The following is a 123,784-nucleotide window of genomic DNA, read 5'->3' on the forward strand; positions in this document are numbered from 1 at the left end:
AGAACATATGCTCAACACTACAACATACAGGCACAGGCAGTAACTTTCTCAACAAAACCTTCAAATCTCAGGAAATTAAAGCAAGAATCAACAAGTGGGATAGCATCAAACTAAAAAGCTTCTTTTCATCAAAGGAAACCATCAAGAACCTAAAGAGGAAGCCTACAGAATGGGAGAAGATCTTCACCAGTCACCACTCCTACAGGGAGCTAATATCCAGAATATACAAAGAGCTCAAAAGACACCGCACTAGCAAAACAAACAACCCAATCAAGAAATGAGCAATCAAATTGAATAGACACTTTACAAAAGAAGAGATAAAAATGGCAATAGATTCATGAAAAGATGTTCTTCATCATTAGCCATCAGGGAGATGCAAATCAAAACTATGCTGAGATTCCATCTAACCCCAATCAGGTTGGCAAGCATAAAGAAATCAAACAACAACAAATGCTGGCGAGGATGTGGGGAAAGAGGAACTACTTTATATTGTTGGTGGGAGTGCAAACTAGTTCAGCCACTATGGAGATCAGTGTGGAGATTCCTAAGAAAGCTAGGAATAGATCCACCATACGATCCAGCTCTACCACTCCTGGGTATTTTTCCAAAAGGATTGAAAACAGAGAACTACAGCAACATATGCATACCTATGTTCATAGCAGCACGATTTGTAATAGCCAAAATATGGAAACAACCTAGGTCTCCATCAAAAAATGAATGGATTGCAAAGTTATGGGAAATACACACAATGGAATTTTATTCAGCTATAAAGAAGAACAAAATCATGTCAATTCGTAAGAAGATGGAAAGTGCTGGAAAACAATTTGTTAAGTGAGATAAGCCAAACATAGAAAGAGAAGAGACTTATGTTTCCTCTAATATGCCCAAACAAGTGAGCATTGGGGATACCAGAGGGAATCCAGATAATGGAAGGGAAATCTCAGCAAAGTTTGAATGGAAAGCTAAGAGAAGAAGGAGGCTGAACTTAATTGATGAGTGGCTACTTCCAAATAGGTGTAAAAGTATGAATAGAGCAAGGTTAGCCTGGGTATTAATTGTTGGGAAGGGGGAAGGGAAGATGAGGGGGGAGGGCACCAAATACAGATTAAATGTATAACATTTACTTTCAATAAATAAAATATATAAAAAAATTTAAAAATAAATAAAAGATTGGAGAACATATAAGGAATTCTATCTCCCCCCCAGTTTTCTTCTCCTCGCCTACTCTCTGGGCACTCTGGCCTTCTTCTCTTCCATGAGCATCCTTCAGCCCCACCTGTAAGACCTTTATTCTTTGGACCTATTTCCCCTGCCCACCATGTTTTCACCTAGACTTTGAGTGGCTTTTTCCCTCTGATCCTCAAATTTTACAACCAAAATTGTTCCTTCAAAAGAGACTTCTCTTACTTTCCCATCTGAATTATATCCCTCAACTTGGTAGCTTTCTCCCCTGTTGCCTTGATTTGTTTTCTTTATAGTACTTCTTAATATATAAAATTATCTTATAAGTTAGTTTGTTGTCTCTTACCTTTCTATGACTTAAGACCTGAGGTCAGAACTCTTGTCTATCTTGCATGAAGTTGCTGCTCAAAAACATTTTTTTTGAATAAATGAGCATTATTCTGTTCTACTTTAAACTCTCTCCAATGGACCATAATGGCTTGCTTATTTATTTATTTATTATTTATTTATGTACTGGGAATTGAACCCAGGATGTTCTACTTCTAAGCTACATTTCCAGCTTTGTTTGTTTGTTTGTTTGACAGAGTTTCTCTAAGTTGTTGAGGATCTCACCAAGTGGCTGGGATTATGGGTATGCATCACCACACTTGGCTCAAAGAAGGATAATGTTTTAACTGTCCAGTAGAATTAACTTGTAAGAAATATTTTTCCTGATATTAACTCAAAAATTTTTATTCTTTAGCTTATTTTTTCTTGTTCTGTTCTCAGAATAGATCACATATATTTTGTTATTTTATTTTTTCCCATAACAAGTCATTTCAGTTTCTTTAGTCCTCTTTCTTGAGTTTTATACAGTACTTTTAAAATAGTGTGGGCATCTGATTCTTCACTGATATTTAAATATTCTACCTCATTTGAAATTTTAGGAACTTGAGAAAGTAACCAGATTATGAATAATATTCTGATCAGTGTTGAATTATAGTTATCATCTTAATTCCCAAAAGATTTCATGGTTGGTTAATAGTGATTTGTTTCCTTTGTGTTTTCCTAATGAACATTTAAATTTTATTACCACAGTGCACATGCATGTGGAAATATTAAAGTTACATTTCTTACAGTTGTAATTTCCTCTTTTCATTATTTTTAAACAAATAAGAATGGTTTAATGGTTCCAGAATTTTTTAATGTGGATAAATGACCATTAATACATGTGAGTAGCTATAAGCAAATGTTTTCCTCAATTCCTAATTGACAATTAATCCTCTTTTCTTCTTCTTTGTCATGAGTTTCAGTGACTTTATGGTAGTGTGTGGGGTGGCCTCTTACAATGACACTGTTCAATCCTAGTCAATGCATTTTGATATTATAGAGCTGTGAATGATGTGTAAGAATCCAGATCCACTTCAGAGCAATCTCTTAGAGAATCTAAAAGAGATTAGGTTCTGTTTCATTAATATGGTTAAGAAGTTATTTGCTCTGCAGCTAGAAAAAATACTATTATGCATAACTAAAGTATATGAATGTTTCTTCTGATATTAAATAGATTAAATAGAAAGAGTGAAGAATTTTCTGAGAATGGCAGCTCATTCATTCTTTTATTTTACCCAAACTTTAAATTTGTGCTGCTTTTTATCCTTTTACTAAGGTTTTATTGTGTAATACTTTTTCACTCATCAAAATCTGGAAATTTATGGTTATAAATGTATAGTCTTTTGCAAAGAGGAAAAATATATTTCCAGTATGCAAAAAATGTCATCCACCAAATTATCTTAATATCGGAATATTATTTAATGATATCACGGTGTTTTCCTGGGCTTGTGCCTTCTGTTTGCAATGGAGGCTCTGCATACACAGGATTTTTGAGTAGATTTATATAAAAAAGAGGGAACGGTATTAAAACCCTATATTGCCTTGCTCCATTACTTTGTACTACCAGGACATCATTTATCTTCTCACAAGCCATTACTGCTAGTCTGGATCTCATACGCACTGCAGTACCTAAGCCTACCTGGTTTCCACAACCTCTCATAGCTATCTGACTTAATCTTCCCATAAACTCCCAACAGCTATGCTCCAGCAGTGTGTCACACCCCAAGGTTGTCACCCTACTCCTTCCTGCTTCTCTGCTCTCATTCAAATCTCTCCCCTCCTGCCTAGAGAACCTTCTCTTCCTCATCCTTCTTAGCACTCATCATTCAAAGTAACACCAAATTACACCTCTTCCCATAAAATTGCTGCCCATTGCCTTATGCCCAGTGACACAACACCAAAGAGATTTTCCTCTTCTTGGAATCTCAGAATTCCAAACAGTTTTCAAACCTACTATCACCATACATAGAGTCAATAGTAAATAAACGCATCTATTGATTGTTTGATTTGTTACAGGTAAATTTTTATATTATAAATGATGAAAGTGAGTGAGAAATAATGGTACGGACAAAGAGGAGGCGTACTGTGCACAAGGATAGTAGTATGGACAAGGGGGAACTTGAAGAAGTATAAGGTATCATGTAAAATCAGTCTATAACTTGGATGGGTGGTGCGATTGCTATAGTGCAGACATCTCAACTTGTAAGCCTAGAAAGCAGATGCAAAATTAAGAAACATGAAAAAACAAAGGACCAGTTAAACAAGAGTGAATACTAATAAAAGGCAATAGCATTTGATAAATAATGGCTTGTACCATAATTGTGACTTTTGCTATCATCGTCAATATCATCATCGCCATCCATAGTATCTATATAAGAGTTATGGAAAAACCCAAACAAGGCTCCAAGAAATTAGAGATGGTGTAGAAGCTGAATCAAGTGTAGGTTCCACCCCTTACGTACAAATGAGAAAACCAAAAATCAGGATTCATGGGATCAAAGTAGAGCAGGAGCTATGGCAAAAACTCACAGAACCCAGAAGTAATGGACAACAAACATTAATATTCCTGTTGCCTATGTGAGGATCACTCCAATGAGACACGGCAACATTACGATGTGAGGAGGAAATATGGACGTGAAGTTGAAAGATTGACAGGTTCAATGACTAAGAACTTTAGAATTGTGAAACATGAAAAGATGTTTAGTGCCTTTGCAGTAAACAAAGCTTATTCAGCTGAGTTTAAACTTAAAATTTATACACAACTAGATTAAGAAGATATAGACTACACATTCCATGACAGAAGATATTGTATTCATTTGTCCACTTGTAGCCAATGCTCGGCACAGTGCAAGATACAAAATAAATGGATATTTGTAAAAGAAATGAATAAAACCAATTGCTAATAATCACTAGTTAATACAAATATAGTTGTATTTTCATTATATTGTATTTCATTGGTACATTTCAATTGTACATTACAGTGAGCTGCAACTAGTTTTCTTTGTGAGTGCCTCAAAATTTATAATTTTTTTCTGAAGTCTATGTTAACATAGTAAGCTTTACAAATAGCACGATCTAATTTTTAGTCACCCAAGAAGCATAAGCTCTTGGCATCTTTTTATCTTGAAAGACAAAGCTTTTTTATCTATTCTTATGGATTTTAACCCTCATTTCATAACAACAATAAGAAAAAATAATCTGATCTACTCTACAGAAAGCAGTCAGTCAGTGCAATCTACCAAAAAAAAATTATCTGACCATGTTCTCTTTCTGTTTAAACCCTGTTGGTAAAAGTTGCCATCTTGGTCCATTTTTTGCTGCTATAAATGAACTACTTGAGCCTGGGTAAGTTATAAGAAAAAAAGATTTATTCAGGTCACATTCTGGGGATCTACGGTCAAAGGGCTGCATCTGGTGAGGGTCTTCTGCTATTGAGGATTCTTGAGGAATCTGAGGGAGCTAAGCATCGCCTGGCAAAACAGCAAGTGTGCTAGCTCAGGGCCCTCTCCCTTTTCTCATAGAGCCACTAGTGTAATTAGAAAGGTCTTATCCTAGTGACCTCATCCAATCTTAATTACTTTCCCAAAGCCCCATCTCCAGAAACATTAACATATGATTTGGAATTAAGATTCTTCAACTCATAAATTCCTCAGTAGACCCTCAAACTGTAGCAGCTGCCATGGGTACTTGAGTGGCATCAAATCTGGCTCCCCAGAGCTGCCAGTACCTAGAGAATGGATTCCCAGCCTTATCTCCCACTGCTCTTTGAAGCCCATCATGCCCTCAATTACCCCTGGGTCTTTGATCATACTCTATGGGAGGTTTTCTCCTTCTTTCTTTCTTTCTTTCTTTCTTTCTTCTCTCTCTCTCTCTCTCTCTCTCTCTCTCTCTCTCTCTCTCTCTCTCTCTCTCTTTCTCTCCCTCTCCCTCTCCCTCCCCTTATCTCTCTTCCTCACTTCACTCCATACCTTCTCCTTTTCTGTGTGTGGTACTAGGGATGGAATCCAGGAACATTCTACCTCTGAGCCACACTCTCAGTTCTACTTTTTATTTTGAAACCCCATCTCACTAACTTTCTGCGAGCCTTGCTAAGTTGCCAAGGCTGGTTTTGAACCTGCAATTCTCCTGTCTCAGCCTTCCAAGTACCAGGATTATCAGCATGCACCACCACACCTGTCTCCTCCATCACCTTTCTTAATGGTTTTGAGATACAATTAATGTACAAAGGGCTGTATGTATTTAATATGTATAACATGATGATTTTGGATGTACAGAAACAGTGATGCAATCACCAGTCACCAAAACCAAGGTAATAGTGTTTCCATATGTCCCTTTCCCTTTTTCTGTGATAAGAACACTTAAGACAAGGTCTACCCTTAGCATATTTTGAGGTACAAATACTCCATTGCTATCCATAGGCACATTATTCAACAACAGATCTCTAGACCTTATTCACTTAGCATAAATACAATGTCACACCTAATGCTAAGTGAATGCGCAACTTCCGATACCCCACCCTGCAGTAACTGTCAATCTCTTCTGTATTCTCTGCATCTGAAGTTTGACTATTAGAGCTATCTCATTTAAGTGGACTCATACAGTACATTGGTCCATTTTTTGCTGCTATAAACGAAATACTTGAGCCTGGGTAAGTTATAAGAAAAAATATATATATATATTTTTTATTTTATTTTTATTTATTTATTTTTTTTGGTGGTTCTGGGGTTCCTGGAAACCCTTCTACCTCTGGGCCACACTACCAGACCTATTTTATATTTTTAGTTGGAAACAGGGTTTCTTAAGCGCGATATTTGAACCAGCGCTATCCTCCTGTCTCCGCCTCCCAAGCACAGGGATACAAGCATGCACCACCATGCCCAGCCTTACATACAACAATATTGATGACACAATATACCTACTTATTATTGGCTGTGGTGAGGATGTGAGGATCTATAAAATCCATGGCACTTTATAATTTCTTCTAAATTCTGTTTTCTCCTCTGGATTCTGCTGCAGGTGCTGTGAGAGAAAAGTCCGTGTCTGCCTTCTTTACTGATGCCTCTTCTGTATTGAACAGGACCTGGCATCTTGCACATAATAAACTCTTGAATGAATGAATTACTGACATATGATATCAGGATGAATTTTTCCTCATCTATTATGTCCACTTATTCCCTAGTCCTATGAATTTTGAAGCCAAATATTTGGAGAAAGTTAATTTGTATCAAGTTGACAATTATCTTGGTAACCACTTCACCTGTGCTATGCTTATAAATAAAAGAATGCCTTTCATGAGCTGAATCTTTTAAATGCATTTAATTATAAAAGAAAAATTTAATATAAAAATATGTAGTAATGCCAAATAAGTAGAAAATTAATACTTTAAAATAAATACATGCTAAAATTTCAGAAGAAAGAAAAATAATATTTTGGCAAATAATCAGTGTTTCTTTGATATTTGGTCAATGTAATCTATCATTATTATTCAATTCCTTTTTCTTTCTTTCTTTCTTTCTTTATTTTTTTTGGTACTGGGGATTGAACCCAAGGTCATTTTATCTCTGAGCTATACCCTCAGCCCTTTTTATAAGGTTTTGATTTTGATATAAGTTCTTGCTATGATGCTGAGGCTGGCCTTGAATCTACAATTCTCCTGTTTCAGCCTCCCAAATACTGGGATTGTAGGCGTGTGCAAATACTTAAAAAATTATGAGGAGAATCCTCAGAAGAATGGAAATAAACCTATCATATGATCCAGCTATATCACTCCTAGGTAACTAGCTAAAAGAATGGAAGCCGAACTACGAGAGTAATACATGCAATCTATGTTCATAGCTGAATAATTCATAATTGACAAATTATGGAACCAGCCAAGATATCCATCAACAGATTAATGGATTACAAAACTATGGGATAGCTGGGTGTGGTGGTGCACGCTTGTAATCCCCGCGCTTGGGAGGCGGAGACAGGAGGATCACGCAGCTTCAAAGCCAGCCTCGCTGGCTTAAGAGACCCTGTTTCCAAATGAAAATATAAAATAGGTCTGGGAGAGTATCCCAGAGGTTGAAGGGCTTCCAGGAACCACAGTACCACCAAAAAAACCCCAAAACTATGGGCTATGTGCACAATTGAATTTTACTCAGCCACAAAGAAGAACAAAATTATGTAATTTACAGGAAAATGAAACTGGAAAACTTTAAGCTAAGTGAGATTAGTCAGTCACATAAAGTGAAAAGTCAGATGTTCTTCCTAATAGGTGGAAGCTAGGGAGAAAATGGAACAGAGGAGAGACTCCAGACAAAGGAGGAGAAGCCTTAGATGAGCAAAGAAGGCAACTTAACTGGAGGCGATGGGAAGGGGAAAGAAGAAAACACCTCAATGGACATGACTTGCATACTTGCTGAGCACAGACAGGAGGGGAAGGGGAGGGAATAGGGTGGGGTGAGGGGAGGACTCAGTGTGCTGTGTCCATGTATGGCTCTATCACTCTGAACTTCATCGAGGTGTATGATCACAAAGCACCAAGAAAAAAAAAAAGAACACTCAACACTTTTAACAATAACACATTGATATTTTCAAATAAAAATTAAAAAATCAAAAGAGTGATAGGATATAGCTCAAAGGTAGAAGGCCCCTGGGCTCAATCCTCAGTACAAAAAAGAAAAAAGGGGGAGGGGAGGATGATGAAACAAAGTCTTCTAAAGGCTTTTGGAATAATATTATTTCTTTCAGCTCTAAAGATAACTAGGAAGCAAATTATCCAAAACCATATTATTTCATAATAGTATACACACTTCTAATTCATGCTTGCACTATTCAGTCTGCCTGAATAAATCTGCCACTTCTAATAATAAGTTGAATATTTCAACATCCTCAATTATTTCCAGCTAGTAGTGCTTTGCTGTGTAAAAGCCATCAAGTCAATAGTACCACAGGGCAAAATATTATACTAAATACATTTCAAATGAATTTAAAGAACAACTGAAAAAGCATTCAGTATAAAATAAAATTGGAACAAAATGGAAACTACCAGGAAAAAATGAGAAAAAGAAATTATTTTCCCTAAATTTATACTTTGCTAATGCATACAATGCTTCTTTACCAGTATGGAATCTATTTACATGATGTTAAATCACATTCAATGCCATTTTATCTTATATCTGTTTATGTTCTAACCTTTGTAAAGTTTTTAAAAATAAAAAAATTTCTGAAGTATGTCAAATAATGTGATTTTGAAAAAGCAATAAAAATAATAATCCTGTCACCCCACATGATGAAAATATACTACCCTAAATGTAATTGTCATCTGAGAATACATATAGTATCACTTACTATCCATGACTCACTTCCCCATCCTTTGTAGTGTGGGGCCTTTTTTCTTTCTTCATTTGAAATGGCCATCAATAGTTCCAAAAATAGAGAACCAGGAAGCCAATAGTCTTTTTTTTTTTTTTTTGGTGGTGGTGGTGGTGGTGGTGGTGGTACTGGGGTTCCTGGAAGCCCTTCTACCTCTGGGCTACACTCCCAGATCTATTTTATACTTTTTTATTTTTGGAAACAGGGTCTCTTAAGCCATCAAGGCTGGCTTTGAATCTGTGTGATCCTCCTGTCTCCGGCTCCCAAGCGTGGGGATCACAAGCGTGCCCACACCCGGCTGCCAATAGTTTTATAAAGGTCAGACTTCTTCACAGATAAAGAAGATGGACATCTATGACTACGATTTTAGAGGCATCCAAAAAGCTTTCTGTTCCCCCAAATATCTTCTCATTAATTCTGAAATTTATTCCACAACATGAATTATTTTATTTCAATTGGGGATAGAACAAAAAATATGAATTCTCTAAAAACATGATGCATAGACTTAAATGTACAGCAATGCTTACTACCCATGCTTACTATAGTAACTATAGGCTAACAATTATTTTATTAAGTATTTAAAGATATCATTCCATCTTTTGGTTTTCAGTATTTTTCTTGAGAAGTCAGCTCTCAGTTATATTGTATCTTTTCCATAATGTGTCTTCCCTCCCTTTTAGATAATTACACGATTTACTCCTTCCCTTCCCTTTTTATCTTTGTTATTTTATAAGTTTATTCATCTTACTTTATTTAAGAGTGCTCCTCTACCTTTAGCTGAATATATTTTAGAAGCTTTCGTGTGTTTTGTCTTCAGATATTGTTTCTGTTTTCATTTCCCTCTATCTGGCCAGAACTTCTTAAGTTTCAGTTACACGCAATTTGGCATTTCATGAGATTCTAATTTCCCCCTGAGATATCTTCCAGTTTACTAATTCTGTCTTCAGTTTATTTTGGCTCTCTTCAATAATTATTTCAGCTATAATATTTTAACATTAGAATTTTTACTTCATTTTCTAGATTACATATGTTAATCATAGCTATTTTAAAATTTATTTTGGATAATCCAATATCGAGATCATCCATGCGTCTTTGTACTGTCTAAGTTATCTCTTGCTCCTCTATCATTTGTTTTCTGACATACTAGTAATTATTTCTGAAGCACAGTATTTGTAAACGATGACATTTTGCCTCCAGGGAAGATTGGTGCTCTTCCCTGGCATTGCCTACAGGTGTCTCACCTTGATAAAATTTCAGATGGAGTTAATTGGGGGTTGCATTTTAAGCTTTTAGAATACTGATCCATTTCTATTTTGCTATTTCTCCTTAGCTATAGTTAAAAGAGGTCTCCGCAAAGCCTTGAAGCAATGATCAGGTACCCACCTCCTTAGTGAACACTTGGGTCTAACTTTTGTCCCCCCCAGATTAATGGACCGCAGACCCCTCTTGTTAACTCCTTGGCTCAGCAGTACTTTTCTTCTTGTTTTCTGAACCCTTGACATTAATATGTGTGGCTTAGAAATACATAACTGTATTGAGAGGGGATTACATGAAGAATGCTTGGCACACTCCTTTTTACTGTCCCTTCTTCTGAGATTCCCATCCTGGCTGCCTTGATGGCTTTCTCAATTTTCTATCTCTATTTAAGTGAGGCCCACATCAAACTCTAGACTGGCATTCTGTATATAATTTCTATGGTGATTACATAAATTGACCCAAGTCTCAGAGGGCAAAGGTGGGGCTTACCAGTGTCTTCCTTCATTTTCTGATATCTGACTCTCAACATATGGCTGTCTTGATTGCTTTCTCATGCCTGCAAGCTGACATTTTTTATATTTTATCTTTCATCTTTTTGGCTTTTTTTTTCCAGACGGAGCATTAGTCTGATATAAAAACACCATTCTTCTGAAAGCAGATGTCTGTATATTGAATTTAGTCAAATAGTTTTTTTCAATATATATGAATGATCATATTATTTTCCCTTATTATGTTAATGGCCTGAATTATAGTCATTGATTTTTGAATGCTGAACCTGTTTTGCATTTGTGGGATAATTCCAACTTGTTCATGATGTATTATTTCTGTTATACATTATTATACTCATTTACTAATAATATGCTTAGGACTTTTGTATTCATATTCATGAGAACGATTTGTGTATAGTTTCCAGAATGCTTATATGTGGCAACAAAACTTAGCTTAGGACAAAATCTAAGGCAAGACATAGGAACTAAGGTGAGCGTCTTAAGTCAGGATCTCCTAGTAGCTATCTGTTCATTCAAACAGGCAAGAAATCTTTTTAGCCAAACAGAGATGTAGCAAGGAAACATTTCCATATTTGTGTATTTAGAAGAAAACTTTCCACACTAATCAAAACTCTAGGTCTAAGTATAGATGGAAGCATATTGGAAATTCAAAGTATTTTTGATGGGGAACTAGAATTTCAAGGCAAAATAAAATTTCATCTAAACCTGGTACAAAATAAGACAAACCTTTGGGTATCCAGCAAAAACAAATGCCAAAAAGTTCTGAGAGATACTTTCACAATATAAATTTATAAGATTCGCACCCATAAAAATACAATCTCATCCAAATATTCACAATAAAAATTACATAGTGCCTGGTTTTTTGTTTTTGTTTTGGTGGTACTGGGGTTCCTGGAAACCCTTCTACCTCTGGGTTACATGTCCAGCGCTTTTTTTTTTTTTTTTTTTTTTTTTTTTAAACAGGGTCTCTTAAACCAGCGAGGCCGGCTTCGAATCTGCGTGATCTTCCTGTCTCTGCCTCCCAAGCCTGGGGATTACAAGCGTGTGCCACCATGCCCGGCAGTGCCTGGTATTTTGGTGTATGCCTGTAATCTCAGTACATGGGAGGCTAAGAGAGGAGGATCACAGGTTCAAGGCCAGCCTTAGTAACTTAGAGACACCTTGATTAAAAATTAAAAATTAAATAGGGCTGAGGGCAAACTTCATAGGTAGAACCCCTCTCAGTGCACAAAAAATTAAAAATTACATAGTATAACACAGACATCATCAGATCCACAATGAAACAAAAAAGTGCATGACATAAAAGGAAACAGAAATTAAACCTATTCAGGCATACCTGAAACAAAATTTGGCAGAAAGGTTATTAAAGTGCACTTCGGGAAGACGGTGACCGAGAAAAGCAGCACATACCATAGTCTGCTGACACCCTATTTCCATTGTCTTGAAAACAGGATGCTACAAAGCCAGAAAATGCCAACAATGGAGGAATAACATGATAGGTACAAGGCTTGAGGAAAAGAAAGGTTAGAAGACTGATTGGAGAGCAGAAAAGAAACCCGCCCACCTTGCAGCAGCGGGCACCGCAGCGGAACCATCTTACCTCACTGCACCCGACTCCAGAGACAAACAGAAAAACAGCCAAGGGCCTGAAATGAGCAGCTACAGATCATAGGAATTGTGGGCTATCAGTTCTTTCTGCTCAAACACCTGCTGCAGCTTCCAGGAGTGGCAGTCCAGCTCGCTGCACCCTCCAGGGATCCAGAGCACCAAAGGAAAAACCCGCCCGCCCTGCAGCTGTGGGTACCACACTGGCGCCATCTTGCCTCACTGCACCTGAATGCAGGGATGAATTCCCTGCATTCAGGGACCTGAAGTGGGCAGCTGCAGATCCTCTGAATTGTGGGTCAGCCTTTCCTCCTGTGCAATATTGGCTACAACTTGCAGCAGTGGCGGCTGAGCTCACCACGACCTTCAGAGATCTAGACCAGCACCCAAAAACACTGTAAGTGAAGCCACAGTCCCCATAAAAGAAGAACGCCCAGCATGGCGCCCTCAGGGACTCACAAAGCTGCGATAAATATCCTAGGTCTAAGACTTTGGAGTTCCTCCCTGCAAAGGTGGGGATATTCTACCATTTACAGCAGTAGTGGCCAAGCTTACCACACCTGCCAGAGATCCAGACCAGTGCATAGCAACACCTTAAAGGAAGCCGGTGTCTCTGTGGGAGAACACTCAATGCAGCACCCCCGGGGACTCACACAGCCAAGGTAAACTTCCTGGGTCAGAGACTTTGCAGTTCAACCTGAAGGTAGGGAGAAGTCTGCTGTTGGACATAGCAGAGGCTCAGACAGACTCAAGCTCTGCATTAGTGGAAAGTGTGGGGGAAGACCTATGCTTAATACTAGACCCAAATAGTAGGATCTCCAGTATCACCACAGACCACCCAATTATGGTGAATGGGAAGAAGTCAGACCAGATCAACCCTACCTGTGGAGAACAGAGACTCGTACATTGAGTTTGGTCTCAGAGGCATCCGCCACCTACAGAAGCAGGAAGAGACCCAGCCCAATTGATACCGGCCATCTGCATAGCTGGAGAAAGACTCAGAGAACCAGGCTTTGCAGCAGGAAAGGTGTCAGTGTCAGTCTGCACAGAGAGAGACTACAGAGGCCCAGTCTGCTTAGTATTTATACATTTGTAGAGCTGCATTAATTTGCTGTTGGTGTTGTTTTGGTTTTGGGTTTTTTTTGGTGGGTGTGAGTGTGTATAACTTTTTTTTTTTTGGTGGTACTGGGGTTCCTGGAAGCCCTTCTCCCTCCGGGCTACACTCCCAGACCTTTTTTTATTTATTTGGAAACAGGGTCTCTTAAGCCAGCGAGGCTAACTACGAACCTGTGCGATAATCCTGTCTCCGCCTCCCAAGCGTGGGGATTACAAGTGTGCACCACCACACCCGGCCTATATAACTTTTTTTTACCCTCTCCCCAAACTCTCTCCTAAGGTTCTTCCCTTGTTCCTACCTACTCTCTTCTCTCCATCATTTTCTTTTTTTTTCTGTTTTCTTTTCTTCTCTTCTGTGTCTTGTATTAAATTCACTTCATATTACTATACTAAAAACTCTACATGTGTTACTATAATACTGCTACATATTCACTATCTCTAATTTCTACTCTATACCACTTTACCAAACCCATTCTCTCATTCTATTTGATCCTATCTGTGTCTTTACCCTATTCTTGCATTTACAACTTAATTTCCCTCCTCACTCAACCTTCATTACTGAATACAACACAACTTGCTCTTGGATACACCAGCTGACACCTAGAGACTGAGAGAAATCTATCAAAGCAAAGGTTATTAAGTATCAGGGTAGAATTAGATAGATAAAGCAAGTATTAACCCAAAGAAAGATGGTATACCAGTCACTAGGGCTGCCAAAACAATATACCACAGATGAAGTGCCTTAAAACACAGAGAGTTATTTTTCCAAAATTTTGGGGGCTGGAAGCCCCAGACAAAGGTGTTAGCAGGTTTGGTTTCCCTGAAATGCCCCGTGGGTACAGAAGATCCCTTCTCATTGCCTCCTCACTTGGTCACTGCTCTCTGAGCTGACATCCCTGCCCTCTCTCTTTTTCTCTTCTTATAAGGATACTGGCCATATTAGATTAGGGTCCACTTTAAGTGAGGGACCTGCATCAGATTAGGGGCCCTAATGACCTAACATTAGCTCAATCACATCTTTAAAGACCAAATTTTCAAATGTAGTTACATTCTGAAGTACCAGATATTAGGATTTTAACACAGAAACGTTGGGGCTGAGACATAATTCAGTGCCTATATCTGGTATAGCTAAACTACTATCAAATAAGATAGCACTTAGTATAAATATACACTATTTGTTATGGATTCACTACAGTGTGATGAAAAGGGGAAGTTATCAGGTAAGCTCTAAAGATCCAGAGACTAATCTGTACAGAAAGACTTGGGATAAAATATAAAAATTAAATATGAACAATATTCCAAGAAGGAAGAAATCACAGCATAAGAGTTTAATATACTTCTATGACAATTGAAAGGACAAAAATGAGTAAGGATTTAGAAGTTTGGATAATAAGATTCACAAGCATGGATAGAAGTCTATAGTTGACAAATAGAGACACATATATGTTGAAAATAAATATAAAACATTTATAAAATTGGAGTTCATTCTAGTTTTCAAATCTCAGAAAATCATTATCATATAGACCATCTTCTCACTATATTTTCCATAGTAAAATAAAGTTAAAAAACAAAAATAAAAGGATAGGCCTGAAAATTCTATTCATTTATAACTTCTAAAGTATTCATTTATAATTTATAGACATAAAAATAAATAGTAATGGCAATAATAAAGCATTAAGATAAAATCCCAATGAAAATAACATTTTTGAAAACTTTTGGCCTGTTGGCATAATTGTGAAGAAAATGGATGGCCCTGATTGGATGTGGTAAAAAAAAAAAAGATTGGAAATTGTAAAAAAATTACTTAGTTAATTTAAGAAAATATCACCAGAGTAGTGGCAGAAATGCAAAGATATAAAAGAAAGAAATCTGTAAGGAGAAGAGCAGATTTTTTTTTTTTTTGTGGTACTGGGGTTCCTGAAAACCCTTCTACCTCTGGGCTACACTCCCAGACCTATTTTATATTTTTATTTGGAAAGAGGGTCTCTTAAGTCAGAGCGGCTGGCTTCAAACCTGCATGATCCTCCTGTCTCTACCTCCCAAGCATGGAGATTACAAGAATGTGCCACCACACCCGGCAGAAATTTATAATACACAGAAAATGAGAAATACAAAGATTCTAAAAACCAATTTATTAGAAATACCAATAATTTTCCCCCAATTTGGAGACTGAACACTTATGAAGAATGGCTCATAGAAGAAATAAGGGGTAGAATCAAGAAATTTCTAGCAACAAATGAAAATAGAGATAAAACATATCAAAACCTCTGGGACCCTTTGAAGGCGGTATTAAGGGAAAAATTAACAGCACTGAATGCCCATACAAGAACAGAAAATTACCAAATAAATAATGTAATGACATACTTCAAAACTCTTGAAAAACAGGAACAGTCTAACCCCAAATCCAGTAGAAGACAGGAAATTATTAAAATCAGAGCAGAAATCAACGAATTAGAAAATAAAAAATTACAGAAAATCAACAAAACCAAAAGCTGGTTTCTTGAAAAAATTAACAAGATAGATAAGCCATTAGCCATCTTAACAAAAAAAGAGAATCAACCCAAATTATAAAGATAAGAGATGAAAAAGAAGATATTACCACTGACAGTATAGTAATCGAAAGTATTATCAGAAACTACTTTGAAAAAACTATACTCTAACAAAATGGAAAATCTGGAAGAAATTGACAACTTTCTAGATAAATACAACCTTCCTAAACTAAGTAAAAAAGATATAGAAAATTTTAACCAACCAATAGCAACCAAAGAGATTGAATCAGCAATAAAGAGCCTACTATCGAGAAAAGCCTAGGGCCAGATGGTTTCCCAAGTGAATTTTATAAAACCTTTATATTAGAGCTAATCCCGATACTCTTCAATCTATTTTGTGAATTAGAAAGAAACAGGACTCTCCCAAATACATTATATAAAGCCAACATCGCATAAGTACAACAACCAAATAAAGACAGTTTAAGAAAGGAAAACTACAGGCCTATAAAAACAAAGTCAGCTCAAGAAAGGAAAACCACAGGCCTATATTATTGATGAACTTGGATGAAAAACTGCTAAACAAAAATGCATTCAAAACGACATATCCAGAAAATCATACATCATGACAAAGTAGGGTTTATCCCAGGGATGCAAGACTGTTTTGACATATAAAAATCAATCTATGTAATTTATCACATAAACAGAACCAAAGACAAAAGCACATGATCATTTCAATAGAAAAAGCATTTGACAAAATCCAACATCCATTTATTCTAAAAGCACTGCAGAGAATCTGGATAGAAATAAAATGCCTCAACATCATAAAGGCAATCTATAATAGGCCCACAGCTAGCATCATATTAAATGGGGAAAATCTGTGAGAATACTCCCTAAAAACAGGAACAAGACAAGGATATCTATTATCACCACATCTTCTTGATATAGTACTTGAGACTCTCTCCAGAGCAATCAGGCAAGAAAATGAAATCAAAGGAGTACAAATAGGAAAAGAAGAACTCAAACTTTCACTATTTGCAGATGACATATTGTACTTAAAGACCCGACAAACTCAATGAAATGCATATAGAACTGAGCAACAAATTCAGCAAAGTGTCTGGATGCAATTCAATCTTAAAAAATTGGAAGCTTTTCTGCATACCAACTATAAATCCACTAAAAAAGAAATCCAGAAAACACTTCCACTCAGGATATCCCACAAAAAAATAAGATACTTAGGAATAAAGTTAAACAAGGAGGTAAAAGACCTCTACAAAGAAAATTATAAAACACTGAAAAAAGAAATCGAAGAATACCTTAGAAGATGGGCAGGTCCATGTTCATGGATAGGCAGAATAAATATCAAAATGGTTATCCTTCCAAAAGTGATCTACAGATTCAATGCAATATCCATTAAATTAACAAGGTCATTCCTTACAGACATAGAAAAATCAGTCCTTAAATTTGTTTGGAACAATAAAAAACAAAATAGCCAAAGTAGTTCTCAGCAACAAAAAACATGCAGAAGGAATCACAACACCTGACTTTAGAGTATACTACAATGTCATAGTAATAAAAACAGGATGGTACTGGCACAAAAACAGATGCATAGACCAATAGAGCAGCAGAGAAGACTCAAAAACAAATCCATACACTTACAGCCAATTGATTTTTTGACAAAGGGGCCAAAAACATACACAGGAAAAAAGATAACCTGTTCAACAAATGGTGTTGGCAAAACTGGTTAAACTTATGGAAAAAAATGGAAATAAACCCCACTTTCTCACCCTGCACAGGAGTCAATTCAAGACGGATCAAAGACTTAGAAATTAGACCAGAGTCCTTGAGGCTCCTTAAAGAGGACATAGGTCCAACACTGCAATACATAGGCACAGGTAAAAACTTTCTCAGCAAGACCCCAAAGGCACAAGAAACTAAAAGGTGGATCAATAAATTGAATTGCATTAAACTAAATAGCTTCTGTACAGAAATAAAAAAAACCAACAAGCTATCAAGAACCTCTACCAAGATCCAACATAATGGGAGAAGAGTTTTGCCACCTACTCCTCCGATAGAGTACTAATATCTAGAATATACAGAAAACTCAAGAAACTCACCAATAAAAAAACAACGCAATCAAAAAATGGGCAAGAGAACTAAATATATACTTCATTAAAGAAGAAATTCAAATGGCCAATAAATGCATGAAAAAATGTTCAAAATCATCAGCAATCAGAGAGATGCAAATCTACCCTGAGATTTCACCTAACTCCAACTAGAATAGTAATTTTTCAAAAAACAGCAACAACAAATGCTGGTGAGGATGTGGAGAAGTTGGAATTCGAATACATTGTTGGCAGGATTATAAATTAGTGCAACCACTTTGGAAAACAGTATGCAGGATCCTCAGAAGAATGGAACGAACTTGCCATATAATCCAGCATGGGTTTCTACTACTTTTCCCCCTACCTCTGGGTTTCTACTCAAAAGAATAAAAACCAAACTACCAAACTAATGCATGTGTACCTATGTTCATAGCTTCACAATCCACCATTGCCAAACTATGGAAGTAGCCAAGATGTCCATCAATAGATGAATGGATTACAAAACTGTGGCTTATGTACACAGTGGAATTTTACTCAGCCATAAAAAACCACAGTTACATCATTTACAGGGAAATGGATGGAACTAGAGGACATTATGCTAAGTGAGATTAGTCAGTCATAAAAAACAATAAATCAGATGCTCTCCCTAATATGCAGAAGCTAGGGAGAAAGTGAGTCATAGGAAGAACTCTAGACGAAGAAGGAGATACTATAGATGAGCAAGTAATGTGAGCTAACTGAGGGGGATAAGAGGATGGAAGTGGGAAATTCTCTAATGTACATTAACAAACATATCAATGTTAATCACTAAGCCAAACATGAGCAGGAGGGAGGTGGAAGGAAGGGGAGAATTGGGTAAGGGCTAATGATGTGTGCATGTATGCCTCGACCATTTCATACTCCATTAGTATGTATGAATACAACGCACCAGTAAAAATATTTAAAAAGCCTACCTTATATTCCAGTACTAGTACTCTGTGTTATATCATTTTAAATAATATTTACAAAGACATATATCTATTTTTACTGTGACAAGTTATATTATGGCTACTACTAACATTTCAAAAGACATGAGGAGATACTATGAATAGTATGAAAACTATATATGTACATATAAAAATATAATTACATAATATCTATAGATGTATACCTGTATAGTATACATATAATAATGTATGCACTTATAAAATATAAATGAAAATTATAACAAAATATACATATATAATATATATGTATATATATAGGAATAAATGTTTTTATGTTTTCAGTAAACCTTATATATGTAAAAACATATTTCTCTGCCCTTTTATAAGCAGAAAAGTTTTATAATCAAGCACAAGACATCCATCATGGAGAACAATGGTTTTATACATTTTAACTTGGCTCTTTACCTCTACCTTGGATTTAAGAAACACATTTTGATGATTCACACATGTAGCCAAAAGGTGACCTTGACAGTAAGATGACTTAGAGATACATAATGCATAAATAAAGGGAGATCACTCCTCTCATACATGTAATCCTCCACAAGAAATCATTGTGGAAAATTGGAGAAACTGGCTCTATATTGGCATGATGGGTGTGCATTCCTAAAATGAAGAAATAATTATTTTGAGTCTCATTAACTTGCTCAGTACTTTGGAGGCTTACACAGGAGGAGAGAAGTACTAGTATTATAGGTTGATGCCTTTGGGGGATATTCAAAGCCCCCAATGGATTAATAAAAGCAACCTTTCATTTATTGAAAGCATATTTATTGAATACCTACAATAAGCCAAGTACTGTTCCAACACTTGGGGAAGCGATGAAGAAATGGACATAGACATCCCTCTCGTGTGTCTGTCGGGTAAAAGTAGCCCACCTGCATAGGCCCTGGTGAACCCTGACACACACGTGGTAGCAGTTGGCTTCATTTAGTAGTTTTCTACTCTGAAATTTTCAATGTAGCTCCTAGGATACACAGGGTTGTGTTTTCATTAGCTCTCACTTAGGTAAGGTTTACTGTATGTCAGATGGGGTTACAAGAGATTTCTGTGTCTAAACTCAGTCAGTTAACATGCACAACTGCCGGAAAGGCAGCTTGTGACTCTCAATATACAACAATGAAAACAATGTTGCACAGAAAAAATGAAGGCGTTTCCTCAGCCACAGAGCTGATAAACAGCAGGCCTGGGATGGGAAGTCAGGGGGTTTGGCTTCAGGTCCTCTGCTCTCAACCACAACACCTTGGAGTAATGAAATTTGAACCATTTAAATCAAGTCCTAAAAGTTTCTCCTATTGAAAGAGTCGCTGCAAACTTGTGAATTAGCTGGGTTTATTGCGCCCTCTGGTGGATAACCAAAGAAAGCAAAGAAAGGGAACTTTGTGCACTATAGGAAGGCATTATTTGCTAAAATCTTCAAAAGTTCAAACTGGGCATAGTGCTGCACACTTATAATCCCAGCATTTGGGAGGCTGAGATTGGAGGATCGCGGTTCGCGGACAGCCTCAGCCTCAGCTACTTAGTGAGGCCCTCTGCAACTCTGTGAGACCCGGTTTCAAAATAAAGAATAAAAAACAGGGCAGGGGGTGTAGCTCAGAGGTCGAATGCCCCTGGGTTCCACCCCCACACCCGATAAATAAATAAATAGAAATAAAAAATTTAAAAAAATTATAAGCTTATTTCAACAAAAGCAGCATGAACTGTGTAATGCATCTGTCTGACACTCTACATCCCACTCTACATCCCCATCTAGTTCTTCATTCTTTCATCAAATTCAGAAGTAGTTCCCAAGCCCTTTCTAGGGAACTTTTGTGACAAGAGGTCTAGACCTGCATTGGTAGACGTTTCCTGTCCTGCTGGGAGTGAGGATGAGGCAGAAACCAACACGGGTGAGTTAGAGCCATGAATGGCAGGGCTCTGAAGGGCAGTGTTCCAGTCATCTTGGCTGACATCCATTTCTTCTTTCCTAGAAAATGTGCTCCACCATGGTTTAGATCTGGTATGTCCCCCCAAGGGCTGCTGTGTTGAAACCATAATCCTCAACACAACAAGGTTCAGAGGGAGGCTTTTAGACAATGATTGGATGGTGAGGACAGGAACCCCATCAGTGGATTCACCCACTGGATGGATCAAGAATTTCAAAGGATTTAACTGGATGGTAACTCTAGGCAGGTAGGACATGGCTGGAGGAGACAGACCAAGGGGCCGTGTCCTTCTCCTCTCTCTCCGTCTCCCCTTCCTAGCTGCCATAGCTGAACATATTTCCTCTACCACATCTTCCTGTGACGTTCTGCCTCTCTTCAGGCCCAATTGTGAGCCCAAGTCAATTTCTCCCCCTCTAAATTGTTCCTCTTACTGGTCAGGAAAAAGTTGACTAATACATATTCTCATCTCCCTATGGAGGACATATTTGTAACAAGTCTGAGAGTTGTGTTAGATGGTTACATCATTGCCTATAGGTTATGGTGTCCAAAGACTCTGCTGGTACTTATTTGCTATATGATCTTAGACCAACGTTGTCCAATATAAATGCAAAGTGTATGTAATTTAATGTTTATAATTCAGCGAATGTAATTAAATTTTTTTTAGTTGCCATTCAGAAAGGATAAAGCAGGTAAAATAAACCTTCATAATATTTTATTTAACCCAGCCTATCTAAGATGCCAGTTTAATGGATAGGCAAATGTGAAAATTGATATTTTGCTTTTTTTCATAAGAAATCTTCAATATCTAGTGTTCTTTTCAATGGGGAGCCACATTTCACATGTTCAGTGGTCACAGTTGCTTCTGCATTGGTTAACAAGAATCTAAACTTCTAAAGTAAGCAGTGTTTTAAAATGTTTAAGCAAGACTTGTACCCTTCATAGGTGAGGTCAATAAATTGTCTATTCTAACTTAACACTAAGTATAGACTTAATTTTCTGACAACATAACTGAAACAGAAAAGCAATAATATTGTTTCATCCATTTTTGTATTAAACTTCATGTGAATAAGCATACTCAAAAGGATGGTGTTATAAGAGTGCCACCTGGTGGTATTGTGATTACATTGTTGAAGAAGTGAGGAAGAAAGGAATATTACCAAACCATCAGGGTAGGAATGTAAGAAATTACTTTAGTATAATTTAAATTGTTTCTCATATGCAGACTTAAGCAGGTCCTTAGGTCGTGTAACTGGGCATGACAAGCTTTCCAGACAGTGAACACGGAAATGCTAAATTCCTCAGTACCAAATAACACTCCAATGTGGACGGTGGTTCACAGCAGATGGGCCTCAGTGCTCACATGTCGATATGGTATTTGCTTCAGCGAAACATGTGATACCAATAACTGCTTCTGAGATGAATATATTCACAGTAAAAGACGGACATTGTTAAGCTTACAAAAATTTTATTCACAACTAACTTATTGGTATATACATGATGTTTATTTTCTCGCTTTGACATATAAAAAAAGATATATTTACACATATACAGAAATATCAAAAGTGACTTCAGAAATTTAAAAAAACCACAAGATTTAAGATAGGGGAAAGATATACACAGAAAAAATAGTTTAATAAAGGTGGAAAAACATTTAAATCGACAGACTTCAGAAGTTGATATTAACTTTGTGAACAAAATAAAATGTCTAAAATGCTGGGTAAAAGTGCATGGTTCCTTTACCATAAAATTGAGTTTTATTTTACCTTTTAAATTGTAAATACAACTATGTGGAATTTTCCCCTTTTCTTAAAATACTTGAATTTTAAACTTTTCCACATTAAGTTGTAAAATATTTTAAGAGGTTGTGTATATATTTACTGGGGCAAAAAACCCAGGTACTACAATGATTTCAACATAAAAGTGAAAATCACAACACAACTATTTATATATAATTTTTTTTTAGATTAAAACCTAACATTTTCTAACTAACCAACATTTGATAAAGAAATCACAATCTTTGTAAATTCTTTTTGCTTTTTTTAGTGCCAGGGAGAGGGTTCGTTTTACAACTGGCTTTTAGGAGCTTGCCACTCGAACAGTCTTTGTTAGTATGATAAGCACACAGACACCTTGTACAATAATCAAATCCACAGCCTTCTCGCTTGCAGGTTGCACGCTGTAAATAGCAATCATATTTTGCAGGTGAGTTACAGCGAATGCAGGCTTTGAGGCTTTCATTCTTTTTCAAAGTCTTGGCAACCTAAAGGGAAAAAAAAATACAAAAACAGAAACATGAGTATATTTTAATAAGGAATGTCTAGTAAAAGTAAGAAGGGTATCTCAGTGCCTTCCCCAAATACACACATAAAACCCAATTGTCACACACTAAGACAATTCCCACCCGGAGTGAGCTGACTGTTCAGTGGGTGAGGCCAGCGTCATTTGTCAAATGGTCCAATGGCTGCTACTACTTTTAGATCCACTGTCTCTTACCACAGGGATGCAACTTGCACATCAATGTCTAAAGGCCACCATCTCTGTAGTCTTCCTCCTGTCACTGAGGAGTTGGTTGCTCTTTGACCTTCAGTTTGTTTTTAAAACCACTTATCATATTAACAAGGCTTTTTTACTTTTTAGTTGCTATCTTCCATTTTATTTCAAAGCACGCATTCTAAAGTTATGTTTTTAAAATTAAGCTTCCAAATGGTGCTTATGTGACATGCACATCACCCAGCAATTTGAAGGCATTAATAGGATGGAGCCTTTGATTTCTGAAAGCTGGACTTTTTCTGCCTCAGCCTTCTTCAATTACAAAAGGTAGCAATCATAAAATGTACTAAATAGTTTTATAAAAAAATTTCAGTATCTTTTTTGAAAGTGAGATGAAGGGAACAGAAAGTTAAGACCTCTATTAATTCCTTAGTCATGGTACTCAACAGCATCAGGTGTCATAATTTGGTAGGAATTATATTAGTTATTACCTACATCCAAATTCTATTTTGACTAAGTTCTTTTCTATTTCTCACTTTAAACCTCTTAATAATGAATGTCCCATGTTTCTAATTTAATGATTAAATATACAATTACCTCAGAAAATTGATTGTGCCGACTATAAGTAGAATCTTTCTGATCACTTTGACTGGATACCTTGGTTTGAGCACTTTTAGAGGCAGGAGCTTGGGATGCAGATTTTTGGATAGATGCTAGTGCGGTTCTGAACATAACATATTCTCTGGTTGAAGTATGTGCTGAAAATTTAATGCTGTTTTCCTAATTAAAAAAAGTTTTAATAGAAGTTAAAATCTTTTTCTCTATATCAATTCAATAATCATTTAAGTTTATACATGTAAGAAAGATCAAACAGGAGTATAATGGACTCATTTCCACATCAAAAATGCTTGGCATATGCTTAAACACAATTGCAATAACTAGTCATATAGATATTTAAAGCCTAATTCATCAGAAGAAAATGTGAACCACAAACTGAGAAATCACTTTACACGCATAGTCTACCTGGTATTCAAAACATAATTTATAATTAACCCATGCCAAAGTACAGGCAGAACAAATGGTCATTCTTCCCATCATCAGTAAATCACAGTAAGCACATTTAAGTATAATCTCAGTGTTATGAGTAGATTTAAGGACTGAATTGTTTTTTTCAGTACTAGAAATGAACCCAGAGGCATTCTAACTCTGAGCAACACCCCCAGCCCTATTTTTTATTCTTTATTTTTGAAACAAGGTATCACTAAATTGTAGAGGGCCTTACTAAGTAGCTGAAGCTGGCAGTAAATCTGCAATCCTCCAGTCTCAGCCTCCAAAGTACTGGGATTACAAGCATGTGCTACCGTGCCCAGTTAAGTTTGAACTTTTAATCATGTATTGATCTTGATTCTCAAAAATATCTAGTTATCAAGTATTAAAGTACATGCATTTCCCTTCTATAGTAAGAATTTTCAGTATGTTAATTTACTGTTTTTCTGGCAAAAATAAAAAAAATTACTTTTTATATAGCCCCTATTTCTTAATAACTAAGAAGTGTAAACACAATAGATTTCCAAATTCTCCAAAGGTTATAAAACATACATACAAATGGCAGCAAAGATGACAACTCTCATTATCTCAGAACTGAGTTATTTCCTCCTTATCACTTTAGACATTCTATTTTTAGAAAGAACCCAATAAATAAATGAGGTGGGGTTCCTGTCTCCATTTTATGAATATGATTTCTTAATGTCTTCTAATGAAAGGCTGAAATGTTCTTTGAGAGGATTTCGAGATTACTGGTTTTTCTTTCCTTATTTCAAAGGGTAAAACACTATCTGTTGTTTTTAAAATAAAACATCAATTACAAAGACTTACAGTAACTCTTTGCATTGCTTTACTGTACAACTGGAATGACCCCTTATCATCTTCTAGAATCTTTTTCCAAGTTGTGCTCACTTTAGACATACTGGAAAATAAATGATCATAAAGAAAACAAATCACCACAAAGATGCTGAAATGAACAGTACAGATAAAACTAACAGTGTAAAATTGAAAATTATATATTAGCACTGCTTCTCAAATATGACATTAGAATTGATTAGGACACTTAATAAGATTTAAAGGCACCCACGTCTACTTGTTTGAGTTCAACTGGTATATAGTAGAGCCTCGAGTACTTAAATTTTAAAAGCTCCCCATCAAGTAATTCTAGTGCATCTAGATTAAGAAACACCACTTTGTAATTTTATTTTTCTAAATGGGTGAACACCAAATAGATATATGTATATACATATGCACTGTATATATGACACCACTGTTAACTGCTCGGTAAAATGTACATTTTGAAGTACTCTAGGACATACCATTAGTAGAAATCAATATGAAAGCCCATTATGTTAATACCTAAAAGTATAATTTGTGATGGTTATATAAAAAGCTCACCACAATAAAAACCAACACTTACTTCTGTTTCACTTTAGCTATATTTCATAAAACTAGTATAAAGCCACATCTGCACAAAGTATTTCTAAATAATCTTGCAGAAAGCCAGAATTTAAACTCAATGGAGAATTAAATTTAACCTATCCATCCAAGTCTATCTAATCACCTTAATTCTCAAAGTTACCAAATTCTTATTTTACTTGGTGAAAAAGGGAAGAAAAAGTAGTTAATATAAGGATCCTATTTCATAACTAAATCCCTATTTATGGGTCTCTATATTTTAACCGCTGTGAAACTTAGAAGAGGCCTGCATCAAAAATGACCCCCAAACAACAGAAATTATCTCATACTTCACGTGTGACAAAAAGCCATAATACCTCTTAGACTGGGAACTAAGCTGCTATTTTACAGTTAACCTCCAATGACTTAACTCATAAATTAGAAATTCTACAAGTATAAAAAATGAAAGATGCCCAATCTAGTAGAAACATTTTCTAACAGCATGAACATGAAATTCTATATTAAAGTAGATTTCACGAACTACATTAAATGCATCCTTTTTCAAGATTTTCTTTCATCGTAGTGGCACACTTGTAGTGAATGAATACTAAGCAATCAAGCAAAAGTCATTATCTCAATGAAACAACATATTAGACTACAACTGAGCCATCTCACAAGAATATGCAGTAGATTGTACTAGTATACGCAAAGCAGTACTACTCACCTGATTAAGTCCATATCACTGAGCTTTGCCAAAATGTTGGCTAGGAGATGTCTGAGACTCCTTCGGAAGAGTTCACCGAGGATATCTACATATTCTAGGCCCATTTTCCTGCCAATTATAGCCTGTAGTTTAAAGTTTGCACTGGATATAATGTCCTTCAGCATTTCACGATCGATTTTAGGATTCCGTTTGGCATTCTTTTTTAATGTTGAACAAACCACTCTTTCAAAATGAAGAACTGGCAGCAAGTTTTTGTTTGGATACTGGTCTGGGCTTTCTATCTGTAGCAGGCAGGACTGCGGACTGTTTCTGAAACTTTCTTCCAGGATAAGGCTTCCTTCTTCATGTTCATTGAGGCCAGTTTGTTGAGTAAATGAGGAATAGCCACTGTCTTCATAAAACCTACTAGTCTCTAGTTCTTCTACTTCATTTGAACTATTAAGTGTCTGTTGCACATGTCGATTTTCCTTGTTATGCAAGGGTTTGCTTTTAGTTTCAAGTTCTAGAGTCCTAGGCCTCACAATTGGTGACTCACTGTATGATAACCTTTCATAGTCTTTAAGGCAATCTTTACAAGAACCTTCCAAATGTCCAGGAGTGTAGGAACCTTGTCTTCCATTATCGTCTGGTTTTACCAGTTTAAGTTCAGAATGAACATGCTGACAATTAAAATCACACTTCATTTTGACAGAAAGAGCGCAACTTTCTTCTTTACAACCTACAAAAAGAACACAACATTTACTTCTTAATTGCAAAATTTCACATCCCTACTCCTTAAATTTGGATGCATAAGGATTTAGTTACTTAGCATTCTTTTAGCCCTATATATTGCATGCATACATTTGTGTATAAGGAAAGCTGGAAATGATCTGAGCTTAATTACTGATATGACAATACTGTGAGGAAATATCAGCTCTTTCAAATGTATACATGTACTTATTTTTTGAAAAGTTACTTTAGAGCAGATTGCTTCTATATAGCCATGACATTTGACTATTTAGAATCTATATTTGATATTTGATGAGGGAAAAAAACTGATGAAGGTGGAGACACACACACACACACACACACACACACACACACACACACCTGTGTGAAGAGGCATGTGCAGTATCTAAAGTCAAAACTATCCTCATCACAAATACTTCTAGAATCAGTGCTTGTATCCTGGATTGAAATGATTACATCAGCATTCTTAACTTATTCTTCCTGAACTCCTATAATTCTCATTTACTCTTTTATTCTGATCTAGACTCTAGGTAACTGACATACTTAAAGTAGCTGTGAACCCTAATAGATAATACAGTGAAGCACTGGAACATCTCTTTTACCTAACATGTGCTAGAAATGCTGCTTTATTTAATTATTGGACGAAGATACTTTATGACTAATGAAAACCAGAAAGATACTTCAACTACAAACCAGAAGACTTAGTAAATCAGAAAAATAAGTTTTAATACTATCAGCGAATTATGCAATTATTTCTGAACATTATTCATAATTACTGATTCAATGTGTGTGTGTGTGTGTGTGTGTGTGTGTGTGTGTGTGTGTGTTACTGGGGATGGAACCTAGGGGCATTCTACCTCCAAGCTACATCCCCAGCCCTATTTTTTATTCTTTTATTTTTGAAACAGGGTCTCACTGAGTCGCAAAGGGCCTCACTAGGTAGTAAGTAGCTGAGGCTAATGGCAAACCGCAATCTTCCTGTCTCAGCCTCCCAAAGACTGGGATTACAAGCATGCGCCACCAGGCCCAACTACAGATTCAATCTTTAAGTTTAAAAAAAATAAAATAAAAAAGCCAAGGATTTTGCCCAGGAATGTTTCTCCCAAGCTTAGTAACTAAGAGATCAGTAAAGCCACAAAGAAAGCAGCATTTTAAGATACTTTCAAGCTTTTAAATTTCTACTGACATTTCAGACCATTTAATTCTTGTTCTTGTATACTGTTCCACACACTATAGGATGCTTAGCAGCTTTCATTCATTAGATTATCAGTAGCAGCCCCTATCCACAAGGTACAACAATAAACTAATTTCTCCGGTATTTTAGTCATTGCCAAATACAGGGGAAGGAAGGTGGTGATGTCAAAATTTCCCTCTTTCCTCAGTTAAGAACTGTAGCTATACAGAGTAATTAGGACTGTCAGAAAGTAGGGGTTGGGAGGGTTATTCATCGAAGGAGGACTTGAACCCACAGCACTGAGAAGGAATATGGAAGATGGGTTCAGGATAAGTGTTTAGCACTATTTAAGAAGCCACGATCATGCTAGAGCTTGGATTAAACCTAAAAACTAGGTTTAAGCTAAAAGTTCAGGGGCATTAACAAGTATATAAATATATAAATTCTTACTTTCCAATTAACCACAAATTAGGTGGATCCTTTCTCAGAAAAGTAAAAAAGTGTCATGAAATTTTTTTTTCCTATTCCTGACTTAACTGAAAAAATTTCCTTTCAATAATAACACAATTTATCTGAGAGGATTAAAAAGGCACACCTTTTACTTTGTTTAGCTGTCCAAAACTGAACTTCAGGAACTTTTTTTCAAAAGCACATTCCCTTTGTCTTTAGAATCCAGTTTCTGGGAGACTGTCCTATAGAACCTTTTGATTCAGTACCATTGTTTGAAAGCTACATTTCTTTAAAATAGGGCTTACCAACAACCCAAATACTTTATACTCATTTAAAAATTTGCAATTTCCAAACAGTTGTTCCTAACAACCTTCTGAGGAGGGCTAGAGAGCAATTCTTATTACCTTATTTTTATAATGTAGCACAATGAACCTCAGTTAAGTAGACTGTATAAGATGGGCAAGTAGCTGAAAAAGCCAGTTATCACTCACTGTTACTGACTGTGAATCCAGTGCTCTTTCTAGGCCCTAACCTGGGAAAGAGGTGTTTTAAAAACATAAACCTGCTGGGTAAGTGGTGCAAGTCTGTAATCCCAGTACTTGGGAAGCAGAGACAAGAGGATCGCAGGTTAAAAAAAAAAGGGGTGGGGGTGGGAGTTGTAGCTTAAATGTAGAATACCCCTGGGTACAATCCCCAGTAAAAAAAAAGGTAAAACAAGACATAAACCTGCTTATGAATGATAGAAAAGCTAGAATTTGTGATGCAAGAAGTTTTGTTTTCATTTAAGGTACAAAGGAAACACCTTTACACTTTTCATGTCATTTAATAAGTCTTTAGTCATTGTTCAAGTATAGCTTCAGACTCTGCCTGATAGTGCTACTAATTTCAAATTTCTAAGGTCCCTGTAAATTCCTTAAAGAAAAGGCATGACTGCCATTGCTTGCATCACAATCTCAAGCAAACGGTACAGTGCTTGATGCATAATATAAAAACATTTCCTCATACTTTAATTAAAACCAACATCAGAATCTGTACTTATCAAATCAGTACTGAAGGAACATAAAACAAACAAAATGACTACTATTGCAACATTTTTTGGGTTTTTCTGGATGCTGGGGAATGAACCCAAGGTCTTATATCCCCAATCCTTGTATTTTCACATGTATCGTATTGCACAGAATTCTTTTACATCCAGCAATATGTACCTAACTCTTCCATTACTATGATATGTCAACTAATAAATCAATATTGATGTGCTATTATTAACTATTATTATTAATTAGTTGGTCCCTTAGTTTCAATCTATTGTCTTTTTCTTCCTTTCTCATTCCAGGTCCCTATACAGGCCACCTTATGACATTTAGTGGCCATGTTTCTATAGGTTTCACTTGGCTATATTAATTTCTGACTTCACATCCTATCAAGGGCAAATGTAATCAATGTGATTTACCATTTACAATGTTTACTGTAATCACGTGAAGACGTGTTGGTCACTTTTCTCCACTGTAAAAGTCTCATTTTCATTCCTTTTGCATACCATGCTCTTTTTGTGTGAGTTTGTAATAGTGGGGATTGAACCCAGGGGCATTCTATCTCTGAGCTCCACCCCCAGCTGATTCTATTCTTTATTTTGAAACAGCATCTTAGTAAGTTGTGGGGGGCCTCTCAAGTTGTAAAGGCTGGCTGTGAACCTGTGATCTCAGTCTCCCAAGTACTGGGATCACAAGCATGCACCACCATGCCCAGTGAGCAACCATACTCTGGAAGGAAGTTGCAATGCACAGCTTACACTTTAAAGAATTGTTAAATTTTAGCCAGACTTGGTGGAGCATACTTGTAATCCCAGTATTTGAGAGGTTGAGATAGGAGGATCTCAGGCTCACAGCCAACCTCAGCTACTTAGTGAAGCTCTCAGCAACTTACTGAGACCCTGTTTCAAAATAAAGAATTAAAAAAAAAGAAAACTGGGTTGGGGGCATAGCATAGTTCAGAGGTAGACTGCCCCTGAGTTAAGTCCCGAGTACCAAAAAAAAGGGGGGGGGGTAAGTTTTGTTACATCTCTGAGGGGGAGTAAATACATCTAATCATTTGAAATTTCTCTGCACAGAAGACTTATCTCTTCTCTCCCATTTGTTTACTTATTAAGCCATTTAGATCAGTATAGACCCATGGACTTTGGGTTATAATCCAATACTACTTAAGTTGTTGCTCAAATTTATTCTAGCTTTCATTATTATGAATAGTGATATATGACATACTTGCAAATAAAACTTTTTTTTTTGCATTTCTTACTTTCTGGCACTACAATATGCTCCTGGTTCTTTTCATTACAAGAAGGCATTAGAGAAAACAGTTAAATTTGGTTGCAGATTTAACTTTATGAAATGTGCAATGAATTTTTTCTCACTATGGCATACTGGAAAATAAGTTCAATTAAATACTACCACTTATAAAAAAAAATCCAAAAGGCTAAATCCATGTCTTTAACTAGTCAAGTAATTTCCAATGACCAAACCAAATGTTCCAAGCAATTCAGGAAATAACTGACCTGCTACTATCCAGAGAGAGAGAAATGGTATATAATTCCATACCCACTTGAATTAGACAAACTAGGGTCAGCATCTAATTCTGTCACTTCATTTATATCAATTAGTGACAGGATGAGCAAGATAATAGTCACGGATATTTTAGAAGTGATATTCTGAAATCGGAAAGCCTTAAGGAAATCCGTCGGGAGAGTTACAGATTTAGGGAAAATACAGAAAGCAAAGACAAATGTTCAAGAGTAAGACCAACAGGACTGCAACTTAGTGAGACACAGAATGATTAAAAAATGTGTGCATTTATGTCACTATCACTGTGAACTGCATTATGATATAAGACGATGATGCACCGATAAAAGTAGTTAAGTAGAAGCAAAGAAGTTAGCTAGAATTAAAAAAAAAAAAAATCAATGGAGTCCAGACAGTTAAGGACCAATAACTAGGATGACTGTTGTAGAAATGAAGATAACTGCATAGATTCAAGATCCATTAAGTAGGAATGTGAAGCCAACATTAATTTGCTAATAATGTACTAGGTGTGAATGATTAAGTGGAATAACAAATACCCTTGGGTTAAAAACTGGAGCATCTAATAAAGTACCATTTTGACTTGGAAAAAACTGACAAATTTTCAAGGACTCAGTTTCTTGAATCCACAAAATGGAAGAAACTAAAACTGGACTAAATGCAAGGCAAAGTCCCTATCATAAGAGTTTAATCGGTAGGATCTCTTTGTCATTCACAATAAGCCCCCCTCATAATCTTTATACTGAAAACCATGAGCACTTTAAAGTGGTAAATTATACCACACCTTAAAGTGTACAGTTAGGATTCAGAACCAAGTTCAAATGAAAATCCTTGACCGGTCTTTTGAGTAGCTCTGTTAACTTGGAACAGTGTCTTTGTATTATCAGAATTTTTGGTTGTCCCTAAAATAAAAGATACCAATGAGATTAAAATATTGCATTTGTAAAATTCTCATTTACCAACTCATGGGTCAATAGTAAAAAAAAAAAAAAAAAAAAAAGTGGCATTATAGTGAACTCCCCAAATTTGGCCTTCCATTTAACTTTCCAATATAAACCTATCATCCCAAACTTAAATACTATAAATAAGGTTCCAGAGGTTAAAAATCTGTATAGCTCTTACAAAATGTTAAGTAAGTTCCAGTCTCCAACACCCATAACCACTATGTGCTCAGTGTTAGGCATGGTCATTCCTTAAGAACGTAAGAGACATCCAAGGCTCATGGCCGAAAGCTGAAAATTAGCCATAATCCTCAAAACCCTTTTATTTTGGTAAAAGACTACTTTGAAAAATATGTGGGTACAATCATGTTTTAAATTTCTTTTCCTCAAACCTGTAAACAGAAAGGAAAAATGGAGGCAGCTAATACTTCCAAAGGAAGAAATGTAGTAAAGACAAACTGAAGTTAATTTAAAAAAAAAATCCCATCATAAAGCTAACCAGACTCAGAATTTCAAAGGGAGACACATGAATCAGGATTTTTGAGAAATATGCTGAACCTGTGCTTTATTCCCCCCAAGACTCCATCTCTCATACAAGAGGCATTCCTAAACAGTTCAATATAAAATCCGTCTCTAATACAAGAGGCATTCCTAAACAGTTCAATATAAAATTGATAATATCTTCATTTCTGGTCAGTTGTGAGGTGAAATAAGTGCATTATACTTTTATTTTGAGACTTCAACAAAGAAAAATTTAAAAAAGTATTTGCATGCCTCCCAATTCTACTCAAGTTTTGGATTAAAACATTATGCAATTTCTCAGAAGTACAGGCAAAAAATAACTCCAGTTCTCATAAAATCAGCTAAATACTGTAGACAAATTCAAGATTTTATAGCCCAAAGTGTTTTTTTTTTTTAACTCTCTCCTTTTGACCTCAGGCCTTGGGACTGAGCTATTGAACCAAGAGAAGAAAGTTGAAAACTAACGTTTTTCTTAGTTTTCCCAGTTGAGATTGTTGGGCTGGGGGGGGGGGTGTCTCTCCATTTGGCGGGAGTAGGGAGGTAGACCCTGGAAGTCCTGAGGTCGGAGGACGTCCCCTCAGGGCGCGGAACTTGCAGAGGCGGGAGATAGATAACCGCGAGCTGGATCTCCCGCGCCCGCCACCAAGACCCAGGAGGCGGAAAGTTGGGGAAACTGACTTCAAGTGTGAGGGTGCAGGCGGATGCCTTACAGGGGCGCAAGGAATGGGGTGAGGCACCTGGCCACCCCCCGGGGCTGCCGGGCTGCAGCCCTGTCACAGCCGGGCCCTTGGTGGGGGAGGGGAGGGGACATTTGGCGCCCATTCCGGCGGCGTGGGGACAGGTAGATCCTCCCCGCAGATCCCGCCGCCCGGCCCAACGCCACCTGCACCTCGCTGGGCGGGAGCCCCGGCTCGACGTGGGCAGAGGGTCCCCGCGGCCCGCCACCCCTCTCCATCGCATCTGCCCCCCTCCCCGAACCCCAGCCTTCTTCCTCTCCCACCCAAGACCCCCACCACCTCCTACCCGAAGCCTCGCGTGTCCTGGCGCTCAGGCTCTGGACGATGCCGGGCCTGGGGTTGCCGCGAGCGCCCCTCCCGGTGCACCCCTCCCGGGTCCCGCACCCGCCGCCCCCGCGCCCGCGCCCCTCACTCACTGTCCAAGGGGCGAGGGTGCACGGCCACGGTCACCGGGCTGCAGCTGCTGGAGCAGGAGGGTGGCCGTGAGACGCAGCTGCAGGGGCGCCCGCTCATGCCAGTGGACTCGGGGTCCGCCTCAGGTGCAAGAACTGCCAGACCCGCGGCCGAGCCGGCCGCCCGCTTCTCAGAATAGTCTTAAAAGGCGCCAGCTGGTACTTTTAAAATCTTTGAATTTGGTGCCCAAATCCGCGCGGCCCAATGGGGCGCTTGGCTTGCAAGGATAGCACCAATAGGAAAACAGCGGGAGGGACGCGCTGATCCATACCCAATTGGAGGCGTCGGAGGCGGGGCCAAACGGCGAGGCCCAGCCCTCTCCATCCTCCGGGCTCCAGACGTCCCAAAAGATGCTGCGGCGGAGGCGGGGCCTCCAGGGCGGGGAGCCCGCCGCCCGGCCGCACGTGGGGAGAGCCTACCGCGCATGCGTGCGCCCGCCACGCTTCCCTCCGCAGCCTGGGAGCGGGCTTCCTGCGAGTCCCAACTTCAGCCAGAAGATGACTCTGGCTGCTGCTTGGAGGTCTCGGATGGGCACAAATAATACCAGACTTCCTTCGATCGTCTCGCAAGTGAGAGGTCGGTGAGCGGCAACTCTGGTCGTCCCGGAATCCAGACTTTCCGGAAGACAAGCCCTCCCCCCAGCCCTACGGAGCCCGCCTCTCTAGGATTTAGGCGCGCTCTCCTCTCCCTCCTATTTTGGCCCCTCCCTCGGCCCACTGCCTGTGCGCAGGCGCCTTTGGCGGGTGGGGTTGCGGACTTGGCGGGTTGGTGCATGCGCACTGGGGTCGTCCCCCTCCCGCGGCTCCCTCCGGGGCGGGGCGGGGCGCGGAGCGGAGCTGGTACCCGCGCGGAGGTGCGTTATCTCTCCCTGCGCGGAGCTGGGCGTGCCCGACGCTGCTGCGCGGTGGCGGGAGGCTGGGAACCAGTTTTTTCTGGGCCTTCCCACTTGGCTGAGGGTGGGGCAGAGTCACTCTTACCTTTTTAGCGCCCCTTTTAAAATACTTAAAATACCTTTTAAGTATTTTAATACTTTTAAAAATGTATTTTTAGCCATCATTGATGGGGCGTTAAGTTTACTGAATTTGAATTTACCATCTTCTCTTTAGTTGTTGTTTACGTCATGAACTAAGAAGCACGAACCACAGTAGTCCTGCTAAATAAATAAATTTCCCACCCTTTTGGGCTTTGAGCCTCCTGGATCGCAGGGATGGATGAATTCAGTGTTAAATCTTTGATGACAGATTGCATCGTATTATTAGTGATGCTGAAATTTCCCTATGTGAGTATGCCCCCAAATAGTCACAGTGCATGCTTTTGGCTCAGGTAGTGAAACCACAGGATACATGTTTCAAAATAAAACAAAATCCCTGCCGTCTGTATTTTCTCCTTTGCTTTCTCCAGCCTCAGGGACAGTTAGGACTTGGCTTTCAGTTAAATGTTAGTGCTTCTCCTTTGCTTTCTCCAGCCTCAGGGACAGTTAGGACTTGGCTTTCAGTTAAATGTTAGTGCAGTTGGTGTCAGTTCCTCTGTGTGGCTGACCCAAGAGCAGGAAAACAATTACACGGTGGCTCCATCTTTTCCTAAAATCTTTATAATTAGTTCGTCATGAAGTTCTTGCATTAATTTTCATTAAAATAATATCAGCCTTGATTACTGAAATTTCTGTCACCCCTTTAAGTTTTACGCCTGAGGCGTGTACCCCATTTGGCCTTATTCTAGCTGGCCCTGGTGCCAGGTCATGGATACTAAGCAAAGGGAAGACCAGAATTCCGGGCTAGACCTCATTAAGCAATGAGTGGAGCATGAAACCAGAGGGGTAGGTTGAGGCCAGATTCTGGGGGGCCTTCTAGTTTTCCATGTAAAATTTAGAGTTTTCTTGTTAATGTTTTGGGCAGAAGTTACATAGGGATCTTAGAAAGTTAGTAATTTGTTGGGTGAGTATTAAATCTATAAGAAGTTGTGTTTATATACCTTTGGATCTTAACAGGTAAAGTGTTTTTCAGTCTCTCCCAGCCCCCAGGAAGTCTGATTCATTATTGGAAAAATTGAAATCCCTCTGATGATATAAGGCAGTATAGCACCATGTCTTACTGCATGCTAGAATAATTTGCCATAGTCCTTTTTAGTTTATTGGGTTATTTTATCAATAACTTTAATTGATGCTTGATGTGAGCATTGATTAAAATGGAATAATGATCTTAACTGATTTTTTTTTCTTTTCAGTACTGGAGATGGAACCCAGGGTCATTGCTTTATAGAAAGGTAAATCTGGCAGCCAGAACGATAAGAGCAGAGAGAGGGTTCAGGCCAAAGACAGGTGACTCTTTAAAGGTGGTCTACCGTGGAGCGTGTTTTCTAAGCAGAGGGGGCAGCACAAGCAAAGGCAGGCCAGAGTGACAAAGCTTGGTTTGTAATTAAGATAGCTGTGTAATTGTGTGGTTTTTACAAATATATACAGATTCAAGGTCCCTTAGAGTGTTAACTTAGGATTCCAGTGTGCTTCTACTGAAATAATTTTGGGGTTGTATTCTTACCTTTTCATGGGTGTCCAGAATTACATTTAGTCATCTAGGAATAATTAATGAGTGATGTAAGAGCCATTTTAAGTTCACAGATAAAAATTTGTCAATTATTCTGCATTGTGTTCATGATACGCCTCCTTAAACACACTTTAAAATTTACTAATTTTTTGCTGTGCTAGGGATTGAGCCCAGGCCTTCAAACATGCTAAGCCCTCGTTTCACCATTGAGCTACATCCCTGGCCCCCGATATTTAGATTTATCTTCTTAAAATCACATTTATTTTAGTTGTTTATTTTCTTGTTCATTCTGATGCACAGGGAGTTTTAAATTTTCCTTTTCACCTTAATTAGACCCACTCTCAAACTTGGTTTTGGGGGCAAGGGTTAAAGGAATGGAAAGGGATGAGTCAGAGAACACGCACATTTTAACAGCTTTCCCTTCTTTACAGAATGAAGTCCAACATTCAAGAGTCTTTATGGTCTCAATCTAACTTATTAAAAGAGGTAAGGGGAAATAATAGTACATTGCAGTATTAAATCACATCTAGATATGTGCCTTTTGTTCAAAACTAAGGAAATGACAGAGTAGCAGCAAACAGCAGGTAACACTGAATAGAGTTGGTCCGTCCTGCTGTTTTCTTGAGTTGCAAGGTCACTAAAGTTCCATTCCCCAACTCTTCTTCAGAAGGTAGAAGTGTCTTCCAGAGATTTCAGGGGAGAAGGATTCTCTTAAAGTCCTCTGATTTATATAACCACTGGCCAGCTTTAAAAGCCTTGCTAGCTTTTAATTTTTGTTTACCTTCTTCCTTTGCAAAGCATGGGGTGAGACGATGAATGATCAGTATAAATCACACTGCATATTACAAGCTGGGCTTTAAAGGAAATTGAGGTAATGATTACTTAAAAATAAATACCTGATAGTATAGTTTTGAATTTATATAATACATACTATGCTCAAGAAACTCATTCTACTGTTGAGTCTAACACATGGTGGAAGTGTGACAACTTGGGAGTTTCTTTAATCATGCTGCTTTAATGGCGGTCGTTTTCTCTAAAAATTTTGCCTTGTAAATACCACAAATTAAGCATTATGTACATATTACCTAGTGGGGGGAGCTTTACATTCTTAGTTTGACCCTCATGTTGAAAAAATTTGAGTCATTTCCAGTTTTTCCTACGTCTTGAGTACCTGAAGTGTGCTACAGTTGTTTATCAAATGTACTTCTCTGTTACTCTCGCAAGGTCTTTTATAGGTATGTATTTCTAAGAAACATGGCTGGGCTCTCCTTCCCTGGGGTCCCACATCTCTGGAGTCAGTCATCGTAGAGCTGTGTATAACCACTTGGTGCCCATGGAAAAGTAATTTCTTTTGTGACTAAGGGCTGATTGAGTGATGTGTGACTGTATGCCTCTATCGTCTTGTACTCCATTAAGATAAATGACAATGCACCAATAAAAATTTTTTTAAAAAATCAAAGATTATGCTGATTTCTTAGGCTCGTTTTCAGTTGTAAATTCTTTAGTGTAAATTCATTTGTCTCACCTATCACTTTTCAGGGATTGTAGTACAGTAAAAGCATTGCAGCATTCAAACATGGCTTGTTTAAATATGTAATTTTAGCCGGGCGTGGTGGCGCACGCTTGTAATCCCCGAGCTTGGGAAGCGGAGACAGGAGGATCACGCAGGTTCGAAGCCAGCTGTGCTAGCGTAAGAGACCCTGTTTCAAAAATATAAAATAGGTCTGGGAGTGTAGCCTGGAGGAAGAAGGGCTTCCAGGAACCCCAGTACCACCAAAAAAAAAAAAAAAAAAAAAAATGTAATTTTAGTGACCGTGATGCTAAGTCACAGGAAAGGGGCAGGATACTCAGAACTGCTCTTTTGATTTCTGACTTTTAGTTTTCAGGAAGTACTGAGTAGGAAAACTTAAAAGTCACCACAGTATACAGCTTGATCTTCTCAAGTAAAATCCAGTGCAGTCTTATAAAGCGGTGGGAGATACAGCTCTTCTGGATTAAGAGAAATTTGAGATAAAAGCCACCAAATTTCATGCATAATCCTTAATTGGAGCTTATTTTGAAGGAGGCAGCTCTGACACGTTTTGGGGATGAAATACGGAAATATGAATTATTGGGTATTTCAAGACACTTGAGGTTTGCTGTAATCCTGGTGTGATAATATAGCTTATGTGGAATGATTTCATCTTTTTAAAGTGCAGGCTGAAATATTTAAGGGTGATATGTTAGTGTTGTCATTTAAACACTAAAGAAGCATCAAAGCATATTGCCAAACTAGGCAATGAATCTGAATGTTTGTGCCAATTAAGTCTATTATCCCTCAGCAGCAAAGTCACCTTGTTACTTGACCCTGTGATGCTGGAGCTACCGTGTTTGTCCACTTGTGTCCCAATAACAATACATGAGACTAGATCACTTATAAAGAACAGATCTGCAGGCAGGTGTGGTGGCACACACTTGTAACCAGCATTTGGGAGGCTGGGACAGGAGGATCAAGTGGTTCAGACAGCCTCAGCAACCCAGTGGGACCCTGTTTCAAAAAAAAAGAAAGAAAGAAAGAATAAAAAATAGGGCTGGGGGTGTAGCTCAAAAGTAGAATGCCGCTGGGTTCCATTCCCAGGACAGCAATAAATAAATAAACAACAAATGTATTTCTCACAGTTCTGGAGTATGCAAAGTCTAAGATGAAAGTGCCAGTATTTACATCCAATGATTTGCTACTGAGCTTTCAAGCCAACAAAATATTTTAATAATAAATCAAACTAAGCTTTTTTGGAAATGACATCTACTAAGGACTCATAATCAGAACACTCCTTCAGTGACTGTATGAGTTCATCCAGCAGGTGGTCTCCTTGCATAAAAGTTTCAAGATCGTGCACTGATCTGCTTATTCTGTGATCTGTGACCCGGTTCTGTGGAAAATTGTATGTTCTTATTTTTTCTGATCTTCCTTTAGTTCCAACCTATGTAACATAAAACAAAGAAACAGGACACAAATTAGTGACAAATTAAGCCTGTAAATTTAGTCTATTGGAAATTAAGTTCTAAATGTTTTAAATCCCCAAATGACATGTGGGAACATGATACAGAAGAAGAATGTGAGCATAAAGTCAGACAAATTAGTATCAGAATCCTATCTCTGCTACTCCAATGCTCTATTACTTCAATGTGGAACTTTAATTCCAATATCCATAAAATACAGAAAATGTAAAATGCAAATATTTATCTCTACACAGAGATGTATAAAAATATATCTCACCTGATGTGTTGACCAAGTGATGACTACCTAAGTTGAGAAGTCCTAACAAAAGGACTCTTATTAAGTTACAAAATTAAATATCAAACCGAGTTATCTAAAGATATTTCTATCCTTTAGAAGCATTTAAAATTGTTACCTGGATCTTCCTAGCACTGTATCTTTTACTTGTTTCTTCCTCTAGACGCATGCTGTACAGCTTTGCACGTAGCTTTTTCATAGCCAACTCTCTGTTTTTCAGTTGCGATCTCTCTTGTTGACATTCAGAAACAACACCTGAAAAGTGTTATGATAATTAAAGAGTTTTAATACAAAAGTCTTATTATCAAGTAATATTCCGTTTCCTTTAAAAAACTCAGGACTGTAACTATAAAGAATTTAAACTTAAGTTTTCAGTTAACTTAAATGTGCAGTTCTAATGTACATTGAAAGCATACTAAACATTAAACAATTTAACATAATTTTCCCAGACCCTTAGATAGCTACTATAGCGAGTCTGCTAACCATTATGTTTTTTTTTTTATCACATCTAAACCCCTATAATAACACTTATAAAAAACTTAGTTCTACCTAGTAGCAGTGTACTTTTAAAATATTTAGGTATAGTTCCTTTGCCTAATTACCTAGAATCAGAATTTCTGAAGGTCTGTGAATGAACTTAGTGGAAAGGAGCTCCTGTAATTATATGCAAAACTTTGCATGTGTGTATGTATGCATGTTTTTTTCTTCCCTTTTTTTGGGTGGTATTGGGGATGGAATCCAGGGACTTTCTACTTCTGAGCTTCAACCTCAGATCTATTTTTTATTCTTTATTAAAATTGTGCGCTGCATCTGTCCTTCCTTCCTTCCTTCCTTCCTTCCTTCCTTCCTTCCTTCCTTCCTTCCTTAATGTGCGTGGCAATGGGGACTGAATCCAGGGGCATTATACCTCCAACCTACACCTCCCTCCCATCCTATTTTAGTCTTTTTTTGGGGTGGTGGTGGTGGTACTGGGGTTCCTAGAAGCCCTTCTACCTCCGGGCTACACCTCAGACCTATTTTATATTTTTATTTGGAAACAGGGTCTCTTAAGCCAGCGAGGCTGGCTTCGAACCAGAGTGATCCTCCTCTCTCCTAAGCGCAGGGATTACAGGCATATGCCACCATACCTGCCTTATTCTTTATTTTGAAACAGAGTCTCACTAAGTTGCAGGGGGCCTCACAGGTTGCTGAGGCTGGCTGTGAACCTGGAATCCTTCTGTCTCAGCCTCCCCAGTACTGGGATTACAAATGTGCACTGCCATGCCCAGCATACATGTATGTTTCTGGGGAAGCCGTCAAATATGTTTGTTTTCTCAAAGAAATCTATTTTACTCTCCTGAAAAAAGGCTAAGAACTACGGAGATTAACCATTTTCTGTTAAGGAACCTTTCAAAATTATTTCACTGTGAGCATTTTTTTGTTTTCATTTTCAGCTTAATTTTTTTGGTCTTTTTTTGTCTTTGTGGAACTGGGGCTCAAACCCAGCGTGTTGAGTTTGCAAAGCAAGCACTTTGCCAACAGCTAAAATGATTAAGTAAACTCCAGAAAGCCAAGGCAAAGATTATTCACACTTCTCTTCCTCGTCATTAGTATGGAAAATCCCTAGGCTCAGCTCTCCCCCTTTTTTTGCTTTTAAATTATCCTCTAAAGTGTCAGCTACAGATTCTAAATAAATCAAATAATAACAGTCCTTAATTGTACGTATTCCTTTGTTAAAAGACGGTCTATTTTGGTGGAAAAACTAGTCAAGCACTTCAGAAATAGATTTTCCTTCAGTGTTTTATGTTGAACAAGTAAGCACGTACCTGTTGGAAGATGGACGATGCGGACAGCACTATCCGTGGTATTCACATGCTGACCTCCAGCTCCACTGGCTCGTTTAGTATCAATTCTCAAATCTTTAGGATGAATCACCAGATTAATCTATGCAATGAAGAAACGTTGAAGCTTTTAAAAATCATACCAAGCCGGGCGTGGTGGCGCACGCTTGTAATCCCCGCGCTTGGGAGGCGGAGACAGGAGGATAGCACAGGTTCGAAGCCAGCCGCGCTGGCCTAAGAGACCCTGTTTTAAAAATATAAAATAGGTCTGGGAGTGTAGCCCGGAGGTAGAAGGGCTTCCAGGAACCCCAGTACCACCAAAAAAAAAAAATAATAATAAATAAATAATAAATAAATTAATAAAAATCATACCAACCATGTATATAAAGGCAAGTACTACCAATTTATAAATGTCATATATAAAATTGCATATAAGATTTAAAAGAATTAATCTAAGATTAGAGTAACTTAAACTGTTTTTTTTCCTTTTTAGAGAAAATCTATACAGAAAAAAAAAAAAAAACCCCTTCTAATCCTCAAAAACTGGGCTTCTCTGTAAATTACTTACAAGAGGACTTATTAGCTACTGTTAAAAACGTGTGTAGATGAGCTAAAGATTCTGTGGGATACTTTAAAGAAGAAAGAACAATACTAGCTTCAGTACAGGAAAGACGTATTTTGTTTCAAGCATTTGGAGGCTAAGCTGAAGCAAACAAGGGCAAGGCAAGAAGCTGAGGGTGCAGGCTGGCTGCAGTGGGCCCACAGCAGGATGATGCCATCAGGGTTGCAACCAGGAACGTGCAGTTTCTAAGCTATGCTGCATGATAAACAATTAGGACTGCTCTGAGACAGGTCCGTGACCCTGGCAGCAAGACTCCCATCACTCCCGAAGCCCTCCTGTCTCACTGCTAGAAATAGAGGAGATAGGATCTCCTGCCTCCCATCACTGCCTGAAAGGACTACCATCTCCAAGAGGCTTAACCAAGTGGCTGGTACCTAGATGCCCACTCCACCCTCCCCTAACTGTGCTGTTCCTCCTCTAGGCTTTGCACAAATATCCAAATCAAACTCCAGAAACCCCATTAGAGTGCGTCAAACAATGTTTTTTCCCAAAAAAATTAAAAGAAAACTTCAATTAAACTTCCCTCTTCTCAAACCATTTATACTTCATTATGAAAGTATTTCTCCTCAGAAGAAGAGAAATTAAACAACAAAGAAATTCCAAACTGCTTTCTTACAAATAGACTTGAGAATTTGCTTTGAGACAATAAAAGTATATTTATAATAAACACGTCAACAATGTTTTTTCTGTGGTAGTAGGGAATAAACCCTGGGGCATTCTACCTCTACTTGATACCCCTGCCCTTTCTATTTTGAAACAGGGTCTCATTAAATTTCAGAGGGCTTCACTAAAAGTTGCCAAGGCTAGCCAGGTAGCCTGCAATCCGCCTCAGTTTCTCAAGTACTGGGATTACAAGCCTGTGTCACCAGTTAGCTTAACAGTGTTTTGATTTTAATAACTTGAGAACCAGTCACACAAAACAAAGTCCTTATGTGGGCAACCAGTCCATATTTAGATCAGTTAATGTTTTCCTGTAAAGACGGTCTCACAGTGTCCTTTAGTGGTGGAGAAAAACAGACAATACAAGACTGAATCCTTTGTAAGTCCCTAATTCTGACCATCAATTATAAAATGGTACATTTTACAATAAGATAATAGATTCTAAAATATGTGAGGAAGGCCTAATAAGAAAAAGAGATACTCAATTCATTAAATTCTTGCGCGCTACTGGGGAGAGCAAGGCCCTGCCTTACCTCAGCGGGCTGGGGCAGCACTGCCACAGTCATGGTGCTGGTGTGAATGCGGCCTTGCCTCTCTGTTTTGGGCACTCTCTGTACTCTGTGTACCCCTCCTTCGAATTTCATGTATTTATAGGCTGCTGGCCCCGCAATGCTGGCAGATGCGTGTCTGAGGCCACCTTGAAAATATAGTGAGAGTAAATTCTTTTTATTATTCCTGCCATTTTTAAATAATAACCATTATATCCATTATCTTGAAATATATTTTAAAAGAACCACCACAAAATATAAGCAGAGAAAACTGGGTATGGTGGTGCAGGCCTGTAATCCCAGTAGTTGAGAGGCTAGACCGAAGGATTATAGGTTCAAAGACAGCCTCATCAACCTAGTTAGACCCTGTTTCAAAATAAAAACGAAACAGAACTGGGGGTATAGGTCAGAGGTAGAATGCTCTGCCATCAATTCTCAGTGTCATTAAAATTAAAAACAACTAAAACTTATAAGCAGAGATTGCAAACATATTAAACAACTTTTCAAGTTGATTGCTATTTAATATTTTAATACTTAATCTTTACTTCTTATAATTATTAACATAAAGTATTTGTGGTGCTAATGAACTCACACCAATGACACATCTAAGATACCACTTTTAAAGACTACTATTTAATGCTTCATGAAAGACCATCACATTTTATGGGTCATTTCAGAATTGTGAGTTTGCATTCAAAATTGTCCAGTAAGTGATGAGCATAAGACAACTTAAGACTTTTTACAAACAAGTTCTAAAGCCCAGTCATGGTCTTGCAAACCTGTTTCCTAGGACACATGAGGATAAATTTTATCATCACTTTACCAAATGGAAGAGTTTACTTACCTATTTCACTTGGAAAATACTCCAGGGTTTCAAAGTGCCATCTTTTAAAAGCAGCATACTGCTGATACATATGGAACATCTCTGAAGTGAACAGCATGGCCTCCTGGCCCCCGACGCCTGCCGTCACCTCCAGGATCAGGTCGTTTCCATCCGTTTCTTCTGAGGGAACCAAAAGTAAGACAATCTGTAAATACAAAAAATTACCTTTCCTATAACTAACGATTATTTAAAACGTACCCAAAAAAGCTAAATACAAAAATTTTAAATAGCCAACCTCAATTTCTCTAAGTATATATTTTAGTTTTGTTCAACTATCTTTCCAAAAATGCAAAACTTTTACAAAGTATTAATGTTATATTATAAAATTCATCTAAAACTTACACAGGCTTTTTATTTCTCCTTGATACATGCTTTGTACCAGTTCTTTATCCAGTTAGTAAGAATTAAGGGCTTGTTGTGAATAGGGCATTAGACTGCGTATAGAATGTAAAAAAAAAAAAAAGATTCTAGCTCTAGTCTGAAGTTCAGGCCTAAATGGAAGAAAAATGAAAGTATGCAAATTACATTTGTGTTTTTAAGCTTCCATCATATGGAAGAGCATTTTGCAACTTTAGGACTGGCACTCCAACAGTGCTAGAGAAGCAAAAATACACCCAAACAGATGCAGACCCTGCAGTCTGCCATCACTTTATAACCGCTCCCGCCTACTCTGCACACAGAGGGGAAATAGGCCAATATTCTACTGCCTTCCTAGAAAATACTAATCATGTAACATTTGTCTTTTTGTTAGAGCTCTACAATCCTTTTTGTATATAAAAACAGGACCACACACGATGTATCTTTTCCTGCTTTAAAAGCCAGTTATTAACAGTGATATCAGCAATAGATTTAATTTTGTACTAACAAATTTAAATAGTAACAAGCTTAATACTTCTAGTTTTTAAAAACCTCTAGTAAAGTACATAGGAAATAATGGCACTATTGCATTATTCTTTATATTAATACTATACCTGATGCTTCAACTGAGTTATTTCTTTTTGACACAAAGTTATTTCATTCTCTGCAAGTTTCCTTAAATCTTCATTCTCATCTAAGAAAAAAAAAAGGTAGCATTTAAATTTTCTTAGTGTTAAACCATCAAGAGACTTCAAGGCAATAGGTTTCCTATTATTGTAGCTGAAGGGAAAAATGTCCATCTTGTCCTTTTAATAATTTCCATTAATTAAAAGTAGCATTTTATACATTAGTTTTTATAAGCATGTAGCTGTAAGACAACAAACATTTTTTTTCTAATGAAACAAGAAAGCACAGTAAAACTAAAACTAAAGAGCATCTTTAGGAAAATATATAGAAACCAGGTAAAATTTTTCATAATTTTATTAATAAACTTTTTTTAGTTTTTTAACTTAGGCTACATAACAAAGGAACACACTTAACTTGTTAGGAAGACCAAAAGGGACATGAAAGGTTTTATCAGTTAAACTAAAATTGAATAAAAAAGTAGAAAATTGTCATTTCAGTAAATATTTCCCTAGTATAAGTATCTTATGTAATGTTTATGTGACTGACTTGTCTCTACTCCTCTCTGACTTTACCCTTACTGCTGCTTTATCTTTGAATTTTTATTTTTGATTTACAAAATATATTTCCTTATTTCTCTATCCTATAAAAAATACACAGCCCACAAAAAAGAGAGATAGGGAAATATTTTTTTTAGCTATTACAGATTTTTCTTTCTGCAAAAGATCACTCTCTATATCCTTATCTATTAAGAACCAACCATGCTGGGAACTGGACAGTGCATACCTAAGAGCTACCCTTAAGGCAGGATTAGAGATAATTTTAGTTTCTTTAGATTTTTCCACAGTAGGAAAAAACTCAAATAATAACAATCCAAAATACCATTTGATTAAAATAGTATTACCTTGAAAGAGTTATTTTTTTTGGTTTTTGGGTTGGACAAAGGAAAAAAGGAAGACTCAAGAAATAATCAAGTAAGAAGCACTGGTAGAAAGTAGAAAACTATTTGGGAAAGAGTATGGTATGGAAATTTGGTGAAGTAGACACCGGGTAAGAATTAGAAAAAGGAAAAGTGAATTCTAGCTTATGCTCAATGACGAACATTCTCTTAGGGCAGCACACCAGCTTTTCTTGATCAGGTTACATCAAAAGTAAAAATGAAATGAATATTATCATTTAAATGTAATTAATATCAAAATGTTAATTTTTATACCAAGTCTTTGAAATCTGTATGTATTTTGTACTCAGAGTACATCTTAATTCAGACGAGCGCCATTACAGAGATTCAATCACCACGGGCGGCTTCTGGCTACTGTATTGGACAGTGCAGCTCTAGAGGGTTTAGGCTTAAGTTATTCACGGCAATATTCCCTGGATCTTTAATTTTTATTTCAATAACATAAGGTACCTTAAGTTTACTGTATATCTAACTACACTTTCCCTATTTTAAAGGGGAAAAGTAATTCCTTAATATCTCCTCTTCCTATACAAAATGCTGACGATAATATACTAGATTTAGTATTTCTCTTGTTAAACCTAATTTATTTCTGAAATTAGATTACACAATTACATTAACACTACTTTTATTAAAATTATCAGTGGCAAATTAACAAATATGAAGACTTACTTAGTGTGAGCTCAAAAAGTAACCTCGACCTTTCTAAGGTCAGGTACTAACAATCCCTTACTTCTCAAAACTTTAATTGGTTTCTATTTCATTTATGCAACTGGTTCAGGGTCCTAAAGCTCTGCCAGTTCTTTGTAGCTCTCAAAGCTTTCTACTCTGCCTGCTCCTCAAATATAATGCGGTGTATTTCTTTTTTCCTTTTTTTCTGGTGGTACTGGGGTTCCTGGAAACCCTTCTACCTCCGAGCTACACTCCCAGATCTATTTTTTTTTTCCTCCAGTCTCCACCTCCCAAGCATGGGGATTACAAGATTGCGCCACCATGCCTGGCTGTGGTGTGTATTTCTGGACTTAGCTTTGTTTGCATCTGTACAGGTGTTCATGAACATTCTCATCTGCTTTTGGGGGGAGAGGAGTACTAGGAATTGAATCCAGAGGTATTCTACCTCTGAGATATACCTCTAGCTCTACTATTTTTTTTTATTTTCAAATGATCTAATTGGTGGAGGACCTCTCTAAGTTAAGACTGGCTGTAAACTTGCAATGCTCCTGTCTCAACCCCCCAAGTAATGTGATTACAGGTTGGGCCACAAAGCCCCAAGGTACATGCAGCTTTTTTCCTTAATCAGACTCTCACTTAGACTACTGTATTAATCTCGTTTTTCATAATCTCTCCAGTCCCATTCTAGTATCACATTTAAACGGCTACAAATCATGCTTCCCATGTGACAAAAATGAATTCTCTCACACCTCAATCTAAAAGCTTCTGCTGGCAACCTCTTAGCTTCGTATTTGACACTCCTTACAAAAGAGTTCCAACCTATCTTTCTTGGCTAGCAAAAGAGTATAGGTATTAGAAGCTTGAGGTTTGGACTAGAGTAGGTCCAATGCCAACTCCATTCTATAAGCTGTGTGTAACCTTAGGCCAAATTATTCTACCTCTACTCCTCAGGCTCTTCCTCTGTAAGGGATCAGGTTTAACTCTTACTACATCCTCTAAGGGTAGGTCCACACCTCTGCAACACCTGGCCAACAACATCTCCCTTTCCTATCTCTTTGCTCATCTATTTATATCTGTTCTCACTCATCAGCTGTTATTTGTCTTCCAATAAACTGCAACCCTCTCTAGATCTTTGTTGGCCAAACTGTGACCCAGGTACCAGCAGCTTGGCATCCTAAGGAATTGATAATAATGTAGACATCTGAGCCCCTATCTCAGATTCTAATGCACGAGAACCACCTGGGGAAGCTTGTTGACATTGCATATCCCTGGATGTCAGTTCTTGAGCCAGAAATCTGACTTTTAACGAGCACCGCTCCTCGCACGGCTGCAAATTGTGTCCACACTACACTGGAACACTGGCCTGGAGCCCATCAAGCGGAGAGTGCCTTATTGGTCTTCCTTGAGCAAAGGAGCTCCTGCCAGAGAATAGGCATCCAAGAAACTTCAACTTCTGAGGTGGGAGCGGAGCTCTGTGGCAAGCGAGCACGGAACGAGGACGAGGTCAGACGCAGCTAAGGACACCTGACCTCTGATCAGAAGCAAAAAGGGCTGCACGGGAGTGAACGCCAACCCAGCGCTGTGGACACCTGCTGCGGCTGAGCCGAAAGGGCAGACGGAGAGTCAGGAGTCGGCCCGGCGCCCCCGCCCGGCCTTACCTTGCAGCAAGAGCTCGGTCTCCCGCAGCTCCTGCTCCTTGGAGCTCAGGAGTTGGGCCGCGGCCACCAGCTCGGGCCTCCATGCCGGCGCCGGGGCTTGCGATGCCGCCTGCCGCTCGAGGAATGTCCGCAGGGGTCCGCCGCGGACGAACAGCTCCTCGAGCGGCAGGCCGCCTCCGCTGAGGGACCTGCGGGCCGGGACGTGAGCCCCGCCGGCCCACAGACTGCGCGCGGCGCCCCAAAGCAGTCGGGCCCGCATAGCCAGGCCGAAGCCGCGGCATCCGGGCTGGACCGGAAGTTCCGGGCGGAGCAAGTCTCGTGATGCTGCACGAGATCTGGAGATAGGGGCGGGAGTTTGCCTTTTGGAATCGAGCGCATGCGCGGGTTTTAATGTTCTTCCCGGAAGCGTTGTTGAAGACTTCCGGCTGAGCGTGAGAAAAACTGCCCCGGAGTGCTAGAAGCTGTCCGAGGCCTCAGGGACATCTACGCACCCTCGTGCGGAGCTCGACGCTCCGGGCCCTCGGCCTATGGGATAGGAAGAGGAAGCAGTAAAGGCAGCCACCGATGGTTATTATATAATCTTCTGTTTGAAAGCCCGGCCTCTGGGCTGCGGCTGCGCCTCAATGGTAGAGTGCTTGCCTGGCCTGCTCCTGGCCCTTTGCTCAGTGCCCAGCCACACACAGGCCTCAGCCCAGTTACCTCCTCAGAGTCAGCAGACAGCGGGTAGGAGCTGAGATCACTCAAGTTTTTAGGTATAATGCTTTGCAGTTTTCAAAGTGCTGATTTCACACCCCACAAGAGAATTGGACATGAAGTAATAAATAGAACCCCCCAAGCACCAGGGAATGAAGAGGGGTGAATCTTCAATATGGGAATTCCCACTACCTCAGTTGGACAGGGTGCACTAAAGTGACTCATTGTTGAGAGGTCACTTTACTGGGATAACTTCTAATTTATTGTTTTCTAAAACGGACAGTAAAGAATGGGAGTGTTTACCCAGATTGCAATACCCCTCGCCCATGTAGCCAAGTGTAAGATCCTTTAAAAGATGAATTGGAGCCGGGCTTGGCACATGTTTATAATCCCAGTCTTGGGAGGCTGAGAAAAGAGGATCGCAGGTTCCAAGACAGACTCAGCAAATAGTGGGACTCTAATCAACCTAGTGAGATTCTGTTTAAAAGTAAAATTAGGGCTGGAGGGTGTGTATCTGGGAGGTAGAATGCCCCTTGGTAGAATGCTCCAGGGTTCAATCCCCAGGACCCCCACCCACACACACACACACAGCTAATATATAGAAAGCAAAAGCAGTTTTGCTACTTAAAACAATTATCTCACTTCTTTATCTTTGTGTATTCAAGCTACATGACTTTATAAAGTTGATTTGCTATTAAGTGAAAGCTATTTTAAATCACATCTGAGAACAGAATAGAATAGAATGGGTTGGTCAGGTCGTTTATATCTCTGTTAGAGTTTTCTAACTCTAAACTCAGAATATATTTTATACCATAGAAATAAATGGTGGGAGTAATTTGAATTCATGCTAAAACTTTTCAGCTGAATTCTCAAAACATAAGTTATTTCAAGAATATATTTTATTTGTAAAAGGTGCAAAATTTTAATAAGCAATAATAAGCTTATAGGATAATGTAAAGAATCCAGCCAGAAATTATTTTCCCTTAGATGCATAAGGAATTTAAGCAACACATAGAAATGTACCCTTTATTCCTACTGTGTTACACCAATGAGGAAACAGTAACTTGGCTAAGGATACATCGGTGAATTCTTTATTAATTCAAAACATTTTAAAAAAGTGTAATGCTTACGCATTTTACAATGATATTCATAGGTTTCCACAATATAGTTTAATGAAAACAGCTGTTGAACGATATACTTTGAAAATTCAAATATACTTAGTTTGAAACTTCTGATTTTTCTTACATTATTGTCATGCTCAAATTCTATTACATGGTGAAAATTCTAACATTTTTAGGAAGTATATTATTGTACATAGATTAAATGATGAAACAGATTCCAGGAAAGGGAATAAAACCCAGAATAATTTAATCTGGAGAAAAGATAATCTGAATTATCTATTCACTTAATGAGTACCTACAGTTATTTTGGCACTGCAAAATAACTAAGGATGGTACCTCTTAGGTTGTATTCATGCACTCCAAACTTCTTTATAGTCCACTAATAAATATTGGTGGAGTCCAAATTATGAATCTAGATTACTAAATATAATAAGCATGGTAGTAAGAAATTATACACATTCAATATGACAAATTTTATAGAATCAAACACATTAAAATTCTTTTTAGTATTTAGCAAACATCTTAAAATCATATACAAGAAACACTGTATTTATGACAAATACTTTAAGCTAGGGGTGAAAATATCAAGTCTTTTACATTATTTCAATGTTGTATACATTGTTCAGTGGAGGGGTATAGAAAAGCACTAAGCAAAATTAATATCAATGTAAATACCTTTTATTACAATTAATAAGACTAAGATCTTTAATACCCAAAGTATGAGGAGGGTTCAGATGATAACACAAGTAGTTCAAGGGGAAAATTCACTTTTCCTCTTCCTAATTCAAGCTAAAAGTGTTTTGGAGTTTTATCCTTCATTTCTCTTTCCAGCTCATTGTGTTCATAGCATTTATTAATAACCCTTTAATGGAACCTAATATTAGTGTTGAGGGATCTGTTTAAAATTATTTTTAACTCATTGTATATGTCCAGTAAATTTACTGCAACATTTCCTCTTAAAAAATGTTACTTTACATTGGTAGAATCTAAAAGGCAGTAAGTACCTTACTAAGTTGGTCAAGGTCAACATCAGTATCTCCAGGCACTTCCTCAGCTGGTGGCCAAGGTCAGCATCAGCAGTTAGGAAGAGCCCGGTGCTTTAGAAGTCATCCCAGCAAGAAGAATAATGAAAGCCTGTGCCTTGATGCCATATGATGAGAATGGCAATCTACCCTTGTGGTATTCTTTCCCAAAGACAAACCCCTGTCTACCCTGAGAAAAACATCAGACAAATCCCAACAGAAGAATGTTCTGCAAAATATCAGACCAATACCCTTCAAAACTTTCAGTCAGCAAAAACAAGGAAAGTATGAAGAACTCACAACTTAAAGGAGCCTAATGAGGCATGACAAATGTAATAATGTATCTTGAATAAGATCTTGGTACAGAAAAATAGCATTAGGTATAGGACATTTGAATAAAGCATAGACATAATGAAGTCTATATTAGTTAATTGTGACTAATATTCTGTGAGTTGAGGTATATGAGGCCTCTGTACTATCTCTGCATTTTTTCTGTAAATTTAAAGCTATTCCAAAATAAAATACTTAATGAAATTTACTTAGCACATAATCACTCTTATTTTGCTTTTTGCATGTCCATGGTAAATTGTTAAGGAGAAGCGTACTCTAATAGTAAAAAGTATTGTTTTCTAATGATTTGTCGCTTATTAGCTTTAGTTTTATCAGCCATTTATATATTTGGCAGATGACTTGATATTCATATTATTACTATCCATGGGAATTGGGAATATTGCTTTTTTTTCCCAATTCTGTGTGTGTGACTGAAAGAATCATTTCTAGATTGTAAATTTGGTACAATATTGTTTAAATTAATGATTCTGAATCATTGAATAAGGTACTATCATTATTAAAATCCTCTGTCTTAAAATAAGGTTGGTTGTATTTTTGGATGAATACTTAATCAAGATTTTAAGAGTATGATTTTGAAAAGTAGAGGGAAAGTGGATGAAAGTGACCTTTAATACAAACATACCTGAAAAGTAGCAATTACAGAGCTGAGGAACTTTGGTAAACTACGATATGTAAACTGCTCTTATGTTTATCTTATGTGTTGTTCATGACCATTTAATAAATGAATATTCCTCATTCTCAGGTAAGGAAAGAGACCCAGAGAGGATCAGCCCTTTCCCCACCATAACAGGAGACAGAAATGGAACTTGGTAACAAATTTGTCCTTACGACTTTTTTTTTCTTCTGGTACTGGAGTTTGAATCCATTTTGAAACAGGATCTAAGCTACTGAGTTACTCAAACATGTAATCCTTCTGTCTCAGCCTCCCAAATACGGGGATTATAGTCATCTGCTGCCGCACCCGGCTATTCTAACTTTTTGATGTTTTTCCACTCTCTTCCGGATGTGAATCTGTGGACATACATTTCCATCAGTAGGCATGTACATGGCATCATCTTAATATACTAACAAGTGCTAGATCTTTAAAAGTAATATAGCCAAACCGAGGACAGAAACACCACCTGTTCACTGCTCTATGTATTTCTAACTGTGTTAAAACCTAGGATGCTGGAACAACATTTAGGTAGGTATAAATAAAAGCTTTAAAATTCTGAAATTTTTGCACCAAAAAAGAGAATAAATATGAGAAATAGTGAGGGAAGAATGAACTTCAGGTAATGCAAATGGCATAGTAAAAACAATATGTATTTGGTTATTCACCAATGCTTAGTAGCATTCCTTTTTACTACTCATTTGGAGCTTTTGGCACAGGAATAAAATTAGTCCCAGACTGAGATGTTACCAGTTAAAACAGCACTTTGCCTTCCATACTGTTTTCATTGGCATCAAAGTCTTCAACATCCCCTGAATTAACCTGAAAAGATGTCAGTAGGGGCAGAGCGGGACTATATCCATGGTATAATAATTTTAAAAATACCTGTAAATAAAACTCTGACATTTAGAAACAAAACTTATCACCCTGCACAGTGTTGCACATTACAAGGATATTGCAAGTATTGCAGAAAATATCTGGGGCAAGTTTTTGGTATCAGTTTTATTGATATACATTTGCAAATGTACCAAGTGAGGAATTAGTACAAATTTTTACAGATTATACACTGTTTTCTCTAGAGGACACTGTATATTGATTGGAAATTTTAAAAAGCCCTCAAATATAAGTATTTGCAAAATATACTTTGAGTATTAGGGTCATAAACTATCAAATAAAATATCTAGGCAAGAAAACTTTTAGGAAAGACATTTACCATATTTCAAAATAATTTACTAATGTATCAAGCTCAGAGTGTTCAAAATTTGGGTTTGATATGGTTCTATACAGAGGCATTTTTAAATCTCTTTAAGAAATTTTGGTGATTTTCCAAAGGTTCTAATTTGCATGTTTTCTGATTATATCTTAAAATCCTCTCCTTTATATTTCTTCATCAAAGCATCTGATATTATATATCTGTTGGAAATTAATTTTTTATAATTATAATATGACTTATTTTTTCAGTATCTAAAATTAAAGGTATATAGACAAAATGGACAGCTCAAAAATTAAGACTCTGATATTATTTTAAAACTGTTTAATGAGGTGGAAAATTTATATTTGTTCCCAATAAATAAACATTATTTACCTATTTCTATAGTCCTTTAACAGAGCTATCAGGTAAATACACAATACATACTTTATACTAGGCTGCATTAAAGGGTTCTAATAAACACCTCATGCACCATGACCAACTTTCAGAACTGGTCATCCTATTTACATACTTTAAGATAAAAAATGGACCACACTATGGTCTTGATCTTTGCATTTCATAATTTCAGTATCAAAACTGTTTTTCACATACTCATACATGCCCTAAAACACTGTCAGGGCATCGATGCTAACTTTGGGTAACATAATAAACAATTAGAGTAAAGAAGTATCATCCACCTGTCATTAGTGTGATCTATATACAAAATCAATCTCTGAAGGAATATGGGTCTCAAATTCATCGATATATACATAATCTATATCCTCTACTTTCTTTCCATTATACATATGTCTCAAGTTAGGTAATAAAGAAAGTGCATTAACCTCTTTCTGTGTGCATTCGCAGATTCTAATAGTATACAAAGGTATTTTGGCAATCTAAAACACAAAGTGCTCCTTTTAAAGTGCTAATTTTTCCCCTTGGAGGAATTTGCTCATTAGGAAAAACCAAACTCCAATAAAGCAAATATTGTGCTTTTGGAATGGTAGCATAGACACCAGTTGAGGGCTTTTTTGTTTATTATAGTTCCTAACTTAAACATAAGAAATTCTATCAAACTTAAAAAATTAAAATAACTGCAAACACAGACATACTCTTAGAAACTTTAAACATTTGAAATTCAGTGAGAAACCCTCTCATCCCCGGAAAGTATGTTTAGCACAGAAATGCTCACGTAGCATTGTTACCAGCATCCAATGTGTAAATTCAGCTCTAGAACCTTCTCAACACAACTTCCGCATCAAGTTTTAAAAGGACATGCTGACCTCAAAATCTGTATTATACAAACATCCAGGTTAGAGATTAGGACTCTGTATAAGGGTCCTTATCTTTTACATTTGGTAAAATATTAAATGTATTGTCAAACAGACAATTCATCTAATAGCCCAAAGTATCTTATAAAGATAACTTATGACTAGCAGGTCACCATCATGTATAGTAACAACAAGAATATAAAGTCTACATTTAAAAAGATGGATGCATGCGAGTACCATAGTATATTACATGTCTTCTAGTCATGTGCACCAATTTACTGTGCCTCAAACACAAACACGTATACTATACCATATATGTGTATACATCATAGTAGCGTAATAAACTCAATTCCCATCAAGAAAATAATTAAAGTGACTTAGGAACAATAGAACTTCACACTAGAGGTGAGGATGCATTTAGGTCATTCTTTACTCTTTAGAAAAAAAATATGACTTTTGTAAACATCTTCATAGCTATCTTTTTTCAACATATTACTCAAAACTTTTATTCAAATAGTAAATATCTAAGTGACATGAATAAAATACGTCTACACACTAACACTTTCAGGAAAAAAAAACAAACATTAAACAAAATGATTGTTATAAATATTTCTATCTTGCATTTAACTACATTTTCATAAATAATGTATTTAAAAGTGCTGAATATGGTAGGATAGTCAGCAACGCCAGTGTAAACAGAACATTGTTTTCTACTCTGCAAATTGTTTCTTAAAATCCCATCTTGTCAAACACTGCAACAGTTAAAATATTTGCATAGGGAATAGATAATAGCCCTTTTTTTATCATGTCTCCTGAATTCTATATAAGTTAGAAAATCATATTCACTTAAAAAACAATTCTTGAAATGTTTTAAGTTTATGGAAAAAGAAACTTACGATGCTAACCTTTCAAGTAAAATAAATTTAAAAACAAAACCCCAAACTTGTCTTTTAAAAAATGTTTAATAAATTAAAAAATGAGAGGTAGTTACAAAATGACAAAAACCCTATAATTTAATATCATCCTTAATATAAGGCCAGTAATCTCAGTGGATATAAATCTTTTTAAAACTTTCATTTTAGGTTACTCAGTATTATATTCATTCAGTTTAAGATTAAAAAAATAGTTTTCAGGGGATATTAATATTCAAATGTAACACCTTGATATAAATATGAGAACTATTACCATTTTTGTGCACAGTAGGGTATTATTTTCTCGAATGTCAGAAGTACATGCCAATATCAGGCAAGTGTTTTGTCTTAAACAGTGTATTTATAAAAAATAATATGGCAGCTAAAAGATTTGAGCACTGTACTGCCTTTTAATTATGGATGAGAATTAATAGTTTGGTTTTAACATCTGTAAAATAAGTCATTCGTAGAATACTATGTGAAAACAGTTAAGGTCTGAAGTAAAGAATTATCTTCTTCATAACCCTTTTGAAACTTTTCTTGGTAAACACTTAGCTTTACAGTGGATTTCACTTTCAAGGAAAATATGCCACAGGGAAGATGCTGTTCTCCCAAATGTTTTACAGCGCTGCTACATGTAGGCATTCCTTTATTAAACCCTTTTCTTTATATTCCAAAACTAAGTTATCAAGCTTATTTTTTTTCTTGAAGTACATAACTTTACACGGCCATTTTAGAACTGGAGAGCCAGTCTTTAATAAATTAATTACAGTATTGGACATGTGATATATACATAGATTTTTCTTCTATTACAATTAAAAACAGTACCACTCTTTGATTTGTCATTGAGAGAAGATATCTTCAATTGTTTTGTGCTTTGTTTTCATTTCTTCTTTTTCTGAACACAGCAATCTCTTCTATAATGAAAATGCCACAGGTTTGGCAGTGAACAACCCAAGGAATTCCCCATTAGGATTTGCCAACAAATGTATAGATAAATAGCTCTTTTTTCTGTACAGAAATATTGGCTTCAAAATTAGTGTACTGAACACAGTATATAGCATGTTGAATACCACTGTTACATGTTAAAAATTATCTTTTTCTATTTCAGATAATGTTTAAAAAATGCAAACCACAGCCAGTTTTTTTTGGCAATTATTTCTATAAGACCATATTGCACAAAAGTCCTTAAATACAGATATAAGATATGCTATTTGATTAAATAGTACAACAACTACATGGCAGATGAAGCATTTTTACTTTGCACATGCAGCCTCTTGAAACAAACTAGGAGACTGTCCATGACTACAAATACAGTTTGCTTGCAAGTAGAATGAGTGTTGAGTAAAAGAAACTTAATTTGGCAATTCATTGTTTTATGTGGTATTTTCTCCAAACTTAAATCACGGATAACCTTGATAAAAATGGAGACAAAGACCATAATGGTTGTATTTTCACAGTAGCCTGAGGAATGCTAAACTTGTTCTCCAGGAACTCGATTTCTGATGTTACTTAACCACTTTTATTTTCCACCCCAGCCCTCCAAAATTTTTTTTTAATGAAAATTAAGACTCAGAAGAAGAGCCAGCAGTACTTTCAACAAATGACTTATAGATCTGAGAGTTCAAAAACCTTGGAAAGGAATCTCTGTGCATTAAAGTATATATCTGCAGCTGGGCATCTTCATACATGTGGGGGTTGGGATCCAGCAGATTTCTATTGATCACCTCTCTAACTCGAGAATCGAGACTGACCTAAAAGGAAATAAGAGCAGACACATTAAATAACAAATATTTTCCAAAAGGCCTCAATTAAGTAACTGTAGGTTTGTGACGTTTCATAGAAACTTCAAAGCATAAATCAAAGTAGCAGAAACCTTGAGGTCATTTTTACAAACCTATTATTACCTTGTATAATTTTCTCCCTCTGAAGGTTAAATTAAACATAATAAAACATAATAAAATGGCTGGTGGTTTGGTTCACAGATATCTTGACTTTGATTTATCTTTTCTCTGCATTCATTCAGGAGCTTTTGACAATTTTATTCGTTTGTCGAGGAACCAGAGAATAACCAGAGCTTGCATTCGTCTCCCCCTTTTCTATAACTCAGGACAGTGACTCTCTTGATAACAGTAAGAATTACTGACAGGAGTTTTTGGACAAAAATTAACATGCCCGTCACATGTTGCTTCTAACAGATACACATCCCAGCAGTTCCTACTGCATCAAAAGCAGAAGACCAGAGATGTAGAAGCCAAGAGTAAAACAGAAATGCCTCGGGCATTTTCTAAGACTTCTCCATCTACAGGGCCCAGGAAACCTCCTCCCCTGGAGCACATCCAAGACCTCTAGACTCAACAGGAAACACAACAGCTGCTTGACAGAATCTTTGAAAGGAGAAATATATACATATAGGAATTCAGAATACCCATTCAAATGGTCACTGAGGTGTTATTTGAAAATGGGATAGATTAAATTCGGAAGTGATTGGGTAACCCCACCCTCCTTGACACATTTGGAAAAAGCAAAGATAAATTGGAAAGAGAAAAGGAGAAAAACAGCAGTAAGGGCAGGCTTGGGTGAACAGAAGCAAAGCTCTGCCTTGGACTGCCCTGTTAGAGAAGCCCTACAAGAGGCAAACACTGAGTCCTGATGGGTTTCCTCAGCTTTTGTTATTGTATACACATCTCCACATTATATCTAAACATTTTGTCATAACTACTTATCAAAATGCCTTTTCAATTCTGGCTCTTCAAATCCACTGTTTGTAGTCTGAAACAGTCTCTGGATAAGACGATTCCTGTCTGTCTGCACATTCCCAGGTTCCTGAGCTTTGAAGATCATGTGGAACTGGGGAGCTGCTAGATTTGCCAGAAAACAGTGATCCAGACTAATGTTATGGGTGAACTAGACATATATATATATATATATATATATATATATATATATATATATATATATATACATTTTTAAAATTTCTGGTTGACCTATTAGTTGGGAATTAAAAAAAGTGTTAATGAAATGGATCCATTAGCTTGTATTTTCTGTGCCTTGTGAAGTCATCAACTACAAAATAATAAAGGTACAGAATTTTCCTCAGGCTTTTAATTTCATCTGGAAATATCTTGTGTTCCTACTTAATAGGAAAATATTGACATCGAGGTTTAAACTGATTCATCTTATTCTGAAATATGTTGTATTAGGGTGAAGTCTTACCAGACACATGTCACTGTTTTCTAAATGGCGCTTGTACTTTTAAACTCGGGACAGCTTTTTGGTTCCATGGAGAAAGAAATTTTAGATTAGTGAAAAAAGACTATCATTTGCTTCTTAAATAATATCAAAACTAAATTTAATATAATGGTTTCTTATTAATAGTTGAAATCAGTAGTTTAAGTTAATTTTAAGACAATAAATTATTATATGTTGAGTCCTAATTAATTTTTAATTTTTCTTGCATATTAAAAGCAGTAATAAAATATAAAGTATTGTAAACACTTAATAATCTATTACAAAATTGCATTAGCTAGTTCCATTTGCAAACTAAAATTTTTACCCTAAAGTTTGGTTGATTGTTTGAAAAAGTCTTCAGCCAAAATTAATATACAGAAGTCAAGTTTAAAACCCTTAAGTAGCCGGGTGTGATGGCGCACACTTGTAATCCCCGCACTTGGGAGGCGGAGACAGGAGGATCGTGCAGGTTTGAAGCCAGCCTCACTGGCTTAAGAGACCCTGTTTCCAAAATAAAAATATATTTAAAAAAATAGGTCTGGGAGTGTAGCCCAGAAGGGCTTCCAGGAACCCCAGTACCACCAAAAATAAATAAATAAAACCCTTAAGTAAAACAATCTATGGTCTCATATTGTGGCATTTTTGTGCTTCAGAATGAGGAGCATGTATTGCAAGGTGGTGGGTGGATCCCAGTTTGGGTCTGGGCCATAGTCACCCTAGGATCTAGGCATGTCTAAAAAAGACATTTTATCTGGAGCCCACTGCATGGGGGACTGAGGAGTTCCTAGGAATATCTTATCCTAAGGGAAGAGAATGTTGAGCAATACAAGATAAGAGCTACACTTCAACAAAGGAAGTTCTCCTCACTCAGTCTCCAGAGACTTATACCTAGTTGGAAGTAAGGGAGAATACATCCCAAAGTAACAGAATTTAAATGAGAGCCTACTGTGAGACAGGGCACAAGATAGCTCTGATAGATTTAGAAGCACTTATATTTTTCGTACTAGGTATTAGATTGATCCCAGAGGTATTTTATCTCAGTGCTACACCCTTAGCCCTCTGTTTTTTATCTTTGAAACTGGCCTCTAACCTTACAACTTTCTGTCTCTGCCTCTCAAGCAATGGGATCACAGGTGTGCACCATCATGCCTAGCTGATTTGGGAACATTTCTATGGTACCATTGAGCTGAAAGTTTCAGCTCTGAAAACTTTTGTTAGCCTGGAGAGCTGGCAGCAGTAGCTTTAAATAGCAGAGACCCTGTCCAAAAAGAATAAATAAATGTGCTCCTGTAGATTGGAGGTAGAATGCCTTTGGGTTCAACTCTCAATACCAACAACTAACTAAATACATATATACATACATACATACATACATACATACATACATACATACACACACACACACACATAAATGATTTGTGATAGGCCTCAGTGGTCTAGAAGAATCGGTTCCTACAGGGAGGAGACAAGGAAGAAAAAAAGAAAATACCCTGCAAATAGAGGAAGAATATTACCTGACAATGGCACAAACTCTTGGGAGGAAGACGCAATCAGCGCTTAGCTTCAATAGGGGACTGAGGGTGAGAGGGGAGGAGGAGTCTATCTCCTGTGGTTTGGGGAGACCTGGGGAGACCAGTTCTATACTGTGGATAAACTTGTTAGATTTCCTATCCTGTGAAGGGGAATATCAGGATAGATGCATATTGCTGAAATTCAGCACACGTTTTGATGCTGCTTTTTTATTCAAGCCATCATGAAGCAATGGAAATGTTGACCTGATGGATATTGTTGGAAGAATACTGGAAACAATTTTCACTGAAAGTCTTTTCCCCCACAGAAGACCCTATTTATGTTAAGTTGGTTTCCTGAGCTATTTTTTACATACATGATTAAGTATTCCTTCCCAAATTTTCTTAGTTTTAAGTATATTGAAATTGTTTTATTTAGGATTTTTCTGAAGTACAATTCTGACTTTTCCTTTTTCCTTTAGAATTTCAACAGTTATAACTTCTGCCACTGGGAATTTTTTTTTCTGGTCTTATTTTAAACTAAATATAGTATCCCCACATTAAAAATATATATAACTGAAGTTATCTGAGTGTCCTGTCACTGAATTTTGGCTCTGCACACATTTAGTAATATTATTTTATGCTTCTTATTTCTATTGAAAATAATTGCATCCAAATAAAACTGAATATTTGAATTTATTTCTTGGAGCAAATATAATTAGTAGATTAAAAGGAAGTGACCACACTTTTGGTAAGGCTCAGATAATGGGAAATATATTTTGATTGTCTCAGGGAGTTTTCAGTTTTCAGATTAAAGTTGCTCTCTCTTATTTTTGTCTGAAGTTCTAAGGTTGGGTATGTAGAAATCCACAGGAGTATCATAAAGAAACTACTGGACAATGGAGGAACTAATCAGCATGTTGTCATTGCAAGAGCACATCTGGAATCAGAAGATCCTGGGTGTGGGTTCTACCTCTACAAAATATCACTTAATGCCTTTTAATTTTAATATTCATTTTATTATCCTCTTGGAGGATCAGTATATTTTGCTTCAAAGTGAAGCCTTGTGTCTTCAAGGCTGAAGGATTGTTGTGGGGCTTAGATTATAACAATACGTTTAAGACCACTTTATCATCAGTGAAGTTTAAGCCCAATGTAGAGAGAATAATATTAATAAGAATTTATCATAATTATGGGGATGACTTTTTGATTAAATCCAGTGTCTCCAACTTTTTTGTCAACTTGAATTTTGTCTACTTGGGGTGACATGTTCTGACTATCCCTATTCTAACCGCCATCATACAACCTCCTCCCATCCCAACATTTACCACAATGTTTAGTTGCTTGGTTACCACATGATTTTGTCTGTCTTCCTAAATATAATTTCATGAATGAGATATGATATAATCTTTCTTACTCACCATCATATCCCTAACCTAACCCTGTACCTGGCTCACAGTAAATACCCAGTAAAGGTTTCTAAATGCTAACATGCATGCACAAAGAAATAAATACAGGGAAATACAGTCAAATGTGTTCTGTTTAGAAAACCTTATTTCAATAACAAGAAATGCTAATCTCACATTATTTTGCTTGAATACACATACATATCCACACAGATAATCCATACGTCTATCACATGTCCATTATTTTTAGATGATTCTGATGTAAGTAGGTTTACTTTTTTTTTTCTCCCCGATGGCATAGAAATTTAAGATGAAAACAGAGGAAGCCAACAATTCTTACGACTATTAAAATCGTCATGTGGCAGAGTTTAAACCTCACAGATTAGATGGATTTTAGAGCTTTTTTCATATCATCATTCTGCAAAACTAGGAAGCTGAGCTCTCTCCTAGGCACTTCTGTGAATAGCTACGTGTCATACGGTAAGTGGCAGGGCCAGATCACATCCCTGGTCAACAGAATCACCATCACTGAGGAAATCTGAAGATAAGCACAGCTTTCTTCAATTTGATAAAAGCATTATATGTAGAGATTTATTTTGTTTCTCAATAGCTCAGTGTTGTTTGTGGTTGATAGTGGTTTTTTTATACTTTTATTTGTGCATTATAGTCTTGCATCATAATACACTTCATAGTGATAGTGACATACAGGCACACAGCACTGAGGTTTTTTATTTTACTGTATTTGTCTTCCCAATATTTAATAAATGTAAGGCCACCATCATCTGCTATGTGTAGTAGGGCCATGAGGCTTAATACTTTGTTACCTCCATTCAATTTCCTTTTGAGAACATCATAAGTGCTATTTTCTAGTAAGATTTTCTGATTTTTTATTAAGTTGAAAATTCAACTATTTTGCTCTTAAAATGTACCCTATATGAAGAATGGAAGTTATATTGCCTACTGAATTTAAACATCGCTTGTTTTGTAACATAATAGTTAAATTATTAGAAATGCAAAAACCTGGTGTTAAGACAATTCGATATAATTTTTAACACATTGACCTTAATGGTTTCATTAAAGAAAAAATATAGAATGTTAGCTATATTTAACAAACTAGAACATGATAACTCCATCAAATTAAGACAAAGTTTAAAAAAGAGAAATGCTGTGTGGTTAATAATAAAATTCTGACAATTTTTACTTGTTTAGTCATTACCATTTTATATACAATTCAAATATCCACCATTTAAAAAATACTCTGGCCGGGCGTGGTGGCACACACTTGTAATCCCCGCGCTTGGGAGGCTGAGACAGGAGGATCGCATCGGTTTGAAGCCAGCCTCAGCTACTTAGTGAGGCTCTCAGCAACTTAGTGAGACCCTGTTTCCAAATAAAATGGAAAATAGGTCTAGGAGTATAGCCCAGAGGTAGAAAGCCCCTGGGTTCTACTCCCAGTACCATAAAAAATAAAAATAAAAAATAAAACAATAAAAAAAATTCGGAATAAGTAGAAATAGTTACAGAACTTCAGAGTAGACAGACCAGATCGTCCAGCCCTCAGATGAGAAATCAGTCTGATTAGTTTGTATTGGCTGTCTTAAATACTGTGTTGAGAGAGATTTTGAAGTTCAACCTGGGTAGGAGTACTATTATTGATTAGTTATATCATTTGGTAAGGAGGGTGATTTGGTAGGACAAATGGCCTTGCTAGTGTTGGCTTACTAGTCTCTGGGCTTATTTTTAATGTTAGTTTTATAAACAAATCGATTGAGTACTGTCTTAAAAGGTGAAGTGGTTTATCCCAGGTCACACAATGAGGCTGTAGGAGAGCATGCACTAGAACCTACTCATTCCCCCCCCCAATAAATGAATGAAAGAAAAAGACAGAAAAAAAAGAAAGATGGAAAGAAAAGAATCCTATACATTCGAGTCTTGTACAGTGCTCTGACGACTCTATAATCAGGGCTCTCTTTGAAATGACAAGTGTTCTCACTGAGATTAGGACATAAAATTTGAAAAACAATAATTCATGTCATCAGTAAAATACTATGGCCAAATGGAGATTGACAAGTTGTTTTATACAGGAATGTACCTGAGATCCAAGAGGTTGGAAGGGCTCCAAGATGGCTGGAAATCACAGCATATATTGTGAATTGTCACTGAACATGGTTCAAGACAGAATGTATCTGTTACTTGGCCTAAGACAGCTTTTGAACCACTTTTTAAACTGAAAATATCTACTTTTGTTATATTTGGTTTTTGCCACAAAACAACGATCAAACTTTATTAGGATGTTGAAAGGAGAGAAATCAATTGGATACCCAGAGGCACTTAATACAGATAAGTCAGATTCTATGCTGAGTTATTTATAATTTATTTACAAGTTAGTATATAGTAGCAAAATGATAAAAATATAAATTCCAACTCTATCTGTCTTTATTATAAATAATATATATTATGAATACACGTGGCATTTTTGAAATAGAGTAATTATGATTAACATAGATATCAGTAAAAATAAAGAGAACAGCCAGGCGTGGTGGTGCAGGCTTGTAATTCCCATGCTTGGGAGGCAGAGACAGGAAGATCCCGCAGGTTCGAAGCCTGCTGCACTGGCTTAAGAGACCCTGTTTCCAAATAAAAATATAAAAATAGGTCTGGGAGTGTAGCCTGGAGGTAGAAGGGCTTCCAGGAACCCCAGTACCACCAAAAAAAATAAAAAAATAAAGAGAACAAATATGCTTATTACATTAAACATTAGTCTATATCATTTTTAAAGATCATATTTTTGATTTGGAAATTATATTTAATGACTTTTTAGTATAATTTGTGTTCAAAATAAAGAAATTAGGTCAAAGCAAAATTCTATTACTTTAGCAAAAAGAGTCAAAACCCAAGTTTACATTTAAATAATCAATAACTCTGGTAATTCTTAATATGACCCAAAGAGGAAGTCATTTGTTTAAAATTAAGTATTTTACAAAGCTGCATAATTCAATAACATCAAAATATCAGGAGCTGTGACAATAGTGGGAAAGTGTTTCACATAAAAACTAAAAATCAGAAAATGGACAGCATAAATATAAAGGAAATATATGCATTTAATATGGAGAGCACCATTATTCCTAACTTTGTTTTTTTTTTTTGTTTGTTTGTTTGGTTTTTTTTGGTAGTACTGGGGTTCCTGGAAGCCCTTCTACCTCTGGGTTACACTCCCAGACTTATTTTATATTTTTATTTGAAAACAGGGTCTCTTAAGCCAGCACGGCTGGCTTTGAAACTGTGCGATCCTCCTGTCTCCACCTCCCAAGTGCGGGGATTACAAGCGTGTGCCACCATGCCCGGCTATTCCTAACTTTTTTTTAAAAAAAGGAATACTTAGCATTTTAAAGTGAACCATATAGAGTACAGAGGGCTAACTTAGGTAATCTATCAACTATGACCTTAAGATAACACATCTTATATATGTGGGGGAGAGAAGTGGGCTATATAATCTTTTCAAGGCCTCTATAATTGTGTGTAATTATAGACAGGGGAAGCACATTTTGTAGGATATTAAGAGTCATCTGGGTTTTTTGTTTTCTTATTTGCTAAGTAATGCAACTTTAAGATGCAGTTGAGAATAAATTATTATGCTAATGAGATCCAGGCAGAGTTGGTTAGAGGCTGAGGTGCTAGAGAGACTAGAAGCCTAAGGAATGTATTGTCTACCATGGGAAATTCAAAGTATTATTAGTAATAAATGTATTGAGGCTAGCGAAAAAAATTGTCCTGTTTTATTTCTTTGAACACTTCTTCTATATTAATGTAGGAAATTAAAAGTGATCTTGTGTGCATCCAATTTAGGGAGGTTTCTCATTCTATACTGACAATGCTGCTGGAGTATTTTAGGATACCAACAACACTTTAATGAATACAAAAATTAAATTGTTTAGATACATTCACTAGAAGTGAAGTAGTTTAACATAGCACTTCCAACTTAGAGATTGATTAAGTAGATGTAGATGCATTTTACAGATCTCAGGAAAGAAGTGTAAGGCAGGCCGAGGCCATTTCAGGTGCTGAGTGAAGCAGTGATGACCACACTCCAGTTCTAGGGACTTCAGCCATGTCCACTCGCAGGACATGGCCACGGGGAATCTAAACACTATCACGCACCAGTCAGGATATTTAAACGCGTAGGTATACGTTACAGTAGCTGAGGGGATGCAGAAAAGGTGAAGAGGGTTGTGTGGAAAGGAGGTAATATTCTAGAGGCCACTATGTTCACCAAGGGCTTTGAAGCACCTCTAAAGCCTGACTCCCAGGGATCTAGATGCCTGGTTACACTATTAACTCAATGCTTCTAACTCAGATACATTTATCATGAGCAAATTAAAAAAAATAAATTAGATAATTTTTTAGATTTTTTTTGCAGTACTGGGAAATCCATGGGCATTCTACCTCCAAGCTACACTCTGAGGCCTCATTTTTATTCTTTATTTTGAAACAGTGTCTCACTGAGTTGCAAAAGGGCCTAAGTAGCTGAGGCTGTCCCTGAACTGCAGTCCTCCTCTCTGTCTCCCAAATGCCGGGATTACTAGCCTGCGCCACCATGCTTGGCTAAAATTAGCTAATTTTTAAAGTTATTGGAAATGTGCCATTGTGCTCTAAGTGTTGCTTGTTGACCAGGTATATTCTGGCAATGGGAAAATAAGCTTGCACTTTCAGTAACAGAAAGACTAGGATAAATAAATAATTTCTATTCCCATATCTGCTCCAAAAATATTAGTGGTCATAATGGCTCATTCTTCAGTACTAAAAATGTTCAATCATAAGCATCAACACAGATGTCAGGTTTTTTTTTGGGGGGGATGTGGTTAAATCAGAGGTTTTAAAAACAGTACCTATATGGAAATATTGTTAAAAGTATAGTTTCATTGGTTCTGTTTCCAAAAATTCCTGAGTAGAACTCAAGATATTTTTAGATATAATGTCCTACATGCGATCTGTTTTTTTTTAAGAAACATACCAAGGTTGATTCCCCTCTTTCATTTTAGTTTAAGTCACATAAAGTTACTTAAACAGCCTCACAAGTATTATTCTGAGAAGCAAATGACCAAACATGATTCAGGAAGAAACAAATGATCAAAGCATCGTGGGGGGGCATGGTCTTCACACACATACTCAGGGAGACTCGTGATGAGGAAGCTCAATTATCAGAGAAGTCTTGTGACCTGACCACAAACCATGCTCTACCCAATTTGGCAGTGGTCCCTGTAAGCTTGACCTCCATCTTCCGGAGCCCACCTCAACGTTTTCCAGATTTTTACCTCTTTTGGTGATAGTATGGAAATGTAATCTTCATAGATCATTCTGGCCTTTTCTTCGATCACCTTTTTGTTCTGCTCTGTCTTTAAGTCTTCACAGGCAAGCCAGAAAAGGAGGTTCTCTTCGCTGTATTCTGTTCGCAGGAACTCTCTGAACAGGTTTCTTCCTGCAGGGGCCTTCATCATCTTGTCAAAATTCTGAGACCAGGACAAGACTTCATCTGCGGTGGGATTTTGGCTGCAGAGACAAAATGAGGCCATTATCAAAAGCATCTCTGATACGATATGCCAGAGATGCTCTCAGAGGTAGTCAAGGGGAGACTGAAGGAGGCAGGGATTAGTAATGTTTAGCTTTTCAAATGTATTTGTGTCAGCATCAACTCTGTTATTATGGCACCATCTCTTAGTCTTTGATATACAAGTAAAAATATGTTTCTTTGAATTTCAAGGCAGTTCTTTTATCTCTTTACATTTTTGGTAGATTTTGTTTGGTCCTTTACATATTTTATTTGGCATCTGGTGATAATTGTTTTGAACATTAGAGCTCAAAATTTGTTTTTAATGGTTAATTGAAACTCAGCCTTTTGGAAGGCCAAGATTAGATGGACCAATTTAAGAACCTCACGCATTAATGATTTTTCCTTGCCCTTTTGGACTATTTTCCATATTCAAAACCCTCCCCCTTATATATCTCTGCCTCTGTATTTACTTAAATAAATATTTTATTCTTATTTAGATGGATTTTTTGTGATACTGGAAATGGAACCCAGGGGCATTCTACCTTCAAGCTACAACTCAGCCCTATTTTTATTTTTTATTTTGAAACAGGGTCTTAGTAAGTTGCAAAGGGCCTCACTAAGTAGCTGAGGCTGTCCAGTGAACCACAATCCTCCTGTCTCAGCCTCTCAAATGCTGGGATTACAAGTGTGAGCCACCACACACGGCTTTGCTTAGATTTTTTTTAAAAAGCAACTTTGACTCAAAAATGCTAGACTTAGGTAGGTAAGGAGGGAAGCGTTGGCTGGAGTGCTGCCCCCTAGTGGTCAGTATTTTAATATGCTTTTTATTGATGCAGGAATCTTGTTGGCAGTGACATACAAGCACACAGTACTTGGTTCCCCCCTTCTCATGCTCCTTCCCCATACAGAGTACTGAGACTGACATTGGCATTTTCATATGGGTACACAAAGCTCGTGGCAGTAATTCCTTCAATGAACCTCACTTTCCCCCTCCTCTTCCCTTAGACCTCCTTGCTGGCTCCACTGAGGTGTCTCCCCATTACCTGGAGTCCCTCTGGTATCCCAGTTACTCCCTAGCTTCTGTATATTAGAGAAAAGATAGGACTCTTCACTTTATGTGACTGGCTAATCTCACTTAACATACTGTTCCCAGGTCCTTCTATTTTCCTGCATAATTTTGTTTTGTTTTGGGCACCTAGGTTGGTTCCATAATTTGGCTATTGTGAATTGTGCTGCTATGAATACAGTGGTCAGTATCTTGCCACTTGTTCTCATTAGATCTAGAAAATACCTGCCAAGATGACAGCAGTTATTATATTATTATTATATTATTATTATTATTATTATTATTAATTATTTGGTTACTAGGGATGGAACCCAGGGGCATTCTACCTCTGAGATACACCCTCAGCCCTATTTTTTTGTACTTTGTTTTGAAACAGGGTCTCACTGTGTTGCAAAGAGTCTCACTAAGTAGCTGAGGCTGTCTGTGAGCCACGATCCTCCTGTCTCAGCCTCCCAAATGCTGGGATTATAAGCGTGCGCCACCATGCCTGGCTGACAGCAGTTATTTCTGAATTCCTGGGTCTTGGCAAACAATCACGTGGGCAGTCCTGTTCTGTTATCTCTTTAACGTAGGGGGAAAAGAGCCAAGTGGCCAAGTAGCAAGAAGCTATTTGCCATATGCACACGGTCACCATAATTCCTAGTGAAACTTGGGAATGTTTAACACCTAAAGATATGTTTCTAGTTGATGGAAACACTCTATAAATTACTTTGAAACATAAAATGATTTTTTTCTTTGTCTCATGAAACAGATTTTCATTTTACATCCAAAAGAAACAGTTTTGGAGCATGCCTATAATTCCAGTACTTGGAGGCTGAGACAGGAAGATCATAGGTTTGAGGACAGCCTTGGGCAACTTGGAGAGGCCCTTAGCAACCTAGCAAGATCCTATTTCAAAATAAAAAATAAAAGTGGCTGAATATTCAACTGGGTAGAATGCAGAATGCCCCTGGGTTCAATTCCCAGTACCAAGAAGTAAAAAATAAAAAGAAAAGTAAAGACAGAAAGGAAGAGAGGGAGGAGGAAAAGAAACAGTTTTTTTTTTTCACCTCGAGCAGCCATTTTTTATTATTCACTGGATCGACAATAGGAATATTTTGTATGCACTTGTCATATATTTTTCTGAAATGCCTTTGAAAAGCAGAGGGCTTTAAGAATGGCCCCAGGGATTTTTAGATATCCATGTGCAGATTTTTGGTGAATCCTACAGACATCATCAGTCTTTGCTGCATTTTTTAAAATACATCAAAGAAGTGGAATTGAGAAACTTGGAGGTTCTTTTGGTTAAAATGATTTTGATTTTGCTTTTGACCTAAAATATATTTGGTCCAAGATGTATTTATATTTTATTTTTCTTAACTTTTTGATCAGATATTTTAAATAAATTTGTTACTATTCCATTATATTTGAACTTTCTCATTCACTTAAAATTATCAAAAATTAAAAAGCTTAAAATTATAATAAATCATTATTATTAAAAACTTTGGCTGGGTATAGTGGTGCATGCTTGTGATCCCAGCATTCATGAGGCTGAGACAGCAGGATCACAGTTCGCAGACAGCCTCAGCTACTTAGTGAGGCCCTCTGCAACTCAATGAGACCCTGTTTCAAAACAAAGAATAAAAAATAGGGCAGGGAGTGTAACTTGGAGGTAGAATGCCCCTGGGTTCTATCCCTGGACCCGCAAAAAAAAGAAAGAAAAAAAACTTTGCATAAAAGCAGAAAAAGAAAGCACTTATATGAGTCATGAACTCATATTTATTTTTATTTTATTCCCTAGATACTGCATTTCAACTTCTCATTTTAGAGAAACGCAGGAGAAGTATGTTCCTGAAAATAGGACCATGAGCCAGGTTGGGCACCTTCCTGCTTAACTTGGGTAATCCAATGTGTGTGTGTGTGTGTAGGGGGAGATGTGTGTGTGTGTGTGTGTGTGTGTGTGTGTGTGTGTGTGTGTGTGCACGCACGCGCATGTGCTGAGACTCTTATAAAGAGAATGACTTAAATGTAATGGTTAAAAAGAAGTAAAAAGGGGGCATTTTGGAGGCTAATGCATGCAATAATCTTTATTTCTCAAAAGAAAAAGATGAACTTAGACAACTAAGACAAGATAAACTTAGCTGATAACGTAGCTAATAGAAAAACTGATGAAAAGTAATTGCAATCACAAAATCAGATCTCCCAGACTGACTTAGCATTCATTTTACAAAATTATTTTGAGTATTATGAAGCAAGAGAGATAATACTTGGGACTCAGTAGATGTAAACTGTGCACATGCACACACACACACACACACACACACACACACACACACTCACACTCACCAATCACAACAAACAGCTCACACTTACCATTCCTCTAGGACCTGGATACTCTCCATTTTAGTGGTAAGTGTGGGTCTTCCCACGTTTTCCCCTCTGTCTTCATTCCTAACGGTGAGGCTGAAATGTAACATAACACTTTATTAAGGGAAATTTAAATAATCTAAGACAAGAATAAATTTTGCAGGAGAAATATTTCATAGGACATTTTTGTAATCACTTATGTGAGATGTCTAAAGTATAGACAGAGGAGTAATAGTTTCCAATGATGGGTATGCCCATGTCAACTAAAGAGAATAATTTTAAATAAAATGACAAAGTAAATCAGAACTTCCAAATGAATTCCGAGCTTATCCTTCAATAGTCTGAATTACTTAAGATCTGAGATACTTGAAAAATTACATGCTTTAATATTTGATATGTACTTTTACATCACTCAGTAATTGGAAAGTTGTTTTGACTTTTGGTTTAATTCTGCTTGTAGTTTATTTTTTTCCTTAGCAGCTAAGAAGACAAGATGTATCATAATCTAACACAGAACTTGCTAATACATCATCCTTCCCTGCAGACCAGGCCACTGCCATTGACACCATCCCTCCTCCTGCTGCTAAAGCGCAATCCGCTGGATTGACTGGCACTTGACTTGGTCTTTGCCCTTTCACCACAGTGATTCAGTCTCCAGTGAAGCCGGCCAGCACTGTGAGGGTTTGAATCAGGAGAGCACTGCGTAGGAGGAGTCTCTATGTTCCTGGGAGTTCGGGAGCATTCTACAGGAAGTAGGATGATCCCAGTGGTTTTAATGCCCACAACGAAAATAAGAATTGTCTGATTCAGGTAAGCTGCGGCTGAGAAGTGTTTTGGGGTGGGAGGTTCCTTGTTTAAACAGAGGTAATGGGAGAGGTTATGAGTTAATATTAAAAAGGACAATATGGGGGCACATGCCAGTAATCCTAGCACTTGAAAGGCTAAGCCAGAAAGGATACTCGTTTGAGTCCAGCCTCAATAACTTAGTGAGACTGTTTCAAAATAAAACACAAAACAGGGTTAGGGGTGTAGTTCAGAGGTACAATGCCCTGACTTCAATCCCCATACCAAAAAAAAAAAAAAAAAAAAGGAAGGAAGGAAGGAAGGACGGACGGACGGACGGACTCAAGGGTCTTGGAATGCTTGGCTCATGAATTAGTAAACTGACACCTCTTTCTAGAGGCTGAGGAGCTCCACAAGCATCCCTGTTAGAGAGAAAAATAAGGCCAGATAATATCTTTCATTTGTTCATTCTTTTCTTTATTCACTCCACAACAGACAATAGAAATTCTTGCTTTTCCATGCTTGTTAGGAGCCAGTCCCCATTCTCTTAGCATTAATGTTATAATTTTCTTTTTACAGAGGTTAAATAGAGCAAAATAAAATTTGAAGTGGTCCAGTGATTGGGACAGAACTGAATTCTGAATATGTATTATGGCTGGAGTTTGAACTCTTATCAAACAACGCTGTATTCTTACTGACTACTAAGGAAACCTCAGTCTTCTATATTGCTATTCATTTAGGTCAAGTATAGGTTTTAGAGGAGATTAATTAATTTCTTACAATATTTTAGTGAGGGTGCTTTTTGGGATTTGAGAGATACATCGGTAACAATATTCTGTGAAATTTTCTGTATATATGAAACATCTTTATTGATCTGAAAATGTGCATGGAGATACACACATATTAAGGCACTATAACGCTAGAAAATGAAATCCTTTCCCTTGCTTAAACGATGAGCTCCTTGACAGCTTATCTCTTGGTGTATTTCCCCCGCAAGTCCCGGAGAGCGTGCAGCAGGTACACCTCATTTTATGAACATCTTTGGAAAATCTGTTCTCCATGTGCCTGTGTTGGAGAGCAACAAATCGGGAATCCACGTACATGATTCACAAGTTTCTGAAAATGAATTCTGGCTCTTATATCTGTTACTGTGATGTTTACAAACATCTCAAATGCTACCATATTAGAATGATAATTATGAAATATTGGGTTGTGTTTAGATCTTTCATTTCTACAGATGGTAAAATATGGACACACATTTGTACTCAAACCACATATAACAGACATTCAATAAATGTTTGACTGTTCACTGTGTGTGCCATCTCTTGATCTAATATTAGACTCAATCTTACCCTGTACAAAGAAATTAAATTTTAGCAACAGACAACTTATCCTGTTAATCAGCTATCCTTCAGTAATATTCTTAGAAATGAGTTTCAAAGTTTTAATGATCAAGAACCACTGAAAAAAAACATTTTAAGATGAAGAGAAAAAGAGAACAATAAACAAGGAATTGATATTGGGCTGTTTCCCTGTTCAGATACTTCTGTTCCCAATTTCACTTGGTCCTGCTGTCAGGAAACAGTATTTTGAAGGTAATGAATTATTGAAATTTTTGTTCTAAATCATCATCAACATATTATCTGTGCTTGAAAAAGGTCTAAGAGGAAAACACCAAATTTAAAAATTATCAGGGTTCACACTTTCTGAAGTATTGTTTTTACTTGCAACATTTTAACCAAAATTTCTATTTTTTAAACAAACCAACCAAGAGAGCAAAATGCATTTGCAGTCCTCACCATGGGAGGCTTCATCTAAGCTTAAATTCTTCATGAAAGAAAAATGCCAACAACCGAGGCTGAATATACTAAAACAATCACTTAAGTCCCCATTAGAGATGTTCTAGAATGTTGATTTTGAGAGAGAATTTGGCAATATTTCAGAAAATGGGAATCTGTGCTCTGTTTATGGGTGGGCTGTTGGTTTATAGGTGGTTAGGATAGCAGAAAGGGAAGAACATTATCTGCTGTCAGTTACAGAGCTTTTCTGCTGATTTGTCACCAGGGATGTGTGTATGTTGTATTTGGGAAGATGGTCTACTATTTTAAGAAAGACAATTGATTTTCAAGAAGAACCTTTGAAATGGTTGCAAATAAGACAGAAAACTTGCAGTAGCCATGGTAACTCTGGGATAGAGAATGATCACCAAACCACACATACTGAAACAAAAATTCAACCCAAGAATCAATAAGATGCTCAAATTTAACACATTGTGACACCAAGGCACCAAGAAAAAATCACTGCTGATTGTAAAATCAGACAGCTATTAATATTTTAATGCTCTCACATTATGATATCAATATTTTCTTTCAATGTAATCAATTCTACTTTGAATTTCACATGGCAAAAATGAAATCAACATCCATCAGTACTGAAAAAGGATTGGTAGATTATTTTTTAATTTTCATCATTCAAAATATTCATAATAAAATACTACAGCTTTATTCAGTTGTTAATAATAAGTTACAAATATGTATGAAAAACTTAATGTGTGGGCATTGTCTGAGATGGTAATTCAAGATGCATAAGACAAAGGCTGTGCTACTAAGCTCAGACCAGTAAATAAATATAACATAGCATACTATCAAGAACTAAACTCTATTGTGCATATGGCACATCCAAGGCACTGATATGGTATCTATACATTACAGTTTAGATTTAGAAAGTGCCCCAGATCTCAAGTGGTAGATGAGGCAGCCATGTTGGAGGCAGGACTGGTTGTGGGGAGCATGACCTAAGATGGTGTTTCCAGGGCAGGCTGCTGCAGCTCCTGTTCTTCTTTCTATCCTGCCACCATGGACAAGCTTTATCCACCTCTCTGCTCTTTGCCATGATGCCTCGAGGACCTTTACCCCGGTTCAAGCTTGGAAGGCAGTCTACCGTGGACTGAGAATCTCCAGATCCACGAGTAAATAAATCTTCCTCTAAGTTGTGGTTGTCAGGTGTCTAGGGTCGTAGTGGTGAGAATGCTGACTTACACACATACTTTTGCAAAATGACATTGAGAAAAGCTTTGCAAAAGAGAAAATGGTTAAGGTGGGTTGAAAACGTCTGATAACTGGAGACCTGAATAAAGGAGATTGCAGTCTGAGAGGTGAGAAACTCTTGTAAAGGCTGGGAGTTTAAGAAAGCATGATTCAATGGAGAAGAGAAAGGACAAATGAGGAGTTTCTAAGAACAAGCTAGTGCCTGGAATAGTGAAGTATATTATGAAATAGACCAAAACTATGAAGTAGACTCCTTATGTAGAATATATTTCCTTTATGGTGATTTTAACTTTCCATGTTTTGTTGTCTTCATTCTTAATGGTGATGATGATAGTGAGCTCTTCTACAAGGATGCAAAGCAAGATACAAAAACTTGATGTAATTCTAGTTCTTGGAAGTCTGAGCTGGAGGACCATAGGTTCAAGGCTAGTCTCAGCAACTTGAACCTCATCTCCTTCATGTCTATAGTTTTATCACAGAACTTGGTTTGAAGTGGGGGTATTTGGGGATGGATACCATAGTTAGAAATTTGCATCTGAAAATGTTAAGCCACCAAATGTATAATTCTAACAGTGTTAATGCAATGTTAAAAAAACCCATATTGTCCCCATTAGAACTCCTGTAATTTAAAGTCATGTGTCCTATGTCATAAAATAAGTATTTCATTTGGCTTCAGTATATCTGTTTCATTTACTTAAACCTCCCAAGTAAAAAAATCAGCTATTAAAAATCTTTCCACTAGATGGCTGTGTTACCTCTATAAAATAAAAGTCAGAATAAAGGATAACCAGAAATGTTTCTGGGAGTAATTTCCCATATTGGAGGAAATAAAGTCTTATTCTTACACATAAGGAGTTTTGATAATTATGTCTTCCTAAGAAATTTGAAAATAGTCATACCAATACTACATTCCATGAATGTAGTAATTAAACTCAAAAGGGATAAATTTAATCCTGGAAGGTGTGCATAACTGGAACCATTTTTTCTTTGTGGTATTTAAAAAATGTTCTGAATATTCCCTGGCCCAAAGTAAATTGATTCGGGAAAACGTTAGTCTTAAAATCAGGCAGGCAAAATCTAATTAACATTGTCATTATGGTTTCCAATAATAAGTTGTTTTACACTCTACTGCCTCATGCTGGAGAATATGGAACTTAGGTCATACAATATTAGAACAAATTAATTAGAAAGGGTTTTTAACCACCAATGAGAAAAAATATTTTCTATTTAAAAATGTTTTAAAAGAGCCACCTAACAGTGGTTTCTCTACATTGTTTCACTTCCAGTTTGAATTGTTCATAAACACCGGTTTCTTCTTTCAACCCATGAAAACTCTATAGACAAATTTCTTCCATTTCTGATTCGTTCTCTCTCTTTGCTACTGGTTTTCTCTCTATGCATGCATCTGCTACAAAAGCTGGGTCTCAAAACTTTCATATTTACTTGTATTAAGTGTTTATTTCAGAATTCAAGCCATGAACTTTTAGCTTCACTAATTAGCACATTAATTTAGAATGCCAACTGCATCCAACACGAATTACATGGTTAAAATGGAAATGCTCTGTAAGTTTACATTGTTAGTCAACCAGACTTTCTTATTTAACATAAATAAGGTTGTCTTTATTTTTCTTAAGATTTAGAGAATTACAAGGCTAAACATATAAACTTTATGCAATATACACCACTAACCAGAATATTCTAATTTAGTTCTCAGGCAGAATAAAATCTTATTTTAAGCTGTTCCTTCAACTTGCTGTAATTTTATCCATAATTTGCAATTAAAGTAATGGATACTTATGCTGAAAAAGTAAGTATGTGGGATGTAGAACAGCCACATGGACTTTTGCTTAGTCAATAAACATTATTAATAAAGCCACATGTGATTGAGACTTTAAACACCTTTGTCAAGCTTCTGATTTTAGTTAACTTATGTTCCTATCATAAAAAATGAAATGAAACAGTTATACCTCTAGCAGTCGATATTCAAAAATAATCTGGTAGCTGGCAGGGTCACTTATCCACTGCCCTCCATCCCTGGTTACTGGGCATATGGCTTTGTGTGGGGTAGAGGTCAGGGGCACCCTTGGATACAAATACAATTGATGGCAACTGTCTTATCTGTGTGGAATCTTAACTACAGAATATGGACCTCAGAGCATTCTATGGCCATGTGGTACCTGCTCTGGGAATGTGGCAGGTAGTGTGTGACCTGTGGAGAAGGGGCATAGTGGTACAGAAGACAGAAACAATGGCTCTTACATGAACAGATGCCACATAAGTAGGACACTGGAAAGCACAGGATGGTCAACACCTATCCTGTCTGGTCACTTCCTTTGAGCTCAAGAGTTATAAGGAGGTTAAAAATAATATCTGCTAATAAAGGATAATTCAGGAAGCCTATAAACTAAGTGATTTATACATGCTATTAGTCACATCTTATCAATGAAAAACTGAAGCTCATGAAGATTAAGTATCTTGCCAAAGGCATGGTTACATGTCATGAAACTGGGACATACCCAGATCTGTCTAGTGTCCCTATGGAAGTTCTCTTATCTTTTTTCACCTCTTTAAGCAGGCTTTATTTGAAGAACACATGCTATGAGAACTCATGTGCAATCATTAAATATGGCAAGAATACCTCTATTTTGAATGGAACACATAGAGCTGTTATTTCATTATTACTTATGGGATTAGTTGATTGAAATGTTTCTGTACTGTTAAATAATCTGAGTGCAGAATACAGCAGTGGTAAAATATACTTTTTTCTCAGAAAAGGATCCTCTGGTGCATGTGATAAGCCATAATATGTGGTATACTGGATCTTCCAGTAAGTGTGATATGCATTAACATGTGGCATATTGGTGTCTGAAACAAACTATCAGTGTTATAGAATTGGAAATTATAATCTTTATTACACCCAACTCAGAACTGTCATATAATAAAATGGATTTTATTATCTTTTCTAGAAAAGAGAATACAAAATTCTTGAAAAATGTTCTAAAATAGCAGACAGATTATAATAAATCTGCCATTCCACAACCATAAAAGTAAGTAGGCTAGGCACAAAAGATATGATGAGTCTGAATAAGAGGGACAAAAATAAATAATTGATATTTATTTCTGCCAGATGTAGCATGGCGATGGTACTCTACAGGTAGGAAAGGAAGTGGTAGAGAAACAGTTATAATCTCATTTTTGTGTTCCAGGGAGGATAATGAAATTCTTACATGTTATCCAAATAGCTACTCAATTTGTCCTGGATTTTGAAAGGCTGAATTTCATAAAAGTTAAATAATTTGCTTTAAGTTAGAAAGAGAAGATCTTTACCCGTAAGGATTATGGTATCGCAGGTCTTTAAAGAGAGGCTCACTGTCTCCTCTCTTAGCAGCCTTTCTCGCTCCAAATGCACCTCGAGGGGAAGCTCTGTTCTCAGAGCTCAGCAATGACCTCTCGGGTTTCCAGATCACACAATACTCTATGATCCTTGTCAGACTGAACTTCCCTGGGATATCTGCAGCCACACTCACTCCCTTCTTGGGAAACCCCCCACTCTTGTGGTTTAGGAAATGTCCCAGTGCAGTGTTTTCTGTGAGACCTCTCAGACCTTCTCTTCTCTGCACTGTGGGTAGGCAGGTCCTCCAGGCCCTCTACCCTCCCACTGTTGGTCTATCCTGAGTTTTCAGTCTGTAGCTCAGAGCTCTTCACACTGGTGCATTTTACTGAGCCATCAGTCTTCTCCCCTGAATAATCCACACCAACAACTCCCAGGTGGTCATATTGAATGTTGACTCAGATTCATTGATAGAACTCACTTTTGGGAACCTTAAACATAACAAGCTGAACGCATCATCTTACCTTTGGTCCCATCAACTTTTTATTCTTTCATTGATGAACAGACATCCAGCCGGCCACTGCAAAGAATAGGATGGAGCTGTCCTTCTCTCCTCTTTCTCATCCATCACTAATGCTTGGCAGCATTGTTTAATGCGCCCTTGGATGTGTGATGCCTTCCTTTATATTCATTGCTTCTTCATTTTGAGTCCCTGACATCACTCACTGCTGTGGTTTGGGTCTGGAATGTCCCCCAAAGGCTCATGGGCTTAGTGCCCCATGAAGGGATGTTCAGAAATGAGACTTTGGGGAAGTGAAAAGAAAATGAGGGACTTCCGGGAAGATGGCGACCGAGAAAAGCGGGGCTTAAGAGCCACGCTAACAACTAATCTCCATTACCACAAAATCAGCGCCTTTCATAGCCAGAAAACACCATCACCAGAGAAACAAAAAAAATCACCAGGCTCCAGAGAGAAAGCAGACTGAGAACAGAGCTCAGAGCCACAGAGGAGATACACCGGCCTCACACCCGAGGACGCGGCAGCAGCGCCATACTGCCGGCGGCAGCGGTGACTTCACTGGACGGCTACAGCAAGCCGAGGTGAGCCGCTGCGGAACAGCCAGGCGGGATTTCTCGCCGCAGGTAAAATCTAAAGCTCCCAGTGGCTGAGCTCAGCACACGCTGCAGGGATTCAGAGTGGAAATCAAAACCAAGAAGAAATACACCAGCCTCACGGCAGAGGGTGTAGCAGTGGCGCCATATTGCCAACGGTGGCAGCAGCAGAGAATTCACCGAATCCAGTACAGCTACATCTGTGTACTCAAGAACAGTGAGTCAAATTACGGGCCACAGAGGAGAAATCCCAGTACTGTACTCCCTGGGACTTGACCCAGTGGGGGAGGGGCAGTGGCAGAGATATCACACCATAGGAGAACTTGCAATCTGGCACCCCCCACAGTCTAAAGCAGCCTCTATTGAATCTCTGGGTCGGAGACTCTGTGATACAACCCAGTAAAGGAGTAGTGGGGTCTGAGATACTACAGACTCGAGATCCAGAACACCTTAAGTGAAGTCATAGTGACCCAAGGGAAGAACCCAGAGAAGGCACAAACTTCCGAAATCATGGGAAAGAGGAATAATACTGGAGCAATGAATGCCCACAACCCCACAACATCAGAACCCGATAAAACAGAAAATCAGAGATTTCTAGAAGATCAAATGAGGAAAATAACTGTAGAAATAATAGAGGTGCTTTGAAAAGAACTCAGAGAGAGCCAAAAAGAGATAAAGGATGCAATTAATGAAGTAAAGGCCTCAATTCAAAGCACAAACAACCGATTAGACCACATGGAGAACAGAATCTCGCTCTTAGAAGATGATCATTCCAAAAATGAACGCATAGTTTCTAATCTAGGAAAAAATATCCGAGAGCAGGAATCTGACATTGAAGAAATATGGGCCCATTTTAAGAGAGCTAACCTAAGAATAATTGGAATAGAGGAGGGAAAAGAAAGTGAAACCAAAGGGATCAACAATCTCTTCAAGGAAGTAAGAGCAGAAAATTTTCCAAACATAGAGCAAGAGGTTGATACACAGGTCCAAGAAACTTATAGAACTCCCTTTAGACAGGATCGGAGAAGAGGATCCCCACGCCACATAATTGTCAAAATGACCAATGTGGAAGCCAAGCAGAGAATCTTAAAGGCAACAAAAACAAAGGGCCAAGTGACATTCAGAGGCAAACCAATTAGAATCACTCCAGACTTCCCAAACCAAATCATGAGAGCCAGAAGGGCTTGGAGTAACATATTCCAAACTCTGAAAGAAAACAACTTCCAGCCAAAAATTTCCTACCCAGCAAAACTTTCTATCAAATTAGATGGAGAAATAAGAAGCTTCCATGACAAACAGAAACTGAAGGAATTTATGTCTTCAAAACCAGCGCTAGAGAAAATACTCAAAGAGATTAACTACAAAGAAGAAATAGGTAACACTCACCAGAACCAGAGAAACAAGAGTTTCCATCCAACAGACAACTAAGATTGGTTATCTGTGGAGACTCATTATTTATGTTAGTCTTTTACCTATCTCTAAGTTGTATTGTTTGCCTTTATTGTTGTTAATTTTTAGGATTTCTAGTTGGAATATTAATATACCCTCAGATATAGCATTTGGAAATATTTTATCCAATTCTATTAGTAACTTTTAACTCTGTTTACATTGTCTTTGGATATACAATATTTTTTTCTATTTTTTAGGGAGTTTGTATACTCTTCTGTTGCCTGTGCCATTGAAATAATATCCATGAAATCACTGCCAATTTCAATGTTGTGAGGTTTTATGACCCAGATTTTCTCCTAAAAGTTCATAGTCTTAAGATTTATATTTAGGTCTTTTTATCTATTTTGAGTTAATATTTGTATATGGGATTAGGTAAGGGTCCAACTTTATTCTTTTCCATGTAATTATTATGTTTCAACAATATTTAGTTAAAAGATTATTATTTTCCCCACCAAATGTTCGTGGAAACCTTGTCAAAAATAACTTGACAATATAGGGAAGAATTTAGCTCTAGGCTTTTATTTAACTCCAATGGTTTATATATCTGCCTTTAGAATAGTACTACACTGTTTCAATTATTGTAGCTTTATATGGTTTGAAATCAGAAAATATATATCTTCTAGCTTTGTTCTTTTTCAAGATCATTTTCGGTATCTAGAGTCCATTTTCCATATTAGGATAGATTTTTTTTTCTGAAAAATAAATATATAAATATATGATAGTTTCACCTAAAAAAATAGAAAAAAATATTCTCTGGTAAGAAAGAAAGTAAAAAGAAATATTGAAATGTTATCTTTAAGTCATCAAAAGTTTGGTATCAGACAAATGAAACTGTTATGTGAGATTATCATTTTTAATTTTGGATAAATTGCTGTAATACTAGATGTCAACCACTAAGCCAAGCATGGGAGGGAGAGATGGGGAGAGAATTGGGTGGCGATCGGGTGGGGGCTGACTGGGCGATGTGTGCATGTATGTCTACAAAAGTTTGTATCCCACTATGATGTATGAATACAGTGCACCAATAAATAAATAAATAAAAATAAAAATAAATTAAAAAAAAGAAAATGAAGACTCTCTTCTCATCTGTTGATAAACCCATTAAAGAATTCATACCTGAGTGGAATATTGGGTGGGTGGAGGTAGAACCTATTTGGAGGGAGTGGATCTTTGGAGGTGGGATGTACCCCTAGACCCATCCCATTTCCCCAGCACCACCTTCTTTCTCTGATCCTGACCATGAAATAGCAGCTGGCTTTGTCACACCCTCCCACCATTCCTCAGATCCAAAGTGATAGAGCCAGTTGACCATGAAATGGAATCTCTGAAGCTATTAGTCAAAATAAGTCTTTTTCTCCTGTAAGTTGTTTTTTTTAGGAAATTTGGTCACAATGACAAAAAGCTAACAAACATACTCTTTGAGACTATTGCAAGACTCCCAATTATCACCTATGTTTTGTCTTGTCCTTCCTAATACTTTACATTCCCTTCCAAGAAATACACTTGCAATATAAACTAGGCTTTGTCCTCTCCCTCCTTACTTATTTTTAATCATTTCCCATCTCCAAAAAAATATAAGGTCGTAAACTCTCTGAACACTATATAAGACAGTTTGCTATTTGTTATTTCCCATCTCCTTAGTCTTCAATTTTGTTCTTCTTGACTTTATATCCCAGCAATACTGGAAAGATTTTAGTGCTTTCTTCCCAAAGTCTTGCCCTTTTTACTAAAAATGACTGTTATCAGTTCAGTGAATACTATTACTACCATACACACAAAAGGGTGAAGCAAAGTGTGTATAAGCAAAACACTGCTACTGCCCTAGTGAGCATCAGCTGCCACACAGCTGAACCAAGGCTGGGGAGAATGTACCTGTGATTTTTCAGAAGAATTTCTGTGACACATATTTTTATATTTTATAAAGTCATCTCAACTGGAAAGTCCAATCATCCACTCAACAAATGCTCATAAAACACATATAAGATGTAAAATGATGTATGATAAGCCTGAATGATTTTTTGGCTTTTTGAAATAATGAAATCTTAGTACATGGCTATGAGAATACCCAGTGGCAATTGATTAGTACGAACTCTGGTGAATTCAATTACCAAATTTATATCAGATAGTTTAACTGAAGGTATAAACCCGAAAAAGAAAAGCAGGATTAGAACAGAAGGAGAATCACTGATCTGATCTCAAAAAATGACAAAGAGAGTATTGAGTCAAACTCTGGCCCTCGATGTATTCAGCTAGCCCAGGGCAGAGGAGGTGGGACTGTGGCTGTACATGGCTCTTGCTGAGGCTATCCCTGAACTCATGGCCACCCAGACAGATGTTTCTCACCATTCTGCCACACACTGTGAGTCAGCCTTGCAGTGATTCCAGAGATCCTCCCTGGGTCTGCACTTACAAGGACTGGAAGCTGGCAGGGGTATCTGGGGCCAGGGGGCCCCACCCCCATCTCCCTGTAGAACCTGTTCCCAAATGCACCATCATGACTCTAAGACCAGCCATAACATTTTCGTCTATTATTTTACTTCTTTCCTATCCATATTTCCATTGATAGCCTGAATACAGCAATTTGATACCAGAAAATATAAATTTTTAAGTAAATGCAGAGTTAAAAAGAGTACCTAAAAGTATACCATTGATGGAAAAGGGTCAATTCAGTTCTAATTTGGGCAGCTTTCCAATTGCTAGAACTCTGACCACATGTAACACATCCTGGGTGGAAACAGCTTTAATATTACACTGTTTTTGAGGGTGATCTTGGAATAATACCAAGTACCCATATCTGGATTCAAATGCTTCATGAGACTTTGTTTGCCACCACTGTAGACTCAGAGAGAATCTGATAAAGGCTGAGGAACCACAACAGTGCTCCCAACAATGGACACTCTGTAAATTATCAAATCATCTAATGAACAAATGATCTTAGAACTTACATAGTGCTAATGTTCACATTTTTCTGCTGTATATTTGGCCTGTAAAGGCTGGGCTCAATTTGGTGGATGTCTTTGTATTATATAATGTATATATATAATTGATGGAAACTGTGCTATGGTGAGATGGGAGTTTTGAAACTGTAGAATTCATTACAAGTTATATTTATGATGATCTTGTTACACATTCTCTGGAAATCCTGTGCAGTATAAATTATTCCTTTGAAATACCTTAAGCTCCCATTAGGGCTGACTTGGCTTTCTGGGGACGATAGGTACAGAGAAGACTATTATTCACTGGTGCCTCAGATGAATCAATCTGCTTGGATGGGCAGTTTTATTTCCAGGGAGTGGTTTCTTCACCATGGTGCAGGCATGGATATTTTGTTTTTCTTTTCAAAAAATATCCTTTGACTTTTAAAGCATGCATCTTAGTATTTCCATTGACAGAGAGCTAAAGTGTGACAGCATCCAAGGATAAAATAAGACATTATTCGGCCCTGTTTTCAACTACAGAGACTGCGGTCCTTGTTATAAATGGAGGTTGGGGGCAAGCAAAAGCACCTTCATGAATTCTTAACATTTACCTAGTGAGATCTGCCCCACTGTCTGGGGATATTGGGAACTAAGGTGTCCAAAAGGAAGCTATTTTTACTTTCAAGGAAGTAATTGACTTAATAAATTTATACTGTGACCAATCTGAGAAGAGTGCCATATGCCAAATCTTGTGGGTGATGCCCCATCATACATGAGATCGTGAATTTACCTGGGAAGGTTGTATTTGGAAATGATTCACTTTGAGCCTAGGAATGAGAAGCTCGGGAGAATCATATTAAAGTGGACCCATCAAGGGGCTGGATATTAAGAAGCATGCATATCTATTCTACCTCTGTCACTAATGAATCTCACAATGTAGGCAGGTCATTGGCTTCCTGATCTGCGAAGTTAGATACAGTATTTTCCAAACACTGTTTTTAGTGTGGACATTCCTTTTTTTTCAGACACAAATAATCTTATATCTAGGTGTAATATGAAGGAAAATGTTGTGGTTGGAATATAGAATGCCTACTGGAATGTCTCATGTATTGGCAATACAAAAATCAGAACCAGGGCCCTATTCTCATCAATGAATAAGTCCACGGAAGGATTAATAACTCAAATGAATTTACTGGGTGGTAAGTTATATACACAAGCAAGGCTAGAGAAGATGAGTCTGGGGATGTGGCTTTTGGGACTATCTTTGTCCCTGGTAGCTTCCAGGGCGCTGTCTGCTTTCCTGCTCCCAGGAAATTAACTGCTGTTCATTGCTACAATCCATGCCGCCATGCTGTCTGCCTTGGAGTCATCCAGTGTGGACTAGACCTCTGAAACCATGAGCCCAAACATACCTTCCTTCTCTAAGTTGTTCATGTCAGGCATTTTGGTCACAATGATGGAAAAGGGGGACACCTAGATATAAACTTTTGTTTGAAAATAACAACTGAAAACAAAGCTATGCCATTGAAAACTGCAAAGGGGTGCCCAAGGCTAGGGCCAGGAACCCTTTGGTCCTCTATTCTCCACAGCCTTCACTGCATTACTGCTCATATCCAAGAAGAGACCGTAGGAACACATGGCAGGGATGGTAGTGGAGGTCCCCAGAGTTCTCTTTTTTAATACTAAGCACAGAGAGACCCAACTTCAGGACTGAAATCTCAATACTTGGATGCTGAGACAGGAGGATTTCAGGATGATGACCAAACTCAGCAATTTAGGGAGCCTCCACAGCTTAGTGAGACCATCTTTCAAAATGAAAAGAAAGAAAAAGTAGAGCTGGGGTTGTAGCTCCAAGGTAGAATGCCCTCTGGGTTCAATTCCCAGTGGTGCACAAACACACACACACACACACACACACACACACACACACACACACACACAATTAGCATCTAAAGATTTCATTTGGAAAAATAACCTGGTCATGTTATAAGAGGGTTTGTAGGGAAAATTAGACCTTAGCTTTTAGCTCAAAACATTCTATTGAGAAAGTGCTAAGGACTGAACCGTAGGGAATTCTATCTCCAAGTTCACCCCCAGGTTTTTATTTATTGATTTATTTAATTTATTTAAATACAGGATCTCATTAGGTTGCTGAGAGTCTAAGTTGCACAGGCTGATCTCAAACCTGCAATCATCCTGCCTTAGCTTCCCAAGTACTGGGATTACAGCCCTGTACCATCATGCTTGGTTCAAAATCAATTTTGAAAGCTTTACTTTCTTTTTTGTGTGTGTGTATGGATCTGGAGATAGAACCCAGGGGCATTCGACCTGTGAGCTATACCCCTGCCCTATTTTTTATTCTTTATTTTGATACAGGGTCTTACTAAATTGCAAAGAGTCTCACTAAGTGGCTGAGGCTGTCCACAAACCACGATCCTCTGGTGTCAGCCTCCTGAATGCTGAGATTACAAGAGTGCAGCACCACACCTGGCTGAAAGCTCTGCTTTCTAATCTTCTTTTCAGTGCAGCATTTCTTGAGAACATAAGGGTTTCTAAGTCTGCGATGCACTTTGACGGGTGTTATGTCAGGACCAAATATCTGAATAATCTCACTATTGATGGTATCCTAACAGTTTGCAAGGAGGACCAGACCATCTTTCTAAGGTTTCTTTTCTTTTCTTTCTTTCTTTTTTTTTTTTTTCTTTTTAAGAACAGGGAAGAAGGCTACTACTAGAAAGGGAAGTTTTATTTGCCAGCCTCAGCCCTGAACCTGTAGACAAATGGTCTGGAAAAAACAATCTGATCACTTGGTCCGACTCATCTCTGAGATGAGACATGTACAAAAGGTCTGAAGATATGCATAGATCCTACATTTTTTGGGTGAGTTTCAGGCACCTATCAGTCACTGATGGAAGAGCACTAAATGGTCTAAACCTCATCCTCTTGTCTTCTCTTCTTAAATTGGAGGTCTATGAGGAGATGGGAGAAGAAATGATTTGGGAAAGGAAGCGGTCCTTTGACAGGCTGGAGAATAGATCAGCTGAGCAGTCCTTATGAAGTATGTCCAAACTGTTTAGATTTTAAAGAGCACTGTGCAAATATCCAGCAGTTACGTATGCTCTCTGTATCCCCCCCAAATAAAACATAGTGGTGGTTTTATAAAGATAGGAATAAGTTATACAGTAAGAGATGAGCTGACAATGAATTATAAATAAAAAATGCAAATTTGAGGAAAATATTAAGTTGCTTAAAAAGCCCATGCTGGAGTGAGGTATTTATATTTATTGCTAGATATAGAAATTTACTTTCCTTGCACTCTATTTCCTTAAAAGGAAGTAAAATCACCCACATGACACTGCTCCTATTCACAAGTGACAGCGCTGTTTCATATTTTGATTTCTAACTTTTTTTAGTCCCTAAATTACATTTTTTCCTATTTCTTTTTGTTCTGCTCCTTTGACCTAGCCTGCAAAATCCGAAGAACATTTCTTTCTTTTCTATTTCACTCCGAAAAGCCTTTGCAATTTTCTTTCTTAAAATTACTTATCCTCTAAGTATAAAAATAATGATATTTTCAAATGCATGTATACATGGGAATTTAAATTTGCAGTTGGAAACCCCGGTCATAATTATAATCAAGGCAATTTAACTTTCATTTGTTTTTTAAAAATAAGTTGTTTATACTGGAAATTACCTGCCATTTGTCTTACATAGAAGGACTTCTAAATGTACCTTTCAGGGCCTTAGCTCAGGCATCCGTGACCCTTTTCTAGCAGATGGAATTCCCAGCCTTACCGAGGGCTAACGGGTATGCAGGCAATGCACTGCATGTTCGGGAATTCAAACTGTGTATCGCCCTAACAGTGGAAAGTTGATGCAACTTCTAAAAGCTATCTTCATCTTGTGACAGTTTGATACTCATGAGCTAATCAGAACCTATGTTAATTATTTGAGCTTTTTTTTAAGAATTACAGAAGTCTCACTAAAGGTCTGTGGGACAAGAAAAGTAGGTCTCACTAAATACATTTATGCACTACATAATAATGTTTCCATTTCAGCGTTTCCACAAGATTATAACAAAGCTGAAATATTCCAATTACCTAGTGCCATCATGGCCATTATAAAGTTGGGCATCCCTTTATTCATGTGTCGGTGGTGATGCTGGTGTAGACAAACCCACTGTGCCACCCAGTATACAGTGTACACAATTACATAGTACTAAATATTTGATAATAAGTGATGACATTACTGGTTTATGCCTTTTTGTTACTGAACTTTTTATCATTATTATTATCAAGAAGACATTGACCGTAAGTAAGAGAGCCTGCTATATTGGGCTGGCACCAACCTCATCCATCTCAGGTTTATCAAGTCTCTTGATTCCATCAAAAGAGCACTTCGAGTGACTGACCTGAATCCTCTTGGTTTGTTGTGAACCCTCTGTGATGTTTGCAGAATGATGAAAGTGCCTTGCAATGCAGTTTCAAAACACATCACCATTGATGCCCACCTATAGTTATTTGACATCTTACTTAGTGCAACACAACTTCAATAATTTGCGGTGGTGTTTTAGTCCTGAATAAATTAACAAGTTTTGACAAGTAAGATAATCTCTGATTAGAAGAACATGGCAGAGAACAACTGAGAAACAAAGTGTAATCCTTAACAGTGTCTATCAATGTATTTGGAATGTTTTTTTATGGAATTCAAAGTTAAATAGATTATTTTGTGTTTTATCTACAAGCTTTTTTAATTTTTAATTTTATTTTATTTTTGCGGTACTAGGGATGGAAACCAGGGGCATTCTACCTCTGAGCTACAACTCCAGCCCTATTTTTTATTCTTTATTTTGAAATAGGGTCTCACTGAGTTGCCAAGGACCTTACTAAGTAGCCAAAGCTGTCCTCGAACTTCGATCCTCCCGTCTCAGCCTCCCAAATGCTGGGATTACTAGTGTGCACTACCACGCCTGGATCAAGCTGACTTTTTTTTTTGTGTGTGTGTGTGGGTCTGGGGATGGAACCCAGGGGTATTTGACCTCCGAGCTACACCCCTGCCCAATTTTTTATTCTTTATTTTCAAACAGGGTCTCACTGAGTTGCAGAGGGCCTCACTAAGTAGCTGAGGCTATCCGCGAACCGCGATCCTCTGGCCTCAGTTTCCCAAATGCTAGGATTACAAGCGTGCACCACCACGCCTGGCTTCAAGCTAACTTTTTTTTTAATGTCACATTATTTCAAACTAGCTCCTCCTTAAGGAGATTTTATTTTTCCAATATGAAATGGCCCAGTGCCCATGGAGCTAATACTTCCCAAGTGCTCATTCGGTGTCGAAAACTATTGTGTGCTTGCTCTGAGTAGTATTTCATTTAAATTTTAGGAAAACCTTAGGAGGTACAGGTTTGTATTACTGATATTTGACAGATGAGAATCCCGAGAACCAGAGAAATTCAATAATTTACTAAAGGTGCATAAGTGACAGATGAGGACAAGATTTGAACACAGGTGAGTCTGAGTTCAGAGCCAAAATAGTAAGTTACTTTACAGTCTTTCATGGCATAAGACCAGAGCTGGATGATCTCCGTAGAGAATGATCCAAAAAAAAAATTACACAATTTTTTACACAATAACTGAAGTACTTACCTCATCTGGAACTCTGTTTCCTTTCACTGAAGTTATTAAGGCTTAGGAATAAAAGCAAATGAATCATGTGTGACTTTCCCTATCCAAGAATCACTGTATTATCCAGAAAGCAACTTCTGTCTGTATAAAAACTGCTTAAACCTTCCCAAGTACTAATAATATCAAGCACTTTTCTGGACCTGGAGTTTTCTAGACTGAGGGGTTTGTTTACATCAAGGTCACTGCTACTGCACAACTTTTTCATCTTGTTAGGGCTACAATTATATAATATCATATAGAAAAAACCACCTCAGTGGATGTTGGAAAACTGTATAAATCATGCACAGAAAGAAATGCTCAACCCCCTGGGCCCTTCAGGAAGGTATGAAATAGGCTGGGGAGATCCAACCCTTGTCCATCCAGAAGTTCTACCTACAAGTTGGATTTTAAAGGGCTCCAAAAGGTATGGTTCAAATGAAAGGTACATTAAGTCTAACATCCCTCCCCTAGCAAAATCTCGGGACTTGGGGTCCTACCAATTTTTTCATTTAGAAGAAGGCTGGTCATTTGGAACTAGAAAGTTCTAGGAGGTTCGTGAATCATGGACAGTTGGCAAAACATAGGACCTTGGGAATCAGCTTGTCCATCTCATCATTTTGCCAGTGAGGAAAACAAAGTACAAAGAGACGTCCTAAAGCCTGTCAATAATTAAACAGCAATGGTTTTCTAGCTCTAATTTCAGAGCTTTAAATTTACCAACTTGGTCTTCATTCCAAGCACAGCCTCTGAGGTTTCATATCGGTGGTCCTGAGTCTCAGCCTCTACTCTCTGTATACTTATTGGCAAGAGTTCATGGCTGGGGTTATCATACTGACACACAGGTACCCAGGCATGAAACTGAATGACCAACACCCTAAAGGAAGCACACGATGAAGAAACCACATTCAACACTACCTATGACTACCAGCCACTGCCTTAATCTTCCTGTACCACTCTGACACTGGAGAATATTCTTTATTGATAGATGAATATATAACTATAATCTTATTTTTACCCCTATCTTTTAAGAAGTATGGAGAAAAATGCGGCATATATTTTTATAATGGCCTTTGATAATTCCTATTTGCAAAGGACAGCAGTGGGCATAGAGGAGACAAGCCACGATCAGGTTTCTGTGATCTGGAGGTCTGGCACCCATGCTCGTTCCAGGCACCATGGAGCGCAGGTGTGTGAGGGACAGACAGGAGGACATACCAGGAGCAGCTGCAGCAGCAGCACCAGCAGAAGCAGCACGTGTTGTTGGGCCTCTGGTTGCCAGGTGCTTGAGGCACAGCGGGCGCGCCTTCATTTTGTGACTGCTGCCTTTTTCGCATTTCAGCTAACTTCAGTACCCAACGGGCTGAAAGAGAAGAGAAAACACAAGGTCTGAAAAATAACCATCATAAGGATAAGCTGTCTATGGGGGAATATGCATAATTTAATTAAGGGGAAAGACGAGTCTTCTAGAAAATGATAAAAGTAAGCATTCATGGTTGAACCAAAAATTCTCAAGAAAAAAATTTTAGGACAAAAGTCTAAAAAATTGGGGGACAAGATCCTACCATTATCCACTGCAAAAAACTGTGGAAACAATATTGCCACATGAGCAAAATCATTGGTGAGTAAAGAAAAAGTGTGAACATTTATTTTTAACTTTCTTCTTTCCCCAAGAATGCTTAAATCTTATTTCCTTTATGAATACCATTAAGTAATTATGTGTATGTGTGTGTGTGTGTGTGTGTGTGTGTGTGTGTGTGTGTGTGTAACTAGTTTCTCCATTGCTATCTGCAGTGAGGAAAATTGAACTTTATTTTTTGCAAAGTTTCTAACTACGTTAACACTGGAGAAAATATGTTTGTATTAGATGTCAAGATCCTCTCCCTTGTTTTTTCTTTCTTTGTTTTTTTGTTTGTTTGTTTGTTTTTTGATGGTACTGGGGATTGAATCCAGTGAGACTCCATCTGTGAGCTATACTTCCAGACCTTCTTATTTATATTTTGAAACAGTGTCTTGTTGGGTTGCTGAGAGTATCGCTAGGTTTCTGAGGCTGGTCTGGAACCTGCAATCCTGTCTCAGTCTCTCAAGTATTGGGATTACAGGTGAGCACCACTATGCCTGGAGTCTCCCCTCCTTTTAAAACACTCATCGTCTCTGTAGCACTCCCAGGCCTCCTCCAGAGGCCTAATCTTAAAAGCACTGCTCAAAGACCTCGCTTTTAGTTTAGTCCCTGTTGGGAAGGCATTACCTCCCTTCCTTCAAAATTCAATTTAATTCAAGAAGAGGATTGGGAAAAGATAAAAAGCCATCAAATTGGTATTTTCTTTGGTGGAATTTATATACCATGGCAGATAAGAATAATTAGGGTACAGAATGTTCTACCTCTGATTTTATGAGTCAGACTCAATGAACGGCCACCTATCTATAGAATTATCTCTGATCTAGTACCATGCGATGGATTAAAAAAACACTTCAGTAGAATAATATCAAATTCAGCATGGATTCTTAAACTAGGACTGAATCTATTGAATGATGGTTTTTATAAATATGCAATGTACATAAATCACATACGTATTGTCATATGTGTGGCTTAGAGCGATAATGATCAAAACAATAATATGCTTCAAAACAATAGCAAAACAATAATTTTGGCATTAGGAGCTCATAAAATTATATTTTCAGTTCTGAATAAAATTATAGATACTATATTCTTGACAAGACAAACATCTCTTTAGACCAGAAACTAAACAAAAACCATAGTGGTAAATGAATAGGGCTAAAGCCATAGTCACTTTGTAATTTACATGTGGAAACTGAAGGAGGCAAAGGTGCCACACCAGTGGGGTGTAAAATGCCTCACTCTGAGTAGCAGAAGACCAGATTATATAGGCTGCCTGCATGGAATTGCTGGGCTTTGGTCCTGTACTCATATAAAGGTACAAAGAAATTTATGTCTAAACATTTAGTGATACCTAGCTGCAAGAGAAGGAGATGGCAGGGGAATCATCCAGATGGGACAGATGGCCAACAGCCCACTGGTTCGGTGGCTGGGTCAGGAATGTCTCCAAACACTTGCTGGATGGCAGGAATCCAGAGACAAAAATAAAAGAGATGCTTCAGGACTTAGGGTCTTGAGCGACTAGTGCAGACAACTGAAAAGCACTACTTTGGGAAGGTAAGATGGGAGCTACATTTCTTATTTAATGTGTTGCCTTAAAAAGGCATAAAAAACCCAAATTAACAAAAAAACAGACTCGATAATTTGAACCTGTATACTCTTGATCAAACACAAATAAAGGAATCACCTAAAATTAGTTGAGCAGACATATACTTATGTTATACAATGTGGTAAAAGAATAATATTCATATAGGGAAATAAATTAAAACACAAAAACAGACAAATATGAAACAAAACTAGACATCATAAATAATGAAATTGGGAAAACAAAAACACATAACCATTAAAAAGATTCAGTGGAAAGATTTCTTCCTTAAAGCAATCCCAAAGAGAATAAGAAATTGTGCCAAGAAATACACTCAAGATTCAGAAAAGACAGATAAAAAGATGAAACATAAATGAATGGAGACAAGTAAAACAGTAACATTAAAGGCTCCAATATACACCCAGTAAGATTTTTATCATAAGGAGAGAATTAACGGGTTGTCAGGGAAGTGATATTTCAAGGAAGTTGGCTGAGAACTTCTCAGGATGGAACAAAACAAAACAAAGATTCACTTCAAAAGAGTATACCACATGCTGAGCAGAATAAATAAAATAAAGCGAAGTCTACACTTACACAAGTATAGTAAAAACATAGATATACAAGATAAAGGGAAAACTGAATTGGCCACAGAGAAGTCACACTTTGACCGACAGTAGACTTTCCATGCGCAATATCTGATGCCAAGAACCATGGGCAAGGGGGCAATATTTTCCAAGAGCTGAGGGGGCATAATGACTGTCCTATAACTTTATATTCAGCTAAATAAAAATCCAAAAGTAAAATTATTTCTGATAAATTAACAATGCATTACTTAAATCTTTGCTAGAACCTAAATTCACTGAATTTATTACTTAAATCTTTGCCGGAAGGAGTCAGACTCTCTTGACAATGCAAAACTGAAACTGGTAACATATTACACCGAACAAAATGACTAGCTAAAACAAAAATCTCACCTCTCTTTATTAAATCAGAAATAAATTTAGGAGCACATAAATCAGGAAAATGAGAGGAATACCCTAACCCTCCGCATGAAACTGGTTCTAGAGATATCAGAACGTCCTCCTATTTTTTAACCCAAGGGTTATCTTGTTGTGTTTCACTGGGCTGCTGTGGTTTGAATATGGCTTTTCCTCACCAAAACTCATGTTGAAGCTTAATTCCTCAATGTTCTGGGGGAAGAGATGGTAGGACCCAAGAGGGAATGAGGTCGTGGTGGTTCTACCCTCCTGACAGCCCTGATGTGGTTCCCTGGGCAGTGGGCTGGTGAAGAAGGCCACTGCTCTCCTCACTCTCTTTCCTACATACCTGCTTGTCCATCTGTTTCCTGCTCATAGCTTAAGCAGCAGATGCTGGTGCCTGATCTCCATCTTCCCAGCCTCCCGAACTGAACCAAATTAAAACTCCTTTCTTTATAAACTACAGAACTTAGGTATTCTGTTAGGATAACAGAAAGCAAAGCAATATGAAGGACTATTAGCAGCATTGGACACTTCAATGGACTGAACATGTCTTCCTCCAAACCAATAAATTGAATTCCTAACCTCCAATGAAATGGTGCTAGAAGACAGGTAGGACCTTAAAGAGCTAATTATGTCATAATATCGAAGCCCTTGAAAATGAAATTAATGCCCTTACTTAAAAAAAACAAAACAAAAACAGACAACTCATGTGTTCTCTCTATTTCATGTGAGGGTAGAAAGAAGCCCATGGTCTGCAGTACAGAAGAGGCCCTTCACCAGAACCCAACTGTGCTGGCACCATGAACTCACACTCTCAGCTTCCAGAACCATGAGGAATAAATTTCTGTTGTTAATAAACCACCTAGTCTATGGCACTTTGTTATGGCGCCCCAAACCGGGTAAGACAGAAAATGCTACCTATATCCTCTATGAAATACATTCTTTTCCTGTCTTCCTGGGTACCACTCTAATCTGTTTGCTTTCTAATCTAATTACTCACCTCTCAGCCTACTTTGTTTTTTTTCTTTTTCATCTCTCTCAACAGTAAACTTTGGGTGGCCACAGTCATCTATCCTTAAAATTCCATCATTTCAAGCCAGGTGTGGTGGTGCACCCTTGTAATCCCTGCACTTGGGAGGCTGAGACAGGAGGATCACACAGGTTCAAAGCCAGCCTCAGCTACTTAGTGAGGCTCTTGGTAACTTAGTGAGACCCTGTTTCCAAAAATAGGTCTGGGAGTATAGCCCGGAGGTAGAAAGCCTCTGGGTTCCACCCCCAGTACCACACACACACACAAAAAAAAATTCCATCATGTCTTTGATGAACTCATTGAGACTTTTATAGGACTTTTCCCATACATTTTATACTTTTTGCATATACTTTTTCTATACAAAATTCCTAAACTAGCATGTCCAGTAAAGATGCTTTCCCTGAATTCAGGACTCAAATACAAACATCCACCTCACATCTCTACTTGGATTTGTCAACCTGGCATCTCCAGCTTACTATGTTTTTATCTGACTCTATTATCCACCCCCCTGAAATTGTTTCTCCCACGGTTTTCCCAATTTCAGTAAAAGAAAAGGCTCACCCTTCTAATTATTCAGAATTAAGACTTGACTCATTACTGGCTCCTCTGTTTCATCCACATACCACATCAGTAGATCAGCAAATGTGAGACTTTAACTGGTCTCCACTCCTCACATTCCAATTCCATCCCATTTGGTTTTCAACACAGAAGCCAGACTGTGGCTTTTAAATCACTGGTTGGATAATTTCAGCAGAGAATCTTCCATTGAAATCTGCTCAAAATATCCTAGCAGCTTATTAGAGTGAAAGTCAAAGTTCTTGCAAAGAAGTCCTTCATTACTTTTCTAGATGAATCTCCTTTTATTTCCTCATTCATTCTGTTCAATCCACAGTGGCCCCCTGGTTGCTCTTCTTCAGGGCTTTTGCACTTGTTCCATATGTGGGGAACTACTTGTGCAGGTCTTTACTAATATGTTACATTCTCAGTGGAAGCTTCCATGACTATCACAGTGACAAGTACAACTCCCTCATTTGACCTCCACTGTGACATACAAGCCTTTCCTCTTTACTTTTTCTCCATATTCAGTATCAACATTAGTCACACTATAAGTTTAACATATTTGTCTACCAAAGTAAAATATAAATTTCATGAAGGAGAGATTTCTATCTGTTTATTATTGTAGCAATGCCTGGCATATAGGAAGTACACATAAATATTTGTTGAATGGTAGATTTTACAAATATTCTCATTAGTGATAAGAAAAATACAGTAAGGTCTTTTGCACCCATGCCCCAAATGATTACTAGTCAAACCAATAAGACAAGAAAAACTGGCTAAGAACTGGAAAGAAAAACCATAAAGCTTATGATTTATAAGTAATATAGTTATCTGATGGATAATTTATTAGAGACAATTCAAACGAGATACCAGGTCAATCTTCAAAAATGTATTTCTAAGACACTACTAGTAACAAGTGAGAATATATCCAATACAGTAATAATTTAAACGAGAAGCAAAATAAAAATATCATAATATGTTTAACAAAATTTGTATAGAAGCTTTATGGAAATAGGACAAAATTCTATCAAAAACAGAAGTAAGACCTGAATGTAAAAATAAAGTATATTCTCAAATTAGGAGACTAAACATCTTTAAAATATTAGTTGACTCAACTTACTTTATAAACTTGATGAAAGTGTAATAAAAATCCTAATTGAATCATTTGCAGGATCTAACAAATGGATTTTAAAATGGATATGGAAGAACAGAAAGCAAAATATAACTATAGAATTCCTGAGGAAAAAAAAAAACAAATGAAAGTGTTGTTGTATCAGAATCAATAGTAAAAAGTACAATGACTACAATATTATGACATTCTCATGACAAGAGAGAAATGGATCAAAAGAATGGAATTCCCAGAGAACTAAGAAACACATTCGGGCACCTATGAAGTCATGGCTTAGAGAACATTACTGTATCATTTGGAAATGACAGACTATTCAAACATGGTATTAAGATGTTTAGATTTCTATATGAATATGATACATCTCTAAATAATAACACACACATATAAGCTTTAGATAAATAAAAAAGTGTTATAAACAAATGATAAAACTATAAAAATATAAAAAAATCACTATAGTTTCAGGGCAGAAAAATGATTTCTTACTAGAAGATCCAATCAAACAAAAGAGAAAGAAAACTTTGAAGCAAAAACTTTTGAACAAACAAGGAAATCGAAATAAAAATAAAGTTAAAAATGAAAAGATACAAAGGATTATCAACCATTACATATAAAGTATATATTATCATTTAAAATCACAAATAAACTAATAGAAAAATGGGCAATGGAAACATGCCGGTAGTTTACAAAAGGGAAAAATATAAATGTCCCAAATCATCTGAATAAATTCACAAAACTAGTAATGAGATAAATTCAAATTAAAAAATTTCACCTCCAAATTTTGCATAGCTAAGAAGTCACACAATACCACTTTCGTGAGAAGAGGCAGGAAATAAAAACCTCTTACCCACTGATGCTGAAAATAAAAACTGAGAAATCATTCTGAAGAACATTATCAAGTACATCTAATTAAACAATATATATCTTATAGTAAATTCTACTTGCATGCTTATACAACGGATAAAACATCACACCTGCATATGAAGTTATAAATTACAGTATATTTAATACTTTAAATTGGAAACAATCTGTTATGGACTGAGTGCTTTTGTCCTCCCCAAACTCGCATGTGGAAATCTAATCCCCAGCATGCTGGTCTTGGGAGCAAAGGCCACTGGGAGGTAATGAGGCCGTGTGGGCTCTGCCTTCACCAGTGTGATCCCAGGGCCCACATGACAAGGGGCCAAAGTGCTGTTCTGTCTCATTCTACCAGGAAGAAGACATCACAAGTGCTCAGCACCTTCAGCCACTGAAAAGAAGCCAGCCCTTGGTCTTGGGCTCCTCCGCCTCCAGAATGGCAAGAAATCCACCTGTTTACAGTATTTTGTTATCACAGCCCAAGCTAAGACAAAAAGTCAGTACTGAGAGGTAGAGTTCTACCATAACAATTTACAAATGTGGAAGTAACTCTAAAACTTGCTAATGGGTAGAGGCCCACAGAGCTTTGAAATGTGGGCTAAAAGATACCACGATGTTCATAAAGGACTGTGAGTGCACCCACAGGCGCATGTGTTTGTGGGGGGAGGGGGGCTGGGGCTTGAATCCAGGGGCATTCTACCTCTGCACTTCACCCCCAGCCCTATCTTCTTTTTTGCTTTGAAACAGGCTCTCTCTAGGTTGCTGAGAGGCTCCATAAATTGCTGAGGTTGGTCTTGAACCTGTGATCCTCCTGTCTCAGCTTCCCAAGTACTGGGATTACAGGCATGCACAAGCACACCTGGCGTAAAGGGACTTTCAAAAATGATTTGGTGGATGGCTTAGAAAGTGATGAGGAGAGCTATAGAGAAAGCTTCCACCTTCTTGGAGAGTAAATAACTGTGTACACAATATTAGAAGAAATATGGACTGTGTCTGTCATCTGATAAGGTTTTAGATGGAGATGAGGAATATGCTATGCTCCTCATTAACACTGTTATCCTCTCAGGACGTCCCTATTATAAAGTGTCCTGAAGATAGAGTGGATTGTGTCTATTTCTTAGTGCTTTACAGAAGTTAAAACTTAGGAGCAATAAAACTGGATATTCTGCTGAGGACATTACTAAGCACAGTGTGAAGGAGTTGTTTGAATCCTCCTGCCTGCTTATAGCAAGACGTGAGAAGAAGGAAAAGATCTGAAGGCACAATAATTAGATAAAAAGAAACAAACACTGAGAGATTTGGGAAATCCGCAGCTTGTTCCCACTGCAAAGATTGGGAAGGTATGTTTCTAAAAAAACACAGGGGAATGGCTGGATAGGAGATGAGTAAGGATAGGAACCATGAACTCAATCAGCTTCCTGAGCAGGAAAATGGATGCTTTAACTGAAGAAGGAGACAGAAAGGATGGTCAGACTTGGATTTTATAATTTTAGAGGATGGGATCAAAGAACCATTCAGCTATAGAGATATTCTATGCTTCAAACCAAACAAAAACTAACCCCCAAAGTGACTCAAAAGTCAGCATGACTACCTTCTTGGCTTCAAAAGCTGAGGGCCAATATCTTCTTTTCATCAGGCCAAATGGCTTTGGCCCAAAGCCATGGGGCCAGGACTCTGGGAGCTGTGGGGGCTCCACCCTTACCCAGCAGAGTCTTGAGGTTGGGATGGCCCTTTCCTCACCAGCAGAGATGTAGGGGCCAGGCCTCCACTCCAGTGGGTCTAAAGGTAGTATCACCCCCTCTGTGGATCTGGAGCACGAAATACATATCAAGCTACAGTGTTGTTCTCCTGCCTGCAAATCTCATGGAGGCTTGCTAGGTGTTGAACTTGGCTTGGGTCTTTCAGTCTTCTTTACTGTTTCTTTCCTGTTGCAAGGGGAATGTATAGTCTTCATCTGTTCCACCACAACACACACACACACACACACACACACACACACACACACACACACACACAATTTTGCAGTACCGAGGATCGAATCTAGGCCAATTCTACCTTTGAGATACATTCCCAGCCCTGTTTTAGATTCTTTATTTGAAACAAGATCTCACTAAGTAGTTGAGGCTGTCCACAAACCTGCAATTCTTTCTCTCAGTCTCCCAAGTACTGGGATTACAAGCATGAGCCACCATGCCCAGCTTTCACCACTATATTTTGGAAGCACATAACTTGTTTGATTTCATAGGCTCACAGCTAGAAAGAAATTCTGACTGTTAAGTACTCAATCTTGAGAAGTGTGGAAACAAATTCCATCCTTTATTCCCATTAGTATTGTTTTGGGTCTCCCCCATGTATTCTCTAAAAGCTCAGGGTTGAACGCTTGGCCCTGGGGTAACAGTGTTTAGAGTTGGAGTCTTTCAGAGGTGCTGGGATCTTCAGGGCTCTGATCTTAAGATTAATCCATTTATAAATTCATAACTTAGTGGACTCTTGTGAGGTGGTGAAAACTAAGAGGAGAGGTCTGTCTGGAGGAAGAAGATCCCTGGGGATGGGCTTTTGAAGGGTATATTTTGTCCCTGGCTGCTTCTTTCTCTGTTTCCTGGCCACCATGACGTGATGTCCACAACGATGTTGTCTGAAACTGTGGGCCTATGTAAATCTATTTCCTTTTTATCTTGGCACTGAGGATTGAACCAGGGGTGCCCCACCACTGTCCCACTAAGCTATACCCTCAGTCCACCCCCCTCACCTTGGTACTGAAGGTTAAACTCAAAAGCATTCTATCTCTGAGATACACCCCCAGCCAGGTTCTCCTTGAGTTGCTGAGGCTCATCTTGAACCTGCAGCCCTCCTGTTTCAGTCTCCCAAGTACTGGGATTACGTGCATGTGCCACCATGCTTGGATTCCTTTCTCTTTTTAAGTTATTAATCTAAGGTATTTTCTCACAGTGATGGAAATACAACCATTTATTCAGGAAATCTTTAAAGATGTCGTGGACTGAAATCACTGCACAGGGCTACAAACATTAGTCATTGGATTTGCAAGACCTTCTATGCCTTTTGGCTAGCTAGAAAAACAAATAAAAGGCAATACTTTCTTATGACTCTTTGAAGTTATCATGTGTATTGTGCCATATACATTTTCCTCCTGGAGAATGTTCCTACTCATTGATTTATTTTGTGTAAGTTCTTGTACCATTTGAAGTAGATCACTTCTATTTTTTCTGACTGATTTTTATGTTCCTGAATACCAGTAGTTCAGCATCTCATCTGTATTCCTGTCTAAACTTCTCCTGGGGCTCCTAGCATATGGCTTTTTTTTTTTTTTAAAAGCAGTGTCCTGTCATATTTTTCTATGTAGCTCTATCATCCAAAGATTACAAAGCTGGAAGAGGAAACAATCTGGGATTGCTGCTTAGTAACAGTGCCCGGGTGGCTCCTTTCTAAGCCTCTGCAGAAGGAGAATCAACCTGGAGGACCTGGCCCATCACCAGTCAGTCCTGGACCCTACTTGCACCCGGACCATGTATGCAACTGTAAATAGTATGGCTGAAGTGAAGTGGTAGGGGTTCACTGGTAAACGCAGAAGAGAAAGCCTGTATGACTTTTATTTTTCTTTGCTAGAGCTCATCAATTTTATTTTTTAGGAAAATAAAAAAATTTAATGTCATAAATAAAACATGAAAAAGCTATTTAAAATGAGGCATAATGATGACCAGAAAAATTTACTTCTTTTTTTCCTTTGGTGCTGGGGATTGAATTCACGACATTCTACCATTTTTTATTTTAAAATGGGTCTCACTAAGTTGCTGAGGGCCTTTCTTCATTACTGAGGCTGGCCTTGAACCTGTGACCCTCCTGTCTCAGTACTGTAGTTACTGTTGTGAGCCATCATGCCCCTCTCTCTTTTTCAACATGTAGAGACCACAGAATAGTTTTGAATATATAGAGACCAATTATTTGACCCCACTTCCTAATTTCCTATGAAGAAAGATTGTCAAAAAAAAAAAAAAACCCTTTAGTTTCACAGCATAGAGAACAAGGCAGAGCAAAATGGTCCCTTCTTTTCAAAGGATGAACCTGTGCACAAAACTAGGACTTTAGACTTTTTGAGCTGTGCAGCCCTGGAAGGGCCCAGGTTATAGAACACAGCAGGGCCAGTAGAGGGCACAGCAGGCACCCCAGAATGCTCTTCTCACAAAAGACACATTTAACAATATTTCAATTAGTTCTTATTGTGAGGTGCTGAAAAATAGATAACATATATTAATTATATATCATACACATATATATTAACCAAAAAATAGTTAATGGGTATTTAGAATGTAGAAATAGAAGGGTGTTTTCTAAAAGAGGCTGAGATAGGTCTTCTCTAGGCTGGCTAATTTCTTCAATTTTGATCACCACAATTTAATAAACTTAAATATGTTTAGAAGGATAGGAGGATATTTTAAAAGCTCACAAATATTTCATAAGAACACTACTTTTTCATTCTACAGAAAGATAATCAGAATCATAATTTCTAATATCTATACAGCAATGTCACATAGAAGAAGATACCAATTTTCTTTGCAAGATCACAATGTTAGAAGATGGGTGTGCTGGCACATGCCTGTAATCCTAGTACTTAGAAGGCTGAGACAGGAAGATCATAGGCTTGAGACAAGCCTTAGCAATTTATCAAAATCCTCAGCAGTTTAGCAAGACTATGTTTCAAAATAAAAGGCAAAAGGGCTGAGGTGGAGTACATCCCTAGTAGGAAAAGAGGCAAGGTGAAGAGGAGGAGAAAAAAGAGGAAGAAGAGAAAGAGAGGGGGAGAGGGAGGGAGGGAGGGAGGAAGGGGGAGGGGGGAAGGGAGAGGGAGAGAGAGAACAAACAGAAGTCACTAAGAAACTTTTGTTACCATCTATGGAAAGTCTGGCTGATGCTCAGATAAGATCTTAATTTACCTGTGAGTTAAGTCTTCAAGCTAAGACTAAACACCTCGTTAACAGAGGTTGAGAGCAACTTCTGTCCCCCATGATGTGAGTGCAGCGTCTCTCATCTATGATGTGGAAACAGCTCCTGGCCACCATGATGTGAGAATAGCTTCCAGTATCCATGACTTGGGAACAGTTTCAGTCCTCCATGATGTGGGAGCAGTTTTCAGCCTCCATGATGTGGGAAAATAATCTGTCATCCATGATGTGATGAGAGCGGCTTCCATCTTCCACGATACGAAAGTGACTTTTGTCCTCCATGTTGTGCGAGTGGCTTTTGACTACCATGATATGAAAGCAGCTTCTGTCCTCCATGATGTGACAGCAGCTTCCAGCCTCCATGACGTGAGAGCAACTTATGGCCACCAAGATGTGAGAGCAGCTTCAGGCATCTATGATATAACAGGGGCTTCCAGCCACCATGAGCTGCACAATTCACAACTGGCAAACTATGGAACTATCAAGATGAATGGATTATAAAACTATGGGATATGTACACAATGGAATTTTTTTCAACCATAGAGAAGAACAAAATTCTATCATTTGCAGGGAAACAGATAGAACTGGAGAACATTATGCTAAATGAGATTGGCCATTCACAAAAGGTGAAAAGTCAGATGTTCTCCCTGATCTATGGAAGCTAGGGGAAAAATGGGACAGAGGAGGGACTCTAGAGATAGAAGGGGAAACCTTAGATGAATGAAGATGACCTGAGGGAGATGGGAGGAGGGAAGAGAGGAGAGCACCCGAACGCACATGGTGTACATTCACAAACATACCAAAGTCAACCACTAAGCCAAACACAAGAAGAAAGGAGGGAGGAGAGAACAGGGTGAGAGTTGGGGAGGAACTCCATGTGCGATGTGTGCATGTATGCGTCTACTGTTCTGTACCTCTGTCTCTGAATCTTGCTTCTGCCATCTACAGGATGACCGGCTGACCCTTGGTTAATTACTTCACCTTGTTTTGTCCCATTTCCCCTCTGGCAGATAACACTTGATAATGGTAAAGCACATCAGTACATTACCATGCAGCTGCAATGGTTCAAGGCATCGCGCCCTTAAAATGCTTGGATCAAATCTTTGTACTTACACTAAGTACTCCACATGTGACAGCTCTCTCAAGTTAATACTGAGTAATTCATAATGTGCCAGAAAGTTGAAGGGCCACAGTGTTTTCAGACTACAGATGTTTAAGATTTCCATCAATGTGTTCTTGCTGAGAGATCATTTCACTTCCTAAAGGGTGGGCTGAGATGTTTTTGTATCCTTTGCTTAGAATTCTCCCATCTCAGGGATCTACACAAAGGCTTACTCAGGAAGAAAGAAGACTAATGGTTTGGGTTTTTTTCTAACTCCACTACTAACGCTGTAATTTTTATCACATGTAAATGAACTAAGTCTCAAGTGACTCATAGCACCCACAATCAACTCGTTATCCAACAATCAAACTTCATTATGATCGCAGCCATCTTGTTATGTTTAGTGAAAGCTTTCAGTGTTACCATGTGGTTGTTGATTCTGTGTTGAGTCCCAGAAAGGTATTTGCTCAATAAGACAAATTTGTGAGGCCGTTTTTTGTACTGGGGTGAACAAGGAAGCAATTCATTATATATGGGTGTTTATTCTTAGGTGGGGTGTGAAGAAAAGCAACTCACTTTTCAATTTTAAAATGCCTAATCACCACCCTGCTTTGGCTCTGCCAGCAGGCTTTCAATGTCACCTCCTATTTTATGACTTGCTTCTGTAAAACGAGTTTTTGCTTTGGGAGGAGAGGGGGTATTTTAGAGTGCATTTTTAGCCGGGCATGGTGGCGCACGCTTGTAATCCCTGCGCTTGGGAGGCTGAGACAGGAGGATCGCACACTTTCGAAGCCAGCCTCTCTTAAGCTGGCTTAAGAAACCCTATTTCCAAATAAAATATAAAATAGGTCTGAGAGTGTAGCCCGGAGGTAGAAGGCCCCTGGGTTCCATCCCCAGTACCACCAAAAAAATTAAATAAATAAAATAAAGTGCATTTTTTTCTCAAAAATTGTCATTTTCTCCTTTTTCATAATTATTAGAAATTCAAGAAATAAACTTTTGTGCACTGGCTGAAGAGACACTGTGAGAACGTGATTCTAATCCATTTGTTGTGAGAATCTGGGATGCACAGATTACCTGAGTAGGACCACGCCATCCCTCTTCTTAGACATCTGGCTACGATGTCACATTCTCTAAAGTCAGTGATTCCCTGTGTCCATGATATTTACATGTCTGCCATGCAAACACATTAGGAGACTACACAGTTTTAAACTACAGGATTAGATTAGCCTGAATCTCTCCTTCCATGTTGGCTCATGTACAGAGTCTCTTGGTGCATTGCTTGATAGAGCCAGGTGATAAAAGCACCTTGCAAGCTTTGTTCCTAGTCATTCCTATCAACATAACAATACAGTTACTACTTGTGATTTCTCATTCCAATCAACTTTCTATTTGCTTCTTGACTATGCTTTTAGAGAGGGTGGTGCTTTGGAGTAAGAGAGACCGGTCGGCCTTGTCCTGGATACATGACATTGAGAGAGTTAAGTGATGGGAAAATAATATTTACTTTACTCAGCAGGTAGAAGAACACACACACACACACACACACACACACACACACACGTATATATAGCTAAAATTACTCCTATAGCAAGTAATCGTAATCACAATCATTTTTTGTTCCAAAATAAACTCTTGCTTTAATATTTAACCAAAAATGCTTGATGATTTTTCTTTGAAATGCCACAATAGGTTTTAAAATCTAACCTCAGGCTGGGCGTGGTGGCGCACGCTTGTAATCCCCGTGCTTGGGAGGTGGAGACAGGAGGATCGCGCAGGTTCGAAGCCAGCCTTGTTGGCTTAAGAGACCTTATTTCCAAATGAAAAACATAAAATAGGTCTGGGAGTGTCGCCCAAAGGTTCCATCCCTAGTACCGCCAAAAACCAAACAAACAAACAAAAAAACCAAAAAACAAAAAACAAAAAAAACTAACCTCAGGGGTAATATAAATTTGGTATTTGCCAAGATTCTCACTTAGATTTTGGCCTTTGGCCTTTGAAGTGTATTCCATGGACCAGCATCATCACTTTGTAATCTGGGAGGATATTCAACTCTGTCCATGATTTCTAAGATGTGAATCTGGATTTTAACAACAGGAAATAACCCAGTGTTGCAGGTGACTGGCATCTGAGTTGAGCCCAGGAGGCAGTGGTTCCAGCCACAGGGAGTCGTGAAGTTCAGAGTGAGACTAGCTATTGCATTTGGTGTGTAGAAGTTTCTCGCTCAGGTGGGATGACAAATTTTCTAAAAGAGGTCTGATATGTACAATAAAAATGAAAGGAAAGGCACTCCATTACTCAGACATTTAGAAAACTTGAGAAGACCAATAAAGATAAAGTATTGCTTTTAAAAGTCTCCTTTTCACTGGACTTGTTAAGGCTTTGCTTCATCTTAGAATGGCAGCACCACTTTATGGTAAATGTTTTGGAAATGCAAAAAACATAGTAAGAGCAACTGTGGTCTCACATTGCAGGGTGACATGAAGACGAGAATGCTTAGCAGGGCCTTCTTACTTTCACTCTGCAATTCTTAAAAAGAATCAAGTTTCATATGGAATCTTAATGTATCTACTTAGGAAAGTACTGATATGGCACGCTCCATTTGAGACTCATCAAACTGTGTTTTGAACGGACATGGTCATTCTTTCAATCTGCATAAAGAAGATAAGAATAATAAGGAAAGAAAGGAGAAATATTAAAGTGTGAAAAGGAAAAGAATACATTAGATAAAAACTTTGATAAAGGGTTTGGGGACTGTTTCCCCTAAAAGTGATTTTTTTATATAAGTATCAATAATTTACAAATAGGAAGTGTTGCCATAGCATTTAAAACAGAACAATGTTTGAACATATTAAGTGGGAATGGAGTACTACTGTGTGGAAATATTTGCAGAACGAACTAAAACATTCTCAATGCATTCCACTTACGTCACTATCAAACATAACATACCCGCATGCTCTTCAGTTGAATTGCTACAACTAAACCTGTGTAAGGTAACTGTGATCCTCTCCTGTGCTTCCTAATATGCCCCATTTTGGGGGACATTTCCAAGTTTGTTTTTTTGAGTTTGTTTGTCTTTTTGAGTTTGTTTTGGGAGATGTTTTACTTTACCATCTCTTCCTATGTATTCAGAATATGAGGGAGTATGTTTTCTAGTCAGTTCAAAGCTACATTCTGTGTATTTTCTCTTATGCCTAATAGGCATCTACAATTGAGCCTCTAAAGAGACAATCAAATAATAAGGAAGAGTTTTCAAAAGCCTGTGCTCTACTCAGGTAAAAACTGATTATTGGAGAGGAATTTTCCTCATGCCTCCTGATGGTACATTACTTATGATGTGCTTAATCAAACTATTTTCTTTCCATCCCTGTGCCTTTAGCAGAATGTATTTTCAACAAACACGTCCTGGGCCTATTATAAAGTTTATACCAGCTCAATCTTTTTAAGTGAACACACCAGCCCCAGGAAGCGCACACAAGATGCAGTCAGCCCAATTGCTACTATTCACTCTTCTAGCTAAATATGTTATTCATCCCAGGAAGAGTGGGCAGCAGTTACTAGAAAGGCTAGGTATGATGATCATGAAAGAAGGCTTGACCCCAAAGCCCAGACACAGCCATTCCTAGCCTCCAAAGCCCAGACACAGCCATTCCTAGCCTCCCACCTGCATAATCTCTGCAATATAAAATAAAAGATGAGAGGGAAAATTATGGATTTTTATTTCATTTTTCTTGGGTGAATGGAAAAGTACAACTCTCTGTCTTTAGCTATCCATTAAGTGCCGTGGTAATGAAGGAACCCACTGGTCCAGATTTCTGTTGCTTCTTCATTGGTTTGGTTTGGTACTGGGAATCCACCATAAATAAGAAATAAATAAAAAATAAAAGGGCTGTGAGTGTAGCTCAGAGGTAGAATGTCCCTGGCTAAGTTGCTAACGTTGGCCTCAAAGCTGAGAGCCTCTTGTCTCAGCCTCCCAAGTCCTCAGATTAAGCATGTGCACTGTCTCGCTCAACTCATTGGTGCAGCTTTTAGCAAAGAACAGCTCTGGGGGAGAAAAAGATGTCGGCAACAATATCTTCTGATATACTCAGATAAAGCAGGCAGGGTAAGTATCTGTCTCATAAAGTTCCAGGGCTTTTAGGAGGATATTTATTGATTTTATGTATGTGGGTAGAGATCTGTAAAGCTGTGAGGCACCAAGCGTGATCACGGGCACAGAGGTGCTCAGCACTCCTGGCTCTCCCTAACGTCACCATAACCCTTTTTCATCCACGAAACTCCACCACCTTCATAATTCTTCACTGCTTTGGGTGGCAAAGAAGCAGGAGGTTTTTTTTTTCATTTTTGCTGAATCATTGAATGATAAATTTTCACATACTATAAAATTAATAACAGTAAAACACAAAACATACGAGCCCTTTACTTTTAGACTTAATAGACATAAAATTACTGTCAAGTTGCTCTAAAAGCTTCTAAACACTTATTCTCACTTTCATTACTTGTTATTGGTTGCAGACTGGTAGCGAGTGTTTTGCAAATGAGCCCAGGCCCGTAGATCACGCACCGAGTGGCCATGAATTCACACTTTAGTAAATCCCAGAGCTGGTGCCTTGTAGGGAGAATATGTGCTTGTATGCTTCACAGTCCTCTCACTCTTTGGGTGAATCACTTAATTACTTTCAGCCAACGTCATATGATTACAAAATTAATAAGATGATATTACCTCATTCATCAGGTTATAAGGATTTTTTTTTTTTAAAAAAAAAGCTCCTTACAATCAGCTGAGTACTGAGCCCACGATGAATTTTCAATTTATGTCATATACTTATATGTTTTATTTTTGTGGTACAGGGGATTTTCCTTCTGAGCTACATTCCCTAGCCCTTTTTATTTCTTATTTTGAAAGAGGGTCTTACTAAGTTGCTGAAGGTCTCACTAAGTTGCTGAGACTGGCCTCAAACCTGTGATCCTTCTGTCTCAGTCTCCCAAGTACTGGGATGAGAGGCCTATGCCACTATTGCTCAATTACCTGCATTTTTAAGCTTTTGGACTTTCTGTATAAGAGTTTTGAAGATAGCCTTGTATTCTCAGCATCTAAGCCAGTGTCCAGTTGCCACAGGCTACACAGTGAACACTCATGATTTTTCAGGTAGAAACAGAAATATTCCTAAGGAGTCTGAAAAAAAATGTAAACAATTCACACACGGTTGTAAAAACGCCACTCCATCATTCTCTTCCCCAGAATCCATGCACCATTAAAACATTCAACTCTCTCATCCACGCTGCACTTGGCACAGGTCTCCGCCAAAATCAGTCTCATGAAATGAAGGCTGATGATGCTGTGTGACAGATTAAAATGGCTCATATCATTAAACCGAGGTGGGAAGCAGATAATTTCTCTGTTATGGGGAGCTTTTACACGTATTCTCATGTGACCCAAAGAACAAACCTATGAGGTTATATTTTGACATTTTATAAATAAGAAAACTGAAACTAGAGGGATTACATAGATGCTGGATATCCAGCTAATACCCAGTGCAGGTTTAAATTTAAAACTGCCTGTTTCTGGAGTCTATGATGAGTCTTTGTGAGTAATTGCTAGGCAATATGGTCTAGCATAAACTTCTAGAGCAAACCCTTTAGAGGACCCAAAGGTGGGAGCCCTCATGTCAATTTCTCTGCCAGGTGATGGGAACATTCCAGATGTCCCTGAGAAGCTAGCTGGCCGAGTTCATCCAGGAAGTGTGACCTTGTCAATCTTAATGGTCTAAACATCTATATTTTCTATAATAATCTGGAATCACTAGAGCTATGCTGTTTCTTTCATCTAAGAAGAGCTATAAAAGCCAGCCCCATGGGCATTCTCCGCCCAGCTACACCCCCAGCCCTATTTTATATTCTTTATTTTGAAACAGGGTCTCACTGAGTTGCAGAGGGCCTCACTAAGTAGCTGAGGCTGTCTGTGAACTGAGATCCTCCTGTCTCAGCCTCTTGAATGCTGGGATTACAAGCATGCACCACCACGCCCAGGGAACTACCTTTTGATGGTTCATCCTATAAATAAACTCACAGCACTCAGCTTCCATTTTGTTATAAGCTGTGAAATATTTGATATAAAATTTAAAATATACAATTTAAAATATACAGATTATGGCTTATAATTAAAGATTTGCAAATTCAGAAAATCAAAAAATGTGTTCATTCCAAACAAAAGAAAGTAGGTTATGCATTCGAATATGTGTAAGAGTATGAATGTAGCATGGTTAACCTTGACATTTGTTGTTGGGAACGGGAAAGAAGAAGCGGTGGGGGGGGGGGCAAGCACCAAGCACTGTCTGAATGTATGCCGTTTTAAATATGATCCACATAGAAATAAATATTTAAAAAAATAAAAATAACAAAAAGAAAGTACCTTATTTTTCCATATATATATATATATATATATATATATATTTTTTTTTTTTTTTTCCAGGTCTGGGGATGGAATCCAGAGACATTTGACCTCCGAGCTACACCCCCTGCCCAATTTTTTATTCTTTCTTTTGAAGCAGGGTCTCACTGAGTTGTAGAGGGCCTCACTAAGTAGCTGAGGCTGTCTGTGAACTGCGATCCTCAGGTCTCAGCCTCCTGAATGCTGGGATTACAAGCGTGCGCCACCACGCCTAGCTTATTTTTTCATATTAATGACGATCAAATTTCATTACGTTTGCAATGAAAAGTCTGAAGGTTGGTTTGGAATAAAGAGACACCCCCTCATTGAAAATACATCTCCCCAGATTTATTTCACAATAAAAAGGGTAAATGCCAGGCATGGTGGCACATGCCCATAATCCCAGTACTTAAGAGGCTGAAACATGAGGACCACAGATTCTTTGCTAGCCTTAGCAACTTAGTGAGACCCTGTTTCACAATAAAGTAAAACTGATGGTGGTATAACTTAGAGATAGAATGCCCCTGGTTTCTAGTACCAGTAACACACACAGACACACACATACACAGACACACACACACAGACACACACACACACGTGAGTGTAAATGTTATTTGCTAGAATTACCATAACGAAAACTATCTCTCATTTCCAGTGCAACCAGCCTGTTCTCTATTCTCTCTTTCAGTCTCTTCTGAAACCCAGCCCAGGAGATGAAGATACTCTCTTGCCCTCCAAATCGTCTTCTTCCACTTGAGAAACTCACACTAGCATAAGGTGCCACAGCATGCCTTTGATCGCTTCAGGATACTCTGCGAAACTCCAAGGGTTTGGCAGTTAGGGTCTCAGGAGATCACAGATGGCACAAACTTAAAATAATAGCTTCATAATACTTGACTTAAAAACAGGTGTGGGCACATGTAGGGAGATGGTGCAGCTTGCTGGGTTCGAGCCATAACTAATGAGCGAGGTTGCCATCAGAGCCACGCAGGAACAAGGAGAGAAGACAGGAACTAACAGGGGCCAGGGACAAAGAGGCCAAAGCTCCACCGTAGCTAGGTCACAGGCAGCAGGTGATTGTGCAGGAAATAAAAGCCCAGACACGTGTTGGGTCTGCCCTGTGAGCTGGGGCCAAACTCACGCAAGCAGCCCTTTAGACCAGTCTCCCGGGACAGAAAACCGAGGAGAAGGAATGCATTCTGGAGGGGCCCATGGGAGGTGCTGGACCAGGGGGCTGCCCTGTGGTCCATTTTCCATGTGTCCCGTGTGATCCTGAGCTCACTCATTAGACTGATGACAAGTATACTGAGCAAAGCTCAACTTTCTTCCCGTGTGTGGCAAGGTGTGACAGCCAGACCGAAAATAAGAGGGAAGTGAAACTGAGATTCACACGTTTTAGGAATATTAACTGAGTGTTTCATGCCATTAAAGATATAAAAACAAGGAATTGTTTGCACCATTAATAAAACCTTGAAGGGGAAGTGAACCCTGCTCTCTGAACACACGATGTCTCGTGGTCTCCGTTGTGTAACACTTATTTACTTCTGGCTGTTCATTTGTACACATGTGCACAGTCAGAAGTCAGCAGCACTCTGAGGCTGCCAAGGCAGTGTTCTGAGTTTTAACAGGAGGATGAAATTGGTTCACCGTGAATAGAGTTCTCTTGGCAATACATCCCCCGTGCTTTGGCTCTTCATTCCCTCCCCCCTTTTGTTCTCTGGTACTGGGGACTGAGCCCAGGGACATTCTACCTCTGAGCTACACTCCCGGCCATATTTTGTTTTTGTTTTGAAATGGAACCTTGCAAGGTTGCTCAGTTTCTCTAAGTTGCTCAGACTACTTTCAAACCTGTGGTCCTCCTGTCTCAGCTTCCCAGGTACTAAGATCACAGGCATGAACCACCAAACCCTGCCTCATCCGTTGTTTTTAACGAGTTACGTAAAGTATGTTATTGAAAACACCTTTCTTCTTCAACAGCTTCCGCGATGAAAAATCTCTGTTAAATCAGAGTGGTTGCCAGGCGTGGTGGCGCACGCTTGTAATCCCCGCGCTTGGGAGGCGGAGACAGGAGGATCGCGCGGGTTCGAAGCCAGCCGCGCTGGCTTAAGAGACCCTGTTTCCAAAAATAAAAAAAGTATAAAATAGGTCTGGGAGTGTAGCCCGGAGGTAGAAGGGCTCCCAGGAACCCCAGTACCGCAAAAAGCAATCAATCAATCAATCAATCAATCAATCAGAGTGGTTGTCAGATACTCCAGAGACTAAAGTTACCATTTAGATATGAGGGTGAAGGAGAACAGAGAATAAATGTTTCTGAAATTCGGTAATTGGCAGAAACCAGGTTACCATCACAGTAGTGTGGTTGTCAGGTATGTAGAAATTATCAACAAAGTACATTATTTTACAAAGTCCTATCTAGCCTCATACTCTGAATGTTGTCAGCAGTGTTTACTCTCATAAATTGGGTTGATTTTTTTTAATTGATTAACTTGTGTGCTATCTGTAGGGAAACCTCGGGTTGGTGAAGGGACTAAAGTCTATTTGCTAAGCTTTTCTTTGGGAGTGCACTATTTAGAGAGGAGTATGGCCAGGCACAGGCCATCATCTGCTCCCCTGTTAATGAAATTCAGCATGGAATCATGAGTTGCTCTCCCCTGGGGCCTGTCAAAAGAAGAACAAAACTGGGCTGATTATTTCCACTGGATGAATGTACAAAATGACGAGTGCAAAATAATGTAAAAAACGAGTTCATTTTGCAGTACTTAAACTTTTGCATAGATTACATTAGGCTTTAATTAACCTGAAAATAATTTGACTTATCACTATGCCAAATTACATTCTTGGTAAACCCAACCAATACTGATGTTATTTAGAGAAGAAAAATGGAATATAGAATAATGGCCAAAGGGATTCTTTTAAATAGTGGTGGGAGAAGTGTATAGCCATGTAGAAAGAGATGAAATTCATTCACAACCTAAATTCTGTCCCAGAATATAACTGTAGTCCAGACTTGAATTCAAACATTGAAAATATACAATATACTGAGAAAGTATGAGCTAGTCTTTTGTAGCCTGGGAAAAGGGCAAATCTTCCAAACCTTGCACAAATTCTAGAAAAAATAAGATTTTGCATGGAAGAAACAAACAAACAAACAAAAAAACCCTACCACCATAAGCATGATCGATAGCCAAATGAAAATTTGGGAAAAATAATTGTAATTTATGGTATGGAGGGTTGATTTTCAGCTCTTTAAAAGAGATGAAAAAAGCCAAAGTAATAATAAAAAATAGAATAGAATATATACAGATGATTCATTGAAAAGAAATCTACAATTAATTAATTTATTTATTTATTTATTGGTGGTACTGGGGTTCCTGGAAGCCCTTCTACCTCTGGGCTACACTCCCATGGGCTACACTCCCAGACCTATTTTTTTACCTTTTTATGTGGAAATATGGTCTCCTAAGCCACCAAGCGCAGCTGGCTCCGAACCAGCGCGATCCTCCTGTCTCCGCCTCCCAAGCGGGGATTACAAGTGTGCTCCACCACACCCTGCGTAGAAATCTACAATTTAGTCTGGCGTGGTGGCGCACTCTTGCAATCCTTGTGCTTGGGAGGTGGAGACAGGAGGATCGCGCAGGTTCGAAGCCAGCCACACGCACTGGCTTAGGAGACCCTGTTTCCAAATAAAAATGTAAAAATAGGTCTGGGAGTGTAGCCCAAAGGTAGAAGGGTTTCCAGGAACCAAAATAAAGCTCAACTTTCCATATAATAGATTATAATACACTGGTACTGTTTTTTAATTATCAGATTTATGAGTCAAAAGCTAGATGACACATACTTTCAGAAAAGGGGTTGGTTAAAAAAAAAAAAAGCCACTTGAATCCAATATAGGAGAGGAGGCAGAACTGGTCAGTCCTTATGGAGGGAAATTTGTCAACATTTAACGAAAGGTAATGTGCATTTACCCTCTGATCTAGCAAATCCCACTCCCTGGAATCTATTGTGAAGATTCATCTCTACAAACATGTAATGCACATACACACAGCTATACATTACAACATAATTTGCAGTAATAAAAGACTGGAAATAACCCAAGTGTCTATCAGTGCGAGGGGCTGGCTGAAATAAGCTGGAGCATATTCTGTGGATGCATGAACCAAACCCTCTTCCAGTCTCCATGAGTATTTAAATACTGGTGAACTGTCCATCACTATCCTGGCAACTTGCTAAAGATAGAGTGTTAACTCTATCCCACTATCATTGCCTCTAATAAAAACTACCCTGCCGGGAGTGGTGGCGCACGCTTGTAATCCCCGCGCTTGGGTGGCAGAGACAGGAGGATCGCGCAGGTTGGAAGCCAGCCACGCGCGCTGGCTTAGGAGACCCTGTTTCCAAATAAAAATGTAAAAATAGGTCTGGGAGTGTAGCCCGGAGTTGGAAGGGCTTCCAGGAACCCCAGTACCACCAAAATTAAAAAAAAAAAAAAAAAACTATCCTGACTTATAAATTGCATCTGGACTGGGGAAAATTGCAAATAAACTACAAATACCTTAACATGTAGTATGGAGATTTTTGTAATGGGGCACATGCAGCATGTAAACCTTAAAATGATGCCTATGGAATTATTGCAAGAGCTATTGGCTCCTGTGGGTGCCAGGTTGTCCTCCCCAGCTTTTCCTCTACCCTGTCAGCTGTGGAGCCATCTTGCACCTGATATATGTCTTCAGGGCAAGGGCTCCTGAACCACATGGTGGGTGTCACTAGCCTGCACTGGCTACTGTGTGGATTTCTGCTGAGAACAACTGATGATGCTCTGAGGGCTCCAGCCCTTCTTAGGACACTGGGGACTTTTTAGAGTCTGGATGGTTAGAAGAGTGCGAGACAACACCCTGGAAGGCCCTGCACATGTACAAAGTAGAGGACTGTGCACCTGTTAGAAATGAGAAACATCTCTATGAATAGATATGGATTCATTTGAATTATGTGTGTTAAATGAGAAAGAAGAGGTCAGGCAATGTATTTATTTGTGCATGTGTAACAAAAAAAATAAAATAGAATATATATCTCTTTGTAAGTACACACACACACATGCACACACACACACACACACACAATTGCTTACTTTTATAAAAAAAAAGATATAGAAAGAATAAACCAGACAATGCTAAAGATTACTTAGAACAGTTGAGATAAAGAACTGTGACTGTTAGAAGCAGAAATTGGAGCAACTAGAAGCATATTTCTCAGAATATAATCTTTTATATAGTTTTGATTTTTAAGCCATATTTCATGTCACCAAAATAAAATTATAAAATTGAATAGATATAAACAGACTGAATACATATTAAATTGATAATATAACTATACACAGAAAAACCTATTAAAGTCTGAATCCAAAGTGATATACTGCTCAGCTATATCCCCATACAATTTTTTATTTTTTATTTTGAAATAGGGTCTTACTAAGTTTTTGAGGGCCTTGATAAGTTGCTAAGGCTGACCTTGAACCTAAGATCCTCCTGTCTCAGCTTCCCAAATACTGAGATTCCAGGCCTGTGCTCTGACTATATGTCTTTTTGGTTTTTTTCTGGGAATTAAACGCTGTAGTTTTATTTCTGAGCTACATCTCCAGCCCTTTTTAGTTTTTATTTTGACACAGGGTCTTGCTCAGTTACTGAGGTGGGCCTCAAACTTGGTATCTTCTTGCCTCAATCTCCCAAGCATTGAGATTACAGGCCTGTATTACCACACCCAGCCGTTTATACATCTTTTGTGGGATATAAGCAAATAAATCTTAAACATTACTCATTAGGTTTTTTGTTAGTAGCAATGCTGGCATTGTCATTATAAAACCATTATACACACATATAATAACACAAAGATGTAAAAAGTAAATGTAGTATTATTAAGAGCCAATATTTTTAATATGAGAAGAGATATAAAATTATGCAATATTTATTGCAAATTCAGTAGAATTATTCACATGGCTTTATGACGTCTTAAGATATATTTTCTTGTTTTATATATTCCTATTGATGCATTATAATTTTTCATCACAGTGAGGTTCAGAGTCATACAAACACATGCACACGGGGCTTGGTGTGTTTCCCTTTAGGTCCCATCCACTACCCGCCCGCCTATACATGACAGTGAGGTTGGTAGACTGATGCACCTCAGAAGCAATGAGCATCTAGACCCTGGGTTCTCATTTAGATTCCCCCCAAAACACAACCAGAGCAACAAAGAATTAAAGACATCTTTGTGCCAGACAGTGGACATATAAAGAAACAGGAGAAAGACTGAAGAGGGTCCCGCCAGCCAAAGGCAGAGTAAACATCTATAAATAATGCAGATGCAACAATTTCAACACACTGACTGAACAAAAGACTAAAAAATAAGTTGTTTGCCCATGTCTAAAATAGCAGTAAAAATGAGGACATACCGTTTTTTTAAAAACAGAAAAATGTCACATAACAAATGCAGTAGTAATGATAAAAATTAGACAACCATTATCTTTTCTTCAATGAATTGATTGACCCACTCTGATTACCAATGAACCCAGAAAGTATAACATGAAAGGCTAGGAAGATTACCTTTAAGTGGGGCCTAAATCATAGACTCTTTACAAATTGCGAAGGGAAAATGGTATTTTCATAGTGAAGAGATGTTTTGGTACCAACTTTTAGCACATGTCACTAATGGTGAACACAGTACATTGTGTTCACTACAATTGATGTAATACCAAGTACCACGGAAGTACTCATCACCTACTACTCTTCCCCAAAAGCATTTGACCTAAGCATCATCAAGACTCTACTTCTGTGTTCATGTTACAAAACAAAGGAGAAAAGGGATCAAGTTCAGTGACGCTTAGAACAAATGGTAAGAGAAATCCAGAATACAGAAAATTCTAAAATACATCCTTCTGGGCTCCTCTCACACTCTGGGGAGGGGATAAAATATAGGAGAATTGTTACCGATGAAAAGGTACTACAAATACAAAACAAATGTGATGGGTAAATTTGGATTCGATTCTACTTGAAAAAAATGGTAGGCTGTTCATACTAAGGAAATGTTAGCATGCTCTGCTAATTTAACCTGGTGTGAACATGGTACTGTGATTAAGTAGAAAATAATCTTTATTGTTGGATGATATATGTTGAAATATATCAGAAGTAAGTTGTGTAGCCACCTGTGATCTCATAAATGGTACAACTTTTGTCTGTTTTAAGATTTTTGTAATTATTAAACTGGGGCAAAAATAAATTTGGGATTATTTTTAAAATTGCAGCCATTTACAAATAAACTATTTCTCAAATGAGGAACAGAAAAAATGAGTACTTTTCTGCTAATAGGGTTAAAGTACCATTACAGAAAAAGAAAATAGTTTGACGTAAGCCGTTTTAGGGTGACCTGTACATTTTTCATTATCTAGGTTAAATATAAATTGACATATGATGATTTAACTAATGTATTCAGTGTTCAGAATTTTTTAATGTGGTTACTATAATTTTCTAACTATATAAAATAGTGATATGGAAGATGGGGCTAATGAGAATAATATTCATTAATGCCTTAGAAACTCAACTAATCTTTAATATTGTTTAACATATGTATTTTTTATTAACAATGATAAGCTATACACTGTTTAGGAGAAAAGTGTAAAGTATCATTTCTACTACTAGTGTATAACAATCTACCTTTTTAAAAAAATTTTAATGGTGCATTGTAGTCATACATCTTAATGGAGTACAAGATTGTGGAGGCATACATGTACACATCGCCCAAATAGCCCTTACTCAATTCCTACCCCATTCCATTCCCCTTCATCTTTCTAACTTTTGGCTTAGTAACTGACATTGATATGTTCGGTAATAAACATCCTGTATATTAGGGATTTTCCCTTTCCCCCCTTATATCTCCCTCAATTACTCTTATTTATTTATTTTTATTTATTTTTGCAGTATTGGGGATGGAATGCAGGAGTATTCTACCTCCAAGCTCTACCCCCAGACCTATTTTTTATTCTTTCTTTCTTTATTTTTTTGGTGGCACTGGGGGTGGAACCCAGAGGCTTTCTACCTCCAAGCTATACTCCCAGACCTATCTTATATTTTATTAGAAACAGGGTCTCACTAAGTTGCTGAGAGCCCAAGTATCTGAGGCTGGCTTCAAACCTGTGCGATCCTCCTGTCTCAGCCTCCCAAGTGCGGGGATTACAAGCGTGCGCCACCATGCCCGGCTTATTCTTTATTTTAAAACAGGTTTCACTGAGTTGCAAAGGGCCTCACTAAGTAGCTGAGGCTGGTTTCAAAATTGCACGATCCTTCTGTCTCAGCCTCCCAAATGATGGGATTACAACTGTGTGTCACCATGCCCGGCTAGGTAGCTTTATTTGCTCATGTACATTTTCTCTTTATCTAGAGTTCCTTCCATGGTCTACTTTCTCCTTACTTTCTGCATATTAGGGAGAACATCTGATTTCTTATTTTTTGTCACTGACTAATCTCACTTAGCATAATACTTTGCAGTTCTATCCATTTCCCTGCAAATGACCTTGCACATTTTAAAATAATAGATTTATACATAAATTTTAAATAAATAAATGGTATTATTTAAGTTAAATTTCTAACTGTTCATTGCTAGCATATAGAAATACAGATCCTACTTACATCTTACATATAGTTCTTGGAATTTTGATTTTCATATTCTGATGATAAATTCTCATCTTAGTTCTGGTAGCTACCTTCCTTCTTTCTTTTCTTCCTTTTTTTTTGTTTTGAAATTCCTTAGGATATCCACAAAAACATTTTCTTTTCTATAAAAAGACAAAATTTCTTCATTCTTTCCAATCTATATTTATTTTTCATGTCATATTGCACTGGCCATGACATTAACTACACTGTTGGAAAGAAGAGTAGATAGTCTTGGTTTGTTCCTGATCATAAAAGGAAAGCATCCAGGTTTCCTGTTATATGTAATATCAGCTGTATATCTGTCACAGATGTTGCCTATCAGATGGAGGGAATCCCCTTCTATTCCTGCTTTAATGATTTAATTTTAATCACATATGGACAAATGGTTGCTAAACTTTGTTGTTGCTGCTGTTACAGATACAATGCAGTGATCCTATAGTTTTTCTTTTTTTTTCCACTAATAAAGTAATTTCCATTAACTGACTTCCAAATATTAAATCCAGCTGGTAGTCTTAGAGCAACTCTACTTTGTTATGACGCTTTATCATTTCTGTTTGTTGCTGAATTTGAATATGTACTGTATGCTAAAGGGTTTTTGCATTTATTTATATGAAGAATATTAATTTGTTGTTTTATATCTAGTTTCATAAATGGGTAGTAATGGTCTCAAAAAAATGTGTTGGGAAGTGTTTCTTCCTTTATTTCCTAAAATACTTTTTTTGAGGGTTATTATTATTTCTTCAAATATTTGAGATAATTAGCCAGGCACTTGGCTTTATTATGGAGGAAATATTAAAATTATGAATTCAATACTTCATGGCTATATAAATGTGTTTTCCTGTTTATTGTTCTTGTTCCTTTAAGGAGAATTATTCATTTTATATCAATTGTTCATTGTTGACATAAAATTGTTGATTTCCTTATTTCCTTATTCTTTTAATATCTGTATGATCTAGAATGATGGGCCCTATTTTTTCATTTCTGATATTGGTAATTTCTGGGTATTTCTCTTGTGTGATTTTCAGTTCTATTGCTTTTGTTTTCATAAACTCTATCATTTTCCTCTTTTCTATTTTCGTTATTTCTATCTTTATTATTTTCTTTATTCTATTAATTTTTAACTAAAGTTTTCATTTCTTTTAGTGTATTATTTTGTACTTTTATCTGAGTGAAGATATTTCTTGAATGCTGTACAATTCCACCTAAGCACTGTTTATGTGTTAAAAAAATTACAGCATGTTGTGTTTTCATTCTCAGTTCCAAATATTTTCTAATTTCTCTTCTTTTTTTAAATTGACCCATGTTTTATTTAGTAAATTGTTATTTGTTTATTGAATACTTGTTTATTTTTCAGATATAATTATCTTATTAATTTCTAATTTAATAAAAATTTTTGAACTGCGAATATATTTTTTAAAAATTAAGTGATTTTTTTTTTTTTGGTGGTACTGGGGTTCCTGGAAACCCTTCTACCTCCGGGATATACTCCCAGACCCATTTTAATACATTTTTTTTTATTTGGAAACAGGGTCTCTTAAGCCAGCACGGCTGGCTTTGAACCTGCGCGATCCTCTGTCTCTGCCTCCCAAGCGAGGGGATTACAAGTATGTGCCACCACGTCCGGCAGTAAATTAAGTTTTTATTCAATAAGAATTTATGGTTCAGCATATGTTCTATCTTACAAAATACTTCATGGTACGCACAAAGAATGCATTCTCTGCTGTATTTGAGTATGGTGATTTATGAACTTTAGAAAAAATTGGTTAATAGTTTTATTCAAGCTTCTTTATCCTTTCTGATTTTCTACTTGTTCTACCAATTTTCTAAACAGGAATGTTAACAATTTCTAGTTTTAATGTAGTGTTTAGTTTTCTTTCTTCTGTTCATTCTTTTAGTTCTGCTTTGAGTATCTTAAAGATGTTTGTTATTGTTATGTCTTACGGATAAAATGTCTCTTTTTTTCCTGGCTATATTCTTAATTCTGAAGTCAGATGCTCTTACAGATTTTTTATGATTACTGATTTGACAGTATGATTTTTTTATCCTTTTAATCTTAACCTATTTGTATCTTAGCTTTATAGAATTTGACCTCCATTTATGGACTAGTACTCAAGAAAGACCTTAATCAAATTTTTGGAGTTCTTTATCTTAAAAGATACTGTCTTCTCCCCCACAAATTCCTGTCTCCATCTTCTCCTAGATAAGAGTTTATCTCTAATTAAATGTTTACCTGCATCCCAATGGTGAGAAAATATTTATTTTGTTTACAAATAATGGGCCAGGAAACAAAGGAAGTTTCTTTGTTTTTAGGAAACAAATGAAATAATACAGTTGTCATCCTAGAATTAATTTTTTTTTTTGTTTTAGGAAAATGCTGAAACAGAATACCCCGATTTATGGGAGAAAAACATTTTCTCAGTTTAAAATTTTTTTTTTTTTTTTTTTACTTAATGGATCATTTCCTACAGGCAAGTTTGCAGAAGAAAAAGCTGGCAGAGTGGTTAGTCTATTTTTATGGAAATAAGGTTATTAGTACTAATTTTGACAGACACAATTCATTAACTTTTGGACAATATTGATGGATAAGGAAAGAAAAAGAAACAAGAAAAAATCAGTAAATACTTGGTGGCTTAAATCTTAAAATTGAAATGCAAGCACTACTACAAAATGCATTAGATTTAAACCTCCAAAGTCTCATTTTAACAAAGATAATCTCAAATAACAAGCTAAGCTTGCTTGATTTGTTGAGGCCATAAACTATAAAATGGCATGCTTATCTTTTTGTAATACTTTTATTGGTGCATTGTAATTATACATCATAATGAGATTCAAAATGATACAGACATGCATGCACACAGTACTTGGCGTATTTCCTACTGCATCCCAGCCAGATACCCCTTCCCCCCTCTCCACAAGGTAATAAGATTGGTCGTGATACATTCATATATGGATATAACATTATCTGAACAGTTTCCTGCCTCACTTCTCCTTTTTATCTTCCACCTCCCACCCCCAATACCACCTGGCATAATAGTCTCTAGTGCTATCCATTTTCCTTATTCTTATCTTAAATAGAAAATGTCAGTTTTTTCCATATTAAAATCTATAATACAGCTTTCCAGGTACAGGGCTTATTTTTAAAGACATACACACATATTTGTACAAAGATCAGAGACACCATTGTGAACCTCGTCATGAAATAGGAATGTTGACAGTACTGACGCACAACATTCAAACATGACAGGTGACCTTGAGCTGTTGTCAGAAGGGAGTGAAAAATGACTATTGAAATTTTACTAGTTCCTTTATTTAGCAGACAGAAGAGGTGACCACGCAGAGGACAGTGGTCACCAGCATGCAAGGTGGTGGGAGACTAGTGGTGATGCTTCTATCACCTCGCCTGGAGCTTCATCAAAGCCGGATACAAGTTAACAGGGGGTTTTCTCTGTGGTTCCACCATTGGCCCTTGTTGCTGGTGGATGAACCAGTCTGTCTTGGACCTCTTTGAAATCCAGGAGGAACCTAAAATACCTTAGCAATTTTATTTTCTATTTTATTCTAGAATGAATTCTAAAACTGACAGAGAAATAATAACAATTATTGGATCCAATTTAGCAGGTCAGCGACAAGCAGAGGAGAGTCTGGGTTGTTTTACTTCGGTCTAGTCTGACTGGAGGCAGTAAGGGAACAAAGCTGTGAGGCAGTGAGGGAGACAGCTCCTTCAAGAGGAACGACGTAGAAATGGCGAAGGCCACAGGGTCAAGGGAGGGGAATTTACTTTTAAAAAGGGAAGGGAACCAAGCATGGTGGCACACTTCTACCATCCCATTATTTAGGAGGCTGAAACAAGAGAATGGCAGTTTTGAGGGCATTCTCAGCAAGTTACCAAGGCCCTCAGCCAGTTAGCGAGCACTGCTTCAAAACAAAAATAAAATAGAGTGGGGGTGGGGGTGTAGTATAGAGGTAGAATGCCCCTGTGTTCAATCCCCAGTACAACAAACAAACAAACGGAAACAACTGAAGGTTTGTGAGAAATTGGGAACGTAATTCAAAGGACAGATGTGAAGATTGCCTTAGTATAAGAATTCTGCCCCTTCAGTGTTACAGGTCATACAGGAATGGTCCAATAAGTGGTTTTGCTCATTCCAGAGTCCAGCAGTATACAAAGGTTTGCTCTGGAAGAGTGTCACCTGGTGTAAAAACGAAGTACTGAGAAGTCATCGGAAATTCCAAATGGTGAAAACAGAGCTATTCTATCCATAAACGTGCATAGAAAAGACTTAGAATAGTGGTTATGTTAGGTTTAATTGAATGCATCTATATGTTACTTTTTCATTTATATTTGTGAACACTATAAACTAAACCATGCTACAAAAAATTTAAATGACAAGAAAATGACATCAGTAGACAGGTCCCACAGTTTTGCATTGCTTTTAAAATTGTTTTTAAATTTATGCTTGGAAGCCAAGTATGGTGGCACATGCCTATAATATAGTCCTTGGAAGGCTGAGGCAGGAAGATTGGAGGTTCAAGGTCAGCCACAGAAACCCATGAGACCCTGTTTCAAAACAAAAATGATCTGGGGCTGGGGGTATAGATCAGGATACTGAAAAAAGTAAAAGTAAATAAATACATTTATGCTCAGCTTTTTTGTTTAGGTATTTACATGGTTATAATAGGGTATCTATGCAAATAGTATTGGCATACTGCTTGTTACACTGATCACTATTATGTTTCTATCCTAAATAATATTCAAGTCATCATTTTAACAATACAATATTTAATTGCCATAGTTTACCTAGCCTTTTCTTTATTGTTGGCCATGGCTATATTTATACTCAATCACTGCATAAATTTGAATTAGAGCTCTGGGAAGGGCCTTGGGTGTTTATCAGGTGCCACTGCCTCTTCAATCAGAAAGAAGACCAAGATACAAAACTATATGTTAATTCCATGGATACCCTCCAGCAGTTAAGCAACACACTCAATCAGACCCCTGCAGGATATCTTGTTGCAGGGTAGGCTGGCAGAGCTGATATCACCTGTAACACTCCAGAGTCTGCACTTCTCAAAGTTCTGGTCTGGAAAATGTTTACTACTAGTTCACACTGAGATAAGGGGCTTGCAGAAGACCAATGGAAGCAGCGCACTGATGTATACTCGGCTGGTATCAAAACATCAGTTTACATACTATTACCACTCAGGGGACTACTGAGTAGCACACGACTAATTGAAAGAAAAACAACTCACAAAATGTTACAACATGTCTGGTTCTCCTTGTACCTGTGAATTGCACTAGAAAATATTATGTTGTATTTTCTTATATTTACTTCATTACTCTGACATTTTTTTCTTTAACAAAATCCAATAAATGCCCACGAGACTGAGATCTTGGGGTGCACAAGTATGAGCATGATGTGCTTATCCTGCAGGTTTAAACAACTTTATTTAGAGGAATTCTCATAGGAGAGTAGAGGCAGAGGGGCTGAGTT

The 123,784-nt window shown here is 37.7% G+C and overlaps 3 protein-coding genes across 3 annotated transcripts; all 3 read right to left on the minus strand.

Annotated features, from left to right (window-relative positions):
* Positions 1 to 22,901: 22,901 nt before the first annotated feature.
* FBXO5 (F-box protein 5) lies at positions 22,902 to 34,185 on the minus strand (the record flags this gene model as incomplete). Its single annotated transcript, XM_080699897.1, has 5 exons — positions 22,902 to 23,153; positions 23,981 to 24,163; positions 25,259 to 25,349; positions 26,550 to 27,267; positions 34,089 to 34,185. 5 exons carry the CDS (start codon positions 34,183 to 34,185, stop codon positions 22,902 to 22,904), a joined length of 1,341 nt encoding a protein of 446 aa, XP_080556023.1.
* A 5,239-nt stretch (positions 34,186 to 39,424) lies between these two features.
* Positions 39,425 to 49,000, minus strand: MTRF1L (mitochondrial translation release factor 1 like; the record flags this gene model as incomplete). The annotated part of the gene is made up of 7 exons (XM_080700037.1): positions 48,739 to 49,000; positions 45,444 to 45,523; positions 44,434 to 44,617; positions 43,575 to 43,738; positions 41,745 to 41,862; positions 40,058 to 40,194; positions 39,425 to 39,625 (listed from the first exon to the last, which is right to left on the minus strand). Exons 1-7 carry the CDS (start codon positions 48,995 to 48,997, stop codon positions 39,425 to 39,427), a joined length of 1,143 nt encoding a protein of 380 aa, XP_080556163.1. The 5' UTR covers positions 48,998 to 49,000.
* Positions 49,001 to 57,513: 8,513 nt separating this feature from the next.
* RGS17 (regulator of G protein signaling 17) lies at positions 57,514 to 90,688 on the minus strand (the record flags this gene model as incomplete). Its single annotated transcript, XM_080700310.1, has 4 exons — positions 57,514 to 57,702; positions 67,406 to 67,640; positions 71,060 to 71,149; positions 90,570 to 90,688. The coding sequence occupies 4 exons, from the start codon at positions 90,686 to 90,688 to the stop codon at positions 57,514 to 57,516; spliced, it is 633 nt and encodes a 210-aa protein (XP_080556436.1).
* Positions 90,689 to 123,784: the final 33,096 nt, after the last annotated feature.

Source organism: Muscardinus avellanarius (genome assembly GCF_963383645.1).
Source record: "Muscardinus avellanarius genome assembly, chromosome: 8".
In the NCBI taxonomy this organism is placed as follows: domain Eukaryota; kingdom Metazoa; phylum Chordata; class Mammalia; order Rodentia; family Gliridae; genus Muscardinus; species Muscardinus avellanarius.